Source organism: Xenopus laevis, chromosome 2S (assembly GCF_017654675.1).
Source record: "Xenopus laevis strain J_2021 chromosome 2S, Xenopus_laevis_v10.1, whole genome shotgun sequence".
NCBI classification, from domain to species: domain Eukaryota; kingdom Metazoa; phylum Chordata; class Amphibia; order Anura; family Pipidae; genus Xenopus; species Xenopus laevis.
Genome location: NC_054374.1, coordinates 49,244,314 through 49,388,492, shown reverse-complemented (window position 1 = coordinate 49,388,492; position 144,179 = coordinate 49,244,314). Strand labels below are relative to the sequence as shown.

The 144,179-nt window shown below is 38.9% G+C and overlaps 2 protein-coding genes and 1 long non-coding RNA gene across 6 annotated transcripts; 1 reads left to right on the top strand and 2 right to left on the bottom strand.

Annotated features, from left to right (window-relative positions):
* Window positions 1–57,220: 57,220 nt before the first annotated feature.
* Window positions 57,221–60,352, bottom strand: LOC108709420. The gene is made up of 2 exons (XR_001934628.2): window positions 60,007–60,352; window positions 57,221–59,823 (listed from the first exon to the last, which is right to left on the bottom strand). It is a non-coding gene; the product is annotated as an uncharacterized LOC108709420 (long non-coding RNA).
* A 56-nt stretch (window positions 60,353–60,408) lies between these two features.
* atp6ap2.S (ATPase, H+ transporting, lysosomal accessory protein 2 S homeolog) lies at window positions 60,409–80,024 on the top strand. Of its 2 annotated transcripts, NM_001087411.1 has the most exon segments (9): window positions 60,574–60,712; window positions 68,827–68,954; window positions 69,441–69,569; window positions 69,717–69,812; window positions 70,977–71,114; window positions 71,627–71,680; window positions 76,020–76,169; window positions 78,146–78,265; window positions 78,599–80,024. In NM_001087411.1, coding segments are annotated over 9 exon segments (1,047 nt in total). In that variant the 5' UTR covers window positions 60,574–60,675; the 3' UTR covers window positions 78,794–80,024.
* A 5,255-nt stretch (window positions 80,025–85,279) lies between these two features.
* On the bottom strand, window positions 85,280–136,948 carry med14.S (mediator complex subunit 14 S homeolog). 3 transcript variants are annotated; one of them, XM_041583749.1, is made up of 31 exons: window positions 136,055–136,947; window positions 134,505–134,531; window positions 134,003–134,108; window positions 132,533–132,706; window positions 132,183–132,312; window positions 131,765–131,893; window positions 128,897–129,004; window positions 126,031–126,163; window positions 125,318–125,468; window positions 124,408–124,519; window positions 115,055–115,180; window positions 112,266–112,344; window positions 111,329–111,488; window positions 110,458–110,652; window positions 109,893–110,027; window positions 108,970–109,046; window positions 108,480–108,640; window positions 108,238–108,384; window positions 107,982–108,073; window positions 106,375–106,527; window positions 101,955–102,224; window positions 100,606–100,752; window positions 100,031–100,139; window positions 98,562–98,687; window positions 91,521–91,703; window positions 90,238–90,473; window positions 88,714–88,893; window positions 88,490–88,597; window positions 88,247–88,372; window positions 87,235–87,424; window positions 85,280–86,988 (listed from the first exon to the last, which is right to left on the bottom strand). In XM_041583749.1, exons 1-31 carry the CDS (start codon window positions 136,234–136,236, stop codon window positions 86,915–86,917), a joined length of 4,326 nt encoding a protein of 1,441 aa, XP_041439683.1. In that variant the 5' UTR covers window positions 136,237–136,947; the 3' UTR covers window positions 85,280–86,914. The 3 variants fall into 3 exon arrangements, with proteins under 3 accessions (XP_041439683.1, XP_041439684.1, XP_041439685.1); XM_041583750.1 differs by lacking the exon at window positions 91,521–91,703; XM_041583751.1 differs by lacking the exons at window positions 85,280–86,988; window positions 87,235–87,424; window positions 88,247–88,372; window positions 88,490–88,597; window positions 88,714–88,893 and adding an exon at window positions 89,906–90,095 and having other exon boundaries at window positions 136,055–136,948.
* Window positions 136,949–144,179: the final 7,231 nt, after the last annotated feature.

The window sequence follows — 144,179 nt, the reverse complement described above, 5'->3', positions numbered from 1 at the left end:
CCTCCAAGCTAAGAATTTAAAAATAAGCACCTGCTTGATGCCACTGGGAGCAACATCTAGGGATTGGTGCGCAACATGTTATTCACTGGACCACTGATTGGGGATCAGCTATAGATCCCCAATCTATTTATGCAGGTAAACATTAACGTTTCATACTTAACCATATGATCTAGATAGCAGTTCCTCTATAGGTTGGGAAGATTTAGCTGTCCATAGGTTCAAAAAGAAGGAAATAGGAAGCAATAGATAGGAAACTCCAACTGGCAGGGGTTAATTGTTGAAGTACAAGTAGCAGGGCTGGATTTCCCTCAGCAGCTCCCTGAGGCCACTCTGTCCTAGAGGCCGTCCTCTGCCTTTGCGTGCACGCCCTTGCCCCCCGCAAATGAACATATGCATGCACTGGAGCACTGGGGCCCCAGTGCACCTTACTATACAACTGGGCGGAATGCCACTCCTAAATTTTTGCCGCCCTACGCCGGGCCTTTGTGGCCTCGTCACAAATCTGGACCTGACAGGTAGGACGGACTAAAAGAGGTTTTCACCAATGGGCATGTTCACTCCATACCATGTCACTCCATGTCCATAAAAGGACAAAGTACCCTGATTTTGTCTAGGGCCAAACCTAATATATCCACAGTAACTAGGAGCTTAGGAGCTTCTCTGTATTCCCAGCTGCACTACCCAGTTTTCTATTTGTTACTTGCCCTCTACCCACTTGTTTCCTGGCTCTTTTGCTCTTCGGTCTTCTGCCCATAGAACAAGTGCATATTATGGCTTATGATGTAATTATCATGAACTTTGACCTTGCATTCAAAGGTTTTGGAGTATGAAAAAACTGAAGACATTTCTGTGTTTTCTTGACATCTACTGGCAGTGAATACTAGAGGGACAGTTGCCTCTTTCAAATAAAGAGAGAACAGGAACAAAACTCCAAGAACTAAAAAAACTAAAAGAAAGTAAGGAAGAAAAACAAATAAAGGTTAACCATACATGGGCAGGTCTTATTCAATAGTATAGGTATATAAAGCCTTGTTAAGGGATCTCATTCAAATTTATGTCTAGTGAATGGCATTATGAAGGATAGTTTATGTCAGACAGTGGGGGGCAGTAGATGTGATCTATTTGGATTTTGCCAAAGCGTTTGATACAGTGCCCCACAAATGACTGCTTTCTAAACTAAGGTCTGTTGGGTTTAAAGGGGAAACCAGCGCGATTCAGTTGAAGGAGCCGCCTGAGGCAGCTGTGCAATGCAGCCCCCCCTCACCGGCTTACCTGTGTTGTTATATTTGTACCTCTATGACCTCGTACGTAAAGCAAAACCACAAAATAGTGCAAGTGCAAATACAATGAGGTAGTTTATTGTGTAAATTATTCTTTTTCTTCCTGCAAAGGGCTCCATTAATTAGACCTTTCTATGTGAAGCGCTTTCATGCCTCCTGGACTACAGAGGGATTCATCATAGTGTTTTGATCTATTTAGAAGGATCCTTCGACTGGAGTTGTCGAGTTAATGCTAATTTTTCCAAAAAAATCCAATTTTTTAAAGTTCGTGTTGAGGTCAATATTTCCAACTGAATATTTATTCTGTGCTGGAACATAATTTCAAAATTATTTATATCTTCAAAAATGATTCATTAATTTCTAGAAATTAGAGAAACCATGTTGAAAAACGGGTTAGTAAAATAATGTTGGCGAAACTATCTTTCACAGTCACTAAAGTAGGCTAAACCTGCAAAGATGTGACCTCACATACATTTCTATAGCTCGATATTCAGGACATCCAATTAACCATTTTAAATTGTCACCACTGCAAATTCAAAAATAAAGGTATACCAGCCATTTATGGTTTAAATCAGTCCTTAAGAGGGATGTTAATGAGCTGGAGAGAGTGCAGAGACATGCAGCTAAATTGGTTAGAGGGATGAAAGACTTAAATTATGAGGGTAGACTGTCAAGGTTGGGGTTGTTTTCTCTGGAAAAAAGGCGCTTGCGAGGGGACATGATTACACTTTACAAGTACATTAGAGGACATTATAGACAAATAGCTAGTGATCTTTTTACCCATAAAGTGGATCACCGTACCAGAGGCCACCCCTTTAGACTAGAAGAAAAGAACTTTCATTTGAAGCAATGTAGGGGGTTCTTCACAGTCAGGACAATGAGGTTGTGGAATGCACTGCCGGGTGATGTTGTGATGGCTGATTCAGTAAATGCCTTTAAGAATGGCTTGGATGATTTTTTGGACAGACATAATATCAAAGGCTATTGTGATACTAACTATAGTTAGTATAGGTATGGGTATATAGAATTTAATTAAAATTAGGGAGGGGTGTGTGTATGGATGCTGGGTTTTCATTTGGAGGGGTTGAACTTGATGGACTTTGTCTTTTTTCAACCCAATTTAACTATGTAACAATTTAATTTAACTATGGTTATGGCATAATTGATTTGTTATAGTTAGACTTGCAAAAGTAAATACTGCTTCTTAGGTAAGATGAACATATTTGCCCAAATAAGCCCTAAACCCACAATAGGCCCCACAGTAGCATTGTTACCTCCAATACTTAAAAATAGGGAACAACCAAGGGAAGATGCTGGGGATGGGGACTGAAGCAGATAAACTATTAAACAAGTAAATTATTAAAAGAATTATTAAAAGAAAATCAATGCTCTACTCTTTGCCAACAAGAAAAGTCAATATTAAGATCCCTTACTGGGCTTGGCTTTGACAGGATCAAAGCTTAGAGGGGTAGAGATTGTTGCCAGTTGCCAGGGAATATTTCTGGCTTGTACATCACAATTAGAGAATATAACATTCTAAAGTTAATTTAGCGATAGAAAGATGATAGATGATAGATAGACTGTTGGCAGTCCAAAGTACTCATTCTGATCGAGTCATCTAAAGCAGATTAGGAGTGGAAGTTTAATTTCCTCCTGTCAGTTCTCTAAAGGACTTAATGTTCTCTGGAGCATTTTGCCCTCTCCCAGTCATTGGAATCCTGGAATAAAGAGCAAAGTATTCTTTTGAAATGCAATGATCATGTGAAATGCACTGAAAACACATTTAGAGGAGCCACCAGAGTACATGAATAGATTACCAGACAACATTAAAAAATGCCATCAGCTTTATTTATTATTTTACTTAGCATTTTATAAAAGAAGATCAGGCTTGGGATTCATCTAAATGCATTGAAAACAGGACAGAACTTGTACAGTAATACAGAGCTTTGACCAAGGGAAAGAACTTGGCTTTTCAACAACATGCCTGGTTATTTTCATGTTTGCATCTTAATTAAAGACTAATTGATCTCTTGAGACTTGAGGATGAAATTACGAAGGTCAAACTGAAAATGACTGTAAAATAAACACAGGGGGCAAATAACAATTCTGGTAATGAGGGAAATGGCAGGGAGGTAAAGGGAAGACGTTTTGCTATGTGTCTATGAGAAGTCTCTAACATGGTTAACCCTTTTATATTCTTTAACACAACAGGTTACCTAGCAATGCATTTTCCATTTCATCATCATTGGCATGTTGTAACCTATTTTTCCAGCAACACAGATACAATGCTATTCACATTCAAAGAGTTTAAAGAATACCAGGGCATTTTTAAACAGTACAGGAATGTCACCCCAAGGACCCAGCATCCCTGGATGACTTTACTTTTTAAAACAGCCAATTTTATGTGCTACAACATCCTGAAATTGCTGGCATGTCTCAATAAGAACTAGGATGCATGTATAGTTGCTATGCTGTTCCATCATGGGAATGCATACAACTACCCAACTTACAGAGGTCCTTAGTCCATGATGTGAGAAATTTCAACCGAATGTACTGAAGTACTGAAGACAGGGGGCTGGGCAAATTTGCCCATGGACAGTTACCTATAGCAATCAGTGATTAGCTTTTTAAAGCCAGCTGCAAGTAGAACAATGAATGCAGAATCTGATTGGTTGCTATAGGTTACTGCCCATGGGTAAATGTCTCCTGTGTTGATAAATAAACCTCCAAGGTGTTTAAAAAAATAATGATTTGGTAGCCCTTTACAATGTTTTTTTGGGTGGAGTATATCGGTGACAAACATTTTTAAACAATAATTTTTGAAAAAAAGAGGGCCATGTACACACCAAAAGTCAATGTTGTGTTAGCTTTTATCACACAAGGAAAAACACACATTTCAGGGGTACACATGCCAAAACCTTGTAGAAAAATATGTGATTTAAAAACACAGTGCTGTATTCATCATGTTGGCACAGGTCTTTGCATTCCAAAACTGGCACCTGTGGACACTAAGCACTGGGCAGAATGAAAAGTATGAAAAACATGGTGTGTATGTTTATTGCACTTTTCACGCTAAACTCTGCCCACGTTTTGTAAATAATTGCAAATTTTTTTTAATGAAGGATGCTTAGACCAAAGGAAATACAGCATTGGAAGAATACCAAAGACCATGTCTTTAAAGGGGACCCGTCACCCAAAAAAATTATTCAAAATCCTATTTTATCAGATTAGTCAAGCAAAATGAACTTTAATTACACTATATAAATTATTTGAATCTTGTTTCCTTCAGTCTGGGATTTCGAAATTATAGCAAGCAGGCAGCAGCCATTTTGTGGACACTGTTATTAAGACAAGTCTTGCATCATCTCAGAATCTTGTTTGTGCACCAGAATGGGGGACCCGATGTCCATCCCCATGCACTGGCTACACAATTAAATGGTAAAAAGAACGGGGGGAATATATGGAGAGCAGTGACATCTAAGAAGTGCTGAATGGAAAGTGAAAGTAATTGTCTGCCCCGCCTCTATGCCACTGGCATAGAGGAGGGGCAGACAATATTTGATTGACAGCTGAGATTTTTAAATGAGCTTACAACAGCTATGAATGCTTAAATAAAAAATAGAAATTGGATTTCATGTTTCATTTGAAAATTACTTTTATTATACAGATTTTTGTGTCTGGGTGACAGGTCCACTTTAACAGCATGATCAATTAGTCAGCTAACATACTTTCAGTTAGTTAAAGAAGAAATTAACCTGACAAACTTGTAGGTTTTCTTTTACTCGGTACAGGGCTACGATTTATAAAAAAATTAATAAACTGCAGAGCCAATAATCTTGTGGCCCGGACCACTTAGCACAAAGTAGTAGTACAAAGTTCACATGTATACTGCCTCTGTAAGTACCTTTTTTCATTCCATGTTCATATTAGAATATACCGTAGGTGTCTTCTGTTATTAAAAATAAAAAATATTTATACTTGAAATATATATATAAACCAGCTCTTGTTATAGACCCCAAACAATGCTGCCTTTATTCTACTTTAGTCCTTTCCAATCCATTGGCAGAAATACAAAAAATCCTTTGAAGCAATAAACAAACACTGCTCTCTAATTTAGAAGCTCTGGAACTCTAAAGATTCATTTAGAATAAGCAAATGGCCACACACAGGGCCAAATTGGCCTATAAATCCACATTTGGCTGAACAATTACATTGCTGTAAGTCTATACAGACTAGTAGGCCACTGGCCAAATGTACTAGCCAGAAGGTTCAGTAAACTGGTCAGTTTTTTAAAACTCCAGTTCTCAGTCTGTTTAACTCTGTATAGATTGTGATGTGCAGTGCTGTGATTTTAAAGGGGTTCGTTTGTATATGATGTAGAGAGTGTTAGTTACAATTTGCAATTAGCCTTTATTTTTACTATTTGTAGTTTTTGAATTATTTAGCTTTTGGTCCAGCAGCACTTTTTATTTTTAAATTTTAGTAAATATCCAAATTATCCTAGCAACCAGTCAGTGGTTTGCATGAGAGACTGGTATATGAATAGGAGTGGGCCTGAATAGAAAGATAAGTGATAAAAGGAACAATGACAGCAAGATATGAGCCTCTCAGAGCAATAGTTTTTCTGGCTGCTGGGGTGAATGCCCACCATTTGAAACCTGTAAAGAGCTTAAACAATAAAAAACCTATAGAAAATGAAGATCAATTGATAAGTTGCTTAGAATTGGCCAGAATATGACATACTAAACGTTAACTTATCTAGACATGGGACTAATTTTGGATCCTCATGGTAGAAATAGTGATGGTTTAGCTGGGGGAGTCACATATTACTAACCTTCAACTAGGGGACAAAATCTACTTGTATTCCTTAATGGAGCTTACATAGTAACATAGTAAGTTAGGTTGGAAAAAAAGACACATGTCCATCAAGTTTAACCTTTTAACTCTATTTTAACCTGCCTAACTAGTTGATCCAGAGGAAGGCAAAAACCCCATCTGAAGCCTCTCCAATTTGCCTCAGAGGGGGAAAAAATTCCTTCCTGACTCCAAAATGAAAATCGGACGAGTCCCTGGATCAACTTGTACTATGAGCTATCTTCCATAACCCTATATTCCCTTACTTGCTAAAAAGTCATCCAACCCCTTCTTAAAGCTATCTAATGTATCAGCCTGTACGACTGATTCAGGGAGAGATTTCCTCATCTTCACAGCTCTCACTGAAAAAAAACCCTACCGAATATTTAGGAGGAACCTCCTTTCTTATAATCGGAATGGGTGACCGCACGTCAGCTGGAACGACCTACTGGTAAATAAAGCATTTGAGAGATTATTATATGATCCCCTTATACATTTATACATAGTTATCATATCACCCCTTAAGCACCTCTTCTCCAGTGTGAACAACCCTTTGAACAATCTTTCCTCATAGCTAAGATTTTGCATACCTTTTACGAGCTTAGTTGCTAGTACCCTCTCTATTTCAATTATGTCCTGTTTGATAACTGGAGACCAAAACTGTAAGGCATATTCTAGATGGAGCCTTACAAGTGCTCTATAAAGTGAAAGAATGACCCCCTCCTCCCGTGAATAAATGCCCCTTTTAATACAGCTCAGGACCTTATTTGCCCTTGATGCTGCTGACTGGCATTGCCTGCTACAGCCAAGTTTATTATCTACAAGGACTCCAAGGTCCCTTCCATTATGAATTTGCCTTGTGCAGTTCCATTAAGGGGCTTGGATATTTTTACATCCCAGGTGCATGACTACATTTATCAACATTAGCTTCCAAGATTGCCAGTTTGTCAAGATCCTGTTGCAGGAATGCTGCATCCTGGATGGAATCAATTGGGCTGGATAGTTTTGTGTCATATAAAAACACTGATATATTACTTACAATACCCTCCCCTAAGTCTTTAATGAAAAGTAAAATAAAAGTGGACCCAATACCGAACCCTGAGTATCTATAGAATAGAGAATGTGTCTGACATGACCTATCCTTTATAAAGCCATGCTGATTGCTGCTCATAATGCCATTCACTAGGACAACATTTTTGAACCCAGGGTGTATGCTATCTGGCTCTGGCGTCTTGTTTACATTAATTTTTATTAAAGCTTTATGAATCATATTCTGAGTCAGCCACTGACTAGATTGAGCTGAGCCCTCAGTGTAGCTATAAAGGGAGCCTGGAACTTTGACTCCTCTATTGTATATACTGGAATAAAATAATTGATTTAGCACATTTGCCTTTTCTGTATCTGTTACAACCATACTGGTACCATTATCTAAAGGAGCAACACTCTCAACCCGCATCTTTTTACTATTAACTACTTAAAACTTAAAAAACATCTTGGGGTTAGTCTTCGCCTCAGCCACAATGTGCTCTTCATTACCTATGTTTGCCTTCCTGATTGCTGTTTTACAACATTTATTATAGTGCTCACATTCATTAAATGCAGCTTCTGTCCCAACAGACTTGTAGGGGCCCATTTACTTAGCTCGAGTGAAGAAATAGAATAAAAAAAACTTCGAATTTCGAATGTTTTTTTTGGCTACTTCGACCATCGAATTGGCTACTTCGACCTTTGACTACGACTTTGAATCGAACGATTCGAACTAAAAATCGTTCGTCTATTCGACCATTCGATAGTCGAAGTCTCTTTAAGAAAAACTTCGATCCCCTTCTTCGCCACTTAAACCTACCGAGGTGCTTCCTGGGAATTTTTTGGTCGAAGAAAAATTGGTCGATCAATGGATTAAAATCCTTTGAATCGAACGATTTTTCTTTCGATCGAACTATTTGCGGTAAATCCTTTGACTTCGATATTTTGAAGTCGAAGGATTTACATTCGGCAGTTGAATATCAAGGGTTATTAACCCTTGTGAAAAAAGATAGTTGGTGGAGTTGCTCCCAAGATTTCTAGTTATATTTTTTCTAAGTCCCTAGGAGCACCACAAAAAAAATATAACTAGAAATCTTGGGAGCAACTCCACCAACTATCTTTTTTCACAATTCCTCTCTTATCCTCAAGAAGCGGTTGGGTTAATTTGCAACTGAGTAGTACCGTTTTAAATCTACTCAATCAACTTTCTTATTAATAGCACCAGTCACTTTTTTATATTTACTACCTCAATTATCACGGTACAAATGATATAAGAGGTCCTCTATCAACTAATGGAGCACAGGCACTTTATAAATTATATCCATGAATTATAATTCTCTCTTTTTTTAACATAAATACTAGGAATTTTTTAAATTAATTAGTATCAGAGTTTTTTTAGATTCAATAATTGATAAAATATACAGAGTCGGTGTAGCGACAATCAATAATTTATTGGTTGTATTTATCTAAGCACTGCACATTACGTTTATGGTGTAAGTTGAGGAACTTTATATACTTCCACTAACTGAATGGTGAATGAAAAAGTTGGTCGCTGAAAGAATTAACACATGTTCTATAGAGGTGAGGGTTGTTTTTAACCGCTGAAGGCAATTTGCAGTCACAAAACAAGGTTCTTTCCTCTCTTCTCCCTTCTACATATTAAGTATGTCAATATAAGCATAGAAGAAGAATATACATTGCTGCATGACATACCAAGGAATTGAACAAATAAGTACATATACTTAAAGTCAAAGAATTCAAAGGAAAATACATAACAAAGCATATAAAATAAAAGGGAAAGAAATAATAAAAACCAAAATAAACCAAAACCTCACTCAGTGGTTTTCAGATTTAAACTTTATATGTAGAACTATCAGATTTGTAATATCCCTAAGATTTCAATTTCATGACTAGGATCAATTTGTTGGAAGAAAAGAGACGTTATCTAAAAATCTGCACTTTAAATGAGGGTTATTTATTTTTGTCCATAACGCTTCCTGTCAACATAATTGATTTATCTGTGATAAAACATCTGTCATGGAGGGGGCAGCTTCTGAAAGCCAATATAGAAGAAGAGTTTTCTTCGTAGCAGCAACGAAACGAAGGATCAAGTTATTTAAATCCTTAGTATTGGGTTTATACTGGTTTATTCCAGAAATAAAAGGGGAGCCTATATTTAAGGGAGAATAGGCTGGAGACAATGTAATGCGTATCTTTAACTTCAAACAAAGAAAATCCTTTAGTCTTTGCCAGACCAACTCAAGTTGGGGACAACTCCATAAGTAATGGAACAAATCCACATTTTCATGTTTACATTTCAGGCAGTATGAGATGTGATCTGAATCATTACCCTTACGAAATAGCTTCCCATAACCCAAATGGATCAGTCTGATGTGCTGAACTCGCCAGTTTTCTGCGGAAAAATGTTTGTTCAATTTAATAAAGGAAGAAGCCAACTGGGAAGGAGTGATTTCGCAGATTTTCGCAGCTCATTAAGCCCACATCTTAAATGAGAGAACTAATTTTCCTATGAGAAAGTGCATTTAAATTACTTTTACCATAGAAGAAAGTTTGGTGAATTGGGAGGCTTTAGTTTGCAGCTGAGGCAAGCCCAGACAACCTCTTACAACCTGTACACTTGTAGCCACCAGTGATGGATTATAATTACAAAAAAATGGACCTGCATTAAAAAAAATAACTACTTGCTCACACTTCACTTTGCCATACCTCCCAACTGTCCCTTTTTCGGAGGGACAGTCCCTCTTTTGACAGCTCAACCCGCAGTCCCTCATTTGTACTCGAAAGTCCCTCTTTTCTCTGCACTGAACAGCCAGAAAAAGAAACAAAGTTTCTCACTTAATTGGCTTTTAGCAGAGAGCCCAGAACAACTAACAGGTGCAAATAAGATACTTTGTAACAATTTTGAGACACAAAAACACAGTTTAGATAAGGAGAAATATTTTCAAACTTTCATAACCTGCCAAATTTTGTAAAACAAACATGGTAATTAGGGGTGTGGCCACAGAAAGGGGTGTGGTCAAAAAATTGCTGCGCTACATGCGGAAAAAATTTTTTTGTCCCTCTTTTTACTTCCAAAATGTTGGGAGGTATGCTTTGCTAATATGTAGAATAATAATATAATAGAGTTTATCAGATGCTCTTGACCAGTGCTGTGAGAGTGGCACAGAACCTTAGCACATATACACACATTACAGTACGTAATGCACATGAGCAAAAGTGATGTAATACATGTGCATATCCAAGATCCAATATTAATTTTTTTTAAGGGGCAGATTTATCAAGGGTTGAATTTCCAAGATAAAAATACTTCGAAATTCGACCATTGAATTAAAATACTTCGACTTTGAATATCGAATTCGAAGGTTTTTCAGCGAATTTGGGTATCCTGCGGTCGATCATCGAAGTCAAAGTTTTTTTCACCGAATTTGACTGTTTTGCAGTCAAAGTTAAGTCGTGGATTTCATCCATCGATCGAACGATTTTTCTTCGACTTCAAAAAGGTTTGTTTTTTTAAAGAGACAGTACTTCGATTATCGAATGGTTGAATATTCAAACGATTTTACTTTGAATCGAATTCGAAGACGAAGTATCCTATTCTATGGTCGAAGGATCCAAAAAATTACTTTGAATTTCGAAATTTGAATATTCCCTCGAATTCACTTTGACCCTTGATAAATCTGCCCCTTGATGTAGAGAGACTGTATTCATGTTTATTTTGAAAAAGTGAGCCTAGAAAAGTGATTCTAGGCAAAGGGGGCTCCCAATGATTTATTAGACCTAACTGCTAAAATCTGTCATTAATCATTATTTCATAAACCATACCTAATTTTTAATTAAATATATATTGAAAGTTTCTTATTTCAGTAAGATGGTGAATCATCTTACTAATGTTAACCATAGTAGCCAATCAGATCTTTGCTGTCATATTCTAATGTGTTATACTAATTAAAACGGGTTTCTGATTGGCTGGTATTGGCAATATGGAGAACCACAGAGTAGGCATTCCTGTCATTGGTTTATGCCACTGCAATTCCCCTTAGTGTAAGCCAGTTCCAGTACTGTATGGTTCACCATTAAATCGATTGATATACAGAGTGACTTTTCTGAATTGTTAAGGTTATGGTAATCTCCGTAACGGTTTCAAAAGGGAAACAAAGGAGCAGAATCTTTTTGTAACGCTTTCAGTTATGATGTAACAATCACAGTTGGTGGCATCCTAATGTAGGTGACAATGTATTCATAGTTATGTTTAGTGCTTATTTTGCTTTACCCTTTTAATTACGTCCTTTATTAGAATGTAATGGAGGAATGTAATATTTTTCATTAGCAAACACCTTTGCATGTTTGCGCCATTTTTGACTGATTAAAGATCTCAAAGACTTCCTCTCAAAGTTTGTGACCACATTGCTTTTGTGAACGTTCGAAGTGTATGTAATAAAATTTTGCAATTTCAAACCATTTTTTGGACAAATTATTTAATAAAACTTCAGAGCAGGTGTTAAGAGTTCACAATGTGCAATTAAGATTCGCAATGCAATAAAAGCCTAACAAAGAATATTACATTGTGACATGTGAATATTTATTCGCAAAGTTTTGCTCTTTGCAGCTATTAGTATTTTTGTAAATTGTTTATGTATTGTGTATTCACCATTCTGTTGTAAAACTCTGCGCAATATTCTGTTATTAATAATAAGAAAAATTGGCATTTACTATATGGATATGTGTGTGTGTGGTTTGTTGTTTGTGATTTGATTAGCCTTATTTGTTCACATCTGTGCTTTATCGCATATTTCATGTTTTATTGTAGCAATGCCCCAGTTTAATGGCTTTTTTTTATTTGAATTTAGAGATGATAAAGGCATTGATACACATCGTATAATTAATCATGACAATAAAAGTAAATTAGATGGCTTTGGGAGTAATTTGGATTGCATCATATAACTAAATAATTACTTGATGAATTTAAAACAAAATGGGAAATAGCCTTGCTATTATATGAAATACTAATATGCCATAACGTTCTAATAAAAACCTTAAGCCCCCCCCCACTTATGTAAAGGACAGTATGCAATTTACTGTACAGAGCAATAAGACTGTTTAAGGAAAGGATATGTAAAATAATGAGCACTCAGAACAAAAATGTAAGCAAGGAACGTCGTTGCAAAGCAAAACCTTTTTGGTTCAGTAGAAGCATTGGTGTTAAGGTGGGTAAGAAAAGATGTGCTTTTAAGGCTTTCAAGTTAGCTGGGACAGCCAAATAATTTATAAGGTACAAGGAAGCCAATAAATCATGCAAAGAAGCTATAAGGCAAGCTAAAATTGATATAGAAAAGGATATTGCAGCAAGCAGTAAAAAAAATCCAAAATTATATTTTAAATATGTTAATAGTAAAAAAATGAAGCAGGAAGGGGTGGGACCCTTACTATCAGAGGGGGTCAGCTGTTTGATGAAAACAAAATAAAAGCGCAGATTCTGAACTCATATTTTTCATCTGAACTCATATTTTTCATATTTTTCTGTCTACACAAATGAGGAACCAGTAAGTGAACGTTTCCTTCTTAATAGTCCCAATTCTAGTAATACAACTAATGATGCATGGTTCACACATGATGAAATTCAAAAGAGACTAGAACATGTTAAGATTAACAAAGGTCCGGGGCCAGATGGTATTCATCCCAGGGTACTTAGCGAGCTTAGCTCTGTGATTGCCAAACCTCTTTACTTAATTTTTCAGCATTCATTGAGATCTGGCATAGTGCAGAGACTGGCAAATTGCTAATGTGGTGCCTCTATTCCAAAAAGATCCCGTTCTCTCAAAACTATAGGCCAGTTAGTCTGACGTCAGTGGTAGGAAAGCTTTTCGAAGGGTTAATAAAGGATAGGATACTGGACTTCATAGCAAATCATAATACTATGAGTTTGTGCCAGCATGGTTTTATGCGTAATAGATCTTGCCAGACTAACTTAATTTCTTTTTATGAGAATGTAAGTAGAGACCTCGATTCTGTGATGGCAGTGGATGTGATTTACTTAGACTTTGCTAAAGCATTTGATACAGTGCTGGTTAAATTAAGGAATGTTGGCCTGGAACATAGTATTTGTACCTGGATAGAGAACTGGCTAAAAGACTACAAAGAATGGTGGTAAATGGAACATTTTCTAATTGGACCAGTGTTGTTAGTGGAGTACCACAGGGCTCTGTACTAGATCCCTTGCTTTTCAACTTGTTTATTAATGACCTGGAGGTGGGCATTGAAAGTACTGTTTCTACTTTTGCAGATGATACTAAATTGTGCAGAACTATATGTTCCATGCAGGATGCTCAGCGCCGATTCTGACTAAGGAGCCGCCTGAGGCGGCTCCTGCAATGCCGCCCCCCCTCACCAACTTACGTGTCGGGAGGGGAGGCAGAAACACTATTGCGGAGAGCACAATTGTGCTCTCTCGCAATAGTACAGCGGAATTTCCTGTTCAAAAACCGGAAATTCGGTTCTTAAAGGTGCAGGAGCGGTTTTTTGCCGCCCCTGGAATCCTTTCAGGCGCTGCCGCCTGAGGCAAGCGGCTCAGCTCACCTCATTGGTGGCGCGCCCCTGAGGATGCTGCCACTTTGCAGAGTGATTTGTCTAAGTTGCAAAACTGGGCAGCAAACTGGAAAATGAGGTTCAATGTTGATAAATGCAAGGTTATGCACTTTGGCAAAAATAATATAAATTTATATATTTATTTATATATTATATATAAAGTTATACACTAAATGGCAGTGTGTTGGGAGTTTCCTTAAATGAGAAGGATCTAGGGGTTTTTTGTAGATAACAAGCTGTCTAATTCTGGGCAGTGTCATTCTGTGGCTACTAAAGCAAATAATAGCTAATAGTAAATGTCACAAATTACAACAAAAACAACAAATACAAATGCATAAATACATAATTTTAATATATATATATATATATATATATATATATATATATATATATATATATATATATATATATATATATATATATATATATATATATATATATATAAATACAGAAGTATATAAAATGTTACTAAAATGTTACTCTTTATTGATCCTCTTTTTGTACAAAATCAACGTTTCGGTCACATATTCAGACCTTTATCAAGATGCCTCATAGTATAGAATCAACCATCTAAATACCCAGTTTTGGGGCCAATTATATCAGCGGACGTCACCATCCCCTACCCCTGCATAATAATGAGCCTCCTAATCATGCATAGTAATGTATAGACAAAACATGCACAGTGTATAGACAAGACTGCTGTGAAGTGATCTTAATCCATGTAGCAAGTCAAACAAAGCAAAAGTAGAAGGAAATTTTACTTACCGTAATTTCTTTTTCCTTCAAGTCCATACAGCAGCACATATGGGGGTTAATCTCTCTTCCTGTTAGGTAGGACTAGACAATAATCAATTAACACACTATAATACTTTCTCCCCCTCCTTCTGCTTCATGTCATAAAAAGTACTCAACCCAATTAATTTTATTAGGGTGGGATTAATCTGTGCTGCTGTATGGACTTGAAGGAAAAATTTATTACGTTAAGTAAAATTTCCTCTTTCCTTCATGTCCTATACCGCAGCACATTATGGGACATAACAAGTAAGAGGGTTGGTAACATTCCGTTTTCTCTGATAGACAAATTGAAGGACTGATCTGCCAAAAACCGCCTCCTGCAAAGCATCAACGTCCACCCTGTAATGTCTAGAGAAAGTATGAAGGCGACCAAGTAACTGATTTGCAGATCAGGCTTGGTAGAATTAGAAGACGCAATGCCCCTGAGGTTGCCCTTGCCCTGGTAGAATGAACTCTAATGACATTTGGAGGGGACAACTTAGCTACCATATAGCATATCTGAATAGTATCTTTCAGTCATCTGGACAAGGTCAGTTTAGAGGCTGTAGACCTTTGGTAAAATGAGAAGCCTATTTTATGAGTATTTGATCTTAATTACCAAATACCAGAGAAAATGCTGTTTTCAGGTCTATTATGCAGTAGGTGTATTATGCAGGGGGTGCCAGGGATCCTAAATTTTGGTGCATTTGGCTTTACCATCTGAAGATATCACTGTCAACTAATACATTTGCTGAAATAGTTGCTGAATACTGGAAGTTCCTACTTTTTTCCAGGTTTTTGTTATCAGGTTGGCAGCTGAATTGAAGACATGAAATAGCTATGTGGAGAGTTTTATACAAGTACAATATAATTGGTAGAATATTCATTTTGATAGAAACGATGCGGCCTAGCCAAGATATGGGTTCTGATGGGTTCTGATTTACATCTAACACACTCAGCTTCAATTATTTTAAGTAAAGGTTAGTACTACATATTAGCAGGATCCTTAAATATGTTATAAAGAATTCTTTCCAATTAAACTTATAGGAATGTTTGTATCCCTGGATGATTGGTTGAGGAAAATTAATAGCTAGTGTTAGTGTTTTATTTTGATTCATTTTGTACCATGAAATGGCATGAAATACAGGTAATTAGGAAGGGATACTGTAGTATTGCTGAGGACCAGCAATATGTCATCGGCAAAAAGTCCTACTTTATGATGGCCTGAAGGGGTGATTAAACCTGTAATGTCTGGATTGTTTCTGATTTTTTGAACTAAAGGCTCTACCATTAATGTAAATATTAAGGGTGACAATGGGCACCCCTGTCTGGCACCATTTGTAATCAAGAAGGCATTCGATAGGGCTTCCGACTTACACACTTTTGCGGATGGCTTAGTATATAGATGGTGTGCTCCCTTAAGAAAGGCTGGGCAAAAATCGAAATGCTTTAAAGTTTCCTCCAAGGCTGGAGTCTGCCCTTTTCAGGATGTGTATAATATTATGGAATCTGCATGTGTTGTCAGATTCCTAGCTGTGGAGAATGAATACTGCTTGGTCCAGGTCAATCAAACATTACATTTAATATTATAAAAGATATAAGTGCATTGGCTGGGCTCCTAAGCTTTATTCCATAAGACCAGCTCCCAGCACTATATGAAGTGCGAGCAGATCATAGCTCTCTTTCAAATAAGCATCCATCCACAGGCAGCTGCTATCACAGTCTCTCCACTGCCTCCATGCTCCAAACCCTCCATGGTTTGGCTCACCAGGCTTGAGGGTGCCCTGCACGGGGCTCCCAAATTACTCAGGCCCCTTACATCTTTGCTGCAGTTCATTCACTCATGGCTGAAGTAAAACTGAAAGAAGCACTTAGCATGTGGCAGCTAAGCTTGTTATACTCCTTGTCCAACCAGTGAAACCTTTTGACCAAATATGGAATCTGCCATGGCTCACTGTACATGGGACAAAGGACACACTCCCCCTCCCAGATCCAATTTAGCTCCAACACTTAGCTGGCCACAGAAGAGGATTTCCAACCATAGGGAGACTTTTATACCATAGGGGAACTTAACCCTATGGGTCCCTCCATACTTAACTGTACCTCTGGGTACTATGGTTTCCTTCCAAATTCCAAAAACATACAGAAAGAATTACTGATTCCCAATACTGATTCCTAGTGTGTTTGAATGTGATGAGGACGTTTGCTGTAAGATCCACTGGAATGAATCATGTATAAACTCTATAAAGCATTTTAGAATACTGCTAATACTTTATTAATAATGGATAATAATAACAATCTTGCAAAAAGTGCCCTGAGTGGAACTTAGGACCCCAGTGCCACAAAGCAACATTGCTAACCATTGGAATTCATGCTGCCCTTATGACACTGTTAGTTTACATATGTTCTAAAATATACTCAAACAAGTAGGTTACAGGTTTCATTTTGAGACTTTAAAAGGGACCTGTCACCTGTCATTCAGACATAAAAAGCTGTACAATACAGGTTCTTTTCAAATTAAACATGATTAAAGCATCCATACTAAAATCTCAGCTGTCAATTTGGAATTATTTCTTAGAATGACAAGTCCCCACCCGCCCCACAATTTGAGCATTTGGGTGCAGGTCTTTGCACTCCAGAATGGAATGTAAAGACACAACCCTTTCCCATGTATACAGCGATGCCTGCACTTCAGTGTTCTACTCATACAAGGCTTGGCACTGAGACGTGCCAGTGGGTGCAAGGCATAGGCGAACTCTGAACTTACTGCCTATGGTGATGAATGGGGGTCTAAGTGTTGCAATTTTCTGCCCCTGGGATACTTAAATGGTCCTTATGCTGTCAATGCTGTTAGAAATCCAAAGCCTCTCTGTTGCCCAATATGTACTGCAGGACTTCATTATTTTACTATTATTATTTAAGTATATATATATTTTTGAACACCCAGTCTGTCTTTTTAGACAGCACATTTCCCTGGCCCTAAAAGCGATACTGACACGTTCCTATAAAAATCATAGGAACGTTTTAGTATCAAGTAGTTGCTGAACCTGGAATAGTTCCCCTTAAAGCCGCCCCGCAGCCGACCCACTGACAATACTAACGGATCTTCTGCCTTGTTTCCGTGATGCTGGGCTGGAGGCGGAGGATCCTTCCATGGACTGAACTCCTGTTTTCATTCGTAATTAGCCTATGGAAGTATTGCCCCGCCACCAGTCCAGCATCACTGAAACTGCACAGAAGATCTTTTAGCAGTGTCGAAGGGTCGGGTCAAACTATTCCAGGGTGCAGCAACTACTTGATACTGACACGTTCATATAATTTTTATAGGAACGTGTCGGTATTGCTTTAAGGTCACAACCTTCCATTTCACAGCCATTTAACATCCAATAGATCTTCTCCATTACAGTTACTCTGGTTAGACTCCTGAGTTTGTCAGTGCAGGACCTCACCTTGTCTAGATTATTTTCCTACTAACACTCCAGCAAGAAAGTTTAATCAGATCTTTTATTTTATTGATTTTATTTTATGAAGTGTTCCTGTCCATTGCCCTGGGGCTTTCATAGTTGAAGACATAGTACACCTAAGAGGATAGCTCAATTTCTTTGTGTTTCCAACCTTTGCCCCATTCCTTGTGAGTGCAGAACAGGTGCAGAAATGATGACTGTGCTCGTGTGACAGTGATGCCTCCTAATCACTGAGCTGTGGACTTTGTTTCATTTCTTATACAGCAAATTTTTAGAGCAGCGGCAAAAAAAGAAAAAGCAGAGCCACTACAGTTCATAGGATTCATACTATATGGGGAGAAATAATTTTATTGTAAACAACGGTTATGTATACTTTCCATTTTTATGTAATTTAAACATAACATAAGAAAAATAGTAACAATGGCAAGTGGTGAAGTCCAGGTTTGGGCTGACTGGTCCAAGACAGGGACATACTTAAATAGTCCTTGTGAACACAAAAAAAGCAGGGGTGGGCACATTTCATATAGTAAAATTACATAAATAATGTCCAATCTGCAGTCTTTGGCCAGCTGTGTGTCATGGGAGAAAAGGCTGATGTCTGCTGCCTTACACCTTATCTTGTGTTCCTACTGACAGGCATAGGATCAGAAAGTCTGCATGCACAGGGGGCAGATTATGACGTTGTAATGTTAAATTATGCATTTTTGCAAAGCATTGGGTAGAGAATTCCATATCCAACAGAAACAAATTAAATTGGAAATCTGCAGTTAAGTGCTGAGGGCACGTTCAAGGTAGACTGGTCCGTAGGGCAGACAGAAAGACAAGGCACCATTACTGCTTGCACACCCTAATCTTCCCTAACTTGCATGTCCTAATGAGGTGCAAGTCTGGAGATGGGAAGTGGTGCCTAAGTGTATCCCCCACAGTGGTCCTTCATGAATACAGAGCAGCTGAATGCAACGGAGGGGGGTGCAGGTCTCCATATTCAATCTGGATCACAGAGCCCTGAAGCCGTTTTTTCAAGGTGCAGTGCAGAACCCAAGCACAAAATGCAAAAAACCATGTTGGATTGGGACTTTGGACTGTATGCTGTAAATAAATGACCCTTTTATAATAACCTGAAAGAACATTAGCTCTTACTGTATATAATAGTACATGATGTTGGAAGGTACCATGAAATAATGCCAATTTGCAATGGAAGTTCCCAAATAAATGTAAATTTAAAAGAGCAGTTCTATATTTTTGACAATTGCTTGAAGAGTTTTAGTTCTATAAGTGATATGAGAATGAAGCTAGCAACTGAAGAATCCGAAGCAGGCAGCACTTTGTGATTCCTCTAGATCTGAGCTTGCCCCATGATATGAGAGAACAATCAGCAGGTTAAAAGTTTCCTGCAGCACTTCGCTCCTATCCTGTATACAGAGGGAACATCAAAGTATTAATAGTTGGCACAACCAATAGTCTCCTTTTCAGATGGATGACAGATCCTAGCTCTCTGAGTGAAACTGGCCAAACATCACAGAAGAAGAGAGCAAGGACATCTATGTATAGCTCAGGTTACAGAGTCCACTGCATGACTTATGAAGCTGTGAGAAAGGTTGAATGTACAGATCCCATGGTTTTATTTCAGCAACAACAAAACTATCACTATTAAAAGAGTGTATTACCATCCTCATAGAATAAAACCCTAAAAAAAAAAACAGGGATGTCGAACCTGAAGCCCTCCACACAGTGAACTATAGCTACCAGTAGCTTACAAAAGCAAAGGGGCTGATGCTTTTAACTGTAGTTGAACATCTGAAGTGCAAAAGCTTATAGAGAAATCTCTAGTTATATAGAAACTGTGCAGATTATTTAATAAAGTGCTTATTTACTTTTCTGGGACAAGATGCAGTGGAAAAACAGATGCAAAAAGCTGCAGCAGTTTAGCATGTGCTCTGCACCTTCTATGAAATCTAAATTTTGTACCCAAATCTGCAGATGTTTTCCCTCACCAAACTGACCCTAAAGAAATAAGTATTGCTGGGGTGCTCCAAAGCCACCCCCTCAACCACCTTGTGCAGCAATTTCTTATCATTGTATTGAAGCTGGTCAGGTGGTGGGGGGCATCACATTTGCTCAGAGTGACAAATACTGTATCTATTTAAAAAATAAATTCCTACTGGGGTACCATATGGTTCTCGCCTGTATTTAAAACTAAATTGCCACAGGTGTTTCTATCGTGCATGCAGGACGTAATTGGGAAAGAAAGCCCTGCAAGTACTGCCTTATACTCAACACTGATGTTTTTTTCATCTTGAACTTCCAATATGAGAACAGCAATTGTCCAGATGCAACTGCTATGTCTGACAAATAAGTGGTACAGTTTTCCACCACTAAATGCTCATGCACCTGGGTCCAGAGAAATAATAAATCTCAATTGAAAAATTAAAAATGCTTACAAAGGTATTTAAAGCAGATGGCAGATTCAATGTCTTTAAGAGTGGCTTGACTTATTGGACATACATAATATCCAAGGTACTGTGATCTTGAGATCCACAGTTTAATAGGTACAAGTATGGGACCTGTTATCCAAAATGCTTGGCACCTGGAGGTTTCTGGATAATGGATCTTTCCGTAATTTGGATCTCCATACCTTAAGTCTACTAGAAAATCATGTAAACATTAAATAAACCCAATAGGCTGGTTTTGCCTCCAATAAGGATTAATTATATCATTCTTTGGATCAACTTCAATCTACTGTTTTATTACTACAGAGAAAAAGGAAATCATTTTTAAAAAATTGGATCATTTGTATAAAATGCAGTCTATGGGAGATGGCCTTCCCGTAATTAGGAGCTTTCTGGATTATGGGTTTTCGGATAACAGATCACATACCTGTACTTGTATACTGTATATATCATATGACTGTATTGATACAGTATTTTTGAAACATTTTTTATTTTGTACATACTTTCTATTTCACAACACTTATGATTAAGTGTTGTGAGAAAATGAAACTCATAAGGCAGTAATTTATGTTTGCACTTCAATAAACACCTGCTTTTTAACTGTAACTGTCTGTAGGACTGTGCTTTGAGTGCCTGCTCTACAAACAGCACATGGTTTTTATTTTTACACTGAACTGTTTCTTTAAAGCTGAAATTCACCTGTCACCTGTCACCTCAGTTCCCATTTAAGTCCACAATATAACGCATCACAAATTTCTAACCATTTTTTAAATGGAAATAATGTGCATTATTTTTATGGGGCAGGTGGTTGCCATTCCTGTCAAAGGCATACAGCAAGACAGAGTGGTTCTTGAGGACAGTGAGGTTGTGGAATGCATTGATGTTGTGATGGCAGATTTTATTAATGCCTTTAAGAGGGGCTTGGATGATTTTTTGGACAAGCATAATATCCAAAGCTATCATGATACTAAAATCTACAATTAGTATAGCTATTGATATATATATATATATATATAGTTTATGCGAGTATATGGAGGGGTTGGTGTGAGTCTGTGGGGTATATTTATCAAAGAGTGAAGTTAATAGTGAAGTTTTGCCACTAGAGTGAAATTCCACCACCCTCCATTCATTTCTATGGGATTTTTATAAGCGTATTTATCAAAGGGTGAACTTTCACTTTCACCCATTGATAAATACGCCTTTCAAAATCCCATAGAAATGAATTGAGAGCTGCGGAATTTCACTCTAGTGGCGGAACTTCACTCTTTGATAAATTTACCCCAGTGTATGTATGGATGCTGGGTTTCATTTGGAGCAGCTGAAACTGATGCAACCCAATTTGACTATGTAAAATAATGCAAATATTCACTGGCTGTTCAAAAATTTTGAACAGAGAGAAAGTTTATGTGAAAGAAAAGAACAAATAACAAACAGGATATATATCTATCTATATATATATATATATATATATATATATATATATATATATATATATATATATATATATATATATATATATATATATATATATATCCTGTTTGTTTTTTGTTCTTTTCTTCCACATAAACTTTCTCTCTGTTCAAAATTTTTGTAAATCAAGTTTATTTGTTAATTCTGACATCCACAGGAAAAGTGTTAAGGGAGCTGATAAGACTTGCTGGGTTCTTAAATATGCACATTTGAAATACACTCACCCTGTACCTTTCTGACTTTGCAAACATAGTCATGGCACTTAGTGACTGCTTTCATCTTTTCAGGTGCATTATTCTCTATAATTTTTTATTTATATAGAGCTGAAGTTTTGCATGGTGCATTTCAAGAATACACATCATTCATGTCAGACCCAGTTAACCTACCTGTATGTTTTTGTGTTGTGGAAGTACCCAGAGGACACCAACATACAAACAGAGCGTGAATTTACTTCATTTTCCCTAAATGTTCAGTACAGCTATTGTTGTTCCATGTCAAACAAGGTAGACATGGCAGCAAAAAACTCAAATCATCTAATATGATCATTTAAATGGGTTGCTCAGGCCAATGCTTCATCTTGATTAATTATTAATTTATAACTTTTAATGTATCACCTGTAAAATAAATGGGTTGTGGGTTTAAAGACCAACTAAAGATTAACTAAAGAATTAGGCTACAAATGTTATACATTATCTTTTGGTTTTCTGTACCAGCCCAAGGCAACCACAGTCCTTTAGCAGTAAAAATCTGTGTTTTCAAAGATACCCCAGTAGCTCCCCATCTTGTTTTCTGCTGATTCACTGCACATGCTCTGTGCTGCTGTGACTTAATGAGCTCAGGGACTAACTCAAACTATACAGAACTCATAGAATATAAATTACACAATATAAGGCTAATTAGTAATTCATACGGCTAATTACTACATGGCAGCACAGACACCAGTGCAACTGGCATCAGAATTTAATAAACAGCTTATATTACAGGCAAACCTAATTTTCTGCTTGATTTTTTAATTTACAATGAGCCCTAAGCTTGCTTGGCTTCTCAACAACAGCTCAGAGCCTATTGAGCATGTGAGTGTAGCAGAAACTTGATGGTGACCCCGTGACAAGATTGAAGGCCTGGATCATTGCTGTTATTGAGAATCTGAAACTTTAGGCTTGTGCAATAAGTTTAATATATAATATATTGCATTTTAGCCGTAATTAGTTTTTTTTTCCTTTAAAGAGTTATTGACATTGAGTAATGAGGCCACAAAATGTAGCTCTGTTTCCCTCATAATTGTTTGGAAGGGGCATAGCAGGAGAACTAGAGAAAGCCTACAGGGCTATTGCACCCTAAACTGTCTGCCACTACAATAACCTGGTATAAAGATTCTGTATTAATTCGGCCATGGCTATAATCTGTTCTGTCAGCCCTGCTTATTCATTTTCAGCAGGATCCATTTCAGGACTGAGCAAAATGTTAGGATATCTATAAGGAAAGTCTAAAATAGAATAAGGCTACAAATGCTGTATTTTGTATACTAAACATAAGCATGAACTTACTGCACCACAAAGCCTGATCAAACAAATACTTTATGCTTTCAAAGTTGGCCACAGGGGGCTGTCATCTTTGTTAAACGTCTTTGCCTGACCCTGACCCTGCACATGCTCAGTGTGGTCTGGGCAGCTTAGGGATCATCAAAAACAAAGCTGCTTAAATTCTGCATGGCTGGTAAGTAAGGCGGGGGCTCCCCCTGCTGTTCATAAGTATGATTGTTCCCTGCTCAGCAGTTAGGGACCATCTGTCAATTCCTATCCACAGCAGTAAATGAAGGGAGAATTTCACTGCATACAGTCATATAAAAACGGTACACATTTTTAATTAAAGTATATTGGAGATAGGTTTCTTTTTCATTAAAGAAAGTAAAAATGGGATTTTATTCCTTGTCCTTTAAAGAATCCAGGCTGGGAAACCAAAATAGGATCTATAGAGGTCTCCTGTGGAAACTAATTGGCAGAGGCCAAGAACACTATTAACCTATATACTGGCTGGTAGATAATCCCTAACATTTTATGAGAATAGGTGTATTTGTAAAATAAATAAAAGTTGTAAAATAAATAAATGTTACAGAGGTGGAATTTCACTCCGAAACAATGAAAAATAGTTGTTTAGCTTGACCTCAAATTTTAATCAAAGCATGATCAGTGAATGAACAGTCAATGAACAGTGGCTTATATGTTTAGATATAGAATTTATACATTTCTATCATATTAGAAGGTGTATACTGCGTGGATCAGTTTCATTTTCTGATGTGCCATCCCATCTCCAAAAATATACAGTCATTAGCATTCTGATAGGACAGCAGAATCTTGAATTGGCTCCACACCAGATATATATCTAGATGGTCAGTCAGGATGGTTTGGCCATATTGTCTGACCAAATCTGGACATGCATGCACAGCTTAACCTGCAGAAGAATAAAAATCAATAGAGCCAATCCACCTAGAAGAATAACGCTGAGCAATGTGCAAAGTTGGTACGTTCCCTAAAACAGTGCTGTCAAACAGGCAGCCTGTGGGCCACATCCAACTCACTTCCAGGTTTTGAGGCACGGGCCACATGTGACGTCATTGCGATTGGCTAGAATTTTAAAGGGGCCTTGTCCAAACATTCACTGCCCAACGCAAGTCTATTTTCAATAGTTCCTGGGTGTGATTTCAGTCTGTCTTGTATGTTAAATATTAAACATTAATTTTTGAAATAAAAATATACACACACACTGTATATATACTGTATGAATATCCTGTAAATGATATGCTTATAAAGAGATGTCATCAATTATAATTGGTACTTAGTGATGTTATTTCTCATGTTTTTAGATAGATAGATTCTGTCACATTACTCTTGTTTTTATACAATGTCTGTCACATTACTTTTATTGGTCATCAAACCCCTCAGTGACTTATTAACTATATAATCTCCAGCTTTGCTATTTATTATGAAACTGTAAATTACAGTATATCCTTATAAACAGCCCATTCCTTTCTCAGAACTAGGGATGTAGCGAACGTCGGAAAAAAAGTTCGCGAACATATTCGCGAACTTGCGTCAAAAATGCGAACGGTTCGCGAACGTCGCGAACCCCATAGACTTCAATGGGAAGGCGAATTTTAAAAGCTAGAAAAGACATTTCTGGCCAGAAAAATGATTTTAAAGTTGTTTAAAGGGTGCAATGACCTGGACAGTGGCATGCCAGAGGGGGATCAAGGGCAAAAATGTTTCTAAAAAATACATTGTTGACACAGCGCTGCGTTTTGTGCTGTAAAGGGCAGAAATCACACTACATTTCTAAACCTGTGTAATAAACTGCTTTAAAACGTCCAGCGTCTACATGTAAAGGTTACAGCCTGTTCACGCGCAAAGACGAAACGCGGCGCTTACTGCAACGCAAAAAAACGCAAAGAGCTTTAATGAATGATACCGTCAAGTGAGCAAATAATAGTTGTTAATTACTAGTTGAGCTTGTCACCTCCAGGATGTTCGTCCTGTTGGTGGCAATATTTCTGTAGTGGTGTGTTTAGCAGTCACCGTGCTTGTGCGCACGTGCACGGTCAGGCAGAGGTAATTCAATGTACAGTGAAGTGAACCAAAAAACACTGATTCTGCAGTGTGGGCCCAGTTTTGGTCTACTTTATTGATCACCTGCGGTGACCATAAAAGATGCGATTTTGCCACTGTTGCAGAACCCTGAAAAATTAGGCATGTGTACTTTCCTGAAAAATTATGTTTTTTTTGTCGCAGCCACTGAAGCACAGAGGCCAGAAAAAATATGCCATATAAATGCTGAAAATAGTAATTTTTTTGGTCGCAGCCACTGAAGCACAGAGGCCAGAAAAAATATGCCATATAAATGCTGAAAATAGTAATTTTTTTGGTCGCAGCCACTGAAGCACAGAGGTCAGAAAAAATATGTCATATAAATGCTGAAAATATTCATTTTTTTTTTGTCGCAGCCACTGAAGCACAGAGGCCAAAAAAAATATGCCATATAAATGCTGAAAATATTCATTTTTTTTGTCACAGCCACTGAAGCACAGAGGCCAGAAAAAATATGCCATATAAATGCTGAAAATATTCATTTTTTTTTGTCACAGCCACTGAAGCACAGAGGCCAGAAAAAATATGCCATATAATTGCTGAAAATATTCATTTTTTTTTGTCACAGCCACTGAAGCACAGAGGCCAGAAAAAATATGCCATATAAATGCTGAAAATATTCATTTTTTTTTGTCGCAGCCACTGCAGCACAGAGGCCAGAAAAAATATGCCATATAAATGCTGAAAATATTCATTTATTTTTGTCGCAGCCACTGAAGCACAGAGGCCAGAAACAATATGCCATATAAATGCTGAAAATATTCATTTTTTTTTGTCACAGCCACTGAAGCACAGAGGCCATAAAAAATATGCCATATAAATGCTGAAAATATTCATTTTTTTGGTTGCAGCCACTGAAGCACAGAGGCCAGAAAAACTCAGGATTTACCTGGATTCAAATGAAACCAGTAGGGTTTGCACCCTAGTTTGTAACGGTGGCGGAGGGAGGAGGACGCTAAAGGACAGCTGTGTGTGGAGTCATGAGGCGTGCAGAGAAGGACAGCTGCATGGGGAGTCAGAAACTCAGAACAAGTCTTCCGGCGTGCAGTAACCCTCCGAGATCCACCCCTCATTCATTTTAATAAAGGTCAGGTAATCCACACTTTTGTGACCTAGGCGAGTTCTCTTCTCAGTTACAATCCCTCCTGCTGCACTGAAGGTCCTTTCTGAGAGGACACTTGAGGCGGGGCAAGACAAGAGGTTCATGGCAAATTGTGACAGCTCTGGCCACAGATCAAGCCTGCGCACCCAGTAGTCCAGGGGTTCATCGCTCCTCAGAGTGTCGATATCTGCAGTTAATGCCAGGTAGTCCGCTACCTGCCGGTCGAGGCGTTCTTTGAGGGTGGATCCAGAAGGGTTCTGGTGCTGCCTTGGACTGAAAAACATTTGCATGACTGACGTTACAGAGTGGCCAAAGTGCTTTGTCCTTGCAGGTGCGCTCGTGGCAGGATTACTGGCACCTCTGCCCCTGGAATGTTGATGAGTTCCTGAAGTGACATCACCCTTAAAAGCATTGTACAACATGTTTTGCAGGCTGGTTTGTAAATGCAGCATCATTTCGGACTTGTGGTACGTTGGTAACATTTCTGCCACTTTATGCTTGTACCGAGGGTCTAGTAGTGTTGCGACCCAGTACAGGTCCTTCTCCTTAAGCCTCTTGATACGGGGGTCCTTCAACAGGCATGACAGCATGAAAGACCCCATTCTCACAAGGTTGGATGCAGAGGTATCCATCTCCGCTTCCTCGTTATCAAGGACTGCATCATCCACGGTCTCCTCCCCCCAGCCACGTACAAGACCAGGGGTCCCCAAAAGGTCACCACCAGCCCCCTGGGAAGCCTGCTCCTGTTGGTCCTCCTCCTCCACAAAGCCACCTTCCTCCTCTGACTCCACTTCTGACACCTCTCCCTGCGTTGCAGCAGGTGCCTGGGTTCGTTCTGGTGATTCCGACCAGAAATCATGCGCTTCCTGCTCCTCGTCATGCTGGTCTACAGCCTCATCTGTCACTCGTCGCACGGCACGCTCCAGGAAGAAAGCAAAGGGTATTAGGTCGCTGATGGTGCCTTCGGTGCGACTGACCATATTTGTAACCTCTTCAAAAGGGCGCATGAGCCTGCAGGCATCGCGCATAAGCACCCAGTAACGGGGGAAAAAAATCCCCAGCTCTGCAGATCCAGTCCTACCACCCAGTTCAAACAGGTATTCGTTGACGGCTCTTTGTTGTTGCAGCAGACATTCCAACATGAGGAGCGTTGAATTCCAGCGAGTCTGGCTGTCGCAAATCAAACGCCTGACTGGCATGTTGTACCGCTGCTGAATGTCAGCAAGGCGTGCCATGGCTGTGTAGGAACGTCTGAAATGGGCCGACACCTTCCTGGACTGCCTGAGAATGTCCTGGAATCCTGGGGACTTCGAGACAAAACGTTGGACTATTAAATTCAGAACATGTGCCATGCAGGGCACATGTGTTAAATTGCCCAGTCTCAGTGCTGCCAACAGATTGCTTCCATTGTCACACACCACTTTTCCGATCTTCAGTTGGTGTGGGGTCAGCCACCGATCGGCCTGTGACTGCAGAGATGACAGGAGTACAGATCCGGTATGGTTTCTGCTTTCCAGGCACGTCATCCCCAAGACAGCATGACAACGGCGTACCTGGCACGTCGAATAGCCTAGGGGGAGCTGGGGGTGCACAGGTGTGGAGGAGGAGGACCCAGCAGCAGAGGAGGAAGAAGAGGAAGAAGACGAGGTAGAGAGCGAAGGAGGAGTAGAGGTGGTGGCAGAACCGCGTGCAATCCGTGGCGGTGACACCAACTCCACTGTCGTTGTTGAGCCACACATTCCCTGCTTCCCAGCCATTACCAAGTTCACCCAGTGGGCAGTGTAGGTGACATACCTGCCCTGACCATGCTTGGAGGACCATGCGTCAGTAGTCATATGGACCTTTGGCCCAACACTAAGTGACAGAGATGCGGTGACTTGGCTCTGCACATGGTGGTACAGGTGTGGTATTCCCTTTTTTGAAAAAAAATTGCGGCTGGGTACCTTCCACTGCGGTGTCCCAATTGCTACAAATTTGCGGAAGGCCTCAGAGTCCACCAGCTGGTATGGTAAAAGCTGGCGGGCTAAGAGTGCTAGACAAGCCAGCTGTCAGACACCGGGCAAGGGGGTGACTCGCAGACATTGGCTTCTTACGCTCAAACATGGCCCTCACAGAAACTTGGCTGGGGGCAGATGACTGGGAATGGGAACTGGTGGTCAAGGTGGAAGGCGGAGTGGAGGGTGGTTCAGACGGGTCAAGGACAGCAGAGGTAGAGCAGTAAGATGCTGGACCAGAAGGAGGGTGGCTTTTAGTTTGCCTGTTGCCTTTGAGGTGTTGCTCCCAAAGTGCTTTGTGCTTGCCGTTCATGTGCCTTCGCATAGAAGTTGTACCTATGTGGCTGTTGGGCTTCCCAAGACTCAGTTTCTGACTGCACTCATTGCAAATTACAACTTTTGTCAGAGGCACACACATTAAAAAAATCCCACACTGCTGACCTTTTTGAAGCTGGCAATCTGGCGGTAACAGTAGAAGTTGGCGGCGTTGGCGGCAATGGCGGGCGCGTTGGCCGGCTGACCACAGGTGCCGATACATGTTGTTGCCCTACTGTTCCCTGCGAGCTGTCCTCCCTGCTTCTTCTAAGTCTTATTCTCCTCCTGCCTCTCTGACTCTCTGTCTCTCCATCTGAACTATCCTCCTCTTGCTCTCTTCTACTGGGCACCCACAAAACATCAATCTCCTCATCATCATTCTCCTCAGATGCATAAATTTCTTCTGACAGCTCACAGAAGGAAGCAGCAGCGGGGACCTCCTCATCACTCATTATGTCCATCTCTGTTGTGTTCTCTGCCAGAATTAAATCTGGTGTAACGTCCTCATCTCCTTCATCTTCTTCTGCCAATAATGGTTGCGCATCACTCAGTTCAAGAAACTCATGTGAAAATAACTCCTCTGACTCCAGTGAAGAAGGGGCGCTGGTGGTGGAGGAAGTGTTACGTGGGGTGGCCATAGCAGTGGAGGATGAGGATGTTGTGGTAAAGTTAGAAACGGTAGAGGATGGGGTGTGCTGTGTAAGCCAGTCAACTACCTCTTCAGCATTTTGGGAGTTCAGGGTCATTGCCTTTTTAAAACTGGGCAATTTCCTAGGGCCACAGGATAGCATAGCAGCACGGCCCCTAGTGCCTCTGCGTGGCGGCCTGCCTTTGCCTGGCATTATTTTTAAAACAACAACAACTCAGGTGGTGGTTCTGGAGACGGTATTATTATTGATATTTAGACAGTATGTGAACAAGCTCACACAGCTAGATGGCAGTTGTTTGAAAATGAACAACACACTGGGCAAACAATGCCTGCAAGGTCAACGTATACACTACTACAGCAGTGGATACGAAATATATTATTGCTGCTTGAAAAACGTCACTCAGGTGGTGTTTCTGGAGACGGTATTATTATTGATATTTAGACAGAATGTGAAAAAGCTCACACAGCTAGATGGCCGTTGTTTGAAAATGAAGAACACACTGGGCAAACAATGCCTACAAGGTCAACGTATACACTACTACAGCAGTGGATACGGAATATATTATTGCTGCTTGAAAAACGTCACTCAGGTGGTGGTTCTGGAGACGGTATTATTTATTATTGATATTTAGACAGTATGTGAACAAGCTCACACAGCTAGATGGCAGTTGTTTGAAAATGAACAACACACTGGGCAAACAATGCCTACAAGGTCAACGTATACACTACTACAGCAGTGGATACGGAATATATTATTGCTGCTTGAAAAACGTCACTCGGGTGGTGTTTCTGGAGACGGTATTATTATTGATATTTAGACAGAATGTGAAAAAGCTCACACAGCTAGATGGCCGTTGTTTGAAAATGAAGAACACACTGGGCAAACAAATTGAAACAATGCCTGCAAGGTCAACGTATACACTACTACAGCAGTGGATACGGAATATATTATTGCTGCTTGAAAAACGTCACTCAGGTGGTGTTTCTGGAGACGGTATTATTATTGATATTTAGACAGAATGTGAAAAAGCTCACACAGCTAGATGGCCGTTGTTTGAAAATGAAGAACACACTGGGCAAACAATGCCTACAAGGTCAATGTATACACTACTACAGCAGTGGATCCGGAATATATTATTGCTGCTTGAAAAACGTCACTCAGGTGGTGGTTCTGGAGACGGTATTATTATTGATATTTAGACAGAATGTGAAAAAGCTCACACAGCTAGATGGCCATTGTTTGAAAATGAAGAACACACTGGGCAAACAATGCCTACAAGGTCAACGTATACACTACTACAGCAGTGGATACGGAATATATTATTTCTGCTTGAAAAACGTCACTCAGGTGGTGTTTCTGGAGACGGTATTATTATTGATATTTAGACAGAATGTGAAAAAGCTCACACAGCTAGATGGCCGTTGTTTGAAAATGAAGAACACACTGGGCAAACAATGCCTACAAGGTCAATGTATACACTACTACAGCAGTGGATACGGAATATATTATTGCTGCTTGAAAAACGTCACTCAGGTGGTGGTTCTGGAGACGGTATTATTATTGATATTTAGACAGAATGTGAACAAGCTCACACAGCTAGATGGCCGTTGTTTGAAAATGAAGAACACACTGGGCAAACAATGCCTACAAGGTCAACGTATACACTACTACAGCAGTGGATACGGAATATATTATTGCTGCTTGAAAAACGTCACTCAGGTGGTGTTTCTGGAGACAGTATTATTATTGATATTTAGACAGAATGTGAAAAAGCTCACACAGCTAGATGGCCGTTGTTTGAAAATGAAGAACACACTGGGCAAACAATGCCTACAAGGTCAACGTATACACTACTACAGCAGTGGATACGGAATATATTATTGCTGCTTGAAAAACGTCACTCAGGTGGTGGTTCTGGAGACGGTATTATTATTGATATTTAGACAGTATGTGAACAAGCTCACACAGCTAGATGGCAGTTGTTTGAAGAACACACTGGGCAAATAATGCCTGCAAGTGCACTACTATTGGTGCACTACTATGAAGAACAGCAAACAGCACTGTACACGTTAAAGAACAGTAAGATAAGTAAAATAAAAAAAAAATTATATGTATATTAAAAAAAAAAAATTCTCGGGTTAGTGCTGCTGAACTACTAGGAGCAGCACAGTAGCACACCAGTCCCACTCCCCAACACTGCTAGACTAATAGCACTGGGCTCTTATAGTAGCAACTAGCAAAGTAAAAAAACAAAAAAGAAAATAAAAGCAGTCCTTACAAGGACTATTGGGTTATTACAGCAGTCAGCAGATGAGATCAGAAGAGATCAGTGCCCACAGCAGGCAGCTACATACAGAGCACTGCAGTAGAAGGTAGATTACTAGCCAGCAAAGCTACCTAACCTGAAATGTCCCTCAAATCCCTGCAGACTTCTGTCCCTCCAATACAGAGCAGTATCAAGTAGATTACTAGCCAGCAAACTTACTATCAACTGTCCCTCAAATCACTAACAGCTCTCTCCCTACACTAGCTCTTCCAAGCACACACAGGCAGAATGAAAAAACGCTGCAGGGCTTCAGTTTATATATGGAAGGGGAGTGGTCCAGGGGGTGTGGTCCAGGAGGGACAGCTTCCTGATTGGCTGCCATGTATCTGCTGGTCTGGGGTGAGAGGTCAAAAAAAAGCGCCAGGTAAGGCGAACCCAAAATGGCGAACGTCGTGCGATGTTCGCGAACATTCGGCGAGCGCGAACAGTCGATGTCCGCGCGAACAAGTTCGTCGGCGAACAGTCCGCGACATCCCTACTCAGAACATGCTGGTTATAACTTAAACACACAGGTCATGCTGTAACTGTACTCTTCCAGCTGCTCCTTCTACTCTCCTATAAATGACAGGCGATTACTCATTCCCCCTACTTTCCCACTCTAGAACCTGCTCTCTGGACCCTCTCCCTCCCTCCCCATTTTGTGTGACACGTTGCCCCTTCGTGTGTTTTCTCTCTCTCAACCCACTTTCTCCCTTTTCTTTTTGAGCTACTCTTGCCCCTCTGCTTCTGGTCTTGTTCCCAACCCCTCACTCCTGCTCTTATCCCTGCTTCTGGCCCTGCTTCTCCCTCCTCATTTGAACCCACTTGTTTCATCACCTCTTCTGCCATTCTTGTTAAGGTATTAGCAGTAGGGGAGAATGGACTGCTTAGAGATACCAGAAAAAAACACAAAAGAGGGTAACAGATTGAATTGGGACAAGGTGCAAATATTATTAATATTCTGTATTATGAATAATGTACCCTCTACTTAAATGTATGTTACTAGTCACCTCTGAATTACTGTACCTGTGTAAAAGCACTTTTCCTGTGGTATTGTGCTTTTTGCCTGCGGTCTTGTACTTTTATATGGTCACATAACTCTGTTATCAATGACTTCTAATATATTTATAATGTCTTTATGAATTAAGGGGTATATTATCCACTACATAATTTACCAGAGAACAAAATATCTGAACTGTAGGGCTTTGCATTGGAGTTAAATAAGAGATTTGTACAGGGGTCTGAACACTATCTCTATATCTATCTACTGTATCGGCATAAATAATATATAGATTCATTGCAAATGTGTGTCTCTGTGCAGAAGCTGACAGTAGCAATGCCATGTCGTGTGGATGTGGGCGGCAGTATAAAGTATAATTGGATATAGTTCTATTTCAGACAGAATGCAATCCTGCATCAGCTGCTGGCCACAAAGTAACCTCGTGATAACATTTCCTGGTGATTCAGTTAAGCTGTATTCTGAACCATCAACACAGTGGTGTTCCTGCATACTTCACAACATGCGTTTTTCCCATAGCAGCTGCCCAAAGATTCTTGGTGCATGAATGGGTCACAGCTGCTGGCTGTAATGCAAATTGTACACTGACAGAATTGCCTCTCTAATCATTTCAAAGATCCCTTTGCATGCCATTAAGGCATTTTAATGGATCAATAAAAGGTAATGATCAATGCTTTTTCAACATTTGTCTCTCAGCTTGGTAAGGTTCAACAATTTTCAATAACAATTTTTTTTTCCAATTTTAACCTTGCACATGAACTGAAAGGAGGTTTCAATAAAAACCCCCAATGGTCAAAGCATCTGTTTAAAGTAGATTTTCCTAAAGGAAGAGTTAAAGGCAACGTTCGAGACGTGACCTTGCCGAGGCATTAAAGCTCTCTTGGTGCCTTACAGAAGGATAAACCTATTTTAAAAACCATTCAACTATTTTCTTTCTAGGGGCTGGAAAGAGAATAAACACTTTGTGTAGAAATGCTTGACCCATGTATGCAATTAAATATATATTGTATGTACTACAAAGAAGTAATAGGCAGCCGAAACAAATATCTTGTTTTTTATATACTATAGATAAAGAAACTTTATACGAATACTTTAGCACTGATAAGGACAATGCTTGTTTTTAATAGCCGAAAGCTGGAGCATTCTTAGATCAGGCCCTTACCATTCAGATATATATTCTAAATGTATACAAGGCAAAATAAAGAAATTTGCAAGTTTTCTGTTAGTTATGAACAGGTCATAACACTATGTGCACAATTCAACCCCACTCTGATGACTAATATATGGGTGGGATCTGCCTTCATGGTGGTGTTTGAAGTTTGACTTGCCCTCCTTTTGAACCCACAACTTGGGCTTCACATTTGTTTGTTCTGTGTTTGTTACACTCGAGAAAGGGTATGTAATGACCCGAAACATGTTGTGTAGTAGCTCTAAATAAACACAACCACAGCGTTTTTTGCTATTGAGAAGTGCTCTCCTCATTCTTTAATTTGCTGCCGGATGTTGAGATAGCGGTGTACCCGGTGAGGATTTGATGCATTTTTGACAAACTGAAAGGGCAGTGCGGAGAACGTCTTTTGCTTAACTTGGGCTCACCTTCTTGGCTCTAACCTTCTGAACTCACAGGTTAAAGTTTTTTATCAATCCCTCTCTATTGCAATACAATGCTAGAGCGGGTAGGCTCAGATATTAATACTCATGGGGGGGCAAGAAAGGTCAAAAGCCATAATGAGGGAATCCTAAAGCTCAAATGAGGAAGAAATCAATAGTCAAGGCAAGGGTTCATTAGCCAAAGAAGGCAAGGGAAAATAGCTGGGCTATCCAAGAAAGGTTAATTACAAAGACCACGTTAACTAAAGGGATAAGCAGGCAACCAAGGTCTTTCTCTGGGGTGTATAATAGCATAGATCAGTGTATTAATACCAGATTTGTATATTATTGTATTAACCGTAGGTTCTAATTACAAAGTAGTGCACAAGTAGTTACCGCATTAAATATTAGAGACAATGATTATTTTTCTTTTACAGATTATAGTAGTTTTTAAAGTATAAATGGTGCATCAAAAATACTGCCCATGAAATGATTAGGTATTAAAATTGCATTCATTTGTAGTGTCTATGATACTATCCCATTATGTACCACCAATTCTTTTACCATGGTAAATTTACTCCCATTAAAGGGAGTAGTATACAACCTACAGTACTTTTCAACATAAGTTTATAGGGCTTGTGCTAAACACATTTTTTGTCAATTGTTTTAACTAGGCAGTGTGTATTATATTTGTCGTTTCTTGTCCTAAATTAAAGTCACCTTTTAATTTAAGAGCGCAATCAAACTAAATCAGCAAGCTACTGAAAAATCATCTGTATAAAACAACCCCCCCTTCCCCCTGCTGCGGCCTGTTATGCTGTGAGATAAAAAGCAGCTTATTATACAGTAAAAAAAAAAATGCAGGATGTGTCTAAGGTGGTCTAAAAAAGATATATTTAGTTATAGGGGACATATGTGGTTATTGATTTCTTTCTTCACACGAAAGACCAAGGGGCACATTTACTAAAGGGCGAAGTGCCGTCATTAGCGAAAACCAGAAATCCAATCCGCAGGGAGATCGCCAATTTATTAACAGGTGTAGAAGACAATTCGTTAGAGTAAATCGATAAAGAAGTTTCGCGCCCTTTAGCCAAGCAAACTTTTTGCTCAGACAAACGATCGTTACTCCACAAATTCACTAAAGTGCGAATTTTCCATAACATTACCCCTTTCGCCAGAGTTTCCTACACCAGCTAAGACCTAGCGAACTGATAAAATGAAGCTACAGCCTCTTCACTCTTTTGTCGGTGACATCATGCCAAAGAGTCATAAAAATGATTAAAAAAAGCTGGTGTTTTTTCATATTTTAAAGTGGGATGGTCTTGTTTGTTTTAACTTTTTTTTAACCTTTTGAGGGGCATGCCATATTTGTCTTAGGGTGGGCTCATGTCTAGTACATTAGGCTCTATTTTGGATTTATTTTGCTTCCTTGGACATTTTTAATAATAAGTGGCCACTTCAAGCATTTGCACCATCTCTAATAAACATATATGTACCCACCCTATTCAAATTGACCCAAGCGTGAGTGTACTAAAAGTTTTGCTAGACAGAAACGAACATTAGCGATAGTTCGCTATGAAATGCTTGCTCTGACGAATTTTCAGCTGCAGAGATGTAACTTCGCATTTTAGTGAACTAGCGTAGTAGTAGTGAATTTGCACCTGAAGTAATACTAAACACACAGCTTAATGAATTTGCCATTTTTTTAAAAGTTTTTACCCTTGGTTCTCTGGTGTGAATCACTTTACACAGTGCAACAAATAGGCCCCCAAATGTAGTGATGCAAACTTTGGTGGAGCCAAATAAGGCCACCTTTAGGCTCATTAATAAGCATTCAGATTTTAGTGGTGTTAGAAACCACAAAACAACAAATTTTCTCTAAAATAAAGAATGGCAAGTAAAAAAAACACAAATACCTCTAAAAGCTTGAACTAAACTTTACAACTGGAAAAAGACAAATCCGTTTGACTTTTACAAAACAGCTTTTAGATAACAAACAGCTTTTAGATATTAAAGTTTTGTATTAGCGTTTTTTGTGGGAAGGGGTTCATTTATAAATTACAATTTTTTTGTGGTTTAGAGTAATTAGTATAATCCCTTATTTTTAGCACTAAAAATGTTGATTTGTAAAAACAAGCAAAATCAAAATGCTGGAAAATTAACCCCTTAGTGTGTGCACACACACACAAACCTTTGAATGTGAGCTAAAGGTGTAGTTGACCTTCACATTAAACTTTAATATGATGTACTATGACATATTTATGACAGGTATTTACTGTTAAATTTTATTTTTTTACATTTTTTTGTAGCTTTCAGGCTTGAAATTTTAAATCTAGTTGCTAAGTTTAAATTACTTTAGCAACCAATAGTTTAGAGATCGGAATGGAAGATAAATAGTAGAGGTTCTACAAAGCAATAAATAATAACAGTATGAATAAAACTGAACCTCCTTTGTCCCCCTTTGTTTTTACTTACATTCTTTTTTGGATGCAGAATAAACACAGAAAGTGTATAAATACTAGTAATTTCAAAAGCATACAAAATAAACAATTAAGAAAATGTAAAGGTTGCTTAGAATAGGTCATGCCATAGCATGCTAAAAGGTGAATTTGCTTGGGTCTGTGTGTGTCTATGAGAGAGAGAAAGACAGAATGTGTGTGTGTCTATGAGAAGGAAAATGTGTTTGTGTGTGACAGTGGCTGCATGTGTCTTTATATGTGTTTGAAATGTGGTGCCATGTGAACTAATCCAAGGAATTCTGCCTAGAAATCCATGACTTTTGGCAAGTATACAAATACCGTCACAGTTTGGAAAGCAGTCCACAAATGTCTATGAGGCACAAAGTCAGTGCATTGATTTTGTCATATATGGTCCTCCATATGTCCTTCTTCCATCAGCGGCGATTCTGACTAAGGAGCCGCCTGATGGACCAAACCTGGTCCATAGTAAAAAAAAGGGGGGGGGGGAAAGTGGATTATTAAAAACAACTTTCACACATGTTGCTTTAAAGATAAAACACCTGAAAAAAATTCATAGAACTAATTCCTATAAACCTCATACTTACAGACTGGAGTCAAGAAGTTCTGGCACCTTAAGCAATCTGTGTGCCTCCCTGGAGGTAGTGCCACACAATTACCGACTCCCTTACATTTTCGGGAGTTGCACACCACCCCTTTTACCAAAATGGATGCACCCTTGACAGATTCCTCTGCTGCCTACCCCTAACTGGAAATAATTATATGTAAAGCACTGCATATCTTGACAGAGCTATATAAATAAATGATTATGATAAATGATGATATTTGCACAGCCCAACCCCACCCCTTCTATACTCTTTTCATTCTTAATACACATTCCTGAGCTGCCATAATACTAACTATTGGGGGAATGTAATAAAAGTCGGTAACTGAAAAAATATTCTCAATATGAAAAGTTATGCCTTTGTGCGAATACATTTTCTTTTGCAGGAAATAAATATACATTTTCTTTTGCAAATCCGCATACATGTTATATCATTGGTCCTAAAGACCCCCAAACTGCTGACACAGAGTATTCCCTTCTCCAAGACAATAGCTGCATCATACTAGTACTCTTCTTTCACTGGCAAACCCTTAAGAAATTAAATAATATGTTTGTGTTTTCAAGAGCCATTGATGATAGTTACTCTTTACAAAAGTTGGACATACACTTATAAGGGCTGTGATAAGCGATGCAATGCAAGACAGCGCCAGGCCAGGCTGGCCAGGCAACACGGCTGGCTGCCTCCCCCCCCACACACACACACACGGACGTCCCGCATCGTGTTTACATGCATGAATAGGTGCGCAACAGCTCCACTTGCTTGGCCCCATTAATCAGGTAACACTGCTGGACTAGGGGTAGGCGGAAGGTACGTACCTGGTGCCGCCGAAGCTTTACGTCCTAGGCACGTGCTTCTCCTGAATACCACTAGTTCCGCCCTGATGCAAGAGAGAGCTCCTATTTGCATGTTGTGTAAAAAAAAGTACGATGCTTTTTATTGCCATTCCATACATTTAATATATTTGATTTCTTCAGAAAGTCCCAAAGTGGTCAACAAACCCATATTTTCTACAATAGAGCAACATCTGCCAGGTAACCTGTGATTTATTGAAAATATCTGCAGTTCTGTCTTGTACAGTGTTGTAGCATCAGGAGAGTTGTGCAACTGGATTCAGGGACCTGATCAAATGATTTGACATTTCAATGCAGGGGAGAGAGAAATGTTGCTTTTAAGAAGTGAAAGAAGTGGATAGGAAGGGTCATATGGACAGACACAAAGTGGGGATCACCCATTCATCTATACACAGATGAAGAGCAATTTATGGCAGTAGTTGGTCGTGGAAGAAGACTCCATAATTGTATCACCTGAAAATTTTGTTAATGTAGATCATGCGCACACAGGGTATTAATTCATACACAAGGACCGCAGTATTTAGGGGATACTGCAGCCTTACTGTAACATGTGCCTGAATGTAACCTGTGCCTTTTCTCCTTTTTCCAGCTTGAATGGCTGCCCCCATGGCTACACCGCAGCTTGTTTGTATAAACTATGGTAGTGTTTCTGAAGCAAACAGAACTTTTACCAGTGCAGGGCAGCAGTACATAATATTTAAATTACTTTGAGACACTTATTTTTTGGTGTTACTATTCCTTTAACTAACATAGCAAATGTCTCCTTGCAGTTGCATCACTGGTGGTGGCACAAAGTACACATGTAACATGTCATACAGGATCATTAACTAGTATGTAAAGGTCTTTAAAAGGGTGATATGTTATACAATAGCAAACTTATTTTTTTGGTGTTTCTGTTCCTTTAATCAATCATAGTAATTTTCCCAATGTATGGTTGGGTTTTCAGTGCTAGTGATAAACTGTTTGTGTCTTTGGTAGGTAAACTGGATTGTACACTCATCTGGGGGCAGGGACTAGTGTGAACAGTTAAAGTATCGCTGTGTGCAGTTGAATATATCATGGCATTATTAGTAAAGGATGATATTGCTAAGGTCATTATCATCATTTTAGGCTTTAGGACATTATTATTATAACATTATTTCATTAGCATTCTGTGTAGTGCTTTCACTTTCCTGTACCAAGAACAATTTAATACATCTGCAAAGTTGTAGTAATTAAAATATTTCTTTAATAAACATTCTACAAAAAAAACAAGGATTTTTCTTTTTGTACTTTGTGGCTGGTGCCATTGTTAATATGTGTGGTCTTTTATGCAGTTATTTTTAAAATGATTCCAGTGAATATATGTGATCTACGGTCAGAAACAGCTGCCACTTACATTAGGCCTACGGAACCTGCCAGTTGATCTTCGGTCCTTAGCCAAGAAACCAACAAGCCGCCAGCCCTGACTAATTAAATATCCATAAATGACTGCCCACCGAACTGTCTGGCTCTGTTTAATTATATGTGTCCCTGCTGTGCCTGAACTTTGCAGTCTATGCTGGGAAAAGCAGGCTTTTAGCACACCAGCAAGACAGGTTGCCACAGACATGTGCTGTGTAACACTGTGCATGGAGAGGAGAAAAGGGAATTGGCTCATAGAATAATGCACGAGCCAGGGACTCTCCCAGATCTCTGAATCAGCATTATTCTAATATCTTAAATGGCAAGTCAAACCTAAAATAAAATGCTGTTTTAATTCCTTTGTCCTTACAGGATACTACCAGTCCGGCCATTGTAGTTTCTTGTCTATCTGCCTGCTAAAATGAAAAGCCTGTATAGTAAGTAATATTGCTGCATTCAGGGTAGATGAAAAATGCCATACTTCATTGTTACATGCATAAGGTGGCATGAGGCTGTAGTGCCGTAAGAACACCCTCACTGATGCCCATATATTTTGCATCACACATACACCACAGTCCCAAAAGCATATTCACAGAAACATCATGCCAATAAATGCTTAAAGAACATGTAAACCCCCTCCACAAAAATGTAATCAGTAAACATCCTCTTTGAAATCTTTAGATACCTGCCACTCTGGTTGTTAAAAGGTTAAAAGAATTTGCTTTGGCTGTTGGCTCATGAGCATGCTCAGTTCTTCTCAGCTCAGATTACTAAACACACCCTCCAGACTAACCGCCAATGAAGAGAAAGCATTGCTGGTTCCCATAGCTGTCTGATCCTATTCTTTAGTATTAACCACCTCTCCTGAACTCAGCTTAATCATTACAATGCTCAACCCCAGCACAACTTTTATTAAATTATGTTGTGCCCGTGTAAACCTGCATTTTGCATTGCATGAACTTTACAGCATACATGTCCTGTTTGCAGATGTCTTTGTTCCCGAATGGCTGCTGGGTGAAAGCTGCTGAAAGCTATGATGGGGGGGAGGTTAAATCCCAAAGTATCAGACGACATGAAGGAACCAAGTTCCTTCCCAACAGTTGTGTCATACTTACTGTGATTTTCCTTTCCAGATGAACTTTGCGTCAGCTGAAGTCTATGTTTGTTTCCTAACTGCCTTGGTTACTTTTTTATGAAGACAAATGAGTAATAGGGGTTTGGTATTTTAAAATATTAGCTGGGAGGGGCATTTTTTTAAATTCCAAAATATCAGCCGACATGGAAAGGAAAATCAAACATTTATGAACAACTGATTCTTGTCAACTATCAATATGTTTTTGTTGCATGCCCCTAATAAATTGACTGTTTCAGAGCTGCATTAATTAGTGAAGTTTCTGCCCATGCATTCATTGCCGTTGAATACTGAAGCTGAACTGAAACATTGCACAGTCCCACAACTATTTCATCCACTTTATATTAAGCCTTAAGAGGTGAATTAAAACAACTCACGTCTGTCATAAAGAGCAGCGTGTCTGTGTGCATGTCTGCCTTCGCAAGATTATTCCGAATTGTCTGTCACGCTGAAGCAGTCAAATTAACCGAGGGCAAAGCAAAGCTGTGCAGAGAATCAAGTCCCCAGCAATTATTTAGATCATTAACCCTGCACGCACATGCGTACACGCACAGATAATTATAGATTTGAATAGAACTTATGGAAATCAGATCTCAAACAGAATGTAACATACCTATTTATCTATCGATTCATCTTCTATATCATCTATCGTCTTTTCTAATAGCCCCTGAATCCTGATGTCTTGCTTTACAGGTTGAGCCAGAAGAATTTGGAATTTATATGGACATAAAAGAGACTTAAAAAATAGCAAGCAATGTACAAGGAAATTAAGAATTTAAATCCAGAGCTGCTTGCGAGTATTGAGTTTATCTCAAATGTAATTCTTATAGGACAAAGGACAGTGACACAGTGCCCTCTGTGGGTCAAAAAACATATCTCTATGTACAATTTCCATTGAAAATGTAAGTTCCCCTCTCTGATCAATTTGACACATTCTATCATTTCCCACTTGCTAACTAGAAAGATTAATGACTATGTTCCAATTTCATCTTGCCAGCTAACCACACATTGTCATGCCTGGCTTGTTCTTTCTGCTCTAACTGATGCAATACTGCCATCTAGTGGTACTAGGAGGAACATTCTAATATTTACATACCCACAGTTAACTGTGTCTCTCCTGGAAAAGAATTACAGTACATTAACAGAGAAAAGTATGTAAGAAGTTCCCTTTCTAAAACACTCTAAATTATCAAACAAGGATTAGGCTCAGCAGACTGAAGGTAACTGGTTCAATTACCTACATACTTTACAACTATTAGGTTACTCACTGGATATCTCATTCAGATAATATGCCCTATAGCGCTGTCTTGCAAAGGATAGTTACATTCTATTCATTCAATGCTTAATGTTTAATGAAATATACATAGGTGACTGTATGATTCCTGATATAGAACCTGCCATATAGCTAAAGGTACCTAAAAAGCACCCAGGGTATTGGACTGGGTAGGTACATAACATGCCATGGGTGAGATGAACCAGATTATTTAGCTACAGTAGATTTTACATTAAACCAAGAAGCTCCTTAGACTTTTTTTTTACCTGTGAGCCACATTCAAATATAAAAAATGTTGCCAGCTGGAGAATCTGTTTAGCGTTAAATAGTCTATTTATGCCTCTAAAACTGTAATTTTAACATTATGTTGCTCACAATCCACTGGTTGGGGATCACCGATTTAGAGCACCTGGCTAAAAAAAGAATGCTTAGTGTGATTGTGATAACTGGGAATAAATAATATACAGTTAGGTCATAAACCTTTGTTTTCTAATTTTGGTTCTGTACATTACCACCATGAATTTTAAATGAAACAACTCAGATGCAGTTGAACTGCACGCTTTCAGCTTTTATTCAGTGGGTTGAACAAAAAGATTGCATAAAAATGTGAGGAACTAAACCCTTTTTTTAAAAACAATCTGTCACGGTCGGCACCCAACACCAGAACAAATGCCAAGCACCCTGGTCTCGGCTCGTGCTTCACCTGTAATGTGACCGCCTTTGGCCTCGGGAGGAGCCCTCAGCTACTTGGATGCCACCAGGACTTAAACGAGAGGTGCAAGGCTAGAGGTTCTGGAAAGGCAGAGGGGTACGACTGTTAGCAAAAGTCTTTGGGCAGAAGGTCGTAGTACAAGGCGTTAGGCAATAGGGTAGTCAAATCAGGCTGGGTCGAGGCAGGCAGAGAATAAGCGTAGCCAGGCAGACAAGGGTCAAACCGGGATATCAATCAGAAAGGATTTATCAGAAGAGGTAGTCGGTATTCAGGCAAGGGTCAGGATCCAGAGGTCAGAATAGTCAAAAGCCAGGCAGGGGTCACAATAGGAATCGAAACAGGTTCAGACAGATTTAGCTTAAAGGACCGGTAACGTCAAAAATTTTTACAAAAAAATTCGTTAGAATACAACGAAAAAAAAACACCAACACAAATTAAAATTTAAAATAGCAAAGTCTTTATTAAGAAATAACTTACAGAAACTCCACTTCCTGTCCTCTTCATAAACGGCGAAAGGGCGACCATCCATCTGCAGCGCTCGATTTCTCCTCCTGGCTATACACTGACAGCGTGTCCTCTGCCCGATCGCCTTCTCCAGCTCTTCTTCATCCAACAGCAGTATGAAGGCGATGTCTCCCGCTCCTCCGCTCCAGGAATGCAGCCCTGACTGCCGACCCCTTGCCCACTCCGTCACTGTCAAGGCAGCTGAAACAAAGCAGCCGCAAAAGAATGCGTCCTACACTGAGCCGGCAGGAGGAGTAAATAAAAGTAAATCATACAACCCCGGCAGGTCCGCATTGAATGTATTAGGAGGCTGCGTCTGCACCGCTCCAGGGCGAAAGGCTGTCCCCCCCAAATCCTGCCGCTTCACGATTCAGCCTTCAGCAGCCCAACAGCAGTTTGACAGAGGGAACAGCAGCAGCTGCAGGCGGGGAGCAGCACGGCTCACCAAAAGAAGCTCGTCCTCCTGGGGTTGCCGGCTCAGTGTTGGACGCATTCTTTTGCGGCTGCTTTGTTTCAGCTGCCTTGACAGTGACGGAGTGGGCACAGGGTCGGCAGTCAGGGCTGCATTCCTAGAGCGGAGGAGCAGGAGACATCGCCTTCATACTGCTGCTGGATGAAGAAGAGCTGGAGAAGGCGATCGGGCAGAGGACACGCTGTCAGTGTATAGCCAGGAGGAGAAATCGAGCGCTGCAGATGGATGGTCGCCCTTTATGAAGAGGACAGGAAGTGGAGTTTCTGTAAGTTATTTCTTAATAAAGGCTTTGCTATTTTAAATTTTAATTTGTGTTGGTGTTTTTTTTTTCGTTGTATTCTAACGAATTTTTTTGTAAAAATTTTTGACGTTACTGGTCCTTTAAAGCTCAGAAGCACCAGGAACAAACTCCTATAACGGGCAATGTGTAGAAATGCAAATTTCGCGCCACTGCGCGCTGATGTCACACGCCAGCGCGCATGCGCAAACAAATCAGGAAGCGACGCGCCCCGCGCGGTCTAACATCATCCCTTTTGCGGCCCAGAGGAGCAGCAGCGTGGCGGGCGTCTCTGCCGAGGAGGCTGCAGGTGTCCTTGCGGACCTCCTCCTACTAGACCACCAGGGTGAGTTATAATATTACCCCCCCCCTCGAGGAGGGGCCACCGGACCCCCAGGTCTCTCAGGAAACTTACAATGAAATTGGTTCCTGAGACGGTCAGCCCTAATATCACCAACAGGCACCCAAAAGTTCTCCTCAGGACCATAGCCCTTCCATTTGACCAGATATTGTAACTTACCCCACACTAAGCGAGAATCGTGCCTGAAACGAACCTGGACGATGAATTCGTGCTAACCCTCAATGATGGCGCACCAGTGTGGCAGGTTTCAGGAGGAAACATGAAAAGAATTAGAAATTTTGAAATTATCAGGGAGTTTGATACGAACAGATGAGGGGTTAATTATTTCAATGATGGGATATGGACCAATAAACCTGGGCCCCAACTTGAGTGAAGGTTGTAGACAACCATACAGCATCTCCCACCTGATATTTGGGTGCCTCTCTATGAGACCTATCGGCTGCTTTTTTCTGAGCGGCTGTAGCTGCAGAAAGAGAGTCGTGCACCCCAGACCACATTTTTGCAAACTGTTTTATGGAAGAATTGACAGAGGGTACAGGACAGGACAAAGAACCAGAAAAAGAAAATGCTTTGGGATATAAACCGTTAACAATACAAAATGGAGATTCACCAGTTGAAGAATGAGTTGCATTATTGTAAGCAAATTCTGCCCAAGGTAATAGTTCAGCCCATGAGGACTGGTTGTCAGACACATAACACCTTAGAAATTGTTCAAGGGACTGATTAACCCTTTCGGTTTGCCCATTAATTTGAGGGTGGTATGCGGTAGAAAAAGATAACAATACCAACCAAAGAGCAAAATGCTCTCCAAAACTTCGAAACAAATTGTACCCCTCTATCAGAAACAATATTGACCGGAAAACCATGCAACTTAAAGATATTGGAAATGAATAACTAAGCCAAGGTTTTGGCAGAAGGGAGGTGTGGGAGGGAAATTAAGTGACTGATTTTGTTGAACCTGTCCACCACCACCCAATTTACAGTCTTCCCCTGAGAAAGAGGAAGATCGACAATAAAATCCATTGAGAGATGGGACCAGGGCCTGTCAAGGATAGGTAGTGGCTTTAGCAATCCCTGCACAAATTCCTGGAGGATTTTGATCTTTGGCAAACAGGACAAGAATCCACAACACCTGTTCCTCAAATTCTCGGGAACAAATAATCTCCCAGGAGGAGTTTCTACAGGGGCAGAAGACTGGACTGAGGATAATGGAGTGGCAAGATCTGATCCCAGAGCTGCCACAATTAACTCACCAGGAATGATAGGAATACACTTAGTAGAACCAGATGAGTTGGATTCTAAACTTCTAGAGCAGGGATCAGCAACCTTTACTATCAAAAGAGCCATTTTGTCCCCTCTTCCACTAAAGAAAAATAGTCTGGAGCCGCAAAACAAAACACAGCTTATAAACTTTTAAAAGTTTTAACCTTTTTTTAATTGTAACTGTTACAACAACAGAATACAACAAACAAAAGTGTAGTGTGTATGTGTAGGCCTACTTTGAAATAAATCAAACACTGATTAGCCCTATTAAATGCTAGTGTTCTCATCTGTTTAATGTGACTTCTGTTTCTGAAGCTCCATCTTCCCTCTTTTGTCTTGAGTGTGTGACCATGATGAATCATTGTGCTGCGGCTCCATCTTGCCTATCACTCCTGGGATGTCTTAACAGTAGTGATGTGCGGGCCGACCCGATACCCATGGGTTCGGGTCGACCTCACCACCTTCAAATCCCGGCATCCGACTTCCGGTTCTATAGTCTCGCGACTGCTCGCCACGCCCCTTTTGTGACGTCATTGTGACATCATCGGCGGGGCGGGCGGGTCTACAAAAGGACCCCGGAAGCACGGTCGGGTTAGGGTCGGGTGCGGGTCAGGAAAACCCTGATCCGTACATCACTACTATACAGCCCTCGCACCTGCTGATGGCTTCCTGAGTGTGCGACCACGGTAAGCTAACAGTTAGCTTACCGCGGTCGCACACTCAAGAAGCTGCCAGCAGGTGTGAGGGCTGTATAGACGACATGACAGGCAAAGCTGCAAGACCGAGCCGCAGCAAGCAGGATGAAGAGCCGCATGAGGCTCCTGAGCCGCAGGTTGCCTACCCCTGTTCTAGTTGTGGCCTGTAGGTAAGGGAAAAATTAAACTGGGTGAAAAATAAAGCCCATCTGGCCTGCCTAGGATTCAGCCGCTTGGCAGACGCGATATACAACAAATTTTTATGGTCAGTGAAGACCGTTATGAAATGCTTAGCCCCCTCCAACAGATGTCGCCATTCCTCAAAGGCCCACTTAACAGGCAACAATTCTCTATTCCCAATATCATAATTAGCCTCGGCAGGCGAAATTTTTTAGAGAAAAAGGCACAAGGGTGTACCTTGGTGGTTGGATGCCTTTGAGAAAGGACTGCCCCCACCCCAACCTCTGAGGCATCAACCTCAACAATGAATGGTGTCAGGGTGATGAAGAATGGGGGCAGACACAAACTTCTCTTTCAGGATTTTGAAGGCTTGAATAGCTTTGGGGGGCCACATACTCGGATCTGCACCTTTTTTTGTTAAGTCAGTGATAGGGGCCACAATTAAGGAAAGAATTTTAATAAATTGGCGAGAATAGTTGGCGAACCCCAAGAACCTTTGGGTTGCCCGCAAAGAAAGAAGCTGGGCCCAATCTAGTACTGCTTTAACTTTCCCAGGATCCATCTCCAGACCTTTACTGGAGATGTTGAACTCCAAACATTTGACAGACGAAACATCAAAGGTGCATTTCTCTAGTTTGGCGTAGAGGTTATTCTTCCTGAAACTGAGCAACACCTCCTGCACATGTTTACGGTGATCACTCAAGTTGGAAGAAAAGATCAGGATATCGTCTAAATAGACCACTAAGAATAGCCCCTGCAGGTCCCGGAAGATGTCATTGACAAATTCCTGAAACACTGCGGGGGCGTTACAAAGACCAAACGGCATTACTAAATATTCGCAGTTGCCGTCCCTGGTGTTAAAGGCCGTTTTCCACTTATCCCCCTCCCTGATACGGATGAGGTCATATGCACCTCTAAGATCAAGCTTGGAATAATTACTGGCATTTCTAACCTGATCAAATAACTCCGAAATTAGAGGAAGGGGGTAACATTTTTTTATGGTGATCTTATTTAGACCCCTGTAGTCAATACAGGGGCGAAGACCACCATCTTTTTTCCCCAACAAAAAAGAAACCCGCACCAGCAGAGGAACTAGAGGGTCTGATGAAACCTCTTTCAAGGTTTGCCTGAATATACTCTCTCATTGTCTGGGCTTCAGGCAAGGAGAAACTGGGTGGAACCCTCTAGAGATGTAGTTGCTACCACCGGAGGAATGCAGGACCCCTGGCATTTTAAACCCCATCGAAGAACCTCCCCTGTTACCCAGTCAATATGTGGGTTGTGTGTTTGCAACCAAGGAAACCCCAAGATTAGAGGAGAGGAAGCACCCTCAATAATATAAAAGGTTAATTCCTCACAGTGCAAGTTATTAGAACACAAAGATAAGACCTCAGTCCATATGAGAAATGAGAAGGTGCAGGGTAGCTCAGTGGCTGATGAATTAAATGACCATTCTATAGGTTACTGTGTGTCAGTTCCAAGTATAAGTTCTTTGAGAAGCAGGAAGAGGCATCAGAGGAGAAGTTTGAGGAGCGATAGCAAGGGAATTGTCCATAAACAGGTTAAAATGTTTAAAAAGTAAGGGAAACTTTGTGGAAGAAAAACTGCTACAGTACAGTCTGTTATTTAGTGAGAAAGGCCAACGGTTCTACCCAGTGGACTGCAGGGTATCCAGACTGTCACTGGATCTGCTATTGATTCCATCACTTGTATCTGTTGGGAGATGGGTGGCCAAGGGTGCAAGCCATTCCTGCCTCCCCGTGTAGTGGGACGAGACTTTTTTTTGCAGGGGGGGTCCCAGCTAATTTTTATTATACCACTAACCCCCCCAAGGCCCTTCCACCTCAGCTGTATGCAGCTCTGGGGAATGATATATGTATGTGATGCTGTTATGATGCTGTTACACAATCGAGCCACAAGGGGTTAATTTACTATCGGTGGGCAAATGTGTGTATGTAAATAAATCAATCAGTTAACAATATTTAGTCTATTGTAGGGATGCACCGAATCCAGGATTCGGTTCTGGATTCAACCTTTTTTAGCAGGATTTGGGTTCGGCCTAATCCTTCTGCTTGGCCGAACCGAATCCAAATTTGCATATGCAAATTAGGGGTGGGGAGGGAAATTGCATGACTTTTTGTCACAAAACAAGGAAGTAAAAATGTTTTCCCCTTCCCACCCATAATTTGCATATGCAAATCAGGATTCGGATTCGGTATTCGGCCGAATCTTTCACAAAGGATTCGGGGGTTTGGCCAAATCCAAAATAGTGGATTTGTGCATCCCTAGTCTATTGTAGGTAGAATAATGAAAGCAAATCTATGACTGGTTGCTTTTGGCAACTTTATTAGGGACATATTTGTCTAGTACTAGTAAATAAGACCAAAAGTAGTTCTTGAGCATAAGACAGGGCAGTAAAACGAGAAATATAGCTTACAAAATATAAACAAACAAGGTGACTCATTTCAGTATCGTGGGATGATTTACTAACAGAAACTAATTTGAACCAGTGCAGCTTTCTAAAGCCACCAATCTGTAATTAAAGTTTTGTACATTTTTTATCGATCTAATACAAGTTATAAAATAAGAACAAGTAACTGACTGGGTGTTATGAGCAACTACATTTTAGCAGGTGCTAAAAAAGGAAAATTGTTTCATACTTACCGTAATTTTCTTTTCCTGGTCATCCCTATGGCAGCATAATAATAACCTTTGGGTATGCTCTCTCCCTGTTGGATAAGCAGAAGAAAACAACACGCCTCCCATACCCATAAGTACCTCCTCCTCCAACTCCCCTCGTCTTAGTACTAAGCAAAAACAAGCTAGGGTGGGTATGCTGCCATAGGGATGTCCAGGAAAAGAAAATTACGGTAAGTATGAAACAATTTTCCTTTTTCCTGGTCATCCCTGGCAGCATAATAATAACCTTTGGGTAATACCAAAGCAATAAAACACAAAGGGAGGGAAAATAACACGCTGAATATGTTTTAATCAACAAAAGCTGCAAGGACAGACTGTCCAACAGAATCTCTGAAAAATAAAATTAAATTTATAATGCTTACGAAATTATGAGATGCTGCCCTGCAGATTGTCTCTGAAGAGACTTCTGCTTCTGCTGCTCAAAAAGCTGGAACACTCCTGGTAGAATGTGCTTTCAAGCCTGAAGGTGATGGTCTGTCCTGCTCTGTTGGAAATAGCTTTAGTAATCCAGCTTCTCAAGGTTCTTTTAGACGCAGGTTCCCCTTTTCTTGCACCGGCTGGAATAATGAATAGTCTCCTAGAATTCCTAACTTCCTCTGTTCTTTGAATGAATCTTGGAGACACTTTTTGACATCTTAAGGACTCTGATCTCTAACTGAAGGCATAGATGGAAGAACAATAGGTTTATTAAGATGAAAATTAGACACCACCGGTAAAAAAAAAAAAAAAGACAGGACCAGTTTCAAGACCACCTTCTCCTCATGGAAAACTGTATAGGGCTGATCCACAGACAAAGCTTGCAGCTCTCCAACTCGTCTAGTCGATGTCAAGGCTACCAGTAAAATAGTCTTCAGAGACAATGGGCAAAGGGAAATATCAAGACCCAGCTCAAAGGGGGCCTTAAGGACCAGAGGAAGATCCCATGGAGGAGCAATCTTTTTCAATGGAGGTCTGATTCTTAGAACTGCTAATAAAAAAAATAAAATAAACAAAAAACAAACAACTGATCAGTTAAAGACTCCTCTGCCCATTTCTTGCCTAATATCGCAGATAAAGCTGAAATTTGAACCTTCAAAGAACTGAGACTCAATCCATAATCCAGACCAGACTTGAGTAAAGCCAAGATCTTGGAAGTAGAAGGGTTCAGGGGATACCTGAGCCTCAGACCAGGAAGCAAAATGGTGCCAGATCCTATGATAAGTGGAAAAAGTACCCACTTTCCTGGCCTTCATAAGTGTTTCGACCACCCGATCAGAGCAACCCTGTTGCTTCAGTCAAACTTTTCAATCTCCGAGCCACTATATTGAGGGTTACCGGATCCGGGTGCAGGCATGATCTCTGAATTAATAAATCTTGAACCACTGGCAATTTCAAAGTTAATTGAATCGTCAGACACCTTAGTAGTGGATATCATGGCCTCTGTAGCCAATCTGGAAGGATTACTATGGCACCGATCTGAGAAAAAAAATATGTTCTTTAGGACTCTGGAATTAGTAGAAGATTTTCCCAACTCTGTAATAGAGCATCCACTGCTCTTGTCGATGGAAAATGGGAGAAGAAAGTCTAAATCTTGGTCTTGAAATCCGAGGCCATCAGATCTATCTGGGGAGGCCCCAGTGAGCCACAATCCACTGAAATACCTTTGAGTTCAGCTCCCATTCCCCTTTGTCTGTAAGTATTGACTTGGAACATCTGCATGATAGTTCAAGACTCGTGGAATTTGGATGGCTGTGATGTCCATTCAATGGGACTGCGCCCAAGCCATGATTGGAATAGTTTCTTTTAAGAGCATGATGCTGTCATGATGCTGCCTGCTTCCATATATATGACACCGCTGAGGCATTGCCCAACCTGATCTTCACTAACAGGCCCATCAGGATTGGCCTGAAAGCAATCAATGCTTTCCGAATCATTCTCAACTCCAAAATGTTTGATGGCAGGTGTAACAAACCTTTCTTCCAGACACCCTGGGCTTCTGTACTCCTTCTGTATGGGCTCTATAGCTTGTGCCAGATGCATCAGTAAAAACCTTTATCCATTGAGGCTTCACCAAGGGAAAAACCCCTGCAAAAATTCACTGGGTCCTGCTACCACACCAGATAAGAATCGAACTAGAGATATATTTTCTGTGACCAATTCTTGAGATACTGATTCCAGTGAAAGGTCATAGAATGTTTAAATGTTCTTTCCTTGTATCTTCCTGCACACTTGATAAAGGGCTTAGCCGAAAACATGTAGTGATTCTCACTTCCCCAATAAAATATTTGCCGTCTAAGACTACTGCCATGGATTTGTCTTGCACGTCAACTCTTCTTCTGACCGATTCCAGTGAGCCAGGAATCATCTCTGAACAGGCCTCATTCTGCACTTCGCCCACTTCACAAAACTTATGGTAGAAGTTAGAAGACCCAGAAACTCAGGGAGTTCCCTGGCTTGCAAAGAATTGAGATTCTGGAGACACTTCACCTTGGAGGTAACTTGAGAATTCTCTGCTGGGGTAAAGAACCTAGCCCAGCCTGGTGTTGAAGTGAGCCCCCAGGAATATAATCATCTGTGTGGATACTGGTTGACTCTTCTCTTCATTCAGAACCCAACCAAAATGTATAAGAGTTGACCTCATCAACAGTACCTGGTTCTTGAGCATCTCTGGATGTCTTGCTACAATTTGAAGATAGAAATCAAATTCCTTTTTCTTCAGTTTGGTAATGAGCACCACTTACACCTTGGTACAGGTTCTTGGCAAGGTAGAAAGGCAGGCAATGAAATTGAAAATGAGACCTTCCCAGGCAAATACTAAAAAATGCAGATATTCATCTACCACAAGAAGGTGAAGATATGCAACCTTTAAGTTGAGAGAAGCTAACCAATCACCTGTGTGGAATACCAACTTTATTGTGGCAAGTGACTCCATCTTGAATTTCTGAAGTTTTAAAACTTGTTCATACGTCTTAACCTAGAATAGGCCATAATCTCCTGATGCCTTTGTAACTAGGAACAAGGGGAAATAACACCTAGACCCCATTGCTGATGGGAACTGGCAAAATTGCCTCCTTCGCAAGTAGTTGAGATATGTAGTCCTGAAAGACTGAATAATTTGCTCCACTGTTGGTTCTCCCTGAAGAAATGAAAAATTGTCCTGAGACTTTTGAAAAAAGTAGGGCCAGCCTCATCTAATTGTGGCTTTGGTTGAATTTTAGGGGATCTGGAATTCTAAGCTCTAGAGGCATGAAAAAAAATCACAACTGACCAGAATGCCAGGCAGACTCGTATTCCTTCCCAGGCCTGCAGGATCTAGCCTCCTCTTTGTGCCTGGAAGAACCCATCTTGTCTTCTCTGTTGAAAACACTTAGTTTGGGGCAAAGATTTGGAAATAATATCGCCCGAAGATTTACGAAAAATACTCTTACTCTCGAAAGGAAGTTTACATAAAGTATCTTTTGTATCCGCATTCCAGGAGCGAAGCTCAATGCCCTTGTAGCCGCAGTGGTAAAAGAGATATTACAGGCTGCCAATCTTGATAGATCTACTGTTACCTTAGAACAATTCTGCTGCTTACTTCAAATCAGAAATGGCTTCACAGACTGCCTCCTTAGGAGAATTTTCCATAACAGCCTAATCAATGTTCTCTGGCCAAACAGACATTGCTTTAAAAACAGAAACAGCTGCAACTGCAACAACTGCAGCTTACAAGCAGCTCCTGCTAACAGTGCTTTCTTAAATTCTGTCTGTCCATTGGATGCTTTAAAGTTAAAATGTTGTCAGTCAGAAGTGCAGTCTTTTTAGACAGACGGCCCACTGGAGCATACACAGTTAGCGGATTTTCCCAGATCTCCAGTTACTCCTAAGAAAAAGATAAAGGTTAGAAATTTTTATTCTCAACAGGAAACTCTTTAGGGCCTTTCGCTCACTCCTGGTCAATTATGTCCTTGATTCCTAACACCTGAATTAGGGAAGGAATCAATTATCCTCAAACATTCTGAACTTTCAGTTTCCTCCTCAGAGGAATGGGATTCATAATCCTCTGAAATAAGGAATTTTAAACAACAGAGGTATAACAAACAGGTTCTTTAGGAACCATAGGTTGCCTTAGTGTATCAGCTACAGCATTCTAGATCCCCTGCATATTAGACTCCTGATTGAAGGCTGTAGTAGAAGTGGAAGCAGACTCTCTTTCTTTATCATGCACAGCAATTCCTGAAAGCATGTTTGGCAAGTCTCTTATGCTTTATAGCAGGATTGACACATGCCCTACAGGGTCTGAAATCTGCACTCTCCTCCCTTCTGTGCCATTTTTTAGAAGCAGCAGGGACATAATGAGAGTAATAATAAATGAACAGCTCTTTTCGAAGAAACCTAAAATAAAATATAAGTATGCTGGTAGGGCACTCACCCAGTCGATTGTAAGGCAGCTTGATCCATGTTGTAGCACTGTAAGGACTCCATAGGCACAGAACGCTGAAGCTGTTTGAGATCAAAAGACCCGCCAGTGACGTCACTTCCGGTATGCGACTGCAGGTGGCACCAGAGCACCAAAAAGGTATGCATACAAGCAAGCCTGCCCCGGCTGCAGGGGCCTCTGCACAGTAATATATCGGCAGAGCTTCGGGTGGAGGGAGCTGTTGAACTGCACCCGGTGATCGGATTACAAGAATCCATGAGTGCCCTACCTGCAACTTCTACTTACCCACAGAAGAAAACAAAGACGAGGGGAGTTGGAGGAGGAGGTACTTATGGGTATGGGAGGCGTGTTGTTTTCTTCTGCTTATCCAACAGGGAGAGAGCATACCCAAAGGTTATTATTATGCTGCCAGGGATGACCAGGAAATGTAGTTGCTCATAACACCCAGTCAGTAATATAAAAAAGGAATAGTAGAAAAGTAGAATAGTAGAAAACAAATTATGGTAATTAAGCAATGAGGGTAATTATGGCGCAAAGAGAAGCAATGGGGGTAAAAGTTAAAGGGGAACTCCACTAAAACATAACTTGAGCTTTTTGAAAGGTAAACATAATTTCAAGCAACTTTGCAATATACAACAATTAAAAAATATGCAGACTTTTCACGAATTTTAATGGTTTCTGACAGTTCCCTAAGCCTAGCCCCATGCTCTCCTGCTAATCGGTCTGACTACTTTGCTGAGCTGGCTGACTACTGTTACTTTGTATCAGCAGCCATCTGTCCTTAGCCTGCATCCTCCAAACCCCACAATTCCCTGCACACATGATTTCAATAAGGAACAGAACATCACAGTGCAATGCATTGTGGGTGATGTAGTTCCTGCATGCGGTCTGTAAGCTGTGGAGAAGTTGTTACAATTTGTAACGTCAGTGTTGTAGTCCCTCCTTCCCTGCCAGGATTTCAAATGACGCAGAAAGAGAACTGTTAGCTGGATTTCAGCATAGAAAATGGTATTTATTTATACCTTTTGAAGAAACAGGTATCTGGTATATTAGGGTTTTCTGTGTTATGTGAGCCTCTTTATCAAATTTTGGTTTGGAAGCCAGAGTTCCCTTTGATTGAAACTGAATTTCACTTTGAAAGAAGGAAATTTAGCTTTTTAGGAATGATGAGGTAAACTTTTCTTTTTCCCCACTGTATATATGAGATTAATACACTGCCCCTGGAGTGACAAACCTTAGAACGCAGTATCATGGTTCCTTTGAAAACCCAGCTATTTTGTGTATCTCTGCAAAGAAAGCCGAGATTCCATCAATACTGTATGCTGCAGCCAGACTCTTTCACAAATTATTTACCCATCTGCTACTACACGCTGTTACTCTACACTCACATCACACCTTGGCCAGAATAATTTCTCTGGTACAGCTCTGTCCGATATTTTTTCATGCAGTGGGCCAATGATCCACTAAATCACATGTTCAGAATCCACACTCTAATAAAATAATTATGGCACCATAAACATCTCTTGAAGGTCTAGATCTGTGCCACAGCCTCCAGTTGGACAGCCCTTCTCTAATAACTAAAAATCCTGTGTCATTTAGAATGACCAGGGCCCTCTGTATGTAATCTGTATGTTTAAACACCCTTCTGTTGTATAGCACTGCCAAATATGTTGACCATACACACATTTGTTGTTACTTTATTATTAATAATGATAATAAAACATGATTGAATCATTGCAGTGTACAGGTTTATTTCTGTAAACCACAAATCCTCCATGTCGTTATCTAACTTTTCACTTTTCTATTTTTGGTAATTTGCAAATAAAAAATCTTTGAGCTATAGTTTATGCACATGTGCATTCACTGAAAGAAATAGCATGAAATGTATTGCAGGGCCTCCATATATCCACTAGGTGGCACTAAAACATATGAAGGCTAATTGACTAAAACAACAGCAAAATTGATTTTTAATGTTCTCAAATATTAAAGCAGAGAGTAAATAATTGTTGATAATGTGCAGTTTCAGTGACAGATTGACCCAAGTGACATCTGTTTATAATTATCTATTTTAAAGCTTATTTTTTGCAGTTTCGTATAAAGTAGATGATATAAAAAGAAACCTTAGGTTTCTGCGACCTGTATAAAAGCACTCAGCACTCACAGCATTGCAGACCATATAAAGGCAAAAATCTAAAGACTGATTAAAGTTGCATTGGGAACAATGATAAAGACTATAGGGGTAATTTACAACACACAAGGCCGGTTTGCACAGTGCCTTGTTAGCTGTGTTTTAACTGTTGCTTCTGTTTTTAACCTGTATATGTTTAATCAGTACCTGGAACGGTGGCACTTACAATCTCATTCCCCTACAACATGAACACATGGGTCTATATCAGAACTCTTGTATACTCATATATCAGAACTTGACCTTTAGTCTAACAAGACTATAATTCTATGACTCTTTCTTGCCTGTACCTCATTACCTCTGGTCTATTTTTGTAGTGTTCAGATTCCCTGTCACAAAGTTCAGAGCCCCCTTATGGGCATCAGAGAAGACCAGCACGAGGGGTTTCCTGTTCACAAAACAGTTGGTCAATTTAGCATTTTTGTAGAATCTTATATACCTCTATACACCCCCATTATTACCAAGTCCCTACTCTTATCAACTAAATGTTATTGTGAGCTATCTCTGAAGATCTCATGCACACTTGCTTTGCTGATATTGTGAGATATAATGTCTATGCTAGACTATAAAAAGTGGGGTTTCTATACTCTAAATTTTGCTTAAATTACCTTTTGTGATTTTAAATATATATTTCTATAACAAATAAGGGAAAGTTGTGCTCACCACTAATTTTTAAAAACATTAAGCAGGGGTGCAATGAGGTTGTGATCACAAAATTCACATAGACAAATACAAGAGGTCCTCTGCACTCAACCCACTCTCAATTTATTAAGGACATTGAAACATTTTGTGCCTTAAGCTACTAAAAATACCTTACCCTTTAAACAAAATATGGATTGTTTGCCCATATATCGCAATATATTTAAGCTAACCAACTACGTCAAAGTCATCCTGGGTATCGGCAATCCTACACTCAACTTGCATCTGATTCATTAAGAATTATATTGCTTCATTATACATTTTACAAAGGGACTAGGTTTTACCTGTAACTTACTTGCTGCTTTCAAAGTAAAACTCACAAACTTGGTTGCCCTTTTATTGGCCACCAGTGGGATCACCGGACTATAGCTGGAAAGGATGGGAGCTACAACATGGAGCTGGCTACCGACGTAGTTAGCCAGCTTAAATATATTCATAGGCATATTTTTACACACACTTTAAAAGCCATCATAATCATAACCCGCACCTGAAAAAATTAACCCTTTTTTCAGTGCCGAGTTTCCAAATTGAAAATTTATTAATTGAAGCATAAATAACAGGAAAAGACTTGTGCGCTACATAAAATTTCCAATAAATGCTACATCAGCTGTAGCTTAACCCCACCATTTCATTTCACTCCATGCCATTTCCTCCCACCACCCTTCCTTGCCTCACATCTCTAATAGGACAAATGAAATGTCAGTCATTTACACTGCTTCCCCATTGCTTAGTTGTCACGTGATATTGACAGAGGTGGGTCACAGGTGCACTAAGCTTTTTCGGATTGGCTCCAATGAGTCTCTGTAACTGGTCCACCAGGAAGAATATTACCCTTCAAAGTTCTGTAGAGGGATGTTATAGTTCTCCATTTAGTAATTTGAATGAAGTGTTGCGGCTGTTGCTGCCTTTTGAAATTTCTCGCTGCCCTGGTTGCAGCAGGTAATGTAGACAGACGCATCTGTTAGACACATTGCCATTCTACATTTATATATGCGAAGCTGCTGATTGTCCATTGTAGAATAGGCTGATCTACTCTCCTCCTTGTTCCTAAAACCAAAACTCAGCCCACAGTTAGTTTCCCTATACATAGCCTCCCTCTGTTCATCTGTCCATCCCCCCAATTCATCTGGGCCTCCTTGGATTTTGCCATGGTCTGCGTGAATGGATCAACTCATATTCATAATCGTCCTTACATCCATAATTATACCCCTCAAATTAATTTTCCTACTAATCCTCGTAATTGTTGTTGCTTCAATATTGCAGTCTATACCTGGGCATCCTGTACTCATAAATTGGCTGTCTGTTTCCTCTTAACCTAAAATCTCCCACCACCCCTTGTGCTTGCATTACCCTGCCTCCTACCAGTCTTTACTGGGGTTGGAGCTGCCTCTATGAACCCTTCAACCTTATCCGAATTTTCCTCATCCCCTGTTCCCCTCTGTAGTAACCAGCTTTTGTGGCCATTTTGGTTAAGGGCATTCCTGCTGTTTTGCCATTGCCTTATGATTCTACCTGCATAAGTCTGCTTCTAATATTGCCTTGGCTATAGAGTTAACCAAATGTGACTCTCAGCAGTTCAAGGAGCTAAATAGTTGTTCAGTTACAGATATTCCTAAAATAACTGCAATGTTTAAATCCACTGCACCAAATTCACCACAGCCACCTACAATGTCAGTCACAGGTGAGCAAACATTTCAGACACAGAGAGTTAAAAACTGCTACGGCTGTGGAGGCCTGCATCAGGAACAGAACTGCAGATATAAATCCGAAGCCTGTAGAAACTGTGGAAAGTTAGGTCACATTGGTCATGTCTGCAGAAGCAAATCACGCAAGCCCAGGGCGCAAAATGTGAATAGTTGTAACAGCCCAGAAAGTGACTGCACAGACTTAAATAGAGTCAATACTATGAATGGGGGAGACAATGGTATACATATTAAGCTAGAAATTGATGGGCATCCAGTAAACATGTAACTTGATACAGGTGCATCTGTATCACTGATATCAGAGACTATTTACAATTACTGTTTAAGTAGAATTGCATTGCAGAAATCACATTTACATCTCACTTATTATACTGGAGAGAAGATTGCCTGTGCTTGGAGAGATCCTAGCACCAGTCACATATGAAGGTCAGCCATTTACATTGCCCTTAGTGGTTGTGAAGGGTGACAGGTGTAGAAATTTGTTGAAGCGCATAAAGTTAAATTGGGCTAAAATATTCACTATGTTATTGCTAACTTGGACATTTCCAGCCTTCACATCTTTTAGAACTGAGTTATAAATGATTGTTTATATATACTAATGTTTAGATCTACTTTTTGCTAAAAAGGAGGAATGTGATAACCAGCTTTTGTGTCCATTTTGGTTAAGGGCATTCCTGCTGTTTTACCTTATGATTCATTTCCTGTTCCTGTTTTATCTCTTCCTGTCTAAGCTGAGAGCAAGTGTGGAGCAGGGCTATGTTATCTGCCATGTTCTAAAAAATGTATAAAGTTCTTGTGCTGGTCTGACTGCTTCACCTGAACTAACACAGCATGATCATTTAACCCACTGCTAGCCAAGCAGTTTATCACACCCTCTATACTATACTCCTCGCATTCGTGGCAGTTGGGGCATGTCCCGGCTCCTTTACATATCCCCATGCGAACCTCTCCCTCGATCCTTCCCCTGCTCACTTGCATTCCCCCATGTGAGCTTCTAAATCCCTCATTCCCCTGCTTGCATGTCAGACTGTTAGCAGCAGACTCACCCACGGCTGCATTATATAATTCTAAACCTCCTTCCTTGTCGTGGCAGAAGTGACATCATCAACACAGCGCCATGCTCCGATTTCCGTCTCCTGCTCTTCAGTGTTTTTGCTGCTGCTACCTCTATACGCCAGCATTGTTGGGGCTGGGGGGCACCTGTGCTGGGAGGAAAAATTTACTTTTTGCTTGACCTGTCCTCTGTGCCTGCCGCTGGTGATCCACAGTGCACCCCTACACCCAGTCATCCTGGAACCTCTTGGGATGCAACATCATCCTCTTCGGCGTGCCCCTGGCTGCATTCACTTCCATCTCCTCCTTTTTTGCAGTCCTTCCAACTAAGATCCTGTCGAAATGAAGCCACCACTGCTGTTGCTGAAACAAGAAACAACAGTAAGTCTGTCTGCAAAACTACAAACCTTCCCTTAAAGGACAAGTAACACTAAAACATTTTAAGTAAAAAAAATCCATTCCTCCCCCCTCCAATAATACTGCTTATACTGGACAAAGTTAACTCTCTTCAAAATGTAATAAATAAATAGTGCAACAAAATCTCACTTTCAGTTTATTGTAAAAATGTGATGTGGCGACCTGCACTTATGTGCGCGCTCCTGAAACCGGAACGGAAGTTACTGGGCAGCTGCTGTTCAGCCATTGGCTTTTTATTAGCGTGTCTCCTTCTCTGTGGAGCTGCTCACTCCCCCTACCCTCTCCCAGTCAACTCGTTCCCCACACAACAAAGCAGGCTCTGCCGCAGCACCACATATCACATAGTGACTCACTGCCAAAAGTTACTGGGGTAGCTGCTGCGGGCAAGGTTCCTCACAGACTGTTCTGCGGCGCCATTATGTGCACCCAGCAGAGAGGCAGAATAGCAGCAGCCCCAGTAACTTCCGGCAGTGAGTCGATATGTGGTGCTGCGGCTTCATTCCCACTAAGCACAACATCAGCTGTAGCTTAACCCCACCCTTCCTTGCCTCACATCTCTAATAGGACAAAGGAAATGTCATCCATTTACACTGCTTCCCCATTGCTTAGTTGTCACATGATATTGACAAAAGCGGGTCACAGATGAACTAAGCTTTCTCGGATTGGCTCTAATGGGTCTCAGTAACCGGTCTATCAGGAAGAATAATACCCTTCAAGGTTCGGCAGAGGGATGTTATAGCTATCCATTTAGTAATTCGAATTTGACTGGTGTTACGGCTGTTGCTGCCTTTCGAAATCATGCTGCGCCTTGTCCTCGTTGCCCTGGTTGTAGCAGGTAATGTAGAGAGACGCATCTGTTAGGCACACTGCCATTCTAAGCTTGAATATGCGAAGCTGCTGGTTGTCCATTGTGGAATAGGCTGATCTAACTGGGCAGACTCCTTATATCAAGAATATGGACGGTGGGATTTAAACCTAGTCAAATCTCTGGTGAACAACGCGTGTGTATTTGTGTGTGTATTATATGGATTTACATGTAAGCGTGCAGTTTGGATATGATAGAAAAAGGAAGAATAATTACTCAGCCCCCCCATTGTGAGGTTGCATGTGACTGATTTTGCAGAGATCACATGACACCACCTCATCTTCCTTCTGCAAGAGCAGGAAGATATTCTACACAGCTCCCACTGTGGTAATTCTTTGACAGTGTGTATTAACAGAGTGGTTATTACTATTGCTGCTTTTCTAAAATATTATCTTGTAAATGTAAACTGTTTTAAAAGACTTGGAGAAATGAAAGAATGAACAGCCACGATGAATAATACAGCTTGATTGTATTTACTAAACCATACATTTAACAACCACCGAAAGATATATCTGATATATCTGTTATTTGCATATCTGATCAGCTTAGATGATCATTATTATTATGTTGGCTTTGAAGAAGCCAACATACTGTTCTTCTCCTTCTCCTTCTCCTTCTTCTTCTTCTTCTTCCTTCTTTTTTCTCGCCCCCCCAGTTTCTAAATGCTACTCCTCCTACAGTTTTAGGGGTACAAGCGCCAAACTTTCCACACCTATTCGCCTTATATCAAAGTACGTTGCTTGTGCTTTAGTAAGCGATCCCACCCACTGCGCCCATGCGGTGGACCACCGAAGACGCCTTTTTTCGTATTGACTTTGACAGGGAAAATTTTCAGATCGCTGCCGCTCGTACAGTTTTGAAGCTACACTCCCCAAATTCGGACCGCATTTTGTTGGTGCCACCCCAAATAAAAATATGTATTTTTTGGGGGGTCACCCCAATGAAATTTTAGCAATTTTCTAAACTCTACTCCTCCCAGAGTTTTAGGAGTACAATTATGAAACTTTGCACACTTGTTCGGCTCATACCCGAATAGGTTGCTTGTGCTCTGTTAAGCAATCCCACCCTCCGTGGCCCTGTGGCGGCCCCCCAAAGACCCCATTTTTTCCCATAGACTTTCATTGGAAAATTTGAAACTTTTGCCACTCGTACAGCATTAAAGTTACACTCACCAAACTTGGGTCACTTAGTCATGGGGTCAACCTGAAAAGTTCTGTCACATTTTGGGGACTCCAAAAAGTCGGCGGAGCAACAAACAGCCAATCAGATTTTCCCTATTGACTTCAATGAGAAAATGTCAAACACTGTCATTCCCACAGTGTTAAAGCCAGAGACCCAAAACTTGGCACCATGGGTCACTGGGGTTAAAATTTTGAAAAGTGGGCGGAGTCTACCACAGCCAATCAAATATTAGCCATTTGTTTAAATGGGAAAAGTTAAAACTGTCGCCGCTCTTAGATTGTTCATGGGAGGGTCCTCAAACTTGGCACAGTTGGTCACTGGAGGACCGGGATCAAAATCTGGCAAAGTGGGTGGAGCCAAAAACAACCAATCAGATTTCTTTGATGATTTCAATGGGAAAATTAAAATTTCTGCCATTTGCACGTTATTGATGTCATGGACCTCGAATATCACAAATGTGGTCATTGGGTGTTTGCACTTCAAAGTTAGGAAAAGTGGGTGGAGCCACCAACAACCAATCAAATGTCATTCATTCATTTTCAATAGAAAAACATAAAATTGCTGCCATTTTCACATGTTAAATGTCATGATTCCAAAACCTTAAAGTGTTAGTGACTTGGTGACTCTGGTTCAGAATTAGGAAAAAAAGGGGGCGGGCCTACAAAAGCCAATCGGATTTCACTGGGTGACTGTGGTCAAAATTTAGGAAAAGTGGGCGGAGCCAATAACAGCCAATCAGATTTTACCTATTGACTTCAATGTAAAAGTTTCAAATACTGCCATTCTCACAGTTTTAAAGCCAGAGGCCCCAACTTGGTACAGACCATGACTGGGTGACTGAGGTTAAAATTCAGAAAACTGGGTGGAGCTTAAAACAGCCAATCAAATGTTACCTATTGCTAATCAATGTCAATATATAAGTTGCTGCCATTCTTTCACAGTTAATGGCAGGGACATCAAACTTGGCACAGTCGGTCACAGGGGGACTGGGATTCAAATTTTAAAAGTGGGTGGAGCCAAAAACAGCCAATCAGGTTTTTGGATTGATTTTAATGGTACAATTTGATCTGCTTCAATTTTCACAGTTTTAAACCAGATTCTACCAACTTTGTGTACTCACTATGCACCAGGGGCGACTGGCCCCAACGCCTCTTGCATTTCAAAGCCAACATCTTGTGGTTTCTTCAGAAACGACACCATCTAGTTTATAATTGAAATTGTACATGAAATGTAAAAACAGCAAACACCTATATTAATTAATAAGCCCCACTGTTTATAACTTGTCAGGCGTTTTATTTTCAGTCCAGCAGCTGTAATCAATTGTACCCCTACTGTAAAATGTATAGTGGCTAATGTACATCCTCCTGTAATTCATAAAGATATTATAAGTCAATGAGGAGTTACATGTCCATATAATACAACAAGGCCACAGGCTAGGTGCTTTTATGTAGGTAATGATATTCTTAAGTGACTTTTTAATATCTTGATAAATTTTGGTTCCATAGAGAAATGAGCAAACTGTAGATATGACTTTACATGATGGACAAAGTGGCTGCTACGCTCTCTTTGATCAAGTCCTGTCCTTGACCACATAATAAAAACAAATGCTAGACACCTTTTGGATCGAAATGCATTTGTTCCCAGAAAGAGTGAAGCTGTCAGACTGCACTATTTAAATGGAGAATAGGATGGAGCATGCGAATCAGCAGACTCTTGCTGCAAAATATTTATTAATCACGACATGTTTCGGATCCACATGGATCCTTTTTCAAGTGTAATATACAAATAACCACAAATCACATTTTAACACAGAACCCACCCTAAAAACTCCTCCTTTAGTGACATTACTCTTCAATTGGTTCAAAATGTATTACGAAAGTCTTTCTTTAATCCAAGTGCATAGTGCTATAAACCCCAAGTCTCTTAGGCATATCAGCATATTAACCAGACACCTTGTCCTCTTAGTAACAATTTAATATCCCCAACATTAAACAATGTAACATTAAAAAGATTGCAACAATTATAGATATATACATACATGATAAGCAGTTGTAACATGTTGCAATCGGTAAAAACAGTTTCAAATAACTTGCTATGTACTTGAGAAATACTTGGAAAAAATAGGGACTACTCTCTCTGAAGTCTACCTACCATTAAATCCAAAACTAAGTCACTTCTACAGGAGCATATTGTTTACATCTGTCGAATTTAGACAGTATTAGTTTAATTTAACAATTCAATTCTACATTCAATTATAACATCTAATTTAGGCAAGTCTACTAGGGTCGGTAAATAAATATCTTGCCATACCCAAACTTTAGATCAGTAAGTTTTTGTTTAAAATCACCTCTTCTATTTAATGGTTGTACTATTTCCAAAACTACCCATCTTAGTTGTCCATGTGTATGTTTAGCAGCATTGAAATGGCGGGCAACAGCTGTATCTGTATATGTACCTTGTTTGAAATTACATGCATCATTCTTATGTTCCTTAATTCTAGTTTTAATATTCCTTATTATTTGGCCCACATATATTAGTGGTATTACTGGTGTGGCCTAATTAAGGAAAGAGAGCAGTAACACAGGTGGATTTCGTTAGAACAAACCCTCTTTGTTCACAGAAGCTACTATTTGTACATATTGTAGTTGTGACAAGTAAATGGTCAGAATAACCTGGTTCCACTTGCCATGTCTTGAGTTATCCAGTGAAAGGCAAAAATTGTCAGTGATACAACTCTTGTAGATGTATGAGATTTCCTGGTTATTCAAAACATCTTTATAAGAAATGATTCAAACATATATTTAATAATGTTAAAAGTACCTCTCTTATTAAGCTTATTCACTTAAAGTAGAAGTACATAAATGCTATCTGAACTGTCAAAAATATTTTTTTCCATTGATATACAGGGCCGGATTTACATAGTGGGCGCCCCTAGGCCCACTGCCGTTTATCGCCCCTGTCCTCTTCCCTTTATTCGTGCAAATTTTCATCATCTGGACCGGAGCAATGGGGATTGGTGCATGGGAATTTAAAAAATGATTGTAACTCCAGTGCATCCCCATTGTTTTTGAACCATTGTGGGTGTGATTGGGCAGCATGCCGCCCCCCCTAAAATCCTGCCCTCCCCAGGCCTGGGCCTAGGTGGCCTTTCCACAAATAGTCCATGTTACAGAGCAGAAACATTGGTCACTTTAGTGCAATCAGTGCCAATCACCTTTGGAGTACGACCCTTGGGCTGCATTTATCTATACAAATATTTTGTTTGTTTTGGAAGCTTAGCTATTGTTTATGTCCCTTTTTTTTACATAAGATGGAGTTTGTCAAAGGGGGGTATTTTTTCTCTTAAATTTCCTTGGGTAGCATGGAGGCCATAATTAGTGTTTTTTTTTTTTTAATTTAATGTAAAGAGTACATTGTTCTGAAAGAGACACTCTCTTTCGCTAAGCTCTGTTGCTTAAAGGCAGTTTCAGTCTGCGTTATACTCGCACCCTGGTCACTATCTGTCACAGGCCCATCCACAGAACAATTTTCTATGTTAAAATTCTCATGTCACACATAGTCCAGCTGACCTCTGTTCTGCAAACGACTGTTGACTGTAAACCTGCCTGTTTACTGTAAGCAGCCAACACAGTTTTGTGTCAACAGCTTAGTTTCTGGGCAGGCTGGTTTGTGTGTGTGCATTAAACATACAAATGTGCAAAGGAGGTAGGAGAGTGTTATTTGCTGGAAACTGCCTGTATGAATTTGTTCCAGGATAATTAAAGGACAGGGAAATTAGAATTTACTGGGGGTGCAGCCATCCTTTTTAATGTAGCCTTACACATACCAATATGGTTTTGTATGATATTCAGTGCTTGTATGATGGGAGATGACCAATATTGGCAAATGTCTTTGCCAATATTAGTGCTCTCACCGATTGGACAAGATGAAAAAAAAATTCCTTGGCCTCAGAAGGCCCTTCCCATGTTATTTCTTAGCTTTATTCTTCTCCATAGAGTAGTTGTGTTAAAAACTCCCAGGAGCTGTCTTGGGTTGCTAGGAATTTAGAGACTTTTGCAGGGCCACAAGTTGGATATACCTGATACCCTCACTGTGCAGTTGATATTTGACACCACCTTGTCATTGTACCTGTAAAATGTTTCCTTGTGAATACATTTTAGGAACAAGCAATGTATATCTCAAGCACCCTAAACTTTTTTACATACTGAAAGAAAATGTAATTCTAAGCAGCTTTTCATTATGCATTAATTAAATATTCATTCAGTGATTTTTAAGTTTTTTTTTTTTTTTAAATGTAGCAGGATTGAAAGGAGTGGCTGCATGGCTGTTGATATTTTCTAAACTACTAGTTCTGACTTCTGAAACAAAATTACAGAATCCAAATGATTTGCATACCTGGAGGTAAACTTCTGCTATGTTGTTTGAAGAGTGGAGAAGCCGTATTCTGAGCTTTATTTTTTGTTTTTTTGTAAAGGAGTTGCTAACTTTACAATAACAAAATAAAACAAAAAAACACCACAGTACCTAGATTTATTTAATTTTTCCTTTTGGAGAAAGCGCTATAGCACTTTAGAACACACAGAAAAATCAAAGGCCTTCTATAGTTATGGACACGCAAGGAATTGTGTGTTTGTACTGAGTGTTAACAACATTGCACTACATTCAGCTGTTTTTGTTTGCTGATCTATATTTCAACATGTTTACAACATGCAATTGTTCCTAGGGTCTAGACACCTTAACGCCTGCCTCAGGTGTTCAACTTGAAAGCATTTTTAGACCATTTCTTTAAAGCTTGTGTTAGGTGGTGCTCCATGTGACACAAATACTTATTTTGTGACATAGTCATACTAAGTGGCTTAATCAGTCCTTTTGGCAATTTGTAGAGTTCAGAAGCCTAGCTGGGCTATTTTTAAAACATATTATAGGAATTGTTCCGTATAAAAATTAAAGCTGGGTAAATAGGCTGTGCAAAATAAAAAATGTTTTCAATATAGTTAGCCAAAAATGTAATGTATAAAGGTTGGAGTAACTGGATATCTAACATAATAGCCAGAACAGTATTTCCAGCTTTGCAGCTCTCTTGGTTTCCACTGATTGGTTACATAGTAACATAGTACACACGTCCATCAAGTTCAACCTTTTAACATTTTTTAACCTGCATAACTGCTAGTTGATCCAGAGGAAGACAAAAAAACCCATCTGAAGCCTCTCCAATTTGCCTCAGAGGGGGAAAAAATTCCTTTGTGACTCCAAAATTATAATCGGACTAGTCCCTGGATCAACTTGTACTATGAGCTATCTTACATAACCCTGTATTCCCTCACTTGCTAAAAAGCCATCCAACCCCTTCTTAAAGCTATCTAATGTATCAGCCTGTACAACTGATTCAGGGAGAGAATTCCACATCTTTACATCTCTCATTGTAAAAACCCCCTTCCGAATATTTAGGCAGAACCTCCTTTTCTTCTAATCGAATGGGTGACCTTGTGTCAGCTGGATCTACTGGTAATTAAAACATTAGAGAGATTATTATATCATCCCCTTATATTTATACATAATTATCATATCACCCCTCAAAGGAGAAGGAAAGTCATCTTGTACTTGGAGGTGCCAAATGTTAGGCATCCCCCAGTGATTGTATTGACTTACCTGAAACCCCAGGCTGGTGCAGTTTTTTGCTGATAGGAGCCCCGGCCCGTGGTTATTCCAGCGAGCACCATGGAGCGATCCTCTTCCTACTTCTTCTTTCTTCAAATTTTCTGTGGCAGATACAGGCGCAGTTGAACGAAATAGACGACTTTTTAGTTAAAGTTTGGCTTTTCGTTCTACTGCGAATGCAATCGTGCGAAGAAAGAGGAAGACGGAAGAGGATCGCTCCGTGGTGCTCACTGGTATAAGCGTCAAGAAAAATAATTAGGGAGGATGTCCTGCTAGCTGTAGTTTAAAAAGTCAAAGCTTTATTTCAGACAACAATAAAAACAGTGAACAGGAGTTGTACTTCCCTTCCTATGACGTGTAATCACCTGACGCGTTTCATGCCTCGCTTGGCACTTCATCAGAGGTGTTGTCAGCAACTGCTCTATATCTTATATAGCAGCTTCAATTAAAAACGTCAATCAATTTAAAAACATTTTTTACATATTACAGGTCATATCAATTTAAGCAATAGTTATGATACATTTCAACATTATTACAAATGTAGGAGGAGTATTAGAGGACAACTTATGTTCACATTTATAGTTATAAAAAGCAGGAAACTTCTGGTATAACCCCGGGCCGGTGCAGTTTTCTGCTGAAAGCAGCACCTGCCCGGGGTTTCAGGTAAGTCAATACAATCACTTGGGGGTGCCTAACATTTGGCACTCCCAAGTGCACCAAGAATTTCCTTTAAGCGCCTCTTCTCCAGTGTGAACATCCCCATTTGGCCAGTCTTTCCTCATAGTCATAGCTAAGATTTTCCATACCTTTTACCAGCTTAGTTGCCCATTACCAGGCAGTAACCAATCAAAGGCTTGAGGAGGCTGCCACATGGGTCATAACTGTTTGCATTTGAATCTGAGCTGTATGCTAAGGATCAATTGCAAATTCAGTGAACAGTTATGTCTCATGTTGCCCCCCTTAAAGTCACCAAGGAGAGTGAAAAGCAGGAAGTTGTGTTCTGTTATATTAGACATCCAGTCACTCCAGCCTTTATATATTACATTTTTGGCTAACTATATTAGAAACATTTTCTAATTTGCACCCAGTTTTTACCCAATTTTAAAAAATTGGATTATTTGGCTAAAATGGAGTCTATGGGAGACGGTCTTTCCATCATTTAGAGCAGTGTGTGTGTGTGTGTGTGTCTGTGTATTGAAGAAAGTGAGTGTTCTCACTTCTTTTCTTCTTTTTTTTTTTTCCAGTAAGTTCCGCTGACTTCACTGTATTAAAGTCACCACAATACCAAATATTCCAAGAGGGAAAATGGCCTGTTCCTGGTGACAGGATTCCAGATGTCATCTCATTGTCAATGGGGTTCTCTGTGGAAGAGGTAGGAGTAAAATATATTCTTTTGATAAATAAAAATTCCTAGCATTGTATTAGGATATTATAAGACACATGATGAGGGTGTCGTGTCACTGAAGTTGTCACATTGTTGGGTTGCTGTGATCTGCTGGTCACCAGTTGAGGTACAGGTAATTCACATTTCCCTTTTGGGCACAGTTGGCATAAACTAAGGAGTTTAGTGTGGCTGAAAATAAATGTGTTGTGTAATTAAAAAAACTAACTTTAATAAAAATGCAGTCACCTGTTTTTGTTTTTATATAAACGTGTTCATATAGAAGTTCTGTGTATTTATATCTGTAATTTATATAAAATTGGGTGCACACATTTAATGAAATATGCATTTAATATATAAATACAATATTTTCAGATTTGCTGACCATTTTATCCTTGTGTATATTTATCAGTCTATTGTAAATATTTGTGGGGGAGGCTAAGCAAGAGTGGTGCTCAGTTCAGTATATTTCTACAGGGCCTGGACTGGCCCGGTTTAGGAGTGGGCAACCTTTTCCAGCGCCCTCGTTCTACAGTCCTTGTGACAGTTACTGGAGTGAATAAACTTCCACTTTCTGGCAATGGAATGTCCTATCCTGTGGAAAATGTGAGTACTGTCATTTTTTTTTCAGCTTGTGCAACCCTTCTTGCAAAGTAAATACAAACATTTAAGAGTATTTTATTTACATTAATAGCTGGAAAGTAACTCACAGTTTGACTTTAGTTGCACTAACCTTTTTGTCTTCTCTCACAGGCGGTTCCATACAGTCTTGACAGTGTTGTAAATTCTGTACATTCTGTGTTTTCTGAGGAAATGCCTGTAGTTTTGCAGCTTGCACCTATAGAGGAAGTAAGTACGATCTTGCAAACACTGTGCGACTGCATTTTAATGTACAACCACTGGCTGCTGAAACTATAGGCTAGGTAAATGCAAAACGAAAAAAACAAAACATAAGAGGAAATAAATATATCTGCCGTGTACTTTGAATGTTAGTGGTTTTAGAGATTTTTAAAACTAAAATTAAACTTTATTGCTATAAAATCACAAATGCCTTGTAATGTATTAAAAGGTACAAATATTACAAATACATGTTTTTTGTGGTTTTTACACTTAAAAAGCTTAAGGTTTTTGCAAAATAGATAAAACACAAATTTTTACATAAAAAAAATATTTTTGAGAACAAAAGAAAATAGAAATTTGAATGTTCGTAAATAAACCCCTAAACATCCAAATGTGCTCTGGCCAGAGAAGGGGAAAACAAACATTGATTTTTTTCCAACACTGCGAGTCCTAAAACTAGGGCCTATCCTAGTATTACTATGTAATTACTTGGGCATATGGCAGTGTCTTAAACGAGTTGGTTCACCTTTAAGTTAACTTTTTTTATTATTATTTATTGGCCTTCATTTTTTAATTTTTATAGTTTATTTTTTGAATTATATGCCTTCTTTTTCTAACTCTTTCCAGCTAACAAATGGGAGTTACTGAACCCATCTAAAAACCAAATGCTCTGTAAGGCTACAGTTTCACTTATTGCTACTTTTTATTACTTATCTCCATATACCAGCCTCTTATTCAAATCAACACATGGTTGCTAGGGTAATTTGGACCCTAGCAACCAGATTGCTGAAATTGCTAACTGGATAGCAGCTGAATAAAAAAATAAGTCAAAAACAACAAATGGTCAAACATGCAAACTTCTTATGATGAGTTAAATGGTCACATGATTATAGAAAATAAAAGTATTATTGGAAGACGCTAGAAGATAAAAATCAGTGCTGTTATCTGTACCGTATGTATATGGACTGTATGATTGTGTACATCAATTATAATATTTGTTAACTAATGAAGAAAAGATAATTTTTATTATTTTTCAATTTCATGTTTAGAAATCTGTATTTTACTATACAGTAAATAAATAGTACATTGGAATTTTCTTTCCCATGCATCACCTTTTGTATTCATTCCTGCCATTTACAAGAGTTTACTAATACTCATTTGCTATTTCATCAGAGAGTTTACATGGTTGGAAAAGCTAACACTGTGTTTGAGGATCTGTCAGTTACCTTGAGACAACTACGGACCCGCTTGGAACAAGACAACTCTATAATTCAGTCCCTGCCTGTTAGCTCTTTATATAAAAATGATGAGGTGAGTGAGTAATTCTGTTTTACAGTGATGTTTTTCAGTACAGAGTAACCAAGAGTAGTGACCAAGAGTTGCACAGTTTTTATGCTTAGGATATCCTGATTGTGTAATGGGAGTGTGAAATGGGAGCTCCCTCTGCTGTTCTGTCTGGGAAGGGGCAAATAGGCACTTTTGTTTTTTTGCACAATAAAAGAAATTATAATTCTAAGCAACTTTCCCACTATACATTTAAAGAACTTTCAGTGGTTTTAAGTTATGTGTAAATGTAATAGATATAGATAACAAGTATAGTATTCATCCTATACATGTAGATCTTTTTTTAATATATTGATATAAAAGAGCCTCGTGTTACATATAAATTAAATGACACATAAGTTAAAGTTTCTTTGTTTCTGATTCCTTTAGGTAAGTAAAAATATTTAAAAAATTCAGTTTGACTGTTGTACTAAATAGGTATGTTTTCCCTTTATAGAACTAAATATATATCTATATTTGTTTCTTTCCCTCACTTGAAGACTGACCGGCTGTTCTTATCTGAGTTGCAAGTACTACAAGATATCATAACTCTGGTAAGTTCCAGATAATTAATTTTCTCTGTTTTAAAATCTTCACACACAACACAGATTTTTACAATCCCAGTAGTTAGGACACTATACATATTTTACAGTTGAGACACTGTAAAATATAAATAGAATATTATTGCTTCCAAATTCCACCACTATATTTTATTAGGAATAGTGCAGATTTTTTTCTGAAATATACTTGTTTTGAATTTGATGCCAGCAACACTTTTACAAATGTTAGGATTTGGGCAACAAAAGACTGTGTAAATTGTGTAATGTTATTAAAATTTGGGGATTATCGGCAGAGATGTGAAGCAGCACAGTGGAAAACGTTTCCCTAAACCAACTTTTTTTTAAACATATTTTGGGCATCAAATTAAATTAAGCATTTTTCATAAAACAAAATTTCTCAGTTTCAGCATTTATGTTATTTCTACTATCTTATCTTTCTACTACTTTCAGTTATATCTCATTTAAATGTTTTTCAAATCCTCTAATTCCCTTGTTATTGTGAGACTATATGGAAGGGTCTGCAGGTAAACTCTCCAAATGCTCTCGATGTTATTTCAGCCTTTGATTAAGCCAGTAACAAATAATTCTAATTGCCTGCATCAAAGAACAACACATTATCATCTACACTATAAATTGTTAGTTGTTCATGTATGACCAGCTTTCCTTTTTAACATATAAGTGTTAGCTGCAAGTGCAGATGACCTATTTTTTTTGGTTTCAAGCCAATATATAATTGTAGGGAATGTAAATAATAATACCTTGTATAGAATCTCGCAAAAGTATTCAGACCCATGGCCAATTCTTGCATTTTACTTACACAGGAAACTATAATTTTTTAATGTGTGTAACCCTTATTTGGTTACTGTCTCTTTAAATAGCAATTTACCCTTTTGCGTATGAAAAGTACCGGGAGCTGGGAATTACAGTGCAGTGCCTCCACCTAGTGAACACTTAGGAACACACCTCAGGGGGGTTCCACTAGGAATAATAAAACACAGTTTGCAAATGAACAAATATTAACTATATATAAACTGTAGTAAACACTTGGGCAACTAATACACTATGCACTCCTGCACTGGGGACACGTAGGACACTACCTAAATCACTATGTTGCTTCAACACAGTCCTTGTTAAATATCAAAGTCCCAATCCTCCAGAAGGGATTTATAACCACACAGTTCAAATCACATGTCTCTTCCCCAGAGCTCTTATTTCACAGGTAGCGCTACCATTTCCCAAAAGTACCTCTCCTTTTGGAAGTTAGCAGCAGCTTCCACGTAGCAGGTAAATACACCAGACTTGTCTTCACTTTGTGGCTCCAAGCTTGTATCCGTGCCACTATTCTCCCTTGGGTGGCTCACTCAACGGGGTGCTCTCAGAGGTAATCACACTGGAGATTATAGGCAGCTCTACAGCAGGATAAATCTCACCAGTGGCACTTTTCTCCTTCTGAGTCTCTAGCAGCTTGGCAGGGGACAGGCTGGGCTCAATCTGTACCTCTACAAATTCCACAGATTTAAATATGTCTCTGTACTTGACAGTCTTACAGCTACTTGTGTTGGCTCTGTTCAGCTCTCTGGGAGACCCCTTGCATTTAGCTTCAAAGTCAGGCACACCCTCTCTCTCCAGGATGCACCGGGGTGCCCAGCCAATTGGATCGTTCTCCAACCTGTAACCAGGCTGAAAAACAGGGGAAGGATTCCTCTTGTCCCCTACATGTATTTTGAACAGAAAAATCTTAGGAAAAACATTTATTTAATCCCCATATGCATTTCTCATCAGGTTTATTAAATAGCACTTGTGCTCATGAATTTTCAAATAGTGCCACAGACAATCAATTGGATTGGAGAGAGTGCTTTTCGCCTTTTTTTTTCTTGACTTTGGCCTTTTGTTTGCGTGACATTATCTCTGGACTTTCTCACTCCAGGCTAATTTGTCATCTTACAAGCATATGTATTGGGCTAAAACATGCACCAAGACATAGGCCAGATATCTGTTGAGTTGGTTTTAAAACCCTGTTGAGTGGCACTGCATTGTGTACATACAGTGCATTCACTGTGATCAGAATTATAGTAGTGTGTTTAAAAAAGTTAATAAAGCTTAAAATCCTTGCAATAGTTTTTTATTTCCATACAAGCAACTCCATTTGGAACACTACATTCTATTCCAAATCAAAACATGAAGAACCATTTATCCATTTTGTGTTCTTCCTTTTACAGAAAGAGAAGGAAAGGGAACATTAGACTGTTCCAAAAAATAGTAGTGTCTCTATTTTTCTTTACAAACTCAAAGATTCACTGTATAAATGGAAACATGTTTTGAATTTATGCTTCAGAAAAATAGAAAAAATTGGGGAAGGTATTGGTACTGGCCTCTTCCACCGCCAGCAATAATATAATGCAAAAAATGAAATAACCAATACCTTGTTCAGATGCGGGGTGATCCCAAATTTATTGTAGTGCTCTTGACATGTGAGTCATGTTCAAACGTTTCGGGACAAACAAATGCCCTTCCTCAAGTGGAAGGGCATTTGTTTGTCCCGAAACGTTTGAACATGACTCGCATGTCAAGAGCACTACAATAAATTTGGGATCACCCCGCATCTGAACAAGGTATTGGTTATTTCATTTTTTGCATTATATTGAATTTATGCTTTCCTTTTATTCACTGAACTATTTTTTTTTCAAAACAAAAGAAAAAACAAAATACAAGAACAAACAAACAGGCCTGACACTTAAGTGACTACTGTGTACAGTTATTCTGTATGAACAGTAACAGTTTCAAAGCCTAGTGGAACATGTAACACCGGTTATCAGCATATATATCAAAACAAACCTAGAGCTCAATCACCTGGTAGGGATGCTTGAGGTTTAACATCTAAACATGGTTCCCATATTTTCCCTAATTTCCCAGTTGTTCCCCCGAGCATTGTCATCAGAAACTACATTTTTGATGTCACCTTCAAGTTTTCTATTGGATTAAGGTCCGGGGATTGGGTTGACCACTCAATAATGTCAATCTGGAACCATAATATTGCTCCTTTACTGGTGTGTTTGGGGTCGCTGTCTTGTTGAAACACCCATTTCAAGGGCATTTCCTCTTCGGCATAAGGCAACATGACCTTGTCAAATATTTTTGTGATAAATAGGCCCAACACCATAGTATAATAAACATCCTCATAGCACATTGTTTGTGCCACCATGCTTCACCGTCATCACAGTTTACTGTGACTTGAATTCAGTGTTGGTGGGTCGTCTGACGAAATCTTGCTTTCATCAGTCCACAAAATGTTGTGCCATTTATCTTGGCATATTGTAACCTCTTCAGTATGTCTTTTTTTCAACAATGGGACTTTGCTGGGGCTTCTTGCCAACAACTTGGCTTCATAGACGTCTTCTAATTGTAACACTACTCACAGGTAACTTTAGACCTTCTGTGATCTTCCTGGAGCTGATCATTGGCTGAGTCTTTCATTTTGGATATTCTTCAATCCATTCGAATGGTAGTTTTCTGTTTTCTTTCTTGTCTTCCAGGGCTGTAATAGACACATGTTTCACAGAATGAATGACTTCACTAAATGAACTCCACATTGCTATTATTATTTGGAACATTGTTAGTATTTTGAACTAACAATTCATGCATGGCATGACTGTTGGGTCTGTTTGTTTTCTATTACTCTTCTATACCTACTAGTACATTATTTGCTTTGTAGAAATCTAATTTCTACCAAAAACAGGGATTGATCAAGTTAGTGATATTGGACTGCTATTTTTCTGAACACAACTGTAGGTTCCTATTATCCTTGGACCAATGCTATGTTCAGATCAGCTCAGTTTGTCATGCCTGGACTTTTTTTTTTACATTTGTGGTCAGTTTAAAGCAGATTCTCTTTTTGTAAAGATTTTCCTCTAATTTGCACAATTCATGCATCTTTCTGTTGTAAGAAGAAAGTATTTTTGCGTGATTACAAAATGATTACAGATGTTTTATCTTCAACAATTTATATGGATTCCAAATGAAAGTTATTTTCAGATGTTTTGTCACCTGCACTAAAGGGAGTTTAGTGCTGGCATCAGAACATCTCTTGTGTTTTTACACTTACCTGATTGTATCCAAAGATGTGGCAGTAAATTTAACAATTTGATGGTAGAAGCCATTTGTCTTCAACTGTGTAAAGGAATTAAAATTATTCAATTTTATTTTTGAGATTTTTTTTCTAACAGCAAGTCGCATGTCAGTAAATTAGTATTGGTCAAGAGTTTGAATACAAAGCATGTAACATGTTAATCCTTTTATAACTATGTGTTATAAAGTACTTTGCCTTGTGTTATAGCTTTCTGGGCACAAGCATCTAGCCAAAGATAATGTCCCAGACATTTATTCCCTGGAACTTACTGGTTTAGAAGAGATCAAGAAACGTTATGGAGAGGAATCTGCAAAGTTCAAAGATGCTGTCAAAATTCTTTCTGACTTTCTGCAAAAGGTAAGCCATTTTTGGTTAAAACTGTTATAAGAACATAATTCTTCATTATGCCCCATTACATTTGTTTTTTTACCCAAAAGAACACTAACTGATCTGTAGTCTTTTAAATATATAATTCAGTTAGCTTCTTCCATGCAACATTTCTCTATGGAACCATTAGTAATACACTAGATGTATGTTGTACTGTATCAGGGGAGTAAAGCCGCCATTAAAGCACTGCGTATCTTGACAGCGCGCTATATAAATAAATGATGATGATGATCTAAAGGTAAACAAAAATAAATGATTTGCCTGAAAGCTGTGCACATGTTTTAGTCAAAGCAAGTGATTACAAAAGCTGCTTTCATTTTTAAAGTTAGAGCCACTATTGTGCTAGAATATTACCATGGGCCTGCCTTTTTTCACTGATGTAATTCTAGCATAGTCCTACCTAAAAAAGTATTACATAAAGTAGCCTGAAATTTCGCTTGTTCTTACATTAGTTTACACAAGAAAAGTGGAAGGAGAGAAAAAATTTAAAAGCTAATGTCACACTTGCCATTTGCTCTGCAGGTAGAAAAATGCCAATGCCAACTGTGCTGATGCAAGTGAATGAGCCTGTTACAAGGCACTGAAAGTGTACATGCATATATTAAAGTAAATCAAGTTTTTCATCCTGCAGAGAAAAGCCAGGTGTAGCTAACATGGCAATGTATTAGAATTGCATTGTGCAAGGTGCATCTTTTGAGTACATACAGTCCAATATTAGGCAAACAAAATTCTCCCTTTTTGGTCACCCTTATTGCTATTATTTTATTTCTACTGGCTCATAAGAATAGGTTGAAAAAGTGATGTAAATCAGGTTTGGCTTGTAGTTGGGTAATGTGTGAAAATATGTAATAGAAGTAGCAAAGTTTGCACTCAGTAATCAGATTTTTCATTTAAAAAATGCTGATGTGTTGCTTTAGGCTACTAGACATTGTGCAAACCATGTCACTTGTTTATCACATTACTACCTAGAAGCACAACAAACTACATTAAACAATTCCCATTCCTTTAGCCCTGATCTCACAAACCGTGGCCTTTGCACGAATTATGTTAATAGCTGTGAATGTATCGGTATTATATACTTTTATACAGTGTATAATATTTCTGGATAAATCTGTCATATTTAAAGTCCAACTTTCTATTTATTTGATTTTCAATAATATGCTGTTCTAGTCAACTGGTGACCTCCCGCCCCCCCCCCCCCGCATCAGTACTGAGGTATTAGTACTGAGATTAATTGGCCCCTGCATTGTTTGCACCCCAGACTCGGGCTGTTCACACCTCTAAAACCCTGTATTGTTGTTGAGAGTCCATGTGAGTGTCTACATTTTTCATCTGTTCACACCTCTCTACTCTTCCTACCCTATGTATGTGCTGTACTCTGTTTTTTCTACTTTGTCTATGTGTGCCCTACACTGCCTTCTCTACTCTGCCTGTGTGAGCCATACTCTGCCTGCCCTATGCTCCCTGTGTGTGCACTATACTCTACCTTCTCTATGCTCCCTGTGTGTGCCATACTCTGCCTGCCCTATACCCCCTATTTGTGCCATACTGTGAGAGGTAAGTCTGGTGGGGTTTGTTCTTGGGGTTTGTTAGCATTTGGAAATTGTTCTTGTATGGTCCTTAAGGTGTTTTAATTACATTATGTGCTGGGTGTTGCGGTGTTATCCACAGCGGGTAAAGAAACATGTCAAAGGGATTAAAGGCCATATCTTATTTTGATTTACCATTTGTTTTGGCATTACTACCATTAATATGGATATGGTCTTAAAAGTTCTCGTGATAACATGGGTTTGGTTTAAAGTGAGTGTGCTTTGAAAACTGGGGGTGATCAACACAGGCTTCCATTATCAGCACCTCTGCCGTGTCCCTTTTATATGGTTGCTCTGACATAGTGAGATGCACAGGTGTATAAGCTGAGGGTTGCATGCTAACTTTGTGTTTTTCAGTTTGCAGATGACATGTACAGTATTTATGGAGGGAATGCTATAGTTGAAGTTGTGGCTGTTGAATCTTTTGAAATTCCTTTAGTGCGGAGGAGTCGGTCGATTCTCGCATCTGAAGCTATTGTAAGTTGCTGTTGGATATTTCATTTATTTATTTACACCTAGCATTATGGCCACCATTGAGGCGCTTTTATGTTTTCAAGGTTGAATTTATTCATGGCAAAAGTGACACATAAGAACCAATCAATGCAACCTGTGTACAAGATAAAAAAAATTATCAGAGATTACCTTCAGTGAAAGTCGCATGTCCAAAACGATCAGTGGATTACAGCAAATCCAGAGGAGTTTTCAGAACCTAATGTCATGCCTTCCAAGTGCTTCTTACTTTGCTTTGTCATTAAAAGTTACAAGTACAAAATTGAAACTTAATATTGCTGTCTCTTTTTCTCTTTTTAGAGCAACCCTGGCAGCCCTTATAATCTCGCATACCAGTACAACTTTGACTATGCAGTTATCTTCAACATTATCCTATGGATTATGATTGGACTGGCCCTGGCAGTGATTGCAATCTCGTACAGCCTTTGGAACATGGATCCTGGCTATGATAGCATAATTTACAGAATGACCAACCAGAAGATCAGAATGGACTAAGTTTATTCATATCTTCTATAGCAAAAACAAATCCTACGTTTTCTGACGTTACCTTCTCTGTGTTTTAAATGAGATTTAGGCAGTGTTTGGTATGTAAAGCAATTGCAGGGCAATTTTAAAAAAGAAACAGCACCTCAATTTTAATATTTATTTTATGTTGAAAAAGGTCTGTGTGTATATATATGTATATATATATATATATATATATATATATATATATATATATATATATATATATATATATATATTCTCACAAAACTGGAGCACTCATGCATACAAAAACAGCTGCCTGGGTGCAGTATTCAAAAATTATGTAAACCAAAATACTGTATAAAAACCGCACTCACAGGACTTTATAAAGGTGCAAAAAAGATCTGTTTATTTCTTTACGACGTTTCGGCTTCTATTACTGAAGCCTTAATGGACACCCCAACGGGAAATGGAAACTTGTGCCATTAATATTCAGGTACTTTATGTATAGCTAACATAGCGTGACAAAAAGAATTAATGGAGAAATACCAAAGGTGTCATTTACTTCACCCCTGTGTGCAAAAGCACTAAGGGGTGCAAGTGCTCTTGTGCCTCATTATGGACCATGGAACCATGTTGCATAGTCTACTGTAAAGAATCTTAAGAATCCACCTAAAGTTGCACTGGGCTAAATTAATCCACTAGTTACACCTACATTGCTGATGTCTATGTTTGTATTTTAACAGTAGTGACTTGCTTGTTTCTCCTACACAATGTCAATACTAAGTGGTTGTATAGTTTTCCCCTCCAATACTTTATTGCTATTGTTTCATGAAGATCAAGGACAGCAAATAAGTATTGACCCTAAAACCTAATTTGAGTTTTGGAAAATATTTGCTTATGGTGAAATTGAAGTTCTATTCCATGTCTGTGTACAGAACATAGTGTCTTACTCCCAGTTTCTATTTAAAGTTTTTGTGTTCTAGTGCACACTTGCCACTGTTGTTCATTTGTGCTTTCTCTACTAAGGATATTTGATTTATTTGTAAATGTTGCATTTCAACTGTGGTGTAAGAATTCAAAAGAAAACACATGTAACAATATTCAGCCAATTATTGTAATTTTATTATATGAAAGATATATGTGTAAAGTAAAATGTATTCTCTTACTTGAACAATAACACTTGGATTGATTCTAGAGAGGCATGTTGATTTGGAAGACTTGTTAATTGGCAAATAATTAAAGAAATAATGTCATGAAAGTATCTGTTTCTACACTGTATAAAATGACAATTTACCTTTTGGTTCTACTTCCTCTTGCTGGCATTTAGCAGTAGCTTCATTCTTCTATTCAGGGGCCAGTTATGATATGGTTCAGTTGTGTATGGCCCTATAGTTGGACTACCCTTCCAAAACAGTTAACCTTAAAATTTAAATTGAATCAGTTTTTCTGGTTTCATTGTGCTAAAACATTTCTTTAGCTAGATTTTTGTTCTTATTTTTTATCACTTTCAGTTCAAGACCCTCTTCTATTCACCTATCAGTCCTCCATTCAGACCATTGCTTGGTTGCTGTGATAAGGGGCCTTGAAAACCAATAATTAAAGTTTAAATACTGTACCATCCTAGCTGCAAAGTTAATTTAATAAAGGGGGGGTATCCATACAAAAAAATGCAAATTAACTTAGAACAAAAAGCGTCAAAAGTAAAAGTGTCAAAAGAATGGGGTAGTCATAGTTTTAGTAGATTTGTTTTAGATATTAATAAAATACTGACAGGCCAAAGAATGGCAACCAAGTGGATTTACGATGTAAATAAAGCACATCAAGACCACAGAACCATATAAATGTTCCACATTATGTTCTGGGCTTCTATACCAGCCCAAAAGTGACCACAGCCCTTTAGCCGTGAACATTTGTGCCCATAACATAGTAAGTTAGGTTGAAAAAAGACAGGTCCATCAAGGTCAAGCTTTTAACTTTTTTGACCTGCTAGTTGATCCAGAGGAAGGCAAAAAAAAAACCATCTGAAGCCTCGCCAAATTGCCTCAGAGGGGGAAAAAATTCCTTCCCTTCTCCAAAATTGCAATCAGACCAATCCCTGGATCGAGGTGCCCCTAGTAACTACCCATCTTTTCTTCTGATTTACAACATGCCCTCTGTACTGCTGGCCATTACCTGAGCTTAGGAACTGACTCTGATATAGATATAGAATCTAAAAGTAGCAATACAAGGATGCCCAAAAATACAGTGATAACTAAGGGTGCTCCTAGCTCACGCACAACTTGCACCAATTGACACACATTGTTGATTGTAAATGTGGTGCAAGTTGCATGTTTTGCTAGCTGTCAGTGCATGTGTGGAGTGTATCACTGTGGCATGCCAGTACTTACAGTACTGAAGAATTACTGTACAAGGCTAGTGACACAAAAGATCAGCTGATTCTTGGGTTGCGAGAATCCGCTGTGTATCTTCAATCTGGAGATGCACCGAATCCAGGATTCAGTTCGGTTTTGGCCAGGATTCGGCCTTTTTCAGCAGGATTTGGATTAGGCTGAACCGAATCCTAATTTGCATATGCAAATTAGGGATGGGGAGGGAAATGCGTTACTTTTTGTCACAAAACAAGGAAGTAAACAATGTTTTCCTCCACCCCTAATTTGCATATGCAAATTAGGATTTGGTTCGGCCGAATCTTTCGCAAAAGATTAGGGGGTTTGGCCAAATCCAAAATAGTGGTTTTGATGCATCCCTACTTTAATACAACTAAGTATTAATTGACGACTAGGAAGAGAGGTGGGGGTGGAGAGTAAAGCCACAGATTCAGGAGTTCTGCCTCTGAAATAAGCATCATTCAGCTAGTCAGAGATGAGCTCAGAAAAGCAAGCTTCACACACACATCTCTCATATAGGGATTTGATAATGCTTTACAGCGTTTCTTTTGCTCTTGTCTGTCCCTCTTGTTAGGTGGCCCATCAGAAGGCGCAGACCCACTAAAAGAATAACAATAATGCAAGCTAAGTAATAGCAAAATATATATATATATATATAGGAGTTAATTTTCGTGGGGGCGTCACAGAATTACTTACTTTCCTGCCTTGGAAGTGGCTCTAACGCCCCAAAGAAAACTGTGTCTAGTAATCTAAAAGCGAATGTGAGTATCCATCCAGGCTCACAGAAGGAAAAAGACTGAAGGGGGTGGAGAGGGCCTTAAATCTTTGAAAAATTCATTCCTTCTGTCTGGGCTGTAATTCAGAGGGAATTAATCCATGAGTGTTTTTTTATGTTGATAGGGATGGCCAGGAAAAATACTCTCAAAACCAATACTAGTAACATAGTAAGTTCGGTTGAAAAAAGACACACATCCATCAAGTTCAACCTTTTAACTCTATTATAACCTGCCTAACTGCTAGTTAATCCAGAGGAAGGCAAAAAAAACCCATTTGATGGTTCTCCAATTTGCCTCAGAGGGTAAAAAAATTCCTTCCTGACTCCAAAATGGACCAGTCCCTGGATCAACTTGTACTATGACCCATCCATCCAGTTCTTTAAACTATCTTATGTATCAGCCCATACAACTGATTCAGGGACAGAATTCCACATTTTCACAGCTCTCACTTTAAAAAAACCCCTTCTGAATATTTAGCCAGAACATAATTTCTTCTAATTGGAATGGGTGCCCACATGTCAGATGGAAAGACCTACTGGTAAATAAAGCATTAGAGAGATTATTATATGATCCCCTTATATATATTTATACATAGTTATCATATCACCCCTTGAGCGCTAGTTCTCCCATGTGCAGAACCCAAATTTGGCCAGTCTTTCCTCATAGCTAAGATTTTCCATACCTTTTACCAGCCTAGTTGCTCTTCTCTACACCCTCTCTAATTCAATAATGTCCTGTTTGAGTGCTGGAGACAAAAACTGTATGGCATATTCTTTCGGGCTTTACCAGTGATCTTTACAGTGGAAGAATGACCCCCCTCCTCCTTTGAATCTATGCCCTTTTAATAAAGCTTTATTCGTCCGTGATGCTGCTAACTGGCATTGCTTGCTACAGCCAAGTTTATTATCTACAAGGGCTGCTAGGTCGTTTTTCATTATGGATTTGCCTAGTGCAGTCCCATTAAGGGATTAAGTGGTTTTCATACTTTTACATCCCAGGTGCATGACTTTATCAACATTGAATCTCAATTGCCCAGATTGCCAGTTTGTCAAAATCCTGTTGCAAAGATTTGTCTTACATGATCTATCCATCATAAAGCCATGCTGATTACTGCTAATAATGCACATTTGCCAAACTGTCTCCTTACCATTGACCCAAAAAAAGAACAATCTTACTTTGTCAGTCCACAAAATGTTGCACCATTTCTTTTTAGGCCAGTCAATGTGTTCTTTGGCAAGTTGTAACCTCTTCAGCACGTCTTTTTTTTTTTTTTTTTTTTAACAGAGCTTCATGCGGATAGCTTGGCTTCACATAGGTGTTGTCTAATTGGAACAGTACTCAGGTAACATTAGACCTTCTTTGATCTTCCTGGAGCTGATCATTGGCAAAGGCTTTGCCATTTTGGCTAATTTATCCATTAGAATGTTCATGTCTTTCAGGTTTTGGTTGCCATATTAAAACATTTGAGACCATTTTAGCTGAGCAGCCTGTCATTTTCTAGACTTCTTTACAGGTTTTCCCCCTCTCCAAACAACTATTTAAGCAAAGTATGCTGTTCTTCTATTTTACTCAGATTTTAAGAGAGAAATGCACTATAACCAGCATGCACATTTGCTGCCTTCCTTCCTTATAAGGGCCGTAATTGACAATTTTTTTCACATAATGAATGACCTCACTAATTGAATGCCACATTGCTATTATTTGGAACAAGCTATTTTGAAAACTGTAATTATTTTGAACAAGCCTTGGTTAATGATCCAATTACATGACTGTTGGTTTTCTATTACACCTATTAGTAAAATATTTGGCATTTAGAAATATAACTTCTACCAAAAACGTGATTGATCAGGTTATTGATATCAGACTGCGACTACTCTAAACACAACTTTATATTTTTTTATGGAATAAGAACATCAGATACTTTCCTGGCTATCTCTTTATGTCATTAAAACAATTATTACAAATCACTAGGAGGAGCCATGCTTGGGAACTCTGCCAGACCATGACATAGATTTGAGTTTTGTTTAAGATGTTATCTTATCCAAGCTACCGAGTACAATAGATAAAGCATTGGTTGCAGGTTTGGAAAATTGTTGGTCCTTTATTGCAGACTGAGTTTTTGGTTCTTTGTGCTCAACTTAACATGGATTTGCTAAACCTGGAATTCCCTCCCCCTTATCCCCCTCTTTATAAATCCAATTCTGTGTACAGAAACTTATTAAAATTTATCAACGATAGCGGACGGAGCAGTCTACCTTTGGAGATATATGTAGTTACTCTAAGTATTGAAGATAAGACTGCCTTTGTTTTATCTATGGATCTTCTGTAGAGCATAGAACGTTCATGTAATCTATCTATGAATGTGATTCTGTTGCGATGTTATAATGTAACATGCTTAAGAATTGGAATATGTTTTCAAATCAATAAAAATAAACATTTTAAAAAAAAAATTCCATCATTCCCTTTCACTGGACATAAGGAAATAAATATGCCATATTAATACCCCACCCTTTCTGCTTGCCTGCTTCCACACCCCATCCTGTCATGGTCAACAAGATGATTCTTATTTTCTAAAATAAGGGCTCATTTTTACTGCAACCAACCTTTGTGGTGGTGCAAAAATTTAGTTCAAATTGACACAATTCATTAAAGGGGTTGTTCACGCTGGGTTAACTTTTAGTATAATATAGAGATTGATATTCTGAGACAATTTCCAATTGCTTTTCATATTTTATTGTTTGTGGTTTTTGAGGTACATGTATTTAGCTTTTTATTTAGCAGCTCTCCAGTTTGCAATTTCAGCAATCTGATTGCTATGATTCCAAATTACCCTAGCAACCAGGCATTGATTTGAATAAGACAAATATGAATAGAAGAGGGCTTGAATAGAAGAGTAATCAAACAATAAATGTGTAGTCTTACAGAGCATGTTTTTTTAAATGGGTCAGTGACCCACATTTGAACGCTTGAGGCAGAGGAAGGCAGCAGATAATTAAACTATAAAAACAAAACTGAAGACCAATTGAAAAAGCTTAGAATTGGCCCTTCTAGAACAGTCTAAAAGTTAGTTTAAAGGTGATCCACCCCTTTAAAGGATAAGTATTTATATTAAAATCTACTACATCCAGTTTAGAACATGTTTGTTACAAGCCTCCAAATGTATTGTTGTATTGATTTAATATGTCCCTTGCATACATGTATTCATTGCATGCACAGGTGTGAAAGTAACAACATTTTTTTTGTAATTTTTGTTTCATGGAACGGAACATTGCAGTGGACACTCTTTCCAACCATCTTATGGTAGGGGAAAAATTCAGCAGTCAGATATGACAAAGTAAAGATAGGTTGGGAAGTCCTTTATTCACTTGCATGTCCTTTCCACAACGATGGAGTGATTACAATGGATTCCCGCTAGCATGTTCCAGTCCAGGAAACAAGAGCCATAATACATAGATATTTTAGGATTTTGTCTAATTTTTCAGCATGAGAGCCATTACAAGCAGAAAACCAAAGTAACAATGGAGTGGCTCAAAACAAAAAGATGAATGCATGCAATGGCCTAGTTATAGCCTTGATTTCAATCCAGCTAACAATCTGGGGCATTAGGAAATTGAAATGCATAAGCATATCTTGTACAAATAACAAAATCTAATATAAGGTTGTTTTTAGAGTAAGGGCATTTCTCTTCCCTGTTCTGCCCAGAGTACCCCAAAGCAAATTATATAAAATTAGCTGCCACACTGTTCTGTGAAAATCAATTACACTTGCATCACTTGTGCTAAAGTTGACAGAAATCTAATATCCTTAGGCTAATCTGTATCTGTAATGTTGATGTATTCTTCCTACCCAAAGTTGCCTAGGTAGTACCCACTTGTATTAATAATAAAAGATTAGCATATTTAATAAATCTTTTGGACTATTAAACTTTAACTGTAAACACTTGTTGCATCATATCTGAAAAGGGCACTATGGAGCCCAAAACATATTGTGTGATAAATAAAACTATTTTTAATTTTTAATCTGCTTTTAATGAACATGGAGAAAATCTGCCTACGGAAATAGGTACAAAAATTGCCAGGAGTGGATCTGCCAAGTATTGACTCGTGAAACGTGAATACCTGTACCTTGAAGCAAAAAAGTACTTCTGCAACTTCAGAGTTGCAAATTTAATGTTAAAAATTCCTACTAAATTAAAGGTTGTAACACACCAAAGATACGGTGTACCTCTGAAAAGAGCTTCTCTTTTGCATTGAACATTCAGGACAATCTTGATGGTGGCTTAAACTTTCACTCACAGAGGGCGAGATTTCTTCAGGAAAACCTCATGCAGCTTTCTCACAGTGTAATATCCATTTCATTGGTGCATGCAATACAGGCCTGAATTTACTAGTAATTTGGATTGCCATAGAAAGATTTTCATTTGGTTAGCAAAAATGGGATAGTAGTATCCCCCATTATATGGCCATAAAACACCATATCTTTACCTAGTTTATTAAATATTGCTTTTTAGGACATGTTCAACACATGCCTACAACACGTTCATGTTAGAATTTGAAGCAGTCATATTAAAATACAGTTTCATTATGAAGTTTGTCAGTTTTACAGTATTCAAAATGACAGATTATTCTTTAAAAAAAAAAAAAACTTACACCATTTACATAAACAAAACAGTTTGGCATTTTAATAATCCTTTTAGTATAAAACAGAATATTAAATCTGCTCCTTTGAAAATGGATATTTGCAAGTCTTCAAATTTGCTTGAAATGTGTTTGTAATAAAACACACTATACAACAAGAGAACTATACAAAAAAAATGTGTTTTTGAACAATTTATATATATATATATAATTTATATAGATGAAGTGCATCTGAAAAAATATCCACCAGCTTTTTCTTTTAAATAAAAATATCCAAAGGCAAATTGTCTCTTGTTCATCCATATTTATAGTCTGAAGAAAAAAACTTTGCAAACTGTAAAATAGTGTTCAGGAACGAGCGCCGGGTGGCAACGTCAGATTAGCCATTAAATCGCGTACAGCAGCAAATATTGTACATTCACCTACAAAAGAACAAATTAGAATGTTGGAACCACATTATTTGAACAAACAATTGCATCTCATTTCTCTTTGCCCAAAGAAAGCACTTATACAAAAATGGTTGTATTTAACAGTCTAATATTGCTTGCAGATTCCATCTTGCATAACCATTCACTTTTAAATCAAGGTTTAAAAAGGCAAAACTACACAGCCCAATAAACCTCAAATGGGTGGAATTCCTGAAATATGATTTGGAATAACCAACTTACCTGGCCGAGGTGGATTCATCTCAGCAAACCTTTTCAGAATGTTGCTAACTGTTATGGGAGCTGGTACCGAAGAGTTCTGCTGACGAGGAATTTCTGCCTGCTGGGTGGTCCCTGATGCCATATCATAAATAATAGGCACAATAATACTGACAGCATCGGTTGGTGCTGAATTCTTTTGAGTTAGCTGAAGCTATGGATAAAGTTAGAAGATGGAAATGTTAGAAAAATTCAGGCTTTGAAAGAATAGCTGGTTGGGATGTGATAACAGGCAGTAACAGGTAGCTTAAAGTATACTAAGGTTACTCAGAAGTTGCCTATAATTATATCCCTATAGATTGCCTACATCACCATGAAACACTAAAGTTGAATTACAGGTAAACAAAGCAATTCAATAAGAGAAAGACTATATAGAAGACAGAATTCGGCTTCTTGGATGAATGTTATCCTGTCATATGCTGCTGTTTGAGTTAAAGCCTACAAAGTTAACAAAGGAAGGTATTCTTTAGTATCAAACATTCTTTATAATCTCGTTCATCTATTACTCCCAGTATCTGAAAGGGAATGTTACAATTTCATTATTACAAAGAATTGTTAAAACAAGCAGCGTATCAGACTCTTTAATAGTTTGACAGTTTTGTGGTAAAAGAGAAATATATTTACTGTACGAGGTTAAAAAAGAAGACCTTTATCTGTGAGCAACATTCAGATGTAAAGAGTTGGGAAGTAAAACAAGCATTAAAAAAAGTTTCTGGGGTGACAATAAGAGCTGTGATTGGCTATTTGGTAGTCCCTATATCCACTGGCAGCCTATAGGAGGCTCATGCAAATTTGCATGAAAGTCTGTATTTCAAAAATAAGCATCTGCTTTGAGGCCACTGAGAGCAACATCCAAGGGGTAGGTGAGCAACATGTTGCTTGTGAGCCACTGTTTGGTGATCACTGGTAAAAAGGTAAGGGGGTATTTCTTGTGATGAAGGGAAACAGATTTAATTCTCGGATAGCAGATACTTACAAAAAACAACATTTTAGATTTCAGTACTACAGCAGGTGTTCCAGATGGAGCTATTGGGGGTGCACTGGGTGGGATGGTTAAGCAGAACTGTACATTCCATTTCAGTTGGGTTGTTTGATCTGGAAACTAAACAAGAAAAACAATATTAATGCATAATTATATTTCAATGGTTTAACCTTTTCAATTACACGTTACCATTTTTTTTTTCTATGCATCTAAAGTACTACCAGCAAACAAGCTTACCAGTTCTAGCTTCATTATATGTACACAGTCTCTGAGGATATGTGCAGGTGCTCCTAATAATTTGGTGAAGGCTATCAAAGTATTTGCCTTGAAAGGAGGTCCTGCAACCTACAAGTCAAAAGTCAATATTTATTTGGCAACACAAAATGAGGTAAAAAACCAAGAATCAACATTTGTATTTGTAAGAATTGCCAAGAAAAAAGAAACCTAAAAAAAAGACATACCCTGGTCTCAAAGAATCTCTCCAGAACCTGAAGTTCTTCTGGTTTCCACTGTCCAGCATTCTCAGGTGTAACTTTTAGTTGCAAAGTTTGGTTGGTAGTTGGGTTAAGAGCCACACGACACTTCAATACATCTGTCTTGAACATGATCACCCCTGGTTCATTGGAATTTATTAACTGCAGCTGACACCAAAAGAGAAAGCATGATTAGTTAAAATTAAAGTTATTACACATGTAGCGGTCTTAGATACAGGAGAATAAAAGAGAAACAGGTGACAAACAAAGTTTCAATGTCTCCGTGAGATACGGATGTTTGAAGGGGACCCGTCACCCTAAGAAATAATTCTAAATCCTATTGTGTTAGTTGTGCTAAATAAACTTTACTTACACTGTATAAATTATTTAAATCTTGATTCTTTTGGAATCCACAATTAAAGCATGCAGACAGGCGGCATTTTGTGTACGGCTTTGCATTGTCCCAAACCCTATTGTACGCAGATGAGATATTTTTCAAGGGCTCTTATACACAAGTGTTTTTTGTGTAGTTCACCTGTATGTGTTCGACCGCAGCACTTTGCGTTCCATGTGTTCGATGTTTACAGGAGCCTGTGTGAGTATGGGTCCATTGAAAAGAATAGAATGGTTTCTTGCTGCACTCCCCTTCACTCAAATGCATAAGGAAAACAGGTATGGATATTTTAATTTAAAATAAAAAAGGGGGGGTTTAAATTGAAAAGAACTTTTATTTTACAGGAATGGGAAGTGTTATCCAGAATGCTCGGGACCTGGGGTTTTCAGGATAATGGATCTTTCTGTAATTTGGGTCTCCATAATAAGAATCTACTAGAGAACTAAGTAAACATAAACCAATTAAGCTGGCTTAGCTTTCATTTAGGATTAATTATACCTTAGGCTGGATCAAGTACAAAGTAATGTTTTATTATTACACAGAAAAAGGGAAATCATTTTTAAAATTGTGAATTATAATGGAGTTTATGGGAGACAGCCTTACCATTATTTGGTACTTTCTGGATAACTGGTTTCCGGATAACAGATCCCATACCTATTTCTGGGTGACTGGTCCCCTTTAAATCAGGGGCTGTCTAAAGGCAACAATAGACATTACAATTAAGATTGTTCATTTTCATTACTGTTGAATTGTCAGATATACAGGTAAAAACAATAGAATTCTACCTGTATCTGACGATTCAGCATGAACAGAGGCTGATGTTTAGGTGCCTTCAAAGGCGCCCGATCAAAATTTTTCGGCCAGCCCGATATCCATGTCTTCTGCCGATATCGGCCGGCTTGTCTACCGATATAGATACACCGAATTTTGTATATTATTGGTGCATCTATGACCACCTTTACTCTCCTGGTTCAAGCTAAATTTGTCAGAGAAAAAAAAAACTACAGATATATACAAATGAGCAGCTAAGGTTTAAGTATTAAGCAACACCAATGACAGTCTTAAACAGTACATTAAAACAAAACATCAAGCTTTAGACACATATAGGATTCATGTACCGTTTCCTGCTGAATGATCCTCTGCAGGTGCCGTCTCATGTTAACAGATCCCAAGAACCTTTCCAGAGGGGAACACAGGTAGCTGCCTGCCAGTGCCGGGGCTAAACCAGGTGTAGGAGAAGGCAGCAAAAGCACATGCAAGGCACTGTGAGTGAGTATTGTAGGGATTGATGCGGCCCACGATCTCTGAGGTAGCTTACGTGGAGGAGGCATATTTGTGGGCATTGACTGATTACCTGGAAAGAAGGGGGAAAAAGCATTCACTGACCATGAATTGTGTTACAAAACAACAAAATTAGTAAAATACGGTTACAACGGATTCGTATTTAAGTTAAGAGAAAACGTTTACTGGGCACAGCACCATACAGAGGCGCTGTGTCAATGAGGCAAGTTGAGAAACGCCTCAGGCAGCAGTGCCCTACTGGTTACCAGGGGACGCAAAATGCTGCAATCCACCGACTGAAGAACTGCTATAACTTTGACCTAACATGCATTTAGAGGTTGACCATCACTGTGTTCATGAAAAATACAATCACAGAGTCCAAAAATACGTGCCATCAGTTTCTACAGCCATGCATAGGAAATATTTTGACTAACAAATGTTGGGGTAGCGTATAGGAAAAAAGTAGCATAATGTCCAATCAATTCACAATTTCAGCCATTTTTCCTTTGCTCACAGCTTCAATTTCACTATAATGCACTTTGTTGGGGGAAAAAACATTTAAAAAGTCACTATCCAGCAATGTAATTTCCTTAAAAGAAAAAGTAAACCTCAAAATAAAAATGCATTGTAAAATTGATTAGGGTTTTGCAATTTTCAATGATTATTGTTTTCAGTTTCAGAGCTATTTACATTTTTTTATTAACTGCCAGTATAATTTTTGTAAGCACTGTGCACAGGTTAGTTCCTGTAACCTTTAAATTAAAACAAAATTGTTCTAATGTTGCTCTCTTCAGGAAAGAGGTCAGAAGCCTCAGATGTTGTTTCCCATCTCTTCCTGAGTAGAGTAACAACAGAACATGTCTCAGTTTTCCTTCTGAAGGCATATCTCTTTGACTGTACAGTTGCAGTAACTGACCTGTCAAAATGCTTAGAAAAGCACCCTGAGCAATTACTTTTTTTTACGGTTTACTTATCCTTTAAAAAAGTGCTTCTGTATGCAAGTCTGGACCTGCAGAAAAACATTTAAGTACATTTACTGCATATGATTCAATGAGTAAAAGACAAAGGAACTATGAACAACTGTGATTTTTGAACAAAGCACAATTGGAACTAAACATACTTGTTCCAGCACGAGGGGAGTGAGACGCGTCAGGGACAGGAGAATGAAGAGATGGATTTGCTGGTGACATTCCAGGCATACGAGCTGCTGGAGAGGGACCAGATACTTGAGGGGACCCTGGCCAATTTCCTGCACGCTGGCTGGGTGACATCATGGTGTACGGAGAACTAGGGTCTAGTGCACCTGTGCAAGTTGCAAAATTAGATTTTACTACACCAGCCCTTACTAGAAATAAGCACATAGTGCTTCTCAATAACAAACCCGTGCTCAGTTATATGGCAATATTAAACTAAGCCAATGATGTGAAAGCCTGAAAAGCAGAAGTATCTCATTTTCTATGGTTAACTACACTAGGTTTTTAATGTATTGGGATGACTAAAATTAAAATGAGTGTTTACTATTCTGGGAAGAATACTGAAAATGGTCAGTCAGTGCTATACTTCAGTTCCAAAAGCATATTATTTGTGTCTCACCCCCAAGCGCTGCTTAACTTTGTACAGATAATTCTTAGCTACAGTCACTAAGGTTTTAAAGGAATTGTTCAGTACAAAAATAAAAACCTGGTAAATAGATAGGCTGTGCAAAATAAATGTTTCAAATAGTTAGTTATGCAAAAATGTAATGTATAAAGGCTGTAGAGACTGGATGTCTAACAAAATAGCAAGAACACTTCCTGCTTTTCAGCTCTCTTGGTTTCCACTGATTGGTTACCAGGCAGTAATCAATCAGAGACATGAGGGGAAGCCACAAGGGTCTTAACTGTTGTTTTTTAAATCTGAGCTGCATGCCAAGGATCAATTGCAAACTCACTGAACAGTTATGGCGCATGTGGCCCTCCTCTAAGCCGCAGACTAACTCACAGTTAGAGAGCTGAAAAGCAGGAAGATGTGTTCTGTTAGGCAAACTCACTGAACAGTTATGTCCCATGTGGCCCCCCTTTAAGCCGCTGACTAACTCAGAGTTAGAGAGCTGAAAAGCTGGAAGATGAGTTCTGTTAGGCATCAAGTCACTCCAGCCTTTATAGATTACAGGTTTAGGTAACTAACTATATCATCTGGTTTTTGTCACAACCAGGGTTGCCACTTCGCCTGTATCTGGCTGGCCTAACCAGGAAATGAACAGCTAAGGCTACATTTATCAGCAATTGACTTGCTGGTAAATTTGTAATACCCTATAAATCCGACTCTTCACTGGCCCTCACCATGCCCAATTATCCGATCATCTTCTGGCAGTAAAATGCTGACACTGGCACTTTCACATGGTTCCTATTGAAGCCAATGGAAGCCAGTCACATGTATTTCAGAAAACAATACCACTAGCAGAGAACCCTCTGCATCTGATATTAGCCTAATACATGCATTTGTACACACACACGTTTCTTTGATAACACCCATGGCTATGGTGTGCCAAGTATCTGCTAGAGTATAGCTACATTGAAGAGGATGTCCACCCAACAAGTTATTTTACATCAATATTAATTTTCTACCATTTCACAAGTAAAAAAGGAAGCTGAAAAGGTTTCTTTTCTAGCTGTTGCAATTCCCAACCCCGCTAAATGAACTACTAACAGTTCTTGGTGCTACGATTAACAGTACTGAGCTAAGCTATAGATGATACAAATTACTGTGAAAAATAAAGCTTAAAAAAGGCTAGGCTTCTCCAAATATCTGCCAACATATCCACGTAACACTAGCCTCCAACTATTCTCCCTCCCTGTATCAAAGTAGCTTGAAGCCAGAGCAAGAAGAACGTTCATGGTTCAGGCAAACACGTTGAGAGATATTTAGCAGAGACACAGCATGGACAATGTGCTTGGAGTGTGATTGGAGAAGGAAGGGTCATAAGAGAGGTTAGTTGAGGTAACAGACATGTTGGTGGGACAGTCTGAACAGTGTGTAGGGGTAAGGATGGCTGGAGAACAGTGACATGGGGTTGGAGGTGGGTTTTGTCCCAGAGTAGAGCATATAGCAGCATTTTAAGCAAGATTAAAGAGTTCTATCAATCATATCACTGAAGAAACTAAAGACATGTTAAAATAAGGCCTATAAAACACCTTTCTAACTGTTTAGGCAGACTCATAAGAAATTCAAGGGCTATAGCCTTCTTTCATCAGTTCCATTGCCTCACTGAAATGGAGCAGACCTGGTGTGTAACCTGCCTAATAGTAATAGTTCTAATGTCCATGTCTACAGAGCTTATCCATGTTAATGTCACTGCAGGGGTCTACAGACCTATATTGCTAAAGGTCAAGCAATGGTAAGATACTAAAAATTCACTTTACAACACTGAAACTTAACATCACTTCTTAAGTATAGTATTCTTTCCAAATCATAAGTATAGTATTCTTTCCAAATCATAAGTATAGTATTCTTTCCAAATCATAAGTATAGTATTCTTTCCAAATCATAAGTATAGTATTCTTTCCAAATCATAAGTATAGTATTCTTTCCAAATCATAAGTATAGTATTCTTTCCAAATCATAAGTATAGTATTCTTTCCAAATCATAAGTATAGTATTCTTTCCAAATCATAAGTATAGTATTCTTTCCAAATCATAAGTATAGTATTCTTTCCAAATCATAAGTATAGTATTCTTTCCAAATCATAAGTATAGTATTCTTTCCAAATCATAAGTATAGTATTCTTTCCAAATCATAAGTATAGTATTCTTTCCAAATCATAAGTATAGTATTCTTTCCAAATCATAAGTATAGTATTCTTTCCAAATCATAAGTATAGTATTCTTTCCAAATCATAAGTATAGTATTCTTTCCAAATCATAAGTATAGTATTCTTTCCAAATCATAAGTATAGTATTCTTTCCAAATCATAAGTATAGTATTCTTTCCAAATCATAAGTATAGTATTCTTTCCAAATCATAAGTATAGTATTCTTTCCAAATCATAAGTATAGTATTCTTTCCAAATCATAAGTATAGTATTCTTTCCAAATCATAAGTATAGTATTCTTTCCAAATCATAAGTATAGTATTCTTTCCAAATCATAAGTATAGTATTCTTTCCAAATCATAAGTATAGTATTCTTTCCAAATCATAAGTATAGTATTCTTTCCAAATCATAAGTATAGTATTCTTTCCAAATCATAAGTATAGTATTCTTTCCAAATCATAAGTATAGTATTCTTTCCAAATCATAAGTATAGTATTCTTTCCAAATCATAAGTATAGTATTCTTTCCAAATCATAAGTATAGTATTCTTTCCAAATCATAAGTATAGTATTCTTTCCAAATCATAAGTATAGTATTCTTTCCAAATCATAAGTATAGTATTCTTTCCAAATCATAAGTATAGTATTCTTTCCAAATCATAAGTATAGTATTCTTTCCAAATCATAAGTATAGTATTCTTTCCAAATCATAAGTATAGTATTCTTTCCAAATCATAAGTATAGTATTCTTTCCAAATCATAAGTATAGTATTCTTTCCAAATCATAAGTATAGTATTCTTTCCAAATCATAAGTATAGTATTCTTTCCAAATCATAAGTATAGTATTCTTTCCAAATCATAAGTATAGTATTCTTTCCAAATCATAAGTATAGTATTCTTTCCAAATCATAAGTATAGTATTCTTTCCAAATCATAAGTATAGTATTCTTTCCAAATCATAAGTATAGTATTCTTTCCAAATCATAAGTATAGTATTCTTTCCAAATCATAAGTATAGTATTCTTTCCAAATCATAAGTATAGTATTCTTTCCAAATCATAAGTATAGTATTCTTTCCAAATCATAAGTATAGTATTCTTTCCAAATCATAAGTATAGTATTCTTTCCAAATCATAAGTATAGTATTCTTTCCAAATCATAAGTATAGTATTCTTTCCAAATCATAAGTATAGTATTCTTTCCAAATCATAAGTATAGTATTCTTTCCAAATCATAAGTATAGTATTCTTTCCAAATCATAAGTATAGTATTCTTTCCAAATCATAAGTATAGTATTCTTTCCAAATCATAAGTATAGTATTCTTTCCAAATCATAAGTATAGTATTCTTTCCAAATCATAAGTATAGTATTCTTTCCAAATCATAAGTATAGTATTCTTTCCAAATCATAAGTATAGTATTCTTTCCAAATCATAAGTATAGTATTCTTTCCAAATCATAAGTATAGTATTCTTTCCAAATCATAAGTATAGTATTCTTTCCAAATCATAAGTATAGTATTCTTTCCAAATCATAAGTATAGTATTCTTTCCAAATCATAAGTATAGTATTCTTTCCAAATCATAAGTATAGTATTCTTTCCAAATCATAAGTATAGTATTCTTTCCAAATCATAAGTATAGTATTCTTTCCAAATCATAAGTATAGTATTCTTTCCAAATCATAAGTATAGTATTCTTTCCAAATCATAAGTATAGTATTCTTTCCAAATCATAAGTATAGTATTCTTTCCAAATCATAAGTATAGTATTCTTTCCAAATCATAAGTATAGTATTCTTTCCAAATCATAAGTATAGTATTCTTTCCAAATCATAAGTATAGTATTCTTTCCAAATCATAAGTATAGTATTCTTTCCAAATCATAAGTATAGTATTCTTTCCAAATCATAAGTATAGTATTCTTTCCAAATCATAAGTATAGTATTCTTTCCAAATCATAAGTATAGTATTCTTTCCAAATCATAAGTATAGTATTCTTTCCAAATCATAAGTATAGTATTCTTTCCAAATCATAAGTATAGTATTCTTTCCAAATCATAAGTATAGTATTCTTTCCAAATCATAAGTATAGTATTCTTTCCAAATCATAAGTATAGTATTCTTTCCAAATCATAAGTATAGTATTCTTTCCAAATCATAAGTATAGTATTCTTTCCAAATCATAAGTATAGTATTCTTTCCAAATCATAAGTATAGTATTCTTTCCAAATCATAAGTATAGTATTCTTTCCAAATCATAAGTATAGTATTCTTTCCAAATCATAAGTATAGTATTCTTTCCAAATCATAAGTATAGTATTCTTTCCAAATCATAAGTATAGTATTCTTTCCAAATCATAAGTATAGTATTCTTTCCAAATCATAAGTATAGTATTCTTTCCAAATCATAAGTATAGTATTCTTTCCAAATCATAAGTATAGTATTCTTTCCAAATCATAAGTATAGTATTCTTTCCAAATCATAAGTATAGTATTCTTTCCAAATCATAAGTATAGTATTCTTTCCAAATCATAAGTATAGTATTCTTTCCAAATCATAAGTATAGTATTCTTTCCAAATCATAAGTATAGTATTCTTTCCAAATCATAAGTATAGTATTCTTTCCAAATCATAAGTATAGTATTCTTTCCAAATCATAAGTATAGTATTCTTTCCAAATCATAAGTATAGTATTCTTTCCAAATCATAAGTATAGTATTCTTTCCAAATCATAAGTATAGTATTCTTTCCAAATCATAAGTATAGTATTCTTTCCAAATCATAAGTATAGTATTCTTTCCAAATCATAAGTATAGTATTCTTTCCAAATCATAAGTATAGTATTCTTTCCAAATCATAAGTATAGTATTCTTTCCAAATCATAAGTATAGTATTCTTTCCAAATCATAAGTATAGTATTCTTTCCAAATCATAAGTATAGTATTCTTTCCAAATCATAAGTATAGTATTCTTTCCAAATCATAAGTATAGTATTCTTTCCAAATCATAAGTATAGTATTCTTTCCAAATCATAAGTATAGTATTCTTTCCAAATCATAAGTATAGTATTCTTTCCAAATCATAAGTATAGTATTCTTTCCAAATCATAAGTATAGTATTCTTTCCAAATCATAAGTATAGTATTCTTTCCAAATCATAAGTATAGTATTCTTTCCAAATCATAAGTATAGTATTCTTTCCAAATCATAAGTATAGTATTCTTTCCAAATCATAAGTATAGTATTCTTTCCAATCATAAGTATAGTATTCTTTCCAAATCATAAGTATAGTATTCTTTCCAAATCATAAGTATAGTATTCTTTCCAAATCATAAGTATAGTATTCTTTCCAAATCATAAGTATAGTATTCTTTCCAAATCATAAGTATAGTATTCTTTCCAAATCATAAGTATAGTATTCTTTCCAAATCATAAGTATAGTATTCTTTCCAAATCATTAGTATAGTATTCTTTCCAAATCATTAGTATAGTATTCTTTCCAAATCATTAGTATAGTATTCTTTCCAAATCATTAGTATAGTATTCTTTCCAAATCATTAGTATAGTATTCTTTCCAAATCATTAGTATAGTATTCTTTCCAAATCATTAGTATAGTATTCTTTCCAAATCATTAGTATAGTATTCTTTCCAAATCATTAGTATAGTATTCTTTCCAAATCATTAGTATAGTATTCTTTCCAAATCATTAGTATAGTATTCTTTCCAAATCATTAGTATAGTATTCTTTCCAAATCATTAGTATAGTATTCTTTCCAAATCATTAGTATAGTATTCTTTCCAAATCATTAGTATAGTATTCTTTCCAAATCATTAGTATAGTATTCTTTCCAAATCATTAGTATAGTATTCTTTCCAAATCATTAGTATAGTATTCTTTCCAAATCATTAGTATAGTATTCTTTCCAAATCATTAGTATAGTATTCTTTCCAAATCATTAGTATAGTATTCTTTCCAAATCATTAGTATAGTATTCTTTCCAAATCATTAGTATAGTATTCTTTCCAAATCATTAGTATAGTATTCTTTCCAAATCATTAGTATAGTATTCTTTCCAAATCATTAGTATTCTCTCTCTCTCTCTCTCTCTCTCTCTCTCTCTCTCTCTCTCTCTCTCTCTCTCTCTCTCTCTCTCTCTCTCTCTCTATCTATCTATCTATATATATCTACATATCTATATATATATCTACCTATTTAAATGCTCCCAGTGTGCACTCATTCTCCCTTGGACCACTCAAGTAAGGACTAAATTCTGGTCAGAAAATTACATATAGTAAAGATGTTTACACACAAAGACAAAAAAAATCCTTTGAGTTTATAAACATTTTATAGTTTTCATAAGACTTACCATGTGGACTTGCAAAGTTAGAGTTTGGAACCATTGAAATTCCAAGAGACGACGGAGAAGGAGTAGGGCCAAAGGATGCAGGAGAAGGCGCTCTGAGTGCCCCACTAGGTGAACTTTGCAGATTCCCTAATTAAATTAAAATGTAAATATTTGTATAAAGCAATTTGTGAGGAACTGTACATTAAAAGGGTTGTTCATCTCTGCAATCGGTTTTCATTTTTTATTATTTGTGGCTTTTGCATTATTTAGCAGCTCTCCAGTTTGCAATTTTAGTAATCTTTTTGCTAGGGTCCAAATTACCCTAGAAACCATGCAATAATAAGCGACTGAATAGATGGCAGCCTGAATAGAAAAAGGAGTAGTGATAAGTAGAATTACAATACATCCTTGACAGAAACAATACTTGCGGCACTATGTCTGGTCTCTGTAGGATTCATTTAGTAGTAAATTTGCACCTGGGCAGTAAGCCATAACCAGTTAAATTTTTTGCTTTTTATAGTTTAACCAGCAGCAGACTAAACTAATTGGTTGCTGCACAAGGGCAAATTTGCCCGGTGTTGGTATATGAGCCCATGAGATGCAATAAATTGCAGATACATTAATTATTAGAATGCAAAAGTAAGCCTGTGTATATACCACAGGTATCCATTACCTGGAAACCTGTTATCCAGAAAGCTCCAAATTACAGAAAGGCCGTCTCCCATATACTCAATTTTATACAAAAAGATTTTTAAAAATGATTTCCTTTTTCTCTGTAATAATAAAACAGTAACGTGTACTTGATCCAAACAAAGATATAACTACTCCTTATTGGAGGCAAAACCAGTCTATTGGGTTTAATTAATGTTTAAATGATTTTATATTTGATGAAGATCCAAATTATGGAAAGATCCATTATCTGGAAAACCCCAGGTCCCAAGCATTCTGGATAACAGGCCCCGTAGCTGTATTACAGGATCTAGCCAATAATACAGAATGCTACATAAAGATCAAAACATATTTACACTCCCTATTCATGGCATATCTTGGGGCCAGATCTTTTATTGAATATGGCTACTATGTATGAGAATACAAACAGTAAATTTTTTATTTAAATATAGGCAGTAAATGTACTTATGGGCACAAATTACACTTGAAAATGGTCCAACTCTGCATAATTTTATTGAAAAACACATTTTAGTAAAATACTCTTGTTAAGCAACAGTATATATTGTTGGTTTTAGCTGTTAAGCTAACCCTGTGAAATAGTTTATCAGACCAGCACAGTAATGCACAGTACAATAATTAATATGGTTTTTGAAAAGACACATTTGCACTTGTTAATTTTTAAACTAAGGCTGGGAATTCCCCCTAAGCTCCCACAAACTTAACACAGGCACTGCAAGAATTTTAAAAATATATTGGGACAGCAACCAAAATAATTAACAAAAAATAAATATAAATTGGGTGTCGTAAAATAATTTTCTTACCTGGAGACTGAGAGTGCAACATAGATGGAGATGGTGTAACTGTATTGTGGTATGAAGAAGGTGGCGAAGTTAGCGGATAAGCCCCTGATGCTCCCATTTGCTTTGTAAACTGAGTAAATAACAGTCAAAATGTTAAATAATATGTGCACAGTGATTAAATATAAATGTGGTATATCACACCTGAAAAAAGAGAATCTCTCATAACCAGCAGAAGATTAGATAGTGGGCTCTGTCAATTACATGACTTTAAAAACAGGTTATATATCATGCAATGTTCATGTAACCGACTAAAAACGGTAAAAAAAAAAAAAAATGGTAAAAGTTTTTTTGCTACAAGTGATGTAATGATTACTATTCTACCACCAAGTAATTTATTGTAACCTTTTATGTAAAGTAGAAGAATCCAGAGGAGCACCAAGGCCACAGGCCAAGTGCTTTTATAGAGGTTATGGAGCTCCTTGTACTTCAAAGTAAGAGTATGTTTAAAAATATTATATTTTATAAAAATCAATATCAGCAGTCCTGTCACACAAGGGACATCACTATGCAACAATGTACAGTAGAGTGGGGTATACCTGCTGTGTTTGCTGCCCTTGCGGTTGCAACTGGGATAACAAGGAGTCCATCATATCACCTCCAATAGGAGATGGAGGATTGTCATCTTCATTGACTGATCGACGACGTGCATCCTGATTACTATCAACAAACATATTTAGGAAAGTCTGTGGACAGAAAGATGATAATGGTCACTGCCAGTTCTATGGGACATTAAAACTCTTGTATTAGATGTAATAGCTGGGTAATGTAAGGAAAGAAGATGCAGCACTGAAAAGGCATAGCCAACATGCAAGATTTAATTATCAGCTCACACTTAGGGACAAATTTATCATAGCACGACCTTATGAAGAAAACAAAAAAAAAAAAAAGTGGCCGTGGGTGTGGGGTGATATGACAGAAAACTTGTCCAACTTTCTTTAGATGTAACAAAAAAATTTTTTTTCAAAAGTCCCATACCAGCAAGAATGTCACTGTCCTATTCATTTTCAATGAGGTTAACAATCTCAAATATTTTAATAGACTGGGAAAATAAAGTGGTAAGAGAATTTATTTATTACTTTGTTAATAGTAATGTGCAGGCCGGCCCAATAACCGCGGGACCCCGTGGGTTTACACCCAGGAGGGTCGGGTTCACGCCGACCTCGCACCCCCATTTCCAGGTGGCGGGTCCAGGTCAAGCACTTCTTCCTGCTCTCCCCGCCCGCAACCTTACACTGCCAGCTTCCAGTTTTATAGCGGCACACCTGCTCGCCCCATTTGTGACATCATCTGTGGGGCAGGTCGTCGCGGGTCTTGAAAAGGAAGTTGGGCGTGGGTGGAGGGAGGGTTTGGGTAAAACACGACACGCACATTACTATTTGTTAACCAAAGTAAAGAGGTTGTTTACCTTTAAATGTACTTTTAGCATGACAGACATTGATATTCTGAGACAATCTGCAATTGTTTTGCATTTTGCTTTTTTACCCGTTATTTAGTTTTTTCATTAACAGCTCTCCAGTTCATAATTTCAACAGCTATCAGATTGCTAGGGATTTGTCTACCTTTGCATCAGGTAGTGATTTGAATGAGTCTAGAATAAGAATATAGGATAGGAACTAAAGTAATAATAATTATAAAAATGAGCAATAATTTTTGGCTGCTGGGTTAAGTGACCCCAATCTGATGGGGGAAGGCCAATAATAAAACTATATTTAAAAAAAATGAACACCAATCGCAAAGTTGCTAGGAACATCCTATTACATTGTAAAAGTGAACTTAAAGGTAAACCACACCTTTAAAGTGTTTTAAAGGTACACTTCTACAAGAATATGCTGGTCACCTATATATTTGAATAAATGTTATTACTGTATAACAATTTGCACAATACCTTCAGTCCAGGAGCAGGATAAAAACCCTCAACTATTTTGCTGTTGTCAAAGAGACTATAGGCTCCATCGCGTATGGCTACAACACCCCGACTTCTACAATAAATATCTATGCAATACATGTTTCGGAATGCCAGCCGGATGTGTGTGGGAGATTGAGGAAGGATGGAAAAGCACTGATATGCTGTGTTTATTCGCTGAGTGAGTCCCAGCATTGGCACAGTTGGAAGTTTGTTGATAGAAGTCAAAGGAGCTTGAGTGTCATATAATACCTAGAGGAGAAAAACAATGTAGTATCAACCTATAAAAGGTGTTCGAAAAGTGTTAGAACTACATTCACAGCCTCCTCTAGCATTAAGATCAAGAGGTCTTTCAAATTTGCTACAAAATGCAATACTTTGAATCACTGCATAATCAGTAGTTCCAGGAAGAAGATTTATACAGGCATGGGATCCCTTATCCAGAATGCTTGGGACCTGAGGTTTTACCAGATAACAGATCTTTCCATAATTTGGATCTTCATACCTTACATCTACTAGAAAAACATGTAAACATTAAATAACCCCAATAAGATGGTTTTGCTTTCAATAAAGATGAATTATGTGTTTGGATCAAGTACAAGGCCCTGTTTTTTATAACAGATAAAAAGGAAATCATTTTCAAAAATTTAGATTTGGATAAAATGGAGTCTATGGGAGATGGCCTTTCTGTAATTCGGAGATTTCTGTATAACGGATCCCACACCTGTACCCTGTTTGTCTGTTTCAGTGGTTCTGAAATAAGAGTATGGTAAACTGGTTTCAATTTAATGCAGAAATAGCAAATTAATACACACTATTAGCGCAAGACAAATGTTAAATCTGACCGCTTTGTATAAGGACATAGAATACTATAGGGCAAATTCACTAAGCGTCGAAGTGCCTAACGCTAGCGTCAATTCGCTAGCGTTGGGCATTTTCGTTACTTCGCAAATTCACTAACGAACGCTGGCGTAACTTCGCTAGTGTTAATTCGCACCCTTACGCCTGGCGAATTTGCGCAACGGACGTAACTACGCAAATTCACTAACACGCGCATTGTACTGAACGCTACCTTTTACGCTAGACTTCCTTCGCCACCTCAGACCAGGCGAAGCGCAATAGAGTAGATAGGGATTGCTTCAAAAAAAAGTTCAAATTTTTTCTAAGTCTCAAAAAATGCTGGCGTTTTTTTCTATATTATGGGTGATAGGCTGAAAAAGATGGAAATTTTTTTGGGGCTTCCCTCCTTCCCCCTACATTTTCTAACTCATGGCAACTTACTATACAGTGGGCACATGTGTAGGGCAAAATAACAATTTTATTTGATGTTTTGAAGGTTTCCCAGGCATTTGAAGTGCTGCTACATATTCCTCCATTGAAATTTGAATTTGGCACCGTATGGAAATTAACCATCGCTAGCGTAACTTCGCTTCGCTTAGCGAATCAACGCTAGCGCAACTTCTCAACCTTACGCTACCCCTGAGCGCAACTTCGGATTTTAGTGAATTTGCGGAGCGCTGGCGAAACTACGCCTGGCGAAGTGTGGCGAAGTGCGCCGAAGTTAAGCCTGGCGCAACTACGAATCTTAGTGAATTTGCCCCTATGACTTCCTCACTCACAATGATAAAGATTAGCAAGAACGAAGAATTTGCTCCTATGAAGACATATTGTTAAATATTAACACTGTTCTGTACATGAGATGTATATTGTCTATACTATAAACTCATACGTCCCTGCCTGTTTAAAGGACCAGTAACACCAAAATTTTTTATCTAAAAATTCCATTCCAAATGCTAAAATAATAGCCATACCCTAATACATTGATATAAATTACCTAGCTGTTTTTTTCAAAAAATGTCAAAATAGCCTTTCTCCATGACTCTCTGTAATACGGCGAAAAGGCGACCAGTTCCCACAGCGTGCTCGCTCCAGACGTGTTCCTCCACACAGAACCGGAAGTGAGGAACAGGCAGCCGGGAGGTAAGGTATTGACAGTCCGAGAGAGAACGGCAGTGTGTGCAGACAGACTGCCGTGAGAGAAATGCTGGGCGGGAGGGCAAAGAATCGCTGGATAGAAGAGCGGGGCTAGAGGCTGCTCTAAGATAAGAAATGCTTCGTGGGATCAAACAGAACAGCTGGACAAACGAGCAGGTAGAGATACAGAAAAGCTGCAGGGGGGAGGAGAGACAAATTGTAGAAAGAAGTGAAAGGCTTGTGAAGAGAGTCTGCGGGGCGAGAGAGAGACATGCTGTGTAAAGGGAACAGAACGGCTGTTTGTCCAGCCGTTCCGTTTGATCCCACATAGCATTTCTTATCTTAGAGCAGCCTCTAGCCCGCTCTTCTGCCCAGCGATTCTGTTCCCTCCCGCCCAGCATTTCTCACACGGCAGTCTGTCTGCACACACTGCCTTTCCCTCCCTGTAGTCTCTCTCTCCCTCCCCTCTGCAGTTCTCTCTCGGACTGTCAATACCTTACCTCCCGGCTTCCTGTTCCTCACTTCCGGTTCTGTGTGGAGGAACATGTCGGGAGCGAGCACGCTGTGGGAACTGGTCGCCTTTTCGCCGTTTTACAGAGAGTCATGGAGAAAGGCTATTTTGACATTTTTTGAAAAAAAAACAGCTAGGTAATTTATATCAATGTATTAGGGTATGGCTATTATTTTAGCATTTGGAATGGAATTTTTAGATAAAAATTTTTGGTGTTACTGGTCCTTTAAAGGAAGATACACTGCCTAGCAAATGTATTCACCCCCCCTTGGCTTTTACATTTTTTGTTTTGTTTTGTTTTCTTATTTTATGTGGATCTGCACAAAATAGACTAAGTTGGTGAAGTGAAATGAGAAAGATATATATATAAAAAAAGATCTGTCAGTATAAACACACCTTTTCTGAAATGATACCACAACAAACCTGCCAAGAGAGGGCTGCCCACAAAAACTCTCAGACCAGCAAGGAGGGCATTAATCAGAGAGGCAGCACAGAGACCAAAGGTAACCCTGAAGGAGTTGCAGAGTTGCACAGCAGAGACTGGAGTATCTGTCCATAGGACCACAATAAGCCATACACTTCATAGAGCTGGGCTTTATGGAAGAGTGGCCAGAAAAAAGCCATTACTTAAAGTTAAAAATAAGAAGGAACGTTTTAAGTTTCCCAAAAGGCATGTGGGCAACTCCCCAAATGTATGGAGGAAGGTGTTCTGGTCAGATGAGACTAAAATTGAACTTTTCGGCCACCAAGGAAAACGCAATGTCTGGCCCAAACCCAACACATCCCATCACCCCAAGAATACCATTGCCACAATGAATCATAGTGGTAGCAGCATCATGCTATGGGGATGTTTTTCAGCAGCAGGGACTGGGAAACTGGTCCGAGTCGAGGGAAAGATGGTGCTAAATACAGGATGGATGGTGCTAAATACAGGGATATTCTTGAGCAAAACCTGTGTCAGTCTGCTTGTGATTTGAGACTGGGACAGAGGTTCACCTTCCAGCAGGACAATGACCCAAAGCATACTGCTAAAACAACACTCGAGCAGTTTAAGGGGAAACATTTAAATATGTTGGAATGGCCTAGTCAAAGTCCAGACCTCAATCCAATTGAGAATCTATGGTCAGACTTGAAGATTGCTGTTCATAAGCAAAAACCATCCAACATGAAGGAGCTGGAGCAGTTTTGCCTTGAGGAATGGGCAAAAATCCCAGTGGCAAGATGTGGAAAGCTCATAGAGACTTATCCAAAGCGACTTGCAGCTGTAATTGTTGCAAAAGGTGGCAGACATTTGGGGAGATTAGTTGCTGGGCGACTAATCTCCCCATGCTGCAGCCTTACGGTTAATGCTTTAACAACCAGAGTGGCAGGTATCTAAAGATTTCAAAGAGGCTGTTCACGGATTACATTTTTGTGGGGAGGGTTTACATGCCCTTTAATAACAAATTGCCACAAAATGGTTCCTGTCTGCTTGTTACAAAATTTAATTAATAAATATAGTGTAAGTAAAGTTTATTTTGCTCAACTAAAATAACAGAAAATAATTTGGAATCATTTCTTAAGATGACAGGTCCTCTTGAAGGGTTTTTCTAAACTTAATGTTACAATGTTAATGTTAATTGTGCACTATTTTACTTTGTTTATTTTTTTTTGTAAAACTAATAAAAAATTTGAGTAAAAAAAAAAAAAGTATATACACCCTAAAGTTGCACATCTTCCCAATTCAAAATTGAAAAAAATAGAATCCTACATGTTCAAACATGTTATGATGTATTTGCAGCAGAGATGATCCTACTTGTATGAAGTTCAAAAAGCCAGAAGTTCCATAGAGAACAAGCAAATAGGCATGCAAACTTTACATGTACAATTCCTACAAGGATTCTAAATAAAGCAGAAATGGAAATATCTGAAAGATACCTGCAATAACTGCACCACATTTGGGAATTTGTTGAACATTTCCTGCAGCTGATGAAGAATAATATTGTGACAGTTGCTGCACCCCGAATTAGGCCCAACAGTGCCAAGTGAAATGTGAAACTTATGGTGAATAGAATTCCACTGAATGCTGATCTGAAATATGAAGAGAACAAATGATTAGGGCATTGTTTAAATGGACTTCATTATAAATAATATCTGTGAAAGATAGCTTCTATCAATAAACCATAGCTTGTGCAACAGTTGAGGCCTTTGGAAACATAGCTATGCCAAACAAAAGAAAGGTTTGGGAAGACAGTTGATGTCACTAAAACAAGCGACGAAGAGAGTAACCTTCCCCAACTAAATGCATGTAAACAGTCGTGACAGAAAACTAGTTTAATAAGAATGGAGTAAACCTGAAAGCCAGATGGGGCACAGTATACATTGGCACCTAATGGATGATGGTCAGTATTCCACATTACTGGAATTCAATGGATACATATGGGACTTGAACTATGTCATGATCTACAGCAGGGGTGCCCAGGACGTTGATCGCGGTCTACCAGTAGATCACGTTAATATTCCTGGTAGACCGCGACCGAGGGCCGGGATCGGGAGGGAGTGAGCGGCTGAAGAACAGGAGGGTAGAAGCATGCAGCTCAGATTCAAAAGCAAACAGTTATGACCCATGTGCCCCCTCCCTCAAGTAACTGATTGGTTACTGACTGGTAGAAACAAAGGGAGCTGCAAAGCAGGAAGTAGTGTTCTGGCTATCTATTTACCCAGTTTTTATTTTTATACTAAACAATTCTTTTAAAGAAGGAAAGGCAATTTACATTGGGGTGCCAAAAGTTAGGCAGCCCCAAGTTATTAGATTTACTTACCAGACCGAAGAAGACAGAAAATTGCTCCGTGGTGCTCGCTAGAGGAACCCCCGGGCCGGTGCAGATTTCTGCTGATAGGAGCACTGGCCTGGGGAGTCTGGTAAGTATATATCACTTGAGGGTGCCTAACTTTTGGCACCCAAAGGTGTAATTTGCCATTCTTTCTCCTGTAAAGGATGTTCACAAACAAGCGAGGTACAGCCTAGTTGTCGTGGAGGGCAAATGGATAGAACTGGAAGCTCTTCCATTTGGTGTAGCAGCAGCAGAAGAAATCTGCTTTTTTTTATTGGAGCAAAGGCAGTGATCATGCTCAGTATGCACCTCTGAGCTCTACACAGTCAGAGAGAATAGGAAGGCTCAGAAAATTAAAGTGGACAGAGCTTCACACTAGACAAGGAAAAATCTTAGAAAAGTTTCATGCCACCTGTGTGTATTTGAACAATGGGGGGGGGGTGCAGCCTTAAAACCACATTTAGACATTTCTCAGTACCTATAAATGTATGTTAAATACATTGTAACAATTTCTATTAGTAGCATTTTACTAAAACACAGTTAACACTTTATTGGCAAAAAGGGGGTGCTGATCTTTCCAGCCAACATTTTACATTTTCCTGACCACTGATTTTTAGTGGTCGTTTTTTAGATTTTAAAAACCTACTTAATCAGATTAATAAGAGACATTGCTACAATATTTCAATTTAACTTTGCCTTTAGTTTACATACCGAGCTTCCTTTTGTGGGTCCATAACACAGAATAAGTTTGCGATAATTATAGACACGGACTTCACAGAACATGTTTAAGTGAGCTGGTATGTCTGAGAGAAAAGAAACATCATTGCACATTACATTGCAGTTTTACTTATGCATTATAAACTTTTAACAACAGTGTTGAAAAGAGAAAAGAAATGAAGGTCCATTGCATGTTACTTTGAAGGAAAACAAAAAATACAATTGCCAAAATAATCAGAAAAACTGGTACCTTGTAAACTCTGTGAAAATTCCAATACACAGTCATAAAGACGTGCAATACTATTCCAGTCGTTCAGAAACATTTCTACAACTTTTCGTCCACCTACGGGCTCAGAGAGTGGGTTTTCATATGTCAGGTTAACATGTCGTGTAGGACCTGTAAAAACCAAAAATTATTGAAAATGTTTTCACATCAATAGCAAGACAAGCTCATCTGAAGAAAAAATTATTTCATGAATATGAACACTATACCTTGCTCCCTAGATGCAGTGCTGTTTAAAGGGCAGTTTGCAAACACCAGCTCAGCTACCCATGTACGATTATTCCTTCCTTGTAGACGAAAAGTGCAATCAAGAAGTGACTGCTCAAGTGCCTTCTGGGTCTCTTCACTTGTGCCTTTACATGGAGGAACCCTAAAAATAAAAGAGGCAATGAAAATCTGAAGCATATACTCATGCACTAAATGAAAATCAAATTTCCATTACGTTGCTGTATGCAAACTGGGAAGACATTTTGTCAAGGTTTAGGGGACAATTATTGTGAAATGCCCAGTACGATAAAAATACAGGTATGGATTTTGCAGTTTTTGCTGGCTAAATAAAAGAAACTGGAGCAACATATTAGCATAAAACCTTGTGTGGCCATACAGGTGGGGTCACAAAGGCAAATAAGCAACAGTAATGCAGTTGCTCACATCATGGGATAGCTGCTACACAATCTGCTACACAGGATACAATTTTACCTTAATAATCGGATTGCATGACTGAAACCATCGCCTTCTATCTGAACACCTTGGTGCGGGATATACATGTTGGATAGCTGAGGAAAAATACACAACACAAAATCAAAAGAGGAAAACTAATCAGTGATACTTTTATCTATGCACAAAGCAAAGGAGCATGCTCTAGCTAACCACCCTTCACAATTTGTAAGTTTCACTATTGTTTTAGGCATTAATATCAGCGATCAAGAGAATATAAACAACCAAATACAACCTTCAATAGCAATTACCTTTACAGACAACTTTAAAACCATTTAAAAACCAACATATTTTGTATATTAAAAAAAAAAATGCATTGAAGTATGTCTTTCATTATGCAAAAAAAGTTTGTGTGTAGAGATGCCCTTTTAAGTAAGTCATTTATTTAGAGTGCCTTACCAAAAGGAGAACTAAACCCTAAAAATTAATGTGGCTGAAAATGCCATATTTAATATACTGAACTTACTGCACTAGCCTAAAGTTTCAGCTTTTCAATAGCAGCAATGATCCAGGACTTCAAACTTGTCACGGGGGTCACCATCTTGAAAAGTGTCTGTGACACACACATGCTCAGTGGGCTCTGAGCAGCTATTTAGAAGCTAGGCTTAGGGGGTTGTTGCAAACTATTAAGCACAAAATGAGGTTGGTCTGTAATATAAGCTGGCTGATTATTATATTGTGATGCTAATTGCACAACATTTCTAGCCTACTTCATTAGTTAGGCTTTAGTTCTCCTTTAACCGTATAATGAAAGGGCACAAGAAATAGATACATGAATAAAAGGTACACCCTTATAGGGATGTATGTTCTTAATCTGACATTTATTAAAGTTCTATAATGATATTTCATGCTAATTACACAACGCATAAATTCTGATTGAGGTATTTTCGTTTTAAAACTCCTACCTCCATCCGAAGGCAAATAAAAGGCATGTTTGAATCACACATGGCTACAAAGTGAGCAAGGATTTTGTTGAATGCACAGATCTCCCCTGTGCGCTTTGGCTTCTTGGCTTCTGGAGAGCCTTGTTCTCCAGAGAGCTGAATAAAGAAAAAAATCCATTAAAAGATGAGCTGGACGGCTTAAAAAAAGCATAAAATCTGGAAACATATTTTATACAAAACGTATGTCTTTGTCAGATACACAGAAAATCCAAATGAATAAAGCTGATAAAGACAATGCAAAAGTAAGCAAGGAACAGTACAGCAGAACTCTGCTTTTATGTTTCCCGGAGACCACTAAAAATCAGTGTAAATTTCAGGAAAATGTAAAATGTTGGATGGAAAGAACAGCACCCTACCTTTGCCAGATTGTGAATAAACTAAATTTAAAGAAATGGTAATTTCCAGGTACATAAAAGTGGGTTTCTAATGTATTTTTGCTCTGTTTCCCATAGATTGATTACTTTGCATAGATCAGCAAAATGTAATGCATAAACCTATATACACAAAGAAATGTATTTATCCATACCTTGCGCTTACTTCCGGCTTTTCCCTGCTTCCGACATGCTCCATCTACTGCAAGCTCTTCAACATTTGGCTTGAATTTCTGAAGCACAAGAGCAGTTGGAGGGTTGTCCTCGCCTTCTGTGTGATTAACGGACAGAAAGTGATAGGCATATTCCAACTCAGTCGGGCTGCCAAGGACCTCAAACATCTCAACAACCTATAGGAAGAACACACTGTATCATTTATGTTTAAACAAGCACTGTACTGAAAGTAAAGTATCTTACATTATGAACATAAGGGAACATTAATCCACAATAAACATTTTCAGACAAAAGCTAGCAGGATAGACAGAATTTTCATTTAAAGGGCACTTTGCCCTTGGCTTTAAAAAAGTGCCCCCTCCCCCAGCGCTAGGCCATCTGCAAAGGGTGGGAGTTCCACGTCATATGTTTTAAATCATGTTATACTGCGCTCCATTAATTGCCGGGTGCTCCAGAAAAATAACAAATGCACTCAGCAACTTCGTAACATCAACAATGAAATTCCTATAGTTTCACATCACATCCAAACAAAGAATTAAAATGATGTGATATTATAAAAAGTGTTATTTGTGCGCAGCTCCATTGTAAAGGTTTATCCGAATGTTGTAACTCATCACTAATAGACAACTGCTGGTCATTAAAAGGGCAGAACACTGCTGCATTTTAGAATGACCCCACTATATAGGGCTTGTTTTGTAAAGGCTTTCTTCATTTCCATGGTTTATTTGTGGAAATTGGAAAACAATTGGAAAACTGTATACATTCCACTTCATACAAGTTGCTTGTTTTATCACATTTTGAAAAATGCCTAGCTAAACCTCAAAAGTAAGACAAATATGGGAAAGTACTTACAATGTAGTACTGTGGAAGACGGGTGAGTTTTATATATAGCGTATGCCTGGAAAGATTACTGATTGGATGAGTCGCATAGTTTGTTAAATGTAGCGTTTCACTACACACTGTTGGCAAATGTTTTACAGAGTGTCTACAGCGCTGTTTCCCAAGCCAAAACCTATAAAGAGAATTACACATAATAGAGTGAATTAGGAAACTATAAAATAACTAATTTACTCAAACTACTGACTCTAAAAAAAATGAAGTGATAGATTTTTAACTCTGGAAATGACCATTACTAGGGGGACACATGGCATATTCTGTATCTTGACAAGACATAACTCCTTACAATAATACTATTATTCATTGCTTACAGGGGACATCTCCAATAAAGTTACAGGGCATAGTTATATGGCAACCTTAACTGGTATCAGAAGTCGAAGCCTGCAATGGTCACAGACAGAAACTGGCTACATCAGATAAGGCTAAACTGGGTAACATTGACATCAAGTGTTTTTTTGACTGTGCAGTGTTTATATATTTAATGTACTGAAAGTATTTTTAAAGGGGCTGTTTACCTTTAAGTTAACTTTTAGTATGTTATAGAGTCGCCAATTGTAAGCAACTTTTCAATAGACCTTATTTATTTTGTATACATATATTTCTTCAATTATTTGCCTTCTTCTTCTCTTCAGTGACGGCTAAAGCTTGCTTCAGCATACTGACAAAAAGGTCTGTCTGTCACCAATCCATGTGTCAAAAAGTATGTTCACTAGTATAAGCGGTCATGACAGGGGCAGATAATATTTATTAACATATTTAATTCTCGTAGTGTTAATTTGCTTCCCACCAACTAATACGTATTTACATGCTTGTGAACATGAAAAAAACTATGGTCACATCCAAGACACAAGATATTAAGTATTACATCATGTTACTGTTTTATGTAACTTACTTAAGCTGCTGAAGCCAAGGAATTATCCTCTTCATATCATCATTTATAGATTTCTCCATATCATCTAAGGTAGTCTGATCTAGAAACACACATTTTAAGACATGTAAAATACCAGCCTTCTAACAAACAGGAAAAAGTAAGAAAATTAAGAAAAATCAAACGCACGCCTCAAAGCGATTCCAACATGTTCCTATAAAAATCATAGAAACGTATCCATACCTAGGAGCTGCTGCACACAGAATATTTTCAACTAAAAGCACCCCAAAGCTGCCCCCAACAACGCAGAAGATTCATTTAGCAGTGTCGGAGGGTTGGGTAAAAAAAGGTTTGCACGGCCAGGGGAGGCGGGCTTTTATGATTTTTATAGGAACGTGTCTGTATCGCTTTAATATATGACAAAGAAAGGTTAGCATAAAGGTGAGCATCTATATATTTTTATCCAACTATACTTAATGGGATACTGTCATGGGAAAACATGTTTTTTTCAAAACGCATCAGTTAATAGTGCTGCTCTAGCAGACTTCTTTTATATCTAATTTTGAAATCTGACATGGGGCCAGATATATTGTCAGTTCCCAGATGGGCCCCAGTCATATGTTCTGATAAACTTCAGTAACTCTGCTGCACTGTCAAGTTGGATTGATATTACCCTCCTCCCTCACTCCCGCCAGCAACCCATCAGCAGAACAATGGAAAGATAACCAGAAAACAGCTCCCTGGTAGATATAAGAACAGCACTCAATATTAAAAACCCATGTCCCAATGCAACCCTATTCGGTTAAGGTGGCCATACATGGATAGATCCGCTCGTTTGGCGATGTCCCCAAACGAGCGGATCTCCCACCGATATGCCCACCTTGAGGTGGGAAATATCGGGCTGATCCGATCGTGGGCCCTAGGGCCCAACGATCGGATCCTAGCGTTCGCAAACGGGCAGACGGAACGCGGGACTGCATCAACGAACAGATGCGGCCGCGATCCAACGGGATTTTTAATCCCATCCGATCGAGATCTGGCCGACTTTCGGCCAGATCTCGATCGGGGAAGCCCGTCGGGGGGCCCCCATACACGGGCCAATAAGCTGCCGACTCGGTCTGTCGGCAGCTTTTATCGGCTCGTGTATGGCCACCTTTACATTGCATAGGAGAAACAATAGCCTGTAAGAAAGCAGTTACATAGTGGAGCACCCACTGTTTCTGAAAGCACATGACCAGGCAAAATAACCGGAGATGGCTGCCTAGATACCAATATTACAACTAAAAATGGATTAGGAATGAAATTTTATATGGTAGAGTGAATTATTTGCAGTGTAAACAGTGTAATTTAGTAATAAAAACGACACCATAAAAATCATGACAAAATCCCTTTAAGAGAGATACTTCTACCATTTTGCATGTCAGACATTTGCAATGAAAACAAGCCTTTAATTGGTTTCGATGGGTCGCCACCCAGAAGCAAATTTGCTCTGTATAAACAAATGACACCCACTGGTATAGATGTCACAAATGTCCTCTGGTGCAGTTATACACAGTCCCCACTCTAACAGTAATACTATGTAAAAGTGTATTATTTATATATTTAAAGTCAGAAGCATAGTACTCATGTCATAAGGCATCACAAAGGGACATGCATGACAATATTCTACCACAGGATAGGACCAGATGCACAGCAGTAAAGGATTATTGCAATAATTTCCCTTATTCCTGTATTTAGTCCTTCACTGAGAGAACAATGTGTTCACATAATCACTTTTGTGACATATTTAAAATAGCTGTTAAAATACGGTGTGGGCTAAAAACCCCAATTTCATTCTAGTTTCCCATGAGTGAGACACCCAGCTAATATATTTTAGTGACTAAATTCTACTCTTATGTTTGGAACTCCTTCAGATAGGCTAGTTTGGTCTCTTCCTGCCGTCATTCAAGACTGCAGGAATGAAAAAAGGGCTGACTTTATATTAGCTATCAACATAAGGGCTGGGACACACTGGGCGATTTGGGGAGATTTATTCGCCTGGTGACTAATCGCCACGACTTTTCTCCCGGAATGCCTCCCCTCGCTCTGCGCCTGCCTCATGAGGAAACTTCGGGGACTTCGGAAAACTAATCGCCGCGTGTGATTAGCGCAGGCGATTTTTCATTTTAGCCGGGCGCAGAGCGAGGGGAGGCATTCGGGGAAGATTGGTCGCGGCGATTAGTCACCAGGCAACTAAATCTCCTTAAATCGCCCAGTGTGTCCCAGCCCTAAGAGGAAAAGAAGAGTCGAAGCAGTAGTCAAACTGCAACACCATTTCTAATTTTCTATATGTTTTCTATAAATGTAATTGGTATCAAACAAAATCTGCTGACAGTTATGTTTAAACAAGATATAGGTATAATTAAATCAAAACCCATTTCAATACTTCCCAAATTCGTTAAAAAGGAGAGAAGAAAAGTAGTAGTAACCCCCCAGGATCTGAATAGTTTAACCTTCCAGAATTGATTTAAAACATTAAATTATCATTAAAGTGCATCAATTGGTGAAAGTACTTAGTGCTTCATATGCCGGGTGTAGAACCGAATTCATTACACGGCACATAAAGCACTAAGCACTTTCACCAATTGATGCACTTTAATGATAATTTAATGTTTTAAATCAATTCTCGAGGTTAAAATATTCAGATACCGTGGCATTACTACTACTTCACTTTCCTCCTTTTTAATAAATGTACTTATACCTCTACATATTCTGATTAAATAATTGTGAGACTTAAAAGATACTATAAGAATAATCCTTTGGTTTTTACTTACCAAAACCGTACATCATTAGTTGGAACATTCCAGAATGAAGATCTACAAATACATGAAGACACTCAGATCGGCCACAAGGCTCCAAGATGGGAATTACTAGGGTTGGAAGAGCAGTTTCGACAAAAGCTAAAATAATAAAAAAAAAAAAAAAAAAACAGAGGTAACATGGTTTGGACAATTTTATTTTATCAGGTCTGTGCAGGAAAAATATGTGGAACATGAAAAAGGAGTGCATATGTAGTTGTTTAACCAAGCTAACAGAAGGGGTGTCTGAATGCACCAGAACTAAGTGGTTAAAATTTTTTCATACAAAGCACAATGCTACAGAACGTATTAGTCAGAAAAAGAGCATCAAAGGTCAGTCCCCAATCCCCACTTACCTTGGCAATGTGCCCTCCTAACATCTAACTTGTTGCCAAGACCCATACATGTACATAAAATTACTGATTGACAGGATAGTCACTGTGTATGTTCCAATACCATGCTTAGAGAGATCAACTAGGAGATACCATAAAGTACTATATAGCAACCTGGGAAGTTGAGAAGGTGATCTGGTCAATTGGCTGCAAGAATTTAAGCTATAGGCAAAGGGCTCTTTTTTTTTTTTTTTTGTTTTAAATAAACGGCTTTCATTAAAACCTGTTTCAGAACATCAATGTCTACATCATAATAAAAGTATGAACTCCCCTTATAATACTTGCTGGTATGAAGATTTATGTGTTGAATCAGATGTTTAGGCTTAGAACTGGATCAGCCATTGGTGGACTAAAATACCAACATTTCAACATAAAGTATAATAGATATGCCCACTATCTCTTGCTGAAATTAAATGTGACCCTATCCTGTGTCTAACTCTGCCATCTGATTAAGAGGTTGCACCCTCCATTGATTGAGAAATAAAAACAAAATTAGTGGTGTTCAGGGTCAGAGAAAATATAGACAAATCAAGGAAGGAAAATCATGACCCCCCCCCCACACTATATCATTCATAGGTTCCCACCGTATGATTGTAATTAAAACTTAACCTTTAACCATAAATAGTTAAAAATAGTATGCCCAAAGTTTTAAACAAAAAGTTTAGAAGAGATTAGGAGAGAAAGCTGTGCAGAATGAAGCTAAAATGTTTAAGTGCCTGACGCGCGTTTCACACGATATGCGCAAGCTTTATCAAATGCTAAATTGGTGCCTCGATAAATAGCCATTGATCTGTCTGTCAAATTGACAACAGCCAATCACAGGGATTTTGGGCAGGGGAGGAGCAATGATGTATTTGCTTGTCTCATCCTCCTCACTGACAGACACTATCACCTGATTGTCAACATTTGATAAAGAGCAACAGGTTGCTAAACATAGTCAAGATGTAACAATAGGATGTCATAATTGTAACTTATTTGTAGCATGGCAGAAATGTCATTCTGGAAGTCATAAATTAGTAACAATTATTTGTGTATCTTAACTGGCAGCATTCAACAAAGCACAGCACGATACATAGTATTGATAGGAGGAACTATATGATTCAGCTTATTATTCAATCTGTAGTAAAATTTTCATATGGTGTCATAATGGATATGGAAAATGGATAAAGAATGAATCAGTAATGTATAACTGTATGTCCAAATTATTGTAAATACCTTCATTTACATCATCGTAAGGGCTAATGATCCATGGTAAGTAAATGTATGATAATCTAAACCACAATCAATACGTCCATAGATAACCTTGATATAATGTCTAGAGATATAGGAATCATCTGTCGAGGTGTCAAAAATATTTATAATGATACTTTCAAGGGGATCTGTCACTCAAAAAAATAATTCCAAATCCTATTTTATCACATTAGTCAAGCAAAATGAACTTTAATTACACTATATAAATTATTTGAATTTTGTTTCCTTCAGTTTGGGAATTCATAATTATAGCAAGCAGGCAGCCTTGCATCATCTCAGAATCTTGTTTGTGCACCAGAATAGGGGACCTGATGTCTATCCCCATGCCCTGGCTACACAATTAAACAGTGAAGAGAATGGGGGAATGTGGAGAGAGCAGTGACATCTAGGAAGTGCTGAATGGAAAGTGAAAGTAATTGTCTGCTCCACCTCTATGCCTAGGCATAGAGGAGGGGCAGACAATATTTGATTGACAGCTGAGATTTTTAAATGAGCTTACAACAGCTATGAATGATTTAATAAAAAATAGAAATTGGGTTTCATGTTTAATTTGAAAAAGACTTTTATTATACACCTTTGTGTGTCTGGGTGACAGGTCTACTTTAAAGTATTCATCATAAAGATTAGTTCACTCTCTTTAGCTAGAAGAGATGAATCCAGGGCTATCCAGGATAAACCAGTAGCCCTTAGACCTTTACTGGAGTTGTTGTGAGACTCCAGAAAATGCCGGCTAACTGGAGGTAATTTTCTATTTGATTTAATCCAGTCCAAAGCATTATCAATGCTGGATACATGCTCAAGAATTATTTTATTAAAGGCACTTGCTAACTAGCCTTAAAAACAAATCAAATGAAAGCATATGTATAAGCTTATTAACAGTGTGCTCACAGGAGAGTGAAAAGATTTATCTGAAAAACTAAACTTTTACTCAATCTCCGAGCTGCTGCATGTGCATGGAAGCCAATAATCTGAGCTGAAGGATTTCAATATGAAAATACACATACTCAAGGACTAACATCAAACTGGAATAGCTTGAACAATTCCCAGCTGTTTGATATTTTCCCCCCATTTATCAAAAGTTTTCCTAGAGTCAGGAAAGTTTTACACATTTATCAAAAAAGATTTGTGTGTCAATTTATGGGAATCTGTTTGAACACGATTTGTTGTAAAATAAAAAATTAACTTTAAGCACAAATACCCAATAAAAAAATCTTTGGGCCTTACTTTATACATAAAAATCACTCTTCATTAAAAAATACTATAGACACTGGACAATTGTATTAAATAACAGTTAAATCATTGGTTAAGTACAGCAGGGAAAATAAGTTTTGAACAGGTCAATGTTTTTCTCAGTAAATATATTTCTAATGGGGTTATTGACATAAAATGTAAACCAGATGTTGGTAACAACCCAAGTAATCCACACATACAAACAACTCAAAACAAATAAGTCGATAAATTAAGTTATGTGTAGTGAAGTGGAATGACAGGGAATAAGTATTGAACAATGATCTTAACTACAACTGACCAAGGTTGAACCTTGGGCGAGCTTGAAAGGTTTTCCTCGCCAAGCGAGGATATTGTAACCCCTAAGATTGCCAGGGCTTGGGGGCCCCACCAGAGTTGGAGGTGATGCTGGATCTAATCAGGGACTGCCCTAGGGATGTTCCACCTCCTGGCTTGATCAGTACAGGGATGGGCGTGTCTGTGTCCCCCTTTTGATGAAGAGAGAAAAGGATTTTACAGGTAAGACAAAAATCCCTCTTACACTCATCTCAGGGGGAGACAGGCACTGGAGGGACGTTCAAGAGCAGTCCCCAGGAAGGGTGGAGTGTGTACAGCAGCCTGCATTACATTCCTACAGAAGACTGCCTACATGTACCTGGAAGAATTGGGTGAAGGTATGAATGGAAGACCAGGTAGTGGCCTTGCAGATCTACTCCACAGACGTCATGTTCCATGCTGCCCAATAGGCCGCCAGTGAGTTGAGTGGGCCGTGAGTCTGATAGGAAAAGGTTTACTAGCGATCTGGTAGGTTCTGGGGATCATGGATCTTATCCATCTGGCAAGGGTGGTCCTGGAAGCCTTGAGGCCCTTGCGGAGGCCTGTAGGGATGTTGAGGATGGCATTGCACCTCTGAAAACATTCATATCTGTGAACATAGTATTTGAGAGCTCTAACTACATCCAGAGAATGGAGCGCAATCTCCTTAGGAATCGTAGGCTGTGGACAAAAGGATGGAACCACAATGGAACCCAAGGATGCGTGCTGTATCAATGTGGAGGAAAGGAGTGAGCGGCACACCAGGCAATGTAAGTCCTCCATGTTCTGTAATAAATCCGGCAGGAGGATGGTTTTCTGGCAGCAATCATTGTCTTTATCACCCTTTCGTCAAACCCTTGTTGTTTGAGGGCTAGGGTCTCAAGAGCCAGGCCGTCAAAAATGTAACAGTTGAATATTCGAGTGGAATACTGGTCCTTGGCTTAGAAGATCTTGGCGGAGTGGAAGATGGACGGGATCTGTCTCTGCGAGATTGAGGAGATCCGCAAACCAGGCTCTCCTGGGCCAGTATGGTGCCACGAGCATGGTCCTGACCTGTTCCTGCCTGATCCTCTTGAGTATCCTGGGAAGGAGAGGCGGGGGAAAGACGTAAACTAAGTTGAACGGCCATGTACGCGTGTCTACCCCTATGGGTAGTCCGTCATCCAATTGTCCACCCCTGGAATGTGGGTTGAGGAGATGGCCGTATGTACTTTTCTGCCAAGCTGAGGATGCGTGAGGCCTCCTGCGGGTCCCTCCCTGGTGATTGATATATGGCACGGCCGTGGCATTGTCTATCTGGATCTTGACGGTCTTGCCCTTGAGGAAGTCCGTCCAGTGAAGGAGAACTAGGCGAATGTCTCGGAGCTCCAAAACATTGATTGGAAGGGATGTCCCTGAGGCAAGCCATCTGCCCTGTGCCGTCTGACCATGACACACCGCACCCCCAGCCCCAGGCATCCGTGGTGGGGATAGTCCAGTGGAGAATTGCAAATGTCTGGCCCTGGTTGAGATTGGCTGGTTGAAGCCACCACCCTAGAGACCTCCTCGTCAGGGTGGGAAGGGTGATCCAGAGATGTTGTCTCTGGATTCCAGTGTGTCAGGATGGCTCGCTGAAGGGGGGGGGATGTGTGAAGCTGAGCATAAGGGATGGCGTCTATCGCCGAGACTTCGAGCCCAGTACCTTCATGCAGGATCTGAGGGGGTGCATACAGTATATGCTAAGGAGTGAATGCGGATGCGTAGGCTCTGGGCTTTGTACGCTGGAAGAAAGGTGCGGCAGAGCTGGGTGTCGAAGAGGATCCCCAGGAATATCATTCTCTGTCCGGTGTCAGGAATGACTTCTTGAAGTTGATGATCCAGTCATGTTGTTGCAGAGTCTGGATCACAAGGGAAAGATCGGACTGGTTCCTCTGGGCTGATGCCAGGCCGAAGGGCAGAGCCATGAATTGGAAGTGCTTTCCCAGGTGGTAGCGATAATGCGTCTCGTGGATGAGGATATGAAGGTATGCGTCCTTGATATCATCAGAGGAAAGAAACTTTGCGGGTTCCATTGCTGCAATGACGGATCGGATGGATTCCATTTGGAAGGAGAAGCGTCTGAGGCAACAATTGAGCTTCTTGAGATCTAGGATGGGCCAAATTCCTCCATCCTTCTTTGAAATGCAGAAGAGGATGGAATAGAACCCGTCTTTCCTCTTCCTTGGGTACCGGAACAATGACTCCCTCTTGTTGGAGGGCGGAAATGGCTTTCCAAAACGCTGCTCTGCGTGCGGGATTGGATGTAGGGGAAGAGGAAAGGAATATCTCTGGAGATGGGTGTCAGAACTCGATGGAGTAACCGTGGTGGAGAACCTCTCGGACCCAGGTGTCAATGAAAGAGTGAGACCAGTCCTGCTGAAAGGAGACGCCCGCGCACCCTTTCGATTTGGGAGGTGGGCTACCTTCAGAAAGTGGATGTTTTGTCGCTGGAGGGTTTCTGAGCTTGTCTACCAGCGGACCAGGCAGGTCTCTTCCACTTCTCTCTAAAGGAAAGGGTCTTTTCCGTGGGTGGAGTCTTTGTTTGTCTGTAACAAAAGAACGAAATCGAGAGAAACGGTGATTAGATAACTGATGCTTTGGCTCTGGAAGTAGAGTACTCTTACCTCCTGTAGCTTGGCTAATGTCTTTTCCAGCTCAAGACAACCTTCCCTGCAAAGGGAATAGAAACCAGAGACTTCTTGGATGTTAGATCCGTCATCGAATGTATGAGCCAGAGGAATCATCTGGCCGCTATGGAAGTGGCAGAAGCCCTGGCAATGACCTTGGCAGAGTTTTGGAAAAAAGGGACCTTCCGCTCGCCTCCGAAAGGAGATAGGAGGGTGACAGGCAGGTGTTGGTGGTAAAAACCACAGCTGAACAAGGGGCTACGTTCTGCAAGAGGCACTCCAGTACCTGCCCCCAGTCTGGAGAATTGACCTGTGGCTCCAGTCTCCAAGTGTGTGAGGGAGCAGGGAAGAGAGCAGGAGCTCTTGTCCCTGGAAAAAATGCCCTGCGCATGTTGTGCAACAAACTTAAAACAACCTTCAACGTGCTGTTTATTCAGCAGTGGAGTCTTGCTTGGTGAGCATGCATGTCGGTTGAGTCCATTACTTGTTTTCTTTGAAACTACTGTATCTGCTAATTCAAGGTCTTTCTAAAGCTCTCCGCGAGTGATCCTTGGCTCTTGGATTATAGCCCCTACGGTAATCACTGGAGCATTCAGAAGCTTCGAAATAAGTCTGTAACCAATGTCATCAGTATGATTGCAGCTATAAGGTTGCGAAGGTCTTGAGAGAGCTCTTTGCTTTTACCCATCATGAGATGCTTCTTGTGTAAAACCTTTTTTTTTTTTTAACAATTCTTTTATTGAAACAAACATACATTCAGTTATCACGACTGTAGTAGATACAATGTTTGGTCCTGTTAACATACATTACATGTAAGTAGTTCAGTTTTAACAATAAAACTTAAACAGATAACAATAACATGGTGTCTTTGTCGTTCTTCAGATTCTTGTCTTAGTCATGACTTTGCATCACTATTATTATGTTCCCTATGTTTTCCTCGTCATATTGAGTAACAAATATTGCAATACAGTTCTATCCCGATACATCTGGTAAACCACAGTGCATCCACAGCAATACACAGAGTTGCCATAGGTTCTCAATTTAACACAGTATAAAGACATTGACCTTTACCCATCCCCCGTTTCCCACACATTATCGTCCCCTATGCATTGTAAGTGATAAGCCCCTCAAAGTAGTAGTGAACCATTCGATAATCCCCTTACACTCGCACATCCCACTAGAATAATATGTATATATAAAGGATAGCATGAACTCAGCGTGAGCAGTCAGAGAGTCAAGGAGGATCTAGGTCAGGGTCCTCCTCAAGCCACAAGCCCCATATCTTATTAAATTTCTCAGGGCAACCCCTTTTCATGTATGTAAGTTTGTACAATGGTAGGGAATGTTCCACCAATTGTTCCCAGTCGTTAACATTGGGGCCATCTTCAGACTTCCATTTAATTGCAATCGATTATTTTGCATACATACAGAGTACAGATAGTAAGGTGCGATGCGCCCTCCTCGGGGACACGTCGTCCATCTGACTTAATAAAAGTACTCTGGGTTCTAACGGTACGAAAAGGTCAGTTTTAGCCACAATAAGCTGCACGACCGCCCTCCAAAATGATTTAATGACAGAGCAATCCCACACCATATGAAAAAAATCCGCCAGAGAGTGTCGACATCTGGGGCACTCTGAGCTAATGGCCGGATTCATTTTATGCAGCCTTTGTGGGGTAAAGTAAACTCTATGTAGGTAGTTAATTTGTGTCATTCTGTCTTTACTACTGATTACTCCTTCAAAGATGGAACTCAGTGCTTCTTCCCAGTGTTCCTGCGTGAGTTCAGGGATGTCCTGCTGCCACTTGGTCCACAATCTATTGAGAGGGGTACCCTTAACAGTCTGTAGTTGTGAATAAAAATATGATAGAGGCTTGCCTAACACCTGTTTATGTACCCCTACCTGCAAGCTATTTAGCGTGGTGTCTACCGTGTCCCCCTTAAACTGAGTCACAAACGCGTGTCTCAATTGCAAATATCTAAAAAGCATATTATTTGGCAAAGTATAAGTCTCTTTTAGGGCCTGAAAACCAATGAGTTTACCCTCCTCTGTGATATCTGATATATATTTTATGTTATATCTCGCCCAGAGCTGAGGGTCAGGGATCAACTCTAACTGCTTCAGATAGGGGTTACACCACAGCGGGGCAAAGCCGGAGCATTGAGAGTGTAGCTTAGGGTAATATTGATTAACCAAACGCCAGGCTTTAAGTGTCTCTTTCATCAGAAGGGAGACCGTAACATTATAAGTAGCACCCCGATAAGGTAGATTTTTTAGACCTTCAAAGGACCCTGCCAATTGAGCTTCAAGAAGTACAGACGCATTGGTGTCATCAGAGTTGGCCCAATTCCTCACAACTACCAACTGAGATGCCAAATAATAAAAGAAAAGGTTAGGGGCCGCCAAACCTCCCTGCTGAGTCGGGAGTTGTAAGGTGGTGAGAGCTAGTCTAGGGGTAGCATTATTCCAGTACATCATAAGTGCAAGGCTTTTGAGTTTAGAGAAGATCATATGAGGAATCATTAATGGGGATTGTCTAAAGATATAAGTTAATTTCGGTAGTATCACCATTTTAAAGAGGTTTATCCTACCGATTAAAGATAGAGGCAAAGTAGCCCATGCAGTTCTTTTCTGTTCCATATATCGTATTTGAGGCAGAATATTAAGTTCTACGTATTTATTTAGGTCAGCATGGATCCAAATCCCCAAATATTTGAAGGTGGTCACCCAATTAAGTCCCAAAGTCCTCTGAGGATTATCCGGTGGAAGAGTATCTATAGGAAAGAGAACCGACTTGGACCAGTTTATCCTGAGTCCAGAATAATTAGTGTGATCATTTATAATGTTTAGAGCTTGCGTCAGTGCCAGGTGTGAGTTAGGCAGGTATAGTAAAGTGTCATCAGCATACATTGAAATGACCTCAGTTAGGTTCCCAATCCTAAGCCCTTCAATGTCCCGGGAGGCCCTGATGCGACAGGCCATAGGCTCCATGGCCAGTGCAAACAAAAAAGGGGAAAGGGGGCAGCCCTGCCTGGTTCCTCTGAGGATTGGAAATGGGGTGGATAATTTGTTGTTTGTACGGATTTTCGCTACAGGCAGCTCATATATTCTTGTGTAAAACCTTGTTAATGAGAAACCTTTTTAAAGGCAATCGATTAAGACTAAACTAAGGGGATTCATTTGCACTGATATGGGGCAGGATTGCTTTACTGACAAACTGACAAACTTCAGCTGGTTTCTTGGCTTGACATGCCTTTTTGTACCTTCATAGGTTCAATACTTATCCCCGGTGTCATTCCACTTTACTACACATACTTAATATATGGACTTGTTTTGACTACTTTATATGTTTGGATTACTTGGGTTGTTACGGACATCTGATTTAAATTTCATGTCAATAGCCCCATTAGAAATTTATTTATCAAAAACTTTGACATGTTCAATACTTATTTTCACTGCTGTAAATATATTATAAGAAGATTAAAAAAATACACATACAGTTGTCATTGGGGTTGGAACTTTTCAGGATGGTCTTCAGTTCCTGGAGTTTCTGGTGTGACCTTGCATGAACACTGTCTATTAGCAGTTTTTCTATTGACAGATGGTCAATCTATAAAAATAAATTAAATAAAATAATTCAGAAAGCACACAGTCCAATATTCAGGATTTTATCACCCTTTATAGAAAATCAACACATATCCAAAGTAATGGAGACCAACATCAACCCAATGGTCTGCTGACCGCAAATCCTCTCCCTGATGATAGATGTCGATCGGGCAGGGTTAAAAATCCCGTCCGATCGCAGCTGCATCTGTTCGTTGATGCAGTCCCGCGATCCGACTGCTCATATTGCTACTTCACGATCCGATTGTTGGGTCCTAGGGCCGACGATCGGATCAGCCCAATATTGCCCATCTCAATGTGGGCATATGGGGGGGAAGAGATCCACTCGTTTGGCGAAATCAACAAATGAGCGGTTCTCTACATGTATGGCCACTTTTAGGCTTCAGCTGTCCCACTAATACACAGCAAGTTAAAAAAAATTTGTACATCAGTCAGTCAGTGAACTTACAATCTAGGGTGCATCCAATCACTCAATGGCTAATACAGTTAAACCCCATGGGCCTGAGAGTTTGTCAGATCACTCACAGGAAATAAATCCTTGGGTTTCCAGATAGAACAATGATCCTGCAATCATTTAGAATTGAATCCCTGCTTAGCCCACTTTTTTTAATTTTGTCCAATTAAATTCAGTGAGACCAATCACAATTTATTAGCCAAATCAATCATTGTAAAGATGATGCTTTTTTGTGTGCATGGATGACTAAAGATCAATATCTGTACATATGGCCCCAGCCCCCCCTAAAATGCAGTTATATGCAAATCATGAACCATTTTTAACTCTTACCCGCATAGCTCTTTCCATTAATTTAGAATCACAAGCAGGCAAAGGAGGCTCATGTGAAATCTGCAGAGGTTTTGAGCAATCATTTTCATCAATCTTGATTGTGACTTTATGGACGGAGGCAGTTCCAGTTTTTCTGCCTAAAACTTGTTGGCTAAAAAAAAAAACAAATGATAAGCAACTGAAAACAAATTAATAAAGAATATAAGAAACCAGGCAAATTATACAAGTTGGGATCCCTCAAAAATGAAAGTTTAAATTACAGAAAATAATTTGTTATTAATGGACCTTGCCTGAGTTTGTACATGTATGACAAGTTATAGAATTTTAAGAGTCATCAACTATTGAATGCAAGAAACCTGCTGTGCATAAACCCTGGAAACGAATTTACCACTAAATATATAGTTTAGCGACTTTAAAAAGTAAAAACAAATTAAAAGAGTGCTGAAACTTGGTTATCTGCTGCTTGAAATCACATAGAATCATAAATATGTCCTTGAAGTCGCAGTGATATGCAAGTGACTTAAAGAGCACATCTGGTGCTCTATTTAAAATTTTTGCTGCTAATCAAGTAGTCAAATCCAATCAAATTATCAAAATGCCACTTGCAGATAAATGCACTTGCGTAATTTAAGTTTTAAGGAGATCCCATTAAGGTTTTGAGAATAATCGCCTTCTCCAAGTACTCAAGACCAAAGTTGGGGGGGGAAACATACTTCCAGACAGTAAGTGTAAGGAATTTTCCAGCAAGATATCGATCGACTTGGACAAGATCTCCCCAACGTTCTCTGATCAGCATTAATGTCTGTGAATGAAGGACTTCTAACTGAAGTGACAGGCAAAAGGAATCTGGGAAATTGTTAAGAAAATATAAATATATTGGTGTACAGATTTATCAAAGGTTGAATTTTGAATTTATGTGAATTATTTTTTACTCTAATAGATTCGAATATACTCAACTGGAATGGCAGGTTATTTATGAAAAAATTTCATATTCGATCGGATAGTCCCAAGCCAAAAATTCGAATCGGATTTGAATCTAATTCGAAGCAAGTTTTCCCTCCGAAAAAAATCGGATCTCAGGAAGGCAATTAACATATTCAAATAGTTCAATGGACTTCTGCCATTGCATTGTAAATATGTAGTTTTTTTTTCTGCTGGCTACACCCGACAAAGACAGTTTGTAAAGGTCTTAATTTTTATTCTTTGACACTTTTAAATGACTTTCTTTCTTGTCTATTATTTTTTAAATTATCTATATTTTTATATATTTTTTAAGTTTTATATATTTCTTGCAATAAGAAAGATTTTCAGTTTTTACCTTTTGATAAAAAAATATGAATAGTAACATTTTTCATTTAAAAAAAAAAACAAAAACGCTAGCAATACTGACCAGACAGTCTCCTTTAATCAAGGGTTTAACCTACGGCACTATTCAGGAAAAAATCTCCCTTTTTGCAGATGACCTCCTTATATATTTGGCAGATCCCAATGATTCTCTTACGGCCCTCCTGGACCTGGTCAACCGGTTTGGCTCCTTCTCCGGACTACGAGTTAACTGGGAAAAATCAGTCTTATTCCCCATTGACCCTGGTCAACCTCGATCTCTACCAAAGGAGACCCCTCTCGAATGGGCCACCCAATTCAAGTACCTAGGAGTGATAGTCCATGCAGATCTCACAAAATACACTACTTTGAACCTCGACCCAATTTTAGTTAATCTGACCAATACCTTAAATCGATGGACTAAACTCCCTCTGTCTCTCTGGGGTAGGGTAAATGTCATTAAAATGATTTACCTCCCCAAAATTCTCTACCTACTCCATAATGCGCCAATATATATCTCCAAAAAATACTTTAAAAGTATAAACCAAATCGTGATCCCCTTCCTCTGGAACAATAAAACACCCAGAATCGCTTGGTCAAAGCTGTGTGCACCATGCGACGTGGGAGGACTGGCCCTCCCCAACTTCCATTGGTATTTCACAAGTATATTACCTCCACTGGTGCTTTAACCCTGACCCATATAACCCAAACTCGCAGTTGCAAGCTCTTTTACTATCCTCGTGGGAGGGTCTCCGCAACTTTCCCTATCGGAGTCCCAGGGATTCTGGCCCATTACCGACGACACTGACTAGCCCACAGAAGGCCTGGCTGATAGCTCTCAAACTTTTGGGACATTCACCACCCCTCCTATCCCCTCACCTCCCACTCTGGGGAAATTCCTATCTAAATCACTTTAGATCCTTGCAACACTCTGTTTTCTGGTCAAGGCAAGGCATTAAATGCTTGAAGGACCTCCTTGAGAATCATACCTTTGCCACCCTTTGCTCACTACGACAAAAGTGCCAGCCAACAGAAATTCCATTATTTAAGTACCTACAATTACGTCATGCCTTCCACTCCCAATTTAACAGCCTTACTCCCCAGCAATCCTGCCCAGTCATAGAAGAAATTCTTCATGATCCCAACCCGGCAAAGCTGGTGTCCCAGCTCTACCAGCAATTCCTTTTATCCGGCCCCAAACCTTTTCGATCGGCACAAGACTGGTGGAATACCAAAAATGTAGGCCTTGAGCAGGATGACTGGGAAGAAGCAACAGGTCACATATACACTGGCCTGATATCGTTGAAAGACAAACTAATTCAATATAAAATTATGCATCATATTTACATAACTCCCACACGACTCAAAATGATGGGCCGGATCCCCTGCGACTCCTGTCCCTGGTGTCACCAACAAGCTGCGGATTTCTTCCACTTAATCTGGGAATGCCACTACATATTGAGCTTTTGGACACAAGTCGTAAACTATCTAGCGGACAATCTTGACTTTCCGAGAATAATTTCACCTACAGTTTGCCTTTTGGGGGTCCTAGAAGAGATAATCCCAGCTAAGTATACTCGAATCTCTTTTTGTATCCTACTCTTTTATGCGAAAAAAACTGTAGCCCTTCACTGGATGGGTAACCTCTCACCCTTTCTCAATGCGTGGATACAACTGGTTAACAAAGCGGTACCCCTATATAAGCTCACCTACGAAGTTAGGGGAACACCAACAAAATTTGATAAAATTTGGGGATTGTGGAATGACATTGACCCGACCCCTCTATAGCAAGTCTTAACCAAGTCCATCTCCTATTATGAAATCCTTCATGGTTAGCTATCCTACATATCCTCGACAGTCCCAACCTAGCCTTCAGATGTAAAGTTCACCTGAGTTTGATAGTGTCCATCTCAACTGCTCGATCACTGTCTTGTGTTATGCTTGGTGATAGCCTATGCCATGTTTTCATCCTGCCAAACTTGTACAGTTTAGTCTGCGAGTGTACTTATTTGTTGTATGTATGATTGCTGTGTGTTTTAAAAAGAAATAAAACTTACCTTTAAAAAAAAAAAAAAAAACCAGGCAGTATACTTTTCCAACACAAGAGCTATGTACTGTGCTGTTGAGCAAAAAATATACATAGCAATATACTGCACCTTTGAAGCAAAGATGTACAAAACAATGGCTAAAATAAGAAACTTAATTCCACATTTCCAAAATAAGATTAACAGGATCTCAAATATATAGCAAGGATACGTAAACAGTTGTACATGTCCTGAAGTGGTTTTTCATCAGCAAAAAGTCTTGACTGAACAAGCTGGTGGATGAAGTTGATCTGCATGCTGTGAACTAATGCACGGCCATCTTAAAGACAAAACGGTATGAAAAAAACAAAATTAATGGAATGTGTGCATTGCACCCCGCTTACGGTTTTTAAAAATTAGCGGTGAGCACAACTTCCACTTGTTTGTTATAGACAAATTCAAATAGACACATACAAGAGTTCCTCTGCACTCAACCCATTATCAATATGTACATAATATATTTATTTCTCAAAGTGAATAAACCCAGCAAACAGTGCCAAATTAAAGACAGAGGTGGGAAGAAAATGTAAGACACAGGTGATGACATCAGCAAACATCATTACTGTAAAAAATGTGAGTAGTACACACAGAGAGAGAGAGAGAGAGAGAGAGAGAGAGAGAGAGAGAGAGAGAGAGAGAGAGAGAGAGAGAGAGAGAGAGAGAGAGAGAGAGAGAGAGAGAGAGAGAGATATTATATATATATATATCAGTTGTATGTAATTAAATCAAATGTGAAAAACTGGACGTGCAAACATTTAGGTACCCTTGTAATTTTGCTAATTTGAATGCATGTAACTGCTCAATACTGATTACTAGCAACACCAAATTGGTTGGATTAGCTCAATAAGCCTTGAACTTCATAGGCAGGTGTGTCCAACCATGAGAAAAGGTACAGTATTTACAACAAGGTGGCCAATTGCAAGTTGTGCTTCTGTTTGACTCTCCTCTGAAGAGTGACAACATGGGATCCTTAAAGCAACTCTCATAAGATCTGAAAACAAAGACTGTTCAGTATCATGGTTTAGGGGGAAGGCTACAAAAAGCTGTCTCAGAGGTTTAAACGGTCAGTTTTAACTATAAGGAATGTAATCAGGAAATGGAAGGACACAGGCACAGTTGCTGTAAAATCCAGGTCTGGCAAGTCAAGAAAAATACGGGAGCAGCATATGCGGAGGATTGCAAGAATGTTACAGACAACCCAAAAATCACCTCCAAAGACTTGCAAGAACATCTTGCTGCAGATGGTGTATCTGTACATCATTCTACAATTCAACGCAATTTGCACAAAGAACATCTGTATGGCAGGGTGATGCGAAAGAAGACCTTTCTGCACTCACGCCACAAACAGTCGCTTGTTGTATGCAAAAGCTCATTTAGATAAGCCACAATCATTCTGGAACAAAGTGGTTTGGACTGATAAGACAAAAATTTAGCTATTTGGTAATAACAAAAAGCACATTGCATGGCTGAAGAAAAACACCTGCTAGCTACTGTCAAATTTGGTGGAGGTTCCATCATGCTGTAGGGCTGTGTGGCTTGTTCAGGGACTGGGTCCCTTGTTAAAGGGGAACTCCACACAAACATAACTTAAGCTTTTTGAAAAGTAAACAAAATTTCAAGCAACTTTGCAATATACATAAATTAAAAAATATGCAGACTTGTCATGATTTTTAATGGCTTCTGACAGTTCCCTAATCTACTTTGCTGAGCTGGCTGACTACGGTTACTTTGTATCAGCAGCCATCTGTCCTTAGCCTGCATCCTCCAAACCCCACAATTCCCTGCACATGTGATTTCAATAACGAATGGAACATGACAGTGCAATGCCTTGTGGGTGATGTAGTTCCTGCATGCGGTCTGTTAACTGTGAAGAAGTTGTTACAATTTGTAATAGTGTGTAGTCCCTCCTTCCCTGCCAGGATTTCAAATGATGCAGACAGAGAAGAACTGTTAAACAGCTGGACTTCAGTATAGAAAATGGCATTTATTCATAGTTTTTGAAGAAACAGGTAACTGTGATGGGTATATTAGGGGTTTCTGTGTTATGTGGGCCTCTTTATCAAATTTTGGTTTGGAAGCCGGAGTTCCCCTTTCTGGTTGAGGGTCGGATGAATTCAACACAATATCAACAAATACTTCAGGATAATGTTCAAGCATGAGTCACAAAGTTGAAGTTACGCAGGGGTTGGATATTCCAACAAGACAATAACCCTAAACACAATTCAAATTCTACAAAGGCATTTATGCAGAGGGAGAAGAATAATATTATGGAATGGCCATCACAGTCCACCGACTTGAATATCATCGAAAATCTATGGGATGATTTGCAGCAGGCTGTCCATGCTCGGCAGCCATAAACTGAACTGGAGAAATTTTGCATGGACGAATGGTCAATCCAGACACTCATCAAAGGCTATGGGAGGCGTCTAGAGGCTGTTTCATTTTTCAAAAGGGATCAAAAGGAGGCTCAACTAAGTATTGATGTAATATCTCTGTTGGGGTGCCCACATTTATGCTTTGTTATGATACATATTTTCTGTTAATTCAATAAACTATATCACTGATGAAATATTACTGTTTCCATAAGGCATGTTATATATTAAAAGGAAGTTGCTACTTTGAAAGCTCAGCCAACGATAAACAAAACTCCAAAGAATTAAGAGGGGTTTCCAAAAATTTTCATATGACTGTAGATATAGATATAGTTTATTTGGTAGAAATGCCTTCCTAGCACCATTACCTACCTCTGTCAGACTTTAAACTGCCTTTTTCTATTGCTACTGAATCTTTAGTGCTCAAGGGGCATCAGACCCTACCCAAAAGCCTGATGTTGAAGCTTCTGCAGCAATGACAAAAAGCATGGTAAAGTCTAAAAACCAATAGTTGAAGAAAAGAAGTGTATAGTTTTATAAAGTATCAGCTGTACTAAATCTGCAGAATGTCTATATAACTATAAATACCACCACATAGAAATTTACACTCAGCTAGGCTTAAAGCTTTAACTACTGCTGTAACAGAAAACAAAAAGATTCACACTTACCTCCAGTTTCCTTATCTTCTACAAGTATTTCCAATTTTAGTAATCTCCAAGGGATATCAGGGTCATCGCCCATCACAGTTAATGTTGCTTCAAATTCCCCTTCAACACGAAACTTTACACGCCCATTGGCTGTTTAAAAAGAAAGTTTCAAGGTTATACAATTATATAATAACCACCGTTATCTCTGATGATATTAAAAGAGCAACAGCACAACTGCTTGATGGCTGTCTATATAACATATGTATACAAACAGAAGGATCAAGATGAACTCTGCTGAAAAATGTATAAATATAAAAAAAAAACATCCTAAGCAGAACATGCTTCTTTATATATGAGCTACTAGAGTTGATTGCTTAAAAAAAAACTCAAGTTACATTATTAAGCCACAAATTTAATAATTCAAAAAACAAAAACTTACCAACAGTGAGATTCGCTAGTTGTGGGGGAAGATCTGTAGTTACTAATCGATGCCTGAGAATCTGATTGAGCTGCTGAAGTGTAGCTTGCTTTTCACTTTTTGTTATGGGATCTGGAGGAATTATTTTATCCTATCAGAAACAAGGGAAAAAATTAATTAGCTAATTCTGACAGCTGTACATACTAATAGAATGACCTACTTCTGAGGAAGTATAATAAACAAACACAATAACTTGCCTGCTGTAGATTGTAAATTCTGCTGCACAGTCATTGCAACCAACACAATCATAAGCTTTATTAAAATGTAATCAGGGCAGCGAAATCAGAAAGGAAATGATATACAACTCATACCCGAATACAAGTTGGTAGCCTTGGGTAAGATCCCGTTGTAAGAACATCAATGGCATAAGGAATTGCAAAACTAGGTAACCGAGCATGGACAAGTGCATCTCTTGCTAATGATGCCAGTCGATCAGCTGTGTCCACAAATAATATGGTTTGTTGATCTAAGAAATTGGATATCATCTGTTTAAAAAAATAAAAAACAAGGGATTTAAAATACTGTTTAAAATACTACCAACTATAGCAGTTCCGCCGGCTGATGTCCACTAACCAACAATTACCACCCAAAAGCATGAACAGCTGAAGACAGGTTTGGATAGGCTTTAACTGTACATGGGAAAATGACATCAAGCTGTGAAAGATGGCAACCACCAAAACTACTGCACTACTATTTTATATTTTTATTAACTGGTATGCAAAAGAAGCAACATTTTCTTAAATGGTATGGTGCAGTTCAGGAGTAGGGCCTTTGCAAATGTCCAAAGTTTTGAATATGCTTTTGCTCTCCTACCTAACCATACCGCCTTAGGTTCCTAAAAGACTGCCTCACTAGACTAGACTAGACTAGAATTTATCCAATTGTTGGATGGATAGCTGGTAAACTGAATATCAGTGAAATTTTTCGGAGAGGGTTACTGGCCATATTGAATACATAATGAGCTACAGAATGTGACTGTTTCAAATGTGTATAAAAAAAACCCTAACCTTGTTAAAAGAAAAGTGTATAAACATATACGTAATCAGCTTTGAAAAAGAAACTGAAATGTTCTGAAAGCTTGCTGCAATTATAATCTTAGTTAGCCAAAGATATTAACTTTACAACACTTTTGTTATGCTTCATATTAACAACTGGAAAATAGATGAATGGGGATGGAATATTTTTTTAATGCAGATAAAGCTTTAAGGGGTTATTCACCTTTAATCTAACTTTTATTAAGTTACGTTCCGGGCCTCTCCTAATCATATATCAGTCTCTTATTCAATTTCTTGTAGGGATGCACTGAATCCACTATTTTGGATTCGGCCAATCCCTCGAATCCTTCATGAAGGATTCGGCCGAATACCGAACCAAATCCGAATCCTAATTTGCATATGCAAATAAGGGGTGGCAAGGGGAAAACATTTTTTACTTCCTTGTTTTGTGACAAAAAGTCACAGGATTTCCCTCTCCGCCCCTAATTTTCATATCTAAATATGAACAACCCCTTTAAGCATGTTGTAGGAAGCATGGCAGAATAATAGGGATAATTAGAAAATTTACTTAATGCACTAATAAGTTGCCTAAAGCAATGTTCCCTCTAATTCCTTCTCGGCTATTTGCGCAAAAAATGTATTTTGTGTGCACATTTTAAACTTGTGTGTACAGTTTTTAGAAACAATGTGTTCAGAATATAAAATTGTTTTTCACACCTTAGATGGAACATTGGCCTGAAGTGCATAACAACAGATTCTATCATTTTTAAAATTATGAGCACTTACCGCACATTTTTCAACTTTCCCGGCATTGTTGGCCCATTTCACTAGTGCCAATAATCTGACAAAGAGTTGCCGAGTTCGGCTGGCAAACTGCACTATTTCAATCTTCCTAAAAGCAAAATAATAACGTATTTGAACAGCTCATGTCTAATAACCAAATTTCCAAGCGGGGTTAGCATTGAATCTCATGCCTCAGGCAGCAGACAGTAAAAATGTTTCAGCACAGCACCTTGAGGTTAAAAATGCCTTTATTCAAATTCACATGGCAAACCCGTTCAGGCAGCAGACAGAACATCACTGTTGCCCTGAAGTTCAACCACCCTCCTTTGGCTCAGTTCCTGCCCTGACATTTTAGTTAACTAACCCATGACATGTCTGTGGCTTATTTGCCAAAAGCTCTCTGTCTATCTCTAGACAAACTACGTAAACCCATCTCCAACACAATATCTACAGCACAACATATTAAAATATTATTTTAGAATTAACCAAGCATGAAAACACTGACCTTTCCATGTCACTCTTCCTTGGAAGTCTAGGTGGAACACACAAGGAAAAAAAAAAAAGTTAGTTAACACTTGGTTTCTGTTATTTGATTTGTATAGAAGACTAAAGATCTCAGATGGCCTTACACCTGCATGGAATACTACCAATTGGCCAAATAGATGGTGGATGTAGGATGTGAAGGATCTGTGATTCATCTTACCTTCTTCACCTGCTAATGTACCATGCGCTGGCAGGCACAGTGCATTGGCAGATGAATGTTTAAACTGCCCAACCAAGAAATTTTCATGGCATAATACACAAAATCCATGAATATCCTGTAAACTATATCCTTTAAATGGCTCTTAGTGATGTCATCAGTTAGAAACAGAGCTTAGTGATGTCAGTTGTCACATGACTCACTAAAATTTGTGTATTATAATAAATAAAGTACCCCTTGTTGGAAATTATGAGGATATTAGAAGTAACCCCTGAGTTTTTATGGAGACCATAAAATATGGTCATGGAACTCCTTGGTGACTTAAAATATCCTTATATTTTACACTATATATATATATATATATATATATATATATATATATATATATATATATATATATATATATATATATATAAACAATTACTATATATCAGTGTGTATTTAGCCAACTTAAAAGCAATGTCGAGGTCTATTAGTTTAAACATGCAAATATAACCATGACACCACTGAAAATAACCTGAAAGCACATGCATCTGTCAGGCGCATATCTCTTGCAAAAGCAACTTTGTGTGTTTCAGGCGAGAATCACCTTACAAGCACAGGTGTATACATGTGGGGGGGAATCATATGTGGGGGGGGAATCATATGTGTGCTGATAATCTAATAAACTCTGAAAAACTACACATGGAGTAGCTAAATTTTGCTCTGTTTAGCCGAAGAAATAAAAACAAAACGTTCATATGTATTTAATATGTATTTGTGTTATTTTCAGAAGGCAAAAACCAACAGAGTTGCTGCAACTAACAATATTTTATACCCAGAAATTAGTTGGTGGAACGGTATTACCAAGGGCTAAACCTGCCTCCTAATGCCATAGCAATGTTTACACATTGTGACATCTCTCAAATTTAATAACAGAATGATAGAAATTCCAGATCATCTTGAAATCTCCAATGTGGGTAGTAGTTTGAGGGTAACTACTATAGAAAAGCACTGACTAAGCCAAATTTGAACTCACCCTGCAGCCCAACATGACCACAGACACATTTAACCAAAATCCTATTGTAGTGAGGTTGCGCTCTGTGATTCTGACACTTAGTAGAACATAGTATGTGGGTGACTGATGTCTTAACACAGCAAATTGTTTGAGGAGTTTTATCAACTTGCCACAGACAGCAAAATGGTCAAGCAGAAGGAATAGAAAAACTCTTATGTGTGACTTGTTCCCAGCTGATGCATTCATTCAATAAAGTCATTTAATTAATTGACACCACTGCAATTAAACATCACTACTTCCATAAAGTTAACAGATATTGAACAGAATAGAACATAGATCTACTACTGAATATACTCACAAATCAGCCAGTACGTTGAGTTCTTGATAAGTCCGCTGAAGTAAAAATTCAATAAGGGTGCTGAGCCGGTATCCATGACTAGCAGCTGAAGGTACTACAGTCCCAGGTGGAGGGGGCTGAGGTACAGACGTGGGCCCCCCAGATACCACCAACTGACTGTTCTCTAGCTGTACTGTTGGCATTTTGGACAGTGCTTATATTTAATAGTGATCAAAAATGTGCAGCTGATGCAGGGGTGAGCAAGTCTCTGAACAATAATAATGAATTTTGAATTAAGGTTAAAAGAAAAACACTTCAAATTAAAAAAAACAGACTAGTATAAATAATGCTGTTGTGCTTGAATAAAGTAAAACACGTTGACTGGTTCTGGATATGAAAAATGAACCATATGAAAGGTGAACAAAAGGATAATTATTCAGACAGCGTTTCAATAAAACAATCAGAGTACATAAACCTCCCCCGTCCTCTGTTACCACCAGATCACCAAACAGCGCAGTTACCCCGGGGTAGAAGAGGAAGGGGAAGAGGACCAGTGGGTGAAACTCAAACAACAGCTCTTCACGCCGTGTGGGCTTAAAAAATACGCAAGTAATCAGCGATCTCAGCCGCAGCTTGTATGCAACAGCCGCTCCGGAGACATGGCGGGGAGATCTGTGAAAAAACCACTGTCAAAGTTGCTTTCTCTGCTATCCTCTTCTGTTAAGCTGATGATATGCGATCTGCAAGCACTAGGACCGCAGTGTGTCCCGGACTGCGGTGGGCAAAAGTCCCCTACTAAGCCCCCACAGAAACCTATGCAAGACACAGGCCTTCTAAGCGGCCCCGTCTATTCTGCCTCCATACACCGGAAGGGAATGGAGCTATAGGCGGGGACAAAACCGGAAGAAGTGAGGTGAGGTTAGTGGGTAGCGGGTAGTTCCTATCCTAGGAAAGGACCTGACGTCACGGTCATATGATCCTACCATGTGACCGCTCCACTGCGGCTTACCTATTCATGAGCGGCAAATTCAAACATGGGAAAGTGGGAATGGGTACTAGTGGCGGGCTGCGGACTCTTGACAGGACCTGCAACTAAATTCCCAGGGTTGCCAACTTGTATTGTAGGTTTAGTACAGGTTGTAACCTCTAGCTCAGATTTTGGGGCAGTTCTTTGTGTCGCTGGATGTTTGTAGGGATTGAAGGAATCACTAACTCTGAATTTCTGTGGGGTGAGGGTGAATCACAGTTAATTAATGTCAGGTAGACTGTATTCAATATTTAGACACCCAAATGCAGCTACAATATTGATGTTGGAGCTGGGGGTTTTTTTTACCATTACTCTCGCACAATTACGGTGCAACAATGGCAAGATAAAAATGAAAGGCAAGACATACTGACACAGCTATAATAATATTATATTCATTAACCATAAACAGGTTTGCTTTTGTGCCATGCACTGAAAGTCTCCCTTAATGGAGAATAATGTAATGGACAACTTGGGAACAATAAATTGTATAGAAACTGTTGCCTTGGTGTTTCATGAGCTGATGGTAAATGTGGAGCTCCCAGTCAAGTAATAGAACATGGGATAACGGTCATGAGAGGGACTTCTATTTAAGGAGAGGATCATTGCCCCTAAACCTTTTTAAAGGACCAGTAACACCAAGTTAGCTTAACACTTAATTCCCCCCAAACTTCTATATAAGTCAGGCTTACTCCCCCCCCTTTGGTTTTCTTTTTAAATCTTGAGCTTCAATCTGACTTCCAAAGTGCTTCATAACAGAATGTGAAAAGGTGACGGCCGCTTGAATTCCTCTCTCTTCTGATTCTGAACCGGAAGTCAGCTTCACATGGATGACCTAAAGCACCTAAGCTTTTTTTTTTTTTTTTTTTTTTTTTATAAGCATCTTCAGTTCAAATGTCTGTTTCTTTTCCTTCAGACAGCTTTGGGGGTAATATTGTGAGCATATATATTAAAGGAACAGTTCAGTGTAAAATTAAAACACTGGGTAAATAGATAGGCTGTGCAAAATAAAAAATGTTTATAAAATAGTTAGTTAGCCAAAAATGTAATGTATAAAGGCTGGAGTGATTTCATGTATAACAAGTCAGTCAGAACACTACTTCCTGCTTTTCAGCTCTCTTGGTTTACACTGACTGGTTACCCTGGTTACCAGGCAGTAACCAATCAGAGACTTGAGGGGGGGGCCACATGGGTCATATATGTTGCTTTTGAATCTGAGCTGAATGCCGAGGATCAATTGCAAACTCACTGAACAGAAATGTACCATATGGCCCCCCTTTAAGTCACTGACTAGCTCAGAGTTATAGAGCTGAAAAGCAGGAAGTTGGATTCTGGTTTTATTAGACATCTGTTCACTCCAGCCTTTTTACATTACATTTTTAGCTAACTAACTATATTAGAAACATTTTTTATTTTGCATAGCCTATCTATTTACACAGTTTTTATTTTCACAGTGAACTATTCCTTTAAGGTGGGCAAACACGGCCAGATTAAAGATGCTGATATGGGTCCTTTAGACCGATTCGGCATCTTATCTGCCCGTCTGTGGGGACTCCCAACGGGTCCTCCCAATTGATATCAGGCCAAAAATCGGGCAGATACAGATCAAGCAAGTTTGATTTTTTTTCTTTGATCCAGGATCACATCGGCTAGTTGATGCGGTCCTGTGACCCATCGGCACCCATTCACAGCATTGTAATCTGATTGTTCGGCCCCAGGGCCGAATGTTTCGGATTAACCTGATATCGCCCAGCCGTTAGTGGGCATATCGGGTTAAGATTCGCTATTTGGGGATCTCTTATAGTGTATGGCCACCTTTAGTCAGCGACTCTCTCTGGACATGAGTAACTAAGTCCTTCAGTGAGAGTGCTTCAGAACAGACCCCTGCAGCTTTCACTGTGAGCAGAAAAACCTCTGTACCTATGCATCTCTCAAAAGCTCACTGACAGCTGCTAACACGGGGGGGGGTACGGCAGGGGCAGGGCCCTGAGACAGCAATCCCGGTGGGTCCCGGACCCCCAGCCCGACCCTGACAACATATGTATGGGCACAGCCTGCCGCCAGACATGTAAAGACAAATGTGGTAATAACTAAGCTGGTATGCAAGAATATGATAGAAAAAATGTTATTTCAGATACTGGAGCATACAACTACCAGCTCTTCCCTGCTAGTGCAGGAATATGTGGAAGTGCCACAACAGGATCAAACTTTTTGTTTTATATGTGACATTTGGTACTAAAGTTACACTTCCTACGCTGAATGCAGAACCCCCTGTACCCCCTCAGTGGGGGCCCCCATTACTGCCTCAGAGATCTCTGTATGTCTCTAGCCATTGCTAAACTACCCAGCTGTCCCCGTGATAACTAGTAGCTGAGCTGTAGTTAATGTTACAGACAGAGATCTAAGCAGGGCCGTCATTAAATGGGGACAGGGGTCCCAGGAGATCTGATGGGGGCCCTGGTTCTAAAGCTGCTGTTTATAGTTTATTAGTGTTGTTTCAGAATGTCCAAGTTTGATATGTATGCGATTGGCTGTCAGTTAAAGGGATATCATGCCTTATCTCGGTGACATCACTCCCAGCTCAGCTCTAATTGGCTGAAAGCTGCAAGGAAGGTGATTTAACGGCTCAGGTACAGATGACCATTATTTCATTTCTGGATTCAGAGGTAAGTGCAGCAGATCCATACACGGGGAACAGGGGGGCATATTTAGATGATACAAAGGGCAATTTCGGGTGTTTTGTCACCCATCATTTAGTAGCTTGGGTAGTGGGGCCATCGCTCCCAAAATTGCCCCACTGCCTAACAATCTAATTGCTTGGGAAGCTGCTTGTCATGAAACTGTTCCAAATGGCATCTGTGTGACAAGCAGGAATGGGGGGGTAATTTAAGGCAACTTGGCATTACATTCCTGCAATAAATACACTATGATTGTATAAGATATATTGTGCTCTCTGGGTATTACTTTCTAAACGTGTGAAATTTCTTCAATTGTACACGGGAACTGCAGCCTGTTGAGAGGCACTGAACATATATTCAAATAAACTCAGTATTAATTGGATACAGATACCTAGATATTACACTTATACAGGGTATCACCTGAAAATGGGTTTCTGATGGCAGCCCTGACCCCCAATCAACTAACACATGTGGGTGTTCATGTGACTAAAATCTCCCGATATGCAATCTCTAATGGGAGTGAGACCATAAAAACTTATAGTTCTAAGGCAATGGGTGTTTGGTTTACTTGATGTTGCATTTGAAGCATTAGACAATGCCAACGGTCATTTGCCAACTGTCATTTTCCAATGGTCGCACTGATCCTAACAACAGTCAGTGGCCTCAGCACTAGAGTGGGTGACAGTTCAGAGAGGCTTAAGTAGAAAGACAAGTAGCACAAATCAGAAGAATACATGTCTGCCCTTAGGATTCCTGGCATTATGGGTGCAGGGGCACTGATCAAAACACAGCTGGTTATGGGAAGCAGGCACACTAGGTACATGCAGGGGGAAAGGGAAACCAATAGGAATATGGAGATGACCCCTGTATTAATATAACCAAGGATTCATAGAGCATGATGGGATCTGTAGTGCTGTTACAAGCCCACCCTGATCATGACATTATAAGCAATACAAATGCTACCTACCCCTTATGGTCAACCCTTATAGTGCATCATGGGAGATGATGAAGGCCCTTTCCACATGCCAGTGATAAAAGCCAACATCCTGATCGCCCAACATTTTTATTAGCTAAATAGCACACGCAACAGCAGTCAGGCTCCCTCACTTCCAATTATAGCATTATAGTGAGTGCATTATGGGATCTGTAGTTTATGCATTGGCATACTATTTTTAATCACAGTGTGGAAGGATAAGGAGCTGACTGCCATTTAGGGCATCTGGGGCTCTAGAAGTGTCAGGGTCCACAGCCCCCATTATGCTCCTGCTCACAATCTCATTATTTCTCCCCAAAAAGTGAAATATTCCGAGAGATTGGAGAGAGAAAGTGATTGTGAGAGAGACAGCAAAAGAAAGAGAGAGAAGCAAAGAGAAGAGAGAAGACAAAGAAGAAAGAAGACCTTGAGTGACCCCTGCCAGAGATTAATAATATCTTCTCATTTGGAATCCTCTGGACAAAGGTACTGGTCCTGTATTTCCCCCTCTATAATATGCGCTTGCAATAGTAAGGTTATCTTATCCCTTGGCTGAAGGAGTTGCCATGCTGCTCATTATAGATGTAGCTATAGCTGTTATCCTTTAATCTCACCTTTGTCAGTTGGGGGATTTATCTTTATGTAAAAAGGAAAGGTTGTGGGAGCACTCCATGGCTTATTAAAAATGTACTAAAATACAATGGAAGTAAGTAAAGTTTCAGTTACCCAATACCATGTTTTTTCGATATCTTCAACTTCGACACGCCTATAGGGTGCAATTTGGAACCACGAAAATTGATACAACACCCAGACGGCTGGAGGTTTTGGCTTTTGACTTATCCCTTAGTAAACCGGTTTTGCGGTTTTACTCCCTACTAAACACACCTCAGAAACCAGTTTTGCCGAAATTATTCTCTAAATGGTCAATTGATGCTCCTCACCTTACCCCTGATATGTGGGAAGATGTTCTAGACAGCCATATGACTGTGCTGATAAGTGCAAAAGACAAAATGATTCAATTTAGGTACCTGCATAGAACCTACTTAACGCCCCATAGACTCCATTTAATGAACCCCTCCATCCCTGATGTGTGCCCCAGGTGCAGCTCTTCCCCAGCAGACTTTATCCATATGGTGTGGAGTTGCCCCTGTGTTGCCATGTTCTGGAGGAAGGTGACAGAAGAAGTTAGCGGGCTCTTGGCTCTTATCATTCCTATGGACCCTCTGGTCTTACTCCTAAGTCAAGTTGAAGACACGGCCCCCACAGTAGCTGAGAGGGCTTTGTTAAATTTCCTGTTTATCCAAGCGAAACGCTTGATTGCTCTCAAATGGAAGTCCGAGCACCCGCCTACAAAAAAGCAATGGATAGCCCTGGTGAATGACTCACTGCCCTTATATCAAATCACTTATATGCGCAGAGGTTGCCCCAAGAAGTTTGGAAAGATCTGGTCCCCGTGGCTATCCGATCATATGCCATCACTACTGCCCCGCATTTAGGGACTCCCACGCCAACCCAATGAGTGGACCCCCCCCCCTTTTTTTTTTGTTCTCTTTTCCCCCTTGGTACAAAAACGACAATATCCAGAACTAGTTGGGTAAATGTTTTGTGTTTAATGCTTCACTGATTTAATTGCAGGAGTGTTATGTATTAATTTATTGCAATGCAGTTTCTGTGCCTTGAATCTCAGCTAAGTAGTCTGGCTCGCGGATGTGCCCATTCTCCTTAACCCCTCCTACTATCGGGCGGGTTGCTTCTGTATGATCTTGATACCGCATTGTATTTTGACCTTGTTTTTTTTTTTTTTATTCTTCTCCTGCCCTTGTCTTTTTGCTTTATTGTTTGTACTGTATGTCTGTTTACAAAACTTTTCAATAAAAACAACTTTTCAAAAAAAAAAAAATACAATGGAAGTGCTACTGATCTGGCCAAATTAACTACAGACATAGAGAAAAAGAAGAACAATTGATCAATGCACATTCCCTGGTCCCCTGTCATTTCAGTAATCTATGCAGATGCATGTATTTACAAAGACAGGGGTCATAATTTCAAATGCTAAAGCCTCCCAGCATAAGAGCATTACCTGAAATAAAAGGTTACCCGACCTGGGCATTGGTTTTCAATTTTTCTCTATGTCCGGGATTTATCTTTAGTATGTCCCTGCAGTCCACCTTGGTTGGTCCCAACCCACTATTGTCCCTAAAATGCAATGTACAGTCCCCACCCGAGCAATGTAATTTATCCCACTAGTATAAACTGGACTGTATGCTTTTCTATTCCAGGGCACCCCTAACAGCAGGTGGGCAGCCAGTCGGAGCATTTAAATAGTTCAAGTTCAACAGGTTCAGTAGAAGCACAAAAAAAGGGGGCATAATATCATGGCAGATAAATCATATTAGTAAACGTGCTTGTTCCTATGTGCTGTCCCTATACAAATGGCACCTCTCCACATTAACTCTAACCTTCCCAAATCTCTATTTTATATTGCAGGGGTGTTGGAGATGGGCTTGTGTTTAAACAAGGACCGCCTTTATATAAAAGGCTATCGCCAGGTAAGGCTGCTCTCTAAAGTGGCTGCTGACAAAGGTACCCAAGGGGTTAAAGGGAATACTAACCCAATTATTAACATTGAGTATGTAAATGTCATTAAATAGAAATATAACAGGGTTTAGTTTAGTGTTTGCCCTGAGCGTTGCATTTCTCATATTTAGAGTTAGAACTTACTAGTGAGAGTTGCCATGTTATTTGCTCTGTCTGTAGAGCTCATAGTATACATAGTTACATAGTTAAATTTGGTTGAAAAAAGACAAAGTCCATCAAGTTCAACCCCCCCAAATGAAAACCCAGCATCCATACACACACCCCTCCATACTTTCACATAAATGATATATACCCATATCTATACTAACTATAGGGTTTAGTATCACAATAGCCTTTGATATTATGTCTGTCCAAAACATCATCCAAGCCACTCTTAAAGGCATTAACTGAATCAGCCATCATATCACCCAGCAGTGCATTCTACAATCTCACTGTCCTGGCTGTGAAGAACCACCTACGTTGCTTCAAATGAAAGTTCTTTTCTTCTAGTCTAAAGGGGTGACCTCTGGTACGGTGATCCCCTTTATGGGTAAAAAGGTCCCCTGCTATTTGTCTATAATGTCCTCTAATGTACTTGTAAAGTATAATCATGTCCCCTCGCAAGCGCCTTTTTTTCCAGAGAAAACAACCCCAACCTTGACCATCATAATTTGTCTTCCATTCCTCTAACCAATTTAGTCTCTGCACTCTCTCCAGCTCATTTATATCCCTCTTAAGGACTGGAGTCCAAAACTGCACTGCATACTCCAGATGAGGCCTCACCAGGGACCTATAAAGAGGCATAATTATGTTTTCATCCCTTTTTTATGCAAGACAGAATTTTATTTGCTTTAGTAGACACAGAATGACACTGCCCAGAATTAGACAACTTGT

Excerpts from the sequence above, each read along its gene's own strand:
- atp6ap2.S (XM_041583004.1), top strand. The coding sequence starts at position 60,676 with ATGCTGCGCCTTGTCCTCGTTGCCCTGGTTGTAGCAG. Across the intron at positions 69,813-70,976 it reads AGCTTGCACCTATAGAGGAA|AGAGTTTACATGGTTGGAAA; the intron begins GTAAGTACGATC and ends CTATTTCATCAG. Across the intron at positions 76,170-78,598 it reads TTTCTGACTTTCTGCAAAAG|AGCAACCCTGGCAGCCCTTA; the intron begins GTAAGCCATTTT and ends TTCTCTTTTTAG.
- med14.S (XM_041583749.1), bottom strand. The coding sequence starts at position 136,236 with ATGCCAACAGTACAGCTAGAGAACAGTCAGTTGGTGGTATCTGGGGGG. Across the intron at positions 132,313-132,532 it reads GGCTACCAACTTGTATTCGG|GATAAAATAATTCCTCCAGA; the intron begins GTATGAGTTGTA and ends TGTTTCTGATAG. Across the intron at positions 88,894-90,237 it reads GGATCATTCAGCAGGAAACG|CTGCAGTTAATAAATTCCAA; the intron begins GTACATGAATCC and ends TTTTGGTGTCAG.